The sequence below is a fragment of the Trichosurus vulpecula genome, chromosome 5 (assembly GCF_011100635.1).
Source record: "Trichosurus vulpecula isolate mTriVul1 chromosome 5, mTriVul1.pri, whole genome shotgun sequence".
NCBI lineage: Eukaryota > Metazoa > Chordata > Mammalia > Diprotodontia > Phalangeridae > Trichosurus > Trichosurus vulpecula.
In genome coordinates, this window is record NC_050577.1 from 166,216,195 (window position 1) to 166,348,850 (window position 132,656).

At 37.3% G+C, this 132,656-nt stretch overlaps 3 protein-coding genes across 4 annotated transcripts in view; 2 read left to right on the forward strand and 1 right to left on the reverse strand.

Moving 5' to 3' along the window:
- FRMD4A (FERM domain containing 4A) overlaps window positions 1-22,560 on the forward strand; it is a 292,241-nt gene extending 269,681 nt beyond the window's left edge. The window contains exons 19-23 of the mRNA XM_036761667.1: window positions 2,703-2,940; window positions 4,212-4,376; window positions 7,834-8,696; window positions 12,926-13,022; window positions 20,850-22,560. Of these exons, the coding sequence (XP_036617562.1) occupies window positions 2,703-2,940; window positions 4,212-4,376; window positions 7,834-8,696; window positions 12,926-13,022; window positions 20,850-20,952 (1,466 nt within the window). The 3' untranslated portion in view covers window positions 20,953-22,560. The remainder of the gene's footprint in view (window positions 1-2,702; window positions 2,941-4,211; window positions 4,377-7,833; window positions 8,697-12,925; window positions 13,023-20,849) is intronic.
- Window positions 22,561-26,932: 4,372 nt separating this feature from the next.
- On the forward strand, window positions 26,933-27,211 carry LOC118852040 (40S ribosomal protein S21). The gene has a single exon (XM_036761668.1). It carries the CDS (start codon window positions 26,955-26,957, stop codon window positions 27,204-27,206), a length of 252 nt encoding a protein of 83 aa, XP_036617563.1. The 5' UTR covers window positions 26,933-26,954; the 3' UTR covers window positions 27,207-27,211.
- A 22,601-nt stretch (window positions 27,212-49,812) lies between these two features.
- PRPF18 (pre-mRNA processing factor 18) lies at window positions 49,813-114,109 on the reverse strand. 2 transcript variants are annotated; one of them, XM_036761949.1, is made up of 11 exons: window positions 113,881-114,066; window positions 88,942-89,019; window positions 88,690-88,716; window positions 83,714-83,818; window positions 75,344-75,457; window positions 73,300-73,446; window positions 72,724-72,792; window positions 69,412-69,552; window positions 69,204-69,275; window positions 66,172-66,327; window positions 49,813-50,380 (listed from the first exon to the last, which is right to left on the reverse strand). In XM_036761949.1, exons 1-11 carry the CDS (start codon window positions 113,944-113,946, stop codon window positions 50,300-50,302), a joined length of 1,056 nt encoding a protein of 351 aa, XP_036617844.1. In that variant the 5' UTR covers window positions 113,947-114,066; the 3' UTR covers window positions 49,813-50,299. The 2 variants fall into 2 exon arrangements, with proteins under 2 accessions (XP_036617844.1, XP_036617845.1); XM_036761950.1 differs by lacking the exon at window positions 88,690-88,716 and having other exon boundaries at window positions 113,881-114,109.
- Window positions 114,110-132,656: the final 18,547 nt, after the last annotated feature.

Consider the following 132,656-nt stretch of genomic DNA (forward strand, 5'->3'; position numbering starts at 1 on the left):
ACTTTTTGGAAGAATAGTGTATGCCCTCCATCTCATCCTTGTTTTAGGATCTTCAAGTCAGTATCAAAAAGTTTCCTCCAATTAAGTACATTTCTCCAGGATATGGACCTCTGGGTTCACAGAGCAAAGAGAATATTCCAAAATGATATCTTTCACAACCTTTATGAAACATGGGCCTTTTATATCATTGGTTCTCATATGGCTAGAAGCTTACCCTTCCTGGCCCACTGTTAGAAAATTTTTTAATCTCCCCTCAAGTCCCTTACTCTTCTTCAGCCATCAACCCTCACTTCTGCCCAAAAGCTAAGCGCCTGGAGTATCATTTCATGGAGAAGACTAAAACCATCAAAGCCCACCTCCTTCATCCCAGAATAGAGCTAACTTTATGCTTATCTTCTCATCCTTCACTACAGTTTCTGAAGAAGTTACATCCTACTTTCCCTCAGAAACTGATTCTTCTGTATTATTTCTCTGCATTTCAGTCCTTGTCTTCTGAGGAACTTAGGTTCCATATTTCTTTCTTCTTCCAATATGTCCAGTTTTTCCTTTTCCATTGGCTTTTTTATGCCTTCAAACATGTGTAAATCTTTCCTTATCTTGAAAAAATCTTCACCCAGTTCTTTCAGCTACCATTTTGTTTTTCCTCCTTTCAGATAAACTTCCGGGACGAATAGTTTTCTGCCTCTTTCTGCATCCCCCACCTCCTCCATAAGTCTCTGGAGTATGGCTTTCACTCTAACCACTCCACTGAAACTACCCTTTCTAGGGTCACCTTTCATCCGGTCTACAATCCCATATTTCTATCCAATTCTACTGTAGGGCTCTATTTGAATGCTCCACCATCACTGCAAATCCATCATGTCTAAAAGGAAGGAATCTCTTCTCCTGTTTTGAGGTCAATGACACTATCACTTTCCCAGCTCTGCAAAATCCTTGGATGTAATCTTTGCCTTTTTTCTCTCCTTAAGCATCTCAAGGCTAATTTGTCACCTAAATTCTCTTCTTTCTTCACAATATCCTTCTCCACTTTCAATGCCACTCTCACTTCCTAAGTTGTTTCAGTATTTGCTTCCTCTCTGACCTCCCTGCCTCGTGCTTTCATTCCATAATGTTGTGCAGATAAATATTTCTTAAACACTTTAATCATGTAACTCTCCAGATTAAGAAACAGTAGCTCTCTGTTAAGTACTAGGTAAAGCCATTACTACTCACAATGGCATAGAAGACTATTAGGTGACCTCCCCCTACCCATCCAATCTTTTCTCGCATTCTCCTCATCACAGACCATTTATTCTAAGAATCAAATGAGATAAGAACTTAAAATGGAGTTGTATCCTACACATATTTAACTGTGTGTTCACTATTGTCCCTGTCCCAAAGAGAGAAAAATAATTTTAGTACAGTAATAATGTAAAATTTAAATATAATTTAAAATAATAATTTAAGTAATACAGTAGCACCATTCCACTCACTGTTTGCCCCAACCATGAGCATGACAATCTGCTATTCACTCATTTGGTCTCAGTTCCCACATGCCTTTCATAGAGGGCGACTCTCCTTGTCGCCATAGCCGCAGAAAGAGTATTGATTCTGCTTAGGCTGATGAGAGAGGGGCACCTTCTTTGACCATATAAGTACAGCTAAGTTCAAAGCCCATCATTAGTTGTCCTGCTAAGCCCTCATTGATTTTTGTTTTCTTCCAAGTTGAAATCCTCATTCCCATTTCTCACCCAATCAATAGCTTCACTGGCTATTATGAAAAATTAATTTATGGGGTTCTTTTCCATAGCCATCATCTCAGATTCATTCACCTGCTCTCTGACAGACTGCCTTTTAAAAAGAGGCTCTGGTCCCTTTCCAGCTACAGCTGCTTAAAGATACTGTACTGGGAAATTTAAAGGAATTTGAGAATAATTTCGACACCCTGGGATTTGCATCATGAGCTGACATTAGATGCTCTCTCCAGTGTACGACACCACTCTACTGTGAAGTACTTTCTAAGCTTTAAGGTGCTAGATAAATGTCAGATATTAGTATTTTCCTTTATCTAATCATTGTTCATGTCTTCCTCCATACCTTTCCTTTTGCTATTCTCCTTGCCAATCCAAATTCTGTACTTCTTTCAAATCTCTGTTTAAGGTCTAACTCTTCCAATATGCCTATGCAATAAATAATTTCTTGGATTAGCGAATACATTTCTTGAACTAACTGAATCCTCTTAGTCTGAAATTTTAACAGCATATACATCATTTTGTTAGATTAAAAATCTAACATTAAGAGCATGCCAGTGTTACTATTTAAGATTTGTAGCCCGTCTGCTTGTGAGATTTGAGATTAAAATAGGGATGAAGACTGTGAATTCATTGGCGTAGAGTTCTGCCACTTAAGGTCAGCAAGCTCCCTCTCTGTGTCTGTGTTTTGTCTCAGGCATAAAATAATGATTCATTTATGGTGTTTAATAGTAGCTAGATCTCATTTTATGTGTTTCACAAAACTTTGAGCTGGGAGATTCCCATCAAAAGCAATCCTATTTTTTCCATTTCAGTAGTTGTAATAGCAGTAGTGAGTGGGCAAGGGGGCAGAAGATGGGAGTGACAAAGTTTGAACCTAGTACTAGGTTGGTAATTTGTGAGGAAATACAGTGTACAGTGATGTTTTAATGGGATGACGCTTCCTACTTATGTCTCTCTTTCTTCCTGTAGAAGATTCTCAGGTTACCAGCACAATTTCCCCTTTACAGTCCCCTCACAAAGGGCTCCCCCCTCGACCACCATCGCACAACCGACCCCCTCCTCCCCAGTCCCTGGAAGGACTAAGGCAGATGCACTATCACCGGAATGACTATGACAAGTCACCCATAAAGCCCAAGATGTGGAGTGAGTCTTCTCTGGATGAACCTTATGAGAAGGTGAAGAAGCGCTCCTCTCACAGCCATTCAAGGTGAGCCACGAGGAGGAAGATGCAGTTAATAAATTTACATATTTATTCATTAGTTTATTCCTTTATTATTAATTGGATAAAAAAGTAGAAAAAGAATTCATCTTGGGAGTCTGGTGAGACTTGGGTTTGCATGTTAACATTTAACCTTTCTGAGCCTCAGTCTCCTTATCTGTAAAATAGAGAAATTAAGAACCTATCTCCCAGGGTCATTTTGAGGATGAAGTGAATCAAGGACTGTGTTATTTCATCTTAAATCACTGTGTAAATGCCGTGTGTCAGCAGAGAATACTAAAAAGTACCCTGGACCTGAAACTCATGAGTCATGGGTTCTAGTCCCCAGCCAGAAATTATGACATGTGCAGGTCATTAGCCTCCCTTTCTGTTCTATAAAATAAGAGGATTGGCCCAGATAATCTTAATTAAGGGCCCTTCCAACTGTAGTGACATGTGTATGGGTCTGTTATCCTGGAGACAAGCGGAGAGAGTGCACACATTATAAACTAAAAGCCAGGACCACGTCTTTCTTCCTGCGTTGACAACTTTCACCTTTCTGCACCCCAGGCTAATAGCGCCCTCTGCTGCAGAAGGATTGTTTTGCAACATGATCACAGGCCTGAGCCAATACAGTTGACTGTGTAGAAGTGTTCAGGTATCCCATACAAAGCTATACTGATCTCAGTGTTGCTTCATAATCCATGTGTCCAAAGATATATTTAGTAGTGCTATATTTTGTGGGAATCAACTAGGAAATCTTAAGCAGCAATTTTCTAAAATGACATGACCACAGTCCACCCACATGAATCCCATTTATTCAGGACAGTAAACCACCCGGCATCAGAACAGTCATGCCCAGCAGCTGTGATTTCAGCTGCAAATTGCCAGTTCACTATTCAGAGGATATTTTATACAGGTTTTTAAAAAAAAGACAAAACATTTTTTGCAGTTTTCCCCATTACTTTTAATCATGCTTCCTCTTGCTCCAGGAGAAGTTTTTTGGCTGGTGGTCATCTGTGTCTTGGAAGGTAGAAACTGAGGTATAGGGCTGGACTGGACAGAAAAACAAGCGAAGATGGAGATCAAAAGTGGGAAAACAAAAAAATTAGAGGTTTGGAAAGCCAGGCTTCCGCCCAGGTCCTCAGCTAATCTTTCTGAGACCAGGACTTCGTCTACCTAATCCTGACCATTCCAAGAGCATAAAGTTAGCAGTTAGGCTCTTTGGCAAGGTGCACTTGTAGTTGGTGATGATAGGTGTGACTTCCTTTGGTTTGCAGTAGCCACAAGAGGTTCCCCAGCACAGGTAGCTGTGCAGAAGCTGGAGGAAGCAACTCTCTGCAAAATAGTCCCATCCGAGGTCTCCCTCACTGGAACTCCCAGTCCAGCATGCCATCTACACCAGATCTACGGGTCCGAAGTCCTCACTATGTCCATTCCACTAGGTAAGTCTTCTAATATTCCATTCTTCTGCAGCTTTCTTCTGTGAGTAAAAAAAAATATTTATTTTTACTAGCCTTTATTATCTCTCCTTCCCACTACCCTGCCCCCCAGCAACAACAAATTTTTAAAAGGCATCATAACATATACATTCCATAAAAAGAAATTCTCATGTTAAAAACTGTATCCTGTGGTACATTTTAAATCTATCATCTCAGTGGCAGGAGGTGGGTGGTGTGTTATTCATCTTCAGTCCTGTGGACTTGTGATTTATCATTGTGTTGATCAGAGGTCTAAAGTCTTTCAAAGTTTTCCTTTTTAATGTTGTTATTGTATAAATTATTTTCATGCTTCTACTCATTTCACTGTGTGTCAGTTCATTATCTTCCCATTTGCTCTGAACTGTCCATTTTATCATTTCTTATGGTGAAATACCATTCGTGTACCATAATGTGTTTAGCCATTCCCCAGTAGGTGGGCAACTCTAGTTTCCAGGCTAGAGTTACTATGAAAAGAGGTGCTGTAAATAATTTTTGTATTGTACATTTGGCTCCTTTTCCTCTTTCCTGATCTCTTTGGTGTATAGGCCTATTGATGTTATTGCTGGGTAAGGATAATTTAATGAGTTTTTGGAGCATAATTCTAAATTGCTTTCCAGAATTCACAATTCCACTCCCATAAGATTTTCTACTACAACAGAATCCTGTTTTGCCCCAGCCCCTCGATATTTCTCGTTCTCCTCTTTCATCACCTTTGTCAACATGATGGATCTGAGGTGGATACTAGCAGCTGCTTTAATTTGCATTTCTATTATTAGAAATTGGGGCATTTTTACATTGATAGCTTGAATTTCTTCCTTTGAAAACTGCCAATTCATATCCTTTAGCCATTGCATCTATTAGGGAATATTTCTTCATCTTATTCATTTGAATTAATTCCTTATATATTTTGGATATGAAACTTTTAGTAGAGAAACTCACATGGCAGCTTTCTTTGCAAAGCCTGACAACATTGTAGGGGGTTACTGTTCCCAAATTATCCTAGCTAACTGATTAATTAAAGCCTTGATTTCAGTAATTGTCAGGGACTTTTCCTACATCTGCTCCAGAGTGTAAATGAGACCACAGATGTAAGCATTTTTTCACCACAGCTCTCAGATGACACACTGCCAAGTCCTAAGGGATGTATGAGACTGCCCCATTGTCTAGAGTCTGTCAGCCAAGGAAGAGCTTTCTTGGTCAAAATGGAGACATGGGGTAGTACAGGTGAGCAGAGGTACTAGTTCTTTAATTAGAATGACTTTTTGCTGATGGGAAAGACTTTTATGGATCTCAGCTGTCAATCTCAGTTCTGTGAATGCCTGGAATTGTACAGACATGTCTCCCTTTTGTGCTTTGAGATAATCATTCATCAAACACTAAAGTGAATACTCAGAGATTTCTTAGTAAGATGTGAAACATGTGACAAGGACTGAAAGTTCTCTACTGCATCTTGTATGCCTGGAAGACAAGGTTCCACTCCAAGCCGGAGCCAATTTTTATCTAAAAGATAGGCAGGTAACTGAGGTGACTAGTAGATGAAGCAAATCTCTGCACATGTGATCTTCCTTTCCCTCCAAATCTCTTAAAAAGTTAACACACATGGACTGTTTTAAAATGAACGTCTACAGATACTCTGTTCTCCTTGACTGGGTCCTCAGGCATTTTCCTAGAGAAAGGCCAAGTTAATAATAATGATAGCTAACATTTCTACAGCACCTACTATGTGCCAAGCACTGAGCTAATAAGCACTTTATAATTGTTAGCTCATTTGATCCTCACAACAACCTTGGGGGGTAGGAGCTATTATTATCCCCATTTTACCCTTGAGGAAACTGAGGCAAACAGAGGTAATATGACTTGCCCAGGGTCACACAGCTAATAAACGTCTGAGGCTGGATTTGAACTCAGATTTTCCTGACTCCAGGCCTGGGACTCTATCCACTGCACCATGAGGTGTTATATGGAACTTCTTACATAGGAAAGCTGTTGTGGCCCAACAGGCCAAGCACAGGCAAGGAAATGAGGGACTCTACTGTTCTGTTTTCAGTTCTCCTACTGGCCTGGTGATGGGCTTCAGGTGGATCAATCAACCTGCAAAGAATGAGACTGCAGAATACTTGGTTTTCTCTTTTAGAAAACTGGGTAATGATGGTGAGCTGCCTTTGAGGAAGAAATTACTAGCCAAGCAACTGAAAGCCAAAATGCTAAATATGGCATAACCTGACTCGGACTTAATTTGGGGGAAACTCGTCAGAATTTGGAAATTGTTATTATACGATAACAAATGCAACCACACAGTACTTCTAAGAGCAGACATTAACTTAGGGTAGGCTAACAAAACACTGCCCAAGAGATCCTTAGGGAAAATATTTTAAAGAATACATAAGAATTTTTTTAAGTTAGCATAGCAATTGTTTTTTTAAGCAAGAAAAAAAGTGCTTCTACAGCATTTGAGAGTGCTTTAATGATATTTCTTATTTGTTTAACTATTATCCTCTGTAATCCCATTAATTTAATAGAATCACAGAAGTTGTAGCTGGACATTTTCTCAACTGTTCTCATTTTATAGGAAACTAAGACCGAGAGTAGCTGGGAGGCCAAGGCTGATCTTTTGATTCCAAATCTGGCATTCTTTTCTTTGGCATGATGGAAGTTTACCTAATTTGTCAGGAGTACATGTTTGAATTATCACTAATTTCAAATTAGTGACTAGTCAAAGGGAAGGAAAGGATTTGGGCACTTAGAGTTCATTTAGTCAATAGTTAAAGTCTAGTTTCCCAATAGTTTCTTGTGCATTAACTATGTTTTTAAGAAGGGACTGACTATAAGCTCCCTGAGGGCAGAGGTTCTGTCTTATATTTTTAAAATACTATCTCTCTACCCAGGACTTAGTATATATTTGTTGACTGGTTCGACGCAGTGGCAGTGGGGAGGTAACGATGCAATATTTATGGAAGCACATTAATTCTTTCAAGCTAGCATGTAGTTTAGTGAATGGTATTTATTGATTTTTCTGGGGGTATGGTTAGTACCCCTTCCAAAAACTCACAAAAATACTGGTGTGTTTTTCTTTAGCATGCATTGTAACAAAAACAAACTTGCTAATATGTTCTGTGCATCATCTCATTTCTACTTCCTTCACAGAATCAAAGCCCTGTGGTGAACCTTGAGGAGTGAACTGATTCATTCCTTCTGGTTTCCAAGAAAATATAAGGTTGTTAAACTGCTTTTATAACTTTGCATTTTGACATTTCTTTCTGGTGTTTGGCCTACAAGCTGAGGGCCCTGTTTTGTTCATTTGTGGAATAACCAAGGAGAAACCATGGCCTCATTGGTTCAGTGGTTCCTTCTCCCTTCCCCTGGCTTTGCCATTGGTTCCCCAAAAGAAACCAAGACCAATGTTTCCAATGCTTCTCCACAGGTCAGTTGACATCAGCCCAACGAGACTGCACAGCTTAGCACTGCACTTTAGGCACCGGAGTTCCAGCTTGGAATCACAGGGCAAGCTCCTGGGGTCAGAGAATGACACCGGTAGCCCTGACTTCTATACCCCAAGGACTCGTAGCAGCAATGGCTCTGATCCCATGGATGACTGTTCCTCTTGTACCAGTCACTCAAGCTCTGAACACTACTATCCAGCTCAGATGAACCCCAACTACTCCACCCTAGCTGAAGACTCCCCTTCGAAGGCTAGGGAGAGGCAGCGGCAACGGCATAAATCAGCTGGAAACCTGGTCTCTTCCAATTCGGGAAGCATGCCCAACTTGGCGGCCCGGAATGGCACAGGCCACCATGGAGTCTACCTCCACAGCCAGAGCCAACCTTCCTCTCAGTACCGCATCAAGGAGTACCCGCTGTACATTGAGGGTAGCTCCACACCTGTGGTAGTGCGCAGCCTGGAGAATGACCAGGAGGGACACTATAGCGTAAAAGCACAATTTAAAACATCTAACTCCTACACTGCAGGAGGCATGTTCAAAGAAAGCTGGCACGGGGATGAGGGGGACTCAGTGCGGCTAACCCCTTCCCGTTCCCAGATCATAAGGACTCCATCCCTAGGCCGGGAGAGCCACCATGAGAAAAGCTCAGGCCGGACAGTTGTCTCGGATGAGCTTCGGCTGTGGTACCAGCGCTCGACTGCCTCCCACAAGGAGCACAGCCGTCTGTCGCACACCAGCTCCACCTCCTCAGATAGCGGCTCCCAATATAGTACATCATCTCAGAGTACCTTTGTGGCTCACAGCAGGGTAACAAGAATGCCTCAGATGTGCAAAGCCACATCAGGTGAGAAAGCAGACGGGGAAGAGAGGGGCTTCAACATCATGATTTCTTGGGTTGGGTCTGGATATTAAAATCAAAAGGGACTCGGATTCTCTAGTAAACACAGTGCTGAAAATAGAAATTAACTCTGAGATTTCAGTTAGGTAAGTGGGGAGGGGGTTTTCCATTCCAAACTATTCACAATTGAAGGGTTCTTAACCTTGTTTTATGTCATGGTTCTCTATGACTGTCTGGTGAAGCCTAAGGACCACTTTTCAGAAGAAAAAAATTTTAGTACGTAAAGTACTAATGGTGAAATGGATCATTTGAGGATCAAATCAGACAATATTTGTAAAGTGCTTGGCACAGTGCCTGGCAAATAGTTGATGCTTAACAAATACCCATCCTCTTCCCTACATAGGAAACCAATTACATTGAAATAGTTATCAGATTGTCAAAAAAAAAAAGCGTTCTGGATCCAAAGTTAAGGACCATTGCCTAACCTCTCCCCACTTTCTTCTCAATCCAGTTCTTGGCTTCTGGACCTACGTAGAGCAACATAAACATGTACTGGCTGATACTGATGCTGGGGGGCAACTGACCTGAGGTTTTCTACAAGGTTTATGACTCTCTGTGAGCTAGACATGCCTGGAATTAGAGTTTAATCTGTCATTACACCCCTTTGCTGCTACTATATCTTTTTGGATTTGGAGCCAAGAGCTGGATCAAATTTGGGCTCTGCTACTCAAGCCACTTAACCTTTCTGGGTCTCAGTTTCCCCATCTGTAAAACAAGAGGGTTGGATTAGGTGACCTCTAAATCCCCTTTCAGCACAAAGTCCTCTGATACTATGACTCCTGTCCTAAAGAAGCGTACCACACACACAATACTCATAGAGGGAAAAGGGTCCTGGATGTGGAACTGACAAGAATTCTGACTGTTAAGGAGGGACTGAAGCTGGGTTTTGAAGATAGAAGGTAGGCATAAAATGAGACAAGAAACTCTGAACAGATCATTTGAAGAGTGAAGAAACTGTCATTTATCCAGAGTGAAGGAAATGTGCAGAAGAAAGAAAATGTACTTGTCTGGTGGGTGGGGTGTGACTCCCTGGAGTCAGGAATGAGCAGCTTAGGTTTAATGCACTGCAAGATGAGAGCTTAACTTCACTTGAAATTCAAATAGTATATTGAGATAGAGTATTCCATGCCCTCAGAGGGCTATTAAAGTAAGCCCTAAGGAGGAAGCAGCACAGCCAGGAATTATCATCTGAGTTGACTCATGATGAGAAATTCAGTGACTCAATTAATGAACAGTTAGGACAGGGTTGGGCTCCCCTAGAGAGACACTGAGAGTAATCCCAAAGGCTTGGCAGGCTGAACCACCCAAAGAGGCTACAGTCCTTAAACCTACTCTTGAAATCAATATTTAAAGCCTATAAAGTACAGCAGGTCATGTCCCATGGAGTGCCCCATTAGTGGCCTGGAATGAAGACAATTTTCCCGTTCACCATTTGAAAAAGGAGTCAGATTTGGAGTTGGAACAATAGAAAGGATTAGAAGCTCCAAATCAAAGCTAGAAACTGGGAAGGAAGATTCTGCAGTAACAAAATATGCAGTAACTGCATAAATAGGCAATCTACTAACGAGTGCCCAGGTCCCTAAAGCTCCATTTGTTGGTTTCTTATTTTATACTAGCCAGTAGCAACAACAATAATGATGACTAATGTACATAGGGTTCTAAGGCTCACAACAGCTCTGCAAAGATGACAGTGTCATTATCACTCCCATTTTATAGCTGAAGAAACTGAGGCTCAAAGAATGTAAGTGACTTACCAAAGGTTGGTCACTTAGCTAGGACTCCAACTGAGCAAGGGCTTGGGCTTTCTGATTCCAAGACCAGTGCTGTCTCCGCCACGTTACACTGCCAAGTTAAACACTTTAAGTATCCCTGGCTGTCGTGTTGATAAATAATTTACATACGGTTAATTAACTGCATTATGTGGACTGGGACTATAACCTCCACATTCTTTCTCCACTTGTTCCACCCTGATGATACTTGCCATTGCTGTGTTAGAGAGACTAGAAGAGATAAAGAATGGAAGCTTTTCAGTTCCCCTTAGATCGACTTAAGAGTATCCTGTCATTCAAAAAGTGTAATCCTCAAACAAGGGCTCCCTCAAGAAAGAAGGGTTTGTAAACCCTGCAGAGGAATGAATGCCATTGTTTTGTTCTCTTTGAATAGTAAAACCTGTCCAGCAGCCCACCTTGGAAGGGCACCAGCTAAGAGGCTGCTTTTGTGGTTTTTAGATAGAAATCAAGAAGGCCCGTCCGAAAGGCCACAGATTCTTTTTTTAGCCCATCTTTCTTTGGGACAGCTGGAGATGTCTTAGAGGAGGCAGGGAACGTGAGCATAAATTCAGCCACACTTGAAAATTCCATGCAAGTAGCCCCTGCACCTCAGGAATGCCCACAAAAAGAGGGGCCCCTTTTAGCTTAAGAGCTGGTTATATAGGGTCACATTTAACCAATGGTAAGAAGCACCAGTCTGAAATTTTTACTTGGGCAACCAGAGTTTTCATCTCTACTACAAACTTATGGTTTTTATAAGTTGGACTCATCTAAATGAAACCAAATCCAACTTAAAAAACACACATACCTCTTGATATAACCCACTGTTGCAGCTACCAGGATTTTCTTTGTTCTTTTCAAAGGTCTCCTGTTTCTTCTAGATGACAGGGCTATATTTTAGTTTCCATATAAGTAAATCTTACATAGTAAGGTGCAGTTTGGTGGACTTTTCTATGCCATTCTCTCTATCTTGCTACTCAGGAAATCCAGGGTTCTTAACTTTTTTAATGCCATGGACCCCATCTCAGAAAAATGTTTTAAATACATAAAATAGAATATGTAAGATTACAAAGAAAACACATTATATTGAAATAAAGTTATCAAAATATTTTTTAAAAATAAATTTACTGACCCTAAGGATCCCAGCTAAGAACCCCTTGCAATAACGTGATAAGGGGGCTCAAAAATCTATTTGCTATGGAATCAAATTCTCTACAAGGTTTATAACCATCTTGGGACCCACCAGAGCAGACTTAGTTGCCAGTGTACTGAAGGGACCTTATTTTTACGGTGGCTTTACTTATACTTAAAGTACTCTCAGGTGTACTATCATAAGTGAGTCCCTGAGGTCCTAAGATGGTAACACCAGTTTTTACCAATTATTTTTCTGAGGGGCTCCATGGATCACAGGATTTCAGACTCGTATAGATTTGGAAGGGGCCATCAAGGTCTTCTGGTCTGGACTGCTTCTTAGTCCAGGAATCCTCTCGATAACATCCCTAGCAGGTGGTCATCCAGTCTGTTTCAGTACATCCAATGACAGAGACGTCACTCCTTTTGGGGGCAGCCCTTTCTAAGTCAAATCATGTCTCTCTGCCCTAGAAGCATATTTGGCTTCAGGAACTTTCTAGAGGCCTGTGACATCCATTTTAGGTTGGACTTGTCCCCTTCAAACCATGCTTGAATCAACCCATTTCTTACCTGCTGCCAAAGAGGAGGACTAAGTAGGTTTGGTTCTATTTGTTCAACTGAGGGGGAAGAAAATCAGTAACCCCATCAGCCAAGCTTTTGTCTACAGGGTTTCTACACTGCTCGTTGCTCCAAATAATGAGTTTCCATTATCTAAACTGGCCAATTTTAAACCTTTGCAATACGGTAAGCAACAATTTATACACCCAAATCTGTGAAGAGAACAAAGTCTGAAAGTCTCTTCCTTGAGCCCTTTATTCACAAAGTAATGCAGACTTTTTTTTAACCTCTACACTTGGCACAGAAAAAAAAAATTGCCCTGTGTTGTGAGAGGGTCTCTCTAGCGACAGACTACAGTCTTTCTTGTATTAGCAATCCCTTAAAAAACACATGGAGGCCTCCAGTTTCTGCTGCTATGGAAACTCCTCACCTCTTGCCCCTCAGCTGGTTCCAAGGTCCTCTAGAAGCAGGTACTCGGGACTAGATGATGCAAGGTATTAGGAGACAAGGGAACACTCCTGTTGCACCCCCAGAGCAACAAGGCTTAAGAAAGGGGAAGAGAACTCTTGCTGTGTGCCGCATCTATAAAGGTGGATGAGCTCACAGCAGGACCCACTGGAGGTGACTAGCACCATTCCATTGTTCAAATCCTTTAATTGTCTACTACCTGGCTCTGACTCTCATTTCCTTTCCTGTCTTTTCTGGATCCCTGTGTAGCTGCCTTACCTCACAGCCAGAGAAGCTCGACACCTTCCAGTGAAATTGGAGCTACTCCCCCAAGCAGTCCACACCACATCCTAACCTGGCAATCTGGGTGAGTGCCATCTGGGCTCCCTCTCCTCTTTTCAGTGTCTGTCCTATAGAGACATAATCAGTAAGCCTTATGAGAAGTTATTAGTAGCAGCCTTCTAAAGTAGGGAGAGAGATAACAAGAGAATGGGTAAGACTAAGACATTGGGGGAAGAGGGGTACAGGGCAAAAGATATTCTTTAGCATTCAAAAAGAGAAGAGAATACCTTGTACAGTTACACAGAACATTTCTTGCTATGAAAGGAAATACCATCAAGTACTGTTACCTGCCACCACATTCCTATCAGTCATCTGCTTCCCAAGCACCTTCTTGTTTAGTCTAATGAATTCCTCTCAGTTCTAGTTGAGCAAATTTGGTTTTGTACCAGACATCTAAAGACCTACCGTGACTGGGCTGCCCTGAGCTCCCCAGCAGGTGAGGTGACTCCCTCTGGCTTGCCCCACCTACTTCACTCACATTTGAGGAAATGAATTGTTAGGGCCCTCGGAATTGCTGCATACTCTATGGTAATGATGGCAGCCCCTTTCAAGTGAGGGTCCAAAAATTTAGCCCCCTGAACAACTTTAAGTATCTGATCTTTATTTGATAGCTCACCTCCCCTCCACCCCATGTCCCTCCCCCCGCAACCACCCAAAGGTCTGGTCCTGAAACATAGCCCAGACGTAATACGAACTGTTCTGATATCTGTGCAAAAGAGGAAGCTCTCTGGTAATGATCTTCAATTATTCCCTTGTTGAATCAATAGAACTAATAGGATACTTATAAATGCTTGTGGATTGACTGACTGACCTATTGGCATAGAGAGAGAGAGCACTCAAGTTTGGCAAACGTTATTTGCTTGCAAAGTTATAGTTAAGGCCAGTTGTTATACGTAAATTCAGTTATAAGGAAGTTTAGAAGTCCCCATCTCATGTTCACATGTTTGTTGTTGTTTTAAACCAAATGTGTGATTTCACAGGTGCAGGGAACTCCTGATGAGGAAACTTGCTGTAATAATACAGATCACTACCTGTTCTTCAATTTATAGTCTTAGAAAGTTGCATGAGACCCTGAGAAGTTAAGAGACTTGCCCAGGATCACAAAACCTGCATGTATCAGAGGCATCCTGGAACTGGGTCTCCTTGATTCTGAGTTTGTCTCTTTATAGACTATTTCATGGTTGTTTCTCTAGCACTGAGAATAAAGTTTTGGCTGAATTGAATTAAGAGAACTAATGGATCTGACCTATAACATTACCACAGCCATTATGATTTCTTGGTCTGTTTCTTGGGCAGTAGTTACCTCCAGGCTCCAGGAAAGGTTCTAACACAGACCATGAAGGCTGGTTCTATAATGCACTGGACTTGACACATTCCACAACTGGACTAAGCAACTCCTTACTGGAGAAAGCTTAGGGTCCACACAGATTAATCAGGAAGTCAGAGGATCAATTGGGTATTGGTTCTCTTAGATTAAAAAGGGCTAACTGAATAAAGTTATCAGAGACATTGATGCAAAACAATCTTCATTTCAGCTATCCCTCTAATTTATACAATTTTGATAGGAAGATTCATATCCCAAAACATCTCCCTGAACTACACAGATTTTTCTGGATGAAATCCAATGCCAAAGATAGAAAGACATGCATGTATATGTAGAGTGTGTGTATATATATAAATATGTGTGTGTATATATGTATATACACACACACACACACATATATGTGCATATAGATATTGCGCATGTGTGTATATACAGATTGTATATACATACACACATGATTATCCTACAAGAAATGTTTAAATGACACTAGAAATTCTTGGGTATCCATCCTTATACTCCCTGAAAAGGCATTTCCATCTATAGCTGATTTTGAAGTGTCCTCTAACTACTTCTAGCCACTGAGAAGTTTAAGTGAACTCAGAAACAAAATACTTTAGTCCTCTAAATAACCAGTTTTGTTAGTCTGATGCCTTATTTAGGTTGTGATAAATGACAACCAGAAGTTATATGGCATGTTGTGGCATGGTGATGGTTTAGGAAAAAAAGCAAAAAGAATGAGAGAACCACAGGTAAATTATGTCAGTCTGCCTGTTAGACTAAAAAGGTGGTTTGAAAATTTGTATAAACCATCGGATTGTATGTCACTAACATTCTGAAACACAAAGATGATCCACCCATTATTCTTCCTACTACATTAATAAGCTCTTAACAATGTCTATGTCACTTCTTTTCTTTAACATTGCTTCTTTGCTCTTCCTTCCTTTGCCTTCCTTTGTTCAGAGAAGCAACAGAAAACTCACCCACTATGGATGAGTCTGAGTCTCCAACTCACCAAAGTACTGATGAATAGAGGTATAGTAAGGGAATCTTTTGTTCTTATGATCCTTTTCTCTTCACAGTTCCCCCTTTAGTTTACTCTACCAGACATGATACAGATGTGTTTGCTTTATCATACGATAATAGCTAAAAGGAAACACTGAATGGTATGGAAGCTATTATGACTGTGTCCTGTTTCTAGAAGCATGTATAGCTGTCTATATGCATCAGGTATAATTATCCTCCCAATTCTATGGTTCTTAGGTATTTTTTTTTCCACAATGTAGGACAAAAGGCCTTAAAGAATAGTTTGTGCTATTTAGATATAAGATATAGCTGCCCCCAATTTGACTTTGATAAAATGTGAGTTTTTTTTTAATTCATTAGAAATTACTTTAATCAACAAATATCTGTTAGACACCTACAATGTATATGGTACTGTGCTAGGAGCTAGTATACAAAAATATATAATCAATAATTCTTGAGCATGTGGAGTCCAGATCCACTGAGGGGAGAGGAGGAATGGGTAAGGATGGGATGGAGCAGAAAAATAAATTCCCATATAAAAAGTTAAATAACAATCTAAGAGTCAAACTTAGGATAGTAATACAAGAGCTATCACAAGATACTATTCATTCAAAAAAGAAAATCATTTACTTGAAGCATTTTGTATACAATATTTTCTGCCATAAACCAAGATTTTATGACCTTATGTGCTCCCTATCCTGATAGAGCTTAAAATGTAATAGGAAGCACGGCAGGTATAGAAATAACTGTACAGATTAAATTGCCGATAAGACAACAAAATATGTTAAACATTATAAGAAGAATACAAAATACCATCCAAACTGAGAAGAAAAGAGGATCCCTTCCCATCGGGGTATCAGGGAAAATTTCAAAGAGGAGCTGGTATTTGAGAGACTGTTTGGATTTCAACAGGCTAAAATGGAAGAGGGCTTTCTAGGCAAAGGGAAGCTGAGGTATCAAAGAGAAACTTCAGAATAGGAATAGGGACCAGACCTATGATTCCACTGGAATAGGAAAACCCCAGGTAAGGAAATTCTCTCTACCAATACAGGTCAACACTTTTCTGCAATTTACAGTCTTTGAATGTCTCTTAGAGCACCGAATGGTTAAGTTACTGGGTCATACAGATAGCATGTGTTGAAGGCTGGACGTGAACCTGCATCTTTAAACTTTGAGCCAAAATTTGACTTTGAGTCAAATCTCTATCCACTACACCACACTGACTATTTCGTGTGCATAATATATCAGTGCACTCTGAGTGGTGTAGAGTATGTCTAAAAGGAATAGAGAAGATATTCGGCCAGGTAGATAACATGTTGGGGCCCTACTGCATGGCTTTGAAGACGGGGCTAACAAGTGTGGGCTTTATTTTCAAAGCAGTGGGAACCACTGAAATTTTTTGAATAGAAGACTGGAATGATGGAATTGTACATTTGAAGAATTAATTTGGCAAAAGTATATACAACAGACTGCAAATAGATTGTATCAGAGTGAGGAAAAGAAATACTAATGACCAGGCTATTAAAAAAAACAAAACACCTAGTTTAAGAAAGTAAGGACTTGAACTAAGATGAAGATAGCAGGGTATGGAAAGGATTATGTGAGGGAGATGTGGAAGGAGAAATAAAGAGGATTTGGCTACTGATTTAGGTGTAAGAGGAAGAAGAGGGAAGAATCAAAAGCTTTAAGTATGACTGGAGGTTGGGAAGACAATTAACAGCAAGTTATCTCCCAAACAGAAGTGGTCATTGAAGCTATTAGAGTGTGGATGGAGCAGAGTAAGGAAGAATAAACACAAAGCAGCTGAGCACAATCCTCTCCACAAAATATACACTTCATAAATGTTTGTTGATCGTAGAGTTTCTCGAACTCTGAGAAACACTTTAAGGGTTAGGGAGAGGAAGAAATCCAACAAAATAGGTAGCTGTTCACCAAAAAAAAAAAATCCTTTTAGTCACTTGATTCTTTCTTTGTTCATTCTGAGAAATAGTCCTTAGTTGTGATTATAATCTAAATTCTAAATAAAAATATGCATATTTTCATACTTATTATAAAGTATGAATAAAACCTCTTTTTCACTATTTACTATGAAATGTTGGAACCCATTTAAAGGAGATTCCCTATGTAAAATTGGCATTAAAGGATTCCCTGTACTTAAAATTCCCTAAAGAGAACCCTGTCTAATCCTTTGTAAAGTGAATAATTATCCTAATGTTAATTCATATTATAAAATCAATCCACAGTACATATAGTACGTATTTGGTATCATGGTCCATATGCACCATACTTGTCCAATCAGTAGATTCATGCAGAATATGACTCCAAGGACTCTGTCTTGCCGCCAGCACTATGTCTCTATCCTAGTGACTCTAACAACTTATGAGATGCAGACATGGTTTAAGCCACATTCCTTTATAATACATGGCTTTAAAATCCATGTATTATAATAACGACCATGGTAATCCTTAGAAAATACTCTCTGTTGACCTTCTAGGAGTGGAATGAATGAGATTTTTCTTGTAGCTTTTTTCACTATTTTCTCCAAAAATTTAATAAAAAGAAATTGAAAATTAAACTAATCTCAATTGATACTCTCGAAATGCTTCAGGCGATGTTGTAGAAGGCTACCTCCATCCTTGGAAATTCTTGATTCTCAACCTAGTCAAAGAAGAATTCATTGTTCATCTACAAGGAGGCAATGTGATCCACAAAAGGAACCCTATCTATATATGCAGTAAATAGGAATTTTGGAACCAAGTTTAAATCTAACACTGTTAAAGCTTAATGCCTCTAAGCTTTTTACTTTAGAGTGTGCTTTAGCACTCTAATAAGCCCTTAGTAAGATTTTTTGACTAATATTGTCAAGAGTACTTGGGGTCTCCTTTGAATCAGGATATATTTATAAATAAAATTACCACTTATTCTATTCCAAAAATGTACTGAATGCTCAGTGCAATGACAGCTCTAAAGATGTATAAGATATATTCCCTGCCCTCAAGTAGCTTACAATTTAGTAGAGGAAATAAGACAGTAACAAAAAAACACTATCATACCAGGCAGGATGTCATAAGTAATAATTACTGCAACAAAATCCTAAGGGCATGCAGAGGAGGAAGAGACCAAAATAGTTTGTAGGTGGGAATGACAAACAGGCAAGGCTTCAAAAACTATGGAACGCTCCATGAATCTGCACGTCATTCATGCCATTTAACAATGCTTCTCATAAAACACAACAGCAACATATAAAACTTATATTAGACATGAGACTATGTAGCAAGACAATGGAAAATAGTTCTTAAAAAATACTTTTATTAAACATTTTAGGCTATTCTTCAGAGGGTTCTTCTGTACCCTAAAATTTCTCCTACTAAGATTCATCTTGCTCCTATCCCAAAGTGAAGAGATGTCAGAATCAAAACCCCAAAATAAACTTAAAGGAATCTTAAAACACCCAGCTTTCTTTTCCTTTAAAAATGTTTCCAACACCCCAGGCACAATGAAAATGTCAGCTCAGCTAGGGCAGGAGACGCTGGGTGGGTATAACAGTGTCAATCTTTATTCCCTAATGATAGCAACATCTGTGGCCAGTCTCGTAATGAAAGACCTTTATTGCATATTGCTTTAGAAGCCACATTTAAGCAGTACTAGCTAACTCATACATTTCAAGGGAACCACATGACTCCCATTAGACTCCATGGGTATTCTGGCAGAAGCCTTTGAATTTCCCGACTTGCATGGATTTTTATGTAAAAACCTAGACAGGAAACATTTACAAAACCCAGAGCTCCTTCATTCACCAGCTAGTTACTAGAGAGGTCAGCAAATCAAACAGGAAAATATTATTTCTAGTTTTTCTTGGCCTTAAATGGTTTCATGAAGACTGTTCATTACTAAGATGCTCTTCAGTCATGTTTCCCTTTGAACTTCCTTAATGATGGGTGAGGGGGATATAAGCCAAGGGGGTAGGCAGAGAAACATAACTGATGAGTTTATAGTCCCCCTGGCATTTCTAATAAATGATACTATCCTTTATCACTAAAAATGAGACCTGCCACAAGGAAACAAAATTGAAGATCCCTAACTCCAGTCAGTGAAGACACACAAATATATAAAAGGAGGGGAAAAGCATTACACAAATGAATGCTAGGATTAAAAGCCAACATTTCACCCAATTAGCAATCACCATATGCCAAAGTTTAAAGAAAGAGAATCAACATGATCTATGTAATTCTTTAACCTAATTCTGTCCTGGAGGCTACTCCAGATAGAGAATCAAGAAAGGAAAGGCTTGTGATAGAAGCTACATGAGAGCCTTTCTAGCTTTAAATTGATGATCCTCAGAGTAAGGTGGAAGAGTTCTAATTACACTGACAGCAGGAGTTGCCTCTTCATACACTAACTATATTCTGGATTAGCTGAATGTCAGTTCATCATTATACCTAACAAAATGGAGAAAGAAGTGGTTGCCTTATGTTGCCTTGAAAGATCAACGTTAAAAGTCTGAGAATACTACCAGTGGATACTAGGTTGTCTGGTAATGCACTGGGGAAGCTAAACAGGTACTGGTTCAAGGTACAAAAGACAGTGATTCCTAGTACAGACTGGTCACTTGTCAGTATCTAAGAATTATCTTATTGGGGACCTCTATCTGAAAAGTATATAATTGCCTTCTAAAATGCCATACCCTAGACACACAACTCAAATTCTATACAAGCATTTTCTTCATAAAACAAAATGCAGGGGCAGCTAGGTGGCATAGTGAGTAGAGCACCAGCCCTGGAGTCAGGAGGACCTGAGTTCAAATCTGGCCTCAGACACTTGACACACCTTGAGCAAGTCACTTAACCCCAATTGCCCTGACTTCCCCCTCCAAAATTTTTTTTTTAAATTTAAAGAAAATGCATACATTTTGAAGGGTTCTGCTTGACCACAGTAAAGGTCCACTAAGCTGATACTTTTTAATGACTCTTTGCAGTATCATTTGGAGTATTAAATATTTCTGTAGATAAACTTGTAACCTGTGACTCTTCTGCTTCCCTAAAATTTTACCTTATGCCTTCACACCCCTTTTGACAGGAAGGTTTTATTTTTAAAGTATTCGAATTGACAATATCAAATACCATCTACACGCACAATGATGTGTTCATAGCATTGTAGATTTAGAGCTAGAAGGCTCTAGAGGCCAGCCTCATTTTTCAGATGAGAAAACTGAGGCCCAGAGAGTTTGAATGACTTGATGAAGGTCACACAACTTCTAAGTCAGAGAGCAGAGATCTAAACTCAGATCCTATGATTCCATTCTCCTTCACTAACTCTCCTGTACATTAGTGCTGCAAGGAATACAAAGTGTAGTTTGTGAGAAGCAAAAAAAAAACACAAGAAATGATAATGAACAATTATAAGAGAGTGTACAAGTGCTCAATTGTGTCTTCGGACTCAAATGTGTATAGAGGTTGTAAGGAGATTGCCATTTCTAATAGCTTTTCCTCTGGGGTTTCTTTGCAGGAGTTACAATGATAGCTGTTTCCTGGATTCTCCCCTCTATCCAGAACTAGCTGACGTCCAGTGGTACGGACAGGACAAAGCCAAGCCCGGGACTCTGGTGTGAATGAGCTGGGCCTCAATCTCTCAATGCCATTCTGAGATCACCTCACTGCCTCTCATTTGCCTTACCCAGACGCACGGTCACCCTGCACCAGCTTCAGCTCTTAGCACTTTTTTTCCTCCCCTCTCCTCATCCCCTCACCCTCAAAACCTGACTGAGGAGATATTTTGGAAGGTTCCGGTCCCACTGTGTGTCCTGTGGCTCTCTTGCCCACAGACAGTCAAATGCAAATCCTTAGAAGCATCTCCAGTGGCTGCCTCCAGCCCTCCAGCCACGGATTCCCCCAGGCCAGGGACAATCAAGAGTTGGCATCGAGGTCCATGTCACTAAAGGATATGGGGGCGGGGGGGTGACAGAAATAAGGGCAGCATAACTCTTCTGTGACCCAGAAAGAATGTGTCCATTCTGCCATCTCTAGGCCAGCCAAGCGCTTCCAGAAGAGGATGTCTGATGTGGGACATTCACAGTTTACACCTGAAGTATTTTTTTTTTTAACACAACAGTTTGGGGGGAATGAAAAAGGAAGCCTGTCACTTCAGAGCTACATCAGAGGATCACAATCAGTTCTATGCTGCCAAAGATTAAAATAAAAATAACCAACAAAAAAGAAAGGCCAAGACAAGGAGGGCATTCTGCTTCTGTAAGCTCCTTTCACATTCTCAGTCATGCCCAGAAGTGAGAGTCCCTCCCTGCCCCTCTTAACCTCTATTCCCCCTTCAGCATTAAAGCCTGGAAAACCAAGCCAGTGTAATGGATGATAAAGACACTATAGTCTTGGAGAGTGTCAGTGACCCATAGTCCTAAGTAATCTGGACCGATGGGAAAGCATATGGGGAGGGGGTAACAGAGGAGGTTCAAGTACTGTTCATCCTGGCTGAACAAGCAGGGTACAAGACAGGTAGTTGCTTTCTGTTCATGGTTGTGGTCAAACAGTCTATCATGGAAACAACCCATAAAATCACATCTTCTTTTATGCACGAGGTGTTTCATTTTTTTGTGGGAAACCAAGGGTTAAAAGCACATTGTGATCCATCCAAGTGGTAAAGCTATATTACATTTAATTGTTGTAGGTCTTTTCATGTTTGTTTAGCACTTGTGTAACAAAGGGCTCAGATCTCAAAGCTCTCAGCACCCTGTTAGTTACTTAATGTGTTGCTTATTTAAAGAATACAACTATGCTCTTAAGTTGTAAGATTTTCAGTAGCATGTCTCCTAGCCAGCAGGCATGGCAGAGTTTTTTTGAAAAAATCACCTCCCCGAGGGACAGTAACACCAAAAACATTATCAATAACCTTGATGCATAGATTGTCTGTAGATGAAAGAAAAAAAAAAGAAGGATTTAAAGGGGCTGCAAGTTTACATGTATTATGAGCAATGCTTTTTACCTGTCTAGAAAGCCATCAATCTTCAAAGGCCTCAAAAGTACTTTTATATTACCGAACAAGTGCACAATCTCCACTGGGTTATTTAAGCCAGCACAAACAAGGTTTCCACAGAGGTGCTGGGCTGGGTTTATTGCCACAAGTGGGGTTGGGAAGGTGAGGGAGCAGGAGACGTTTTTCCACTTGTTCTGTGCAGATAATGAGTTTCTATTGGAAAGGCATTCAACAGCCAGGGGGGCGGAGGGGGTGGGGGAGAGAGGGTGGGGGGGGGGATTGGGAGTATTTTGTGGAAAAGCAAAACTGAAGTTAGCTTTAGAATAAAACTTTTTAAAAAAATAAAAATAAAAAATGGATAATCCTTTGTTTATATGTGTGTGTGATCCAAGAATAACAATAGACTCTACCAGACCAGGAGGACAAGAACTAAAACATTAAAACCAGAAAGAAAACAATTTATCATGGAACATTTATTATAGCTCAGGCAGTAAGGTCTAGTGGAGCAGTGGGGAGAAGTCAGAAACCAGGCCTAGGAAGAAAGATGAGAGTCTGGGCAATTCCTCAAACACTTGTATAATGTACTGTGTGTGTCATTTCCCTCTCATCTCCATGATGAGATCAAGAAAATCAGTTGGCAGAAAAGAATTTGTATTTATAGATTGTTTGGAGATATGCAGTTCAATGTAAATGCTGATCAGTCTTTATGTTACCAAATATTTTTATCCACCTGTTAAGTTTAATTATTTTTATGAACATTTTAACACCCACCCCCAACCCCCCAAAAATAATGCAGGGCTAAAATCAGGCTGAACAGAAATTTTATATGGAGCTGGTTGGGAGTGAGGCACTAAGCGACAAAAGACTAAAAAGGGGACAAGGGGAATAAGGAGACAACTATATACACTACTTTTTTACAGCTGTTAGTCTACCAAGGGTGGGGAACCTATGGCCTTGAGGCCACATGTGGCCCTCAAGTGTGGTCCTTTTACTGAATCCAAACTTCTCAAAACAAATCCCCTTAATAAAAGGATTTGTTCTGTAAAAACTTGGACTCAGTCAAAAGGCTGCACCCAAGGATTGAGAAGGCCACAGGTTCCCCACCCCTGGAAACAGTGGACTCTAAAGTGAATAGTGTCAAGAATCAAAAATTAAGATAGATTTTAGTCTAGGTATGTTGCCACAAAAGGGATGAGAGGAAAAATTGATTCCTAAAAACCAATTTGGGATTTTTTTTGGAGGAAAGAAGGGAAGAGAAACACTGAAGGGGATTACCAGGCAAATTTCATGCTAGTCTGGTAGTAGAGACAGGAGATTAAGTAAAACAGGTTTTACTGTTTAGCTGCATTCAATTAATACAAATGTACAGAAAATGCTAGTAATTTGAGATTAACATGTTTAAACATCTTATGATGGGAGACATTATAGCTATTGTATACAAGCACTTGACTATATTTGTTTTTAAAAAAGAAAATGAAATATTAAGCCCCTGGTCTGATCTAAAGCCACTATTGCATTCTTTGGATACATGTATGAAATTTCCTGTTTAGCCAGAAAACTGGTGTTGACAGAGACACCAGACTATATTGTGAGGCAGGTTGATTAAAAAGTCTATTATATGCAGTTGAGTGTTGAAAATGTTAAAGAAAAAAAATCCAATTTGTTTTCATTCAGTATTAGTTTAGTTCAAGACATAGCAAACTCCATCCAGGTGCTATCAGATGACCAGTTACTGCTTAGTTAACTAGGTGTAAAGTTTTACATATACATTAATGTCAATAGTTTTATTACAAGTTGTGTAAAATGGACTCTAGTTTAAAAAATGGGGGGAAGATTAGGTTGCTCCTGAAACTGACTGTAGAGCATGTAAAATGATTTTACTGGATTCTGTTTGACTGTAATCAATTTTAAAAGATGTATGTTGTAGAAAAAGTTGCAGAATCTAAAAAGAAAAATCTGCTTTTAATTTATTCTTTTTGTATTAAGAATTTGTATAGTACCTTTACATTTTGCAAAACAGTGTTGTCAACACTTATTAAAGCATTTTCAAAGTGAAATGATTCCTGGTGGCTTTTCAAGGTTTTGCATGTTCCTTCCCTACTGCCAGATATTTTGACACATTTGCCTAGTTCATCGCAGTCTGGCAACTGGCACTGCTCATCTCTGAGCTTTCCTTAGGCTCATTTTCAGCACCACATCTACAGATAAGATACTTTGGGTTTCTCTTTGGGGGAGACAAAAGGGATATAGATTGAACTTGGGATTTCACCTCTATAGGGAAATCTCAAGTGAGGGTATTCCCCCATTAATGGACACTGGCACTTTCTATGCAACATATGGCTTTAGAGATGCCTATTTAGTTAATAAGTATTTATTAAGCACTGGCTACACGATGCCATTTGCTTTAAAAAATAAAATGAAATATTAGTGCCAGGCAGTATGCTAAGCACTTGGGATATAAAGAAAGGCAAAAGCATCCTCTGCTCTCAAGTCAAAAAGCACACATTCTGATGAGAGAAAACATGCAGTTAACTATGTACCTGTAGGATCTATATAATGTAAATGGAAAATAATGTTATAGGGACAGGACTAGCAGGTAAGGAGGTAGGGGTGAGGAAATGCCTCATGCAGAAGATGCAGTATGAGCTGAGACTTAAAGGAAGCAAGAGAAGCTGAGAGGTAGAAGGGAGAGGGTGGAGCATTCCAGGTATACAGAAGAGAGCCAGTGCCAATTCACAGTCTGGGGTGGGCGTATTATATATAAAGAACAGAAAGAAGGCTGGTACAACCGGACTACAGACTGCTTCAAGGGGAGTAAAGTCTATAAAGATTGTAAAGGTAGGAAGTGGCCAGGTTGTGAAGGCCTTTACGTGCCAAACTGAACATTTTATATTTGATCCTGTAGGTAGCTACTGAAGAAGTTGCCAAAGGTGGTAGAGGGAATGGTGAAATGGTCAGACTTTTGCTTTAGGAGATCATCTGGCAGCTAAGTAGAGGATGAGCTGGAATGGGGAGAGCCTTGAGGTAGGGAAACCAACCAGCAGGCTACTGCAATAGCCCAAGGGATAGGGGATGAGGGCCCACACCAGGCTGGTGGCTATGTGGGTGGAGAAAAGAGGACATATAAGAAAAGTGTTATGAAAGTTCACCTATCAAAGCCAGGGAGCCCAGGGATTCAGTCCAAGTTTCCAGAGAGAAAAAGATCAGGACTGGATCCATGATCTCCACTCGGCATGGAGAGTATAGCTGGTTCTTAAGGGACTTGACCAGGATTGCATAGCCAGTATGAGTCAGAGGTCTATTAGACTCCAGGACTTGGTTCTGAGGCTAGTGCCCTAACTACTGTTCCATGCTGCCTCTCTCTTTATAATGTTAATGTTCAGTTATCCTTGCCATTCAAGGAAGAAGAACAGGAAGTCCAATTTCTGGTGATGGTTCATCATATAGCTCCTTACTATTCTGTAAGACCGAGAGGTCTGGCTTATGTGCTCTGTTCCCCCCAAATACTCTCAAAGATAAATCAGGAAGTGAAAATAAAGCTTTTTTCATTGCATGTAATACAAAATCAGTTAGCCTCTGCCACAACCACACCCATCCCTAGTCTGTTCTAGAAATAAAGTATTTAAGGGAAACAAAAAAAAAACAAAAAAAAAAACTCTTTGCTTTCACATATTTAATCCTCTACCCTCTCAGAGTACAGGAACGGCACATGGGACCAGACCCTCACTCACTAACAGTTCAGAAAGTAAATCTATACAGATCGGAAAAGGGAACACTAGACTAACCACCATTCCAGAGCCCCAAACCAATGATGTCAACTGACAGAGCTATAATTAGCATGGAACAAATGGGACTTTGTTCTAGAGCATCAAACTCTGGGGGGTACGTATTTCCTCACATAGGTGTGTATACAAGGATTGCCACTCCCACCCACACAGTTCAGTTCTCCCTGAGCCAATCCAACCACTGCCATGGTGTGTCTCTCATAAGACTCTTGCCCATCAAACCTTGTGAGGGCTAGGGGCAGACTATCCAAAGGATAATGCACTCCAACGTGACTGCACTCAAGGTCACACTGTCAGCCATACTACCAGAATCCATGCCCCACAACTCTTTTAACTAAATTTGCCCAGGTTTAAAAAAGCAACAACAACAATTTCTAGTTAAGACCCTGTGTATTATGGACTGCATCAGCCGCCACTTCCAAGCCTTCTCTGAGTGCTTATCTAGCAAATAACCACAAATTATCATGAAGCCCACATGCCTCCTATTAGTTTGGTAGGGAGATTCATAGGTAAAATCATTGTTTCAGGGTTCTTCTACATGGATACACATACACATATACACTCACGCACATAGGCACACACATATATCCTTCCAATTTGTTATCAGGTTCTGGAAAAAATGAATAGACTGTGGGCAATTTTACCTGCTCCCATTTCCTATAGCTGTGAAATGACAAAAGATAATAGGTATGTTTAAAATGTGAAAAAAGTTTTATGATAAATGTGAGGTAGGCAGGATGACATCTGTCTTTGCCACTGTTTCCCATTTCCCTTTTTAAAATCTAGTATCTCCTTTTTCTCTTCCGCCGCTTTCGCATTTGCACTCGGTACCACAGCCTCCAACATGCAGAACGACGCCGGAGAGTTCGTGGATCTGTACGTGCCGCGGAAATGCTCTGCGAGCAACAGGATCATCGGGGCCAAGGACCACGCATCCATCCAGATGAACGTGGCTGAGGTTGACAAGGTTACAGGCAGATTCAATGGCCAGTTTAAAACCTATGCAATTTGTGGAGCAATTCGTAGAATGGGGGAATCTGATGACTCTATTCTCCGACTGGCAAAAAATGATGGTATTGTTTCAAAGAACTTCTAATTGAAGAAATCTTGTGAAAAATGTCTTAATAAATCAGAAAAACAGCAAAAAAAAAAATAAAATAAAATCTAGTATCATATAGAAGAATCAACCAGCCCCCTTCGGGGGCGGGGAAAAACACATTCAGTTAAGTTTCTTAAAGAAGGCTAAAATATACATACACACACACACACACACACACACACACACACACACACTCAACTGAGTATAGAAATCAAGTTTACTTAGCAGGGAAGTAGGTAGAGGTGATAAGAGAAAAGAGAAGGGTGACAAAAGGGGAAGCAGTAGTCAGAAGTAAAACAGATTTTTAAGGAGGGACAGGGTAAAAAGAAAGAGAAGGATAAAGAGAAGAAAACAGGATTGAGGGAAATACACAGTAATCATAACTATGAATGTGAATGGGATGAACTCACCCATAAAATGGAAACACATAACAGAATGAATTAGAAAGCAGAATCCAACAACATATTGTTTACAAGAAACACTTAAAAGAGAGACACACAGAGAATTAAAATAGGAACTAGAGCAGAATCTATTATGCTTCAGCTGAAATTTTTAAAAAGGCAGAGGTAGCAATCATGATTTCAGACAAAGCAAAAGTAAAAACAGACCTGATTAAAAGAGATACAATACAGGGAAACCTTGTCTTCCTACGAGGCACCATAGACATTAATGCACTGTTGATAAAGTTGTGAACTGATCCAACCACTCTGGAGAGCAATTTGGAACTATGCCCAAAGAGCTATAAAACTGTGTATACCCTCTGACCCAGCAATACCACTATTAGGTCTGTACCCCAAAGAAATCAAAGAAAAAGGACCTATATGTCCCAAAATATTTGAAGCAGCTCTTTTTGTGGTGACAAAGAATTGGAAATTGGGGGAATGTCCATCAATTGGCGAATGTCTGCATCAGTTATAGTATAGAATTGTGATGGAATACTATTGTGCTATAAGAAATGATGAGTAGGATGGTTTCAGATAAACCTGGAAAGACTTACATAAACTAATGCAAAGTGAAGTGAGCAAAACCAGTAGAACATTGTACACAGTTATAGCAATATTATACAATTATCAACTGTGAATGATCCAAAACAATTCCTGAAGGACTTAAGATGAAAAATGCTATCTACCTTCAGAGAAAGAACTGATGGAATGCAGACTGAAGCATATTTTTTAACTTTATTTTTCTTGGGGTTTTTTTGGTCTTTGTTTTCTTTTGCAACATGGCTAATATGGAAATATATTTTGTACAACTGCACATGTATAATCTATATCAAATTGCTTGCCTTCTCAAGGAGGGAGGAGGAAAAGGCAAGAATGAGAGAATTTGGAAGTCGAAATTTCTTAAAAAATGTAAAAAATTTTTACATGTAGTTGAGGAAAAAGAGGAAAGAAAAAAATTTAAAAATAAAAAACACCATAAACATTTAAGTAGTATCAATACTAAACATATTTGTACCAAATGGCATAGCATCCAAATTCTTAAAGGAAAAATTAAATGAATTACAAGAGGAAATAGTAAAATTATACCAGTGGAGAACATCAACTTACCCCTCCTGGAGCTAGTTAAATCTAACCATAAAATAAATAAGAAAGAAGTTGAGGAGATAAATAGAATTTTAGAAAAGTTTGATATGATAGACCTCTGAAGAAAAATGAATGGAAATAAAAAGTTTTTCTGAGCTGTACATGGCACTTTTACAAAAACTAACCACATTATCAGGGCATAAAAACTCACAAACAAATGCAGAAAAGCAGAAATATTAAATGCACCCTTTTCAGAAAATATCACAATAAAAATTACATTCAATAAAGGGCCATGGAAGCATAGATTAAACATTCATTGGAAACTAAATAATCTAATCCTAAAGAATGAGTAGGTCAAAGAACAAATCATAGCAATAAATAATTTCATTCAAGAGAATGACAACAATGAGACAACACAGCAAAATTTGTGGGATGCAGCCAAAGCAGTACTTAGGAGGAAATTTATATCTTTAAACACCTGCATCAATGAAATTGAGAAAGAGCAGGTCAACGAATTGGGCATTCAATTTTTAAAAACTAGGAGGAAAAAGAAATTAAAAATCCCCAATTAAAAACCAAAATGGAAATCCTGAAAATCAATAGTGAGGTTAATAAAACTGAATGAAAACCACAGAATAAATTAAATGATTTTTTATAGGAGGGGGAAACAATTAAATAAAGACTGTTTTGATTAAAAAAAAAAACAGGAAAACAAATTACCAGTAGGAACAATGAAAAGGGTGAATGCACCACCAATAAAGATGAAATTAAAGCAATTATTAGGAGCTAGTTTGCCTAATTATATGCCTGTAAAACCAAAAATCTAAAGGAAATAGATAAACATTTACAAAAATATAAACTGCCTACTTTACAGAAGAAACAGAATACTTTGGTATCTTAGAAAAAGAAATTGAACAAGCCATCAATGAGCTCACTAAGAAAAAATCCCTAGGACCAGCTAAACAAGTGAAATCTGCCAAACATTTAAGGAATAAATAATCTCAATACCATATAAACTATCTCCAAAACTAGGTTAAGAAGGAGTCTTACCAAATTCCTTTTATGACACAAACATGGTTTTGATATTATGTCAGGGAGAACAAAAACAGAAAGAAAACTATAGGCAAACTTCTCTAATGAATATTGATGCAAAAATTAGAAATATGTCACAAAGATCATACACTATCACCAGGTAGAATTTATTCTAGGAATGCAGGACTGGTTCAGGAAAACTATAAATATAATATCAATCGTATCAATAACAAAAACAACAAAATCATGTGACTATGTCAATAGATTCAGAAAAAGCTTATGACATAATACAGCACCCATTCCTATTTATAAAAAAAACTAGAAAACACAGGAATAAATGGAGCCTTTTAAAAAAAATAAGTGCTATCTATCCAAAATCAAGAGCAAGCATTATCTATAACGGAGATAAATGAGAAGCCTTCCCAATAAGATGAGGGGTGAAAAAAGAATGTCTATTAACACCACTATTCAATACTGTATTAGGAATGCTAGCTATAGCAGTAAGAAAAGAAAAAGAACAAAGGAACAAAAATTGGCAAGGAAGAAACAAAATTATCACTTTTTTGCATACAATATGATGGTATATTTAAAGAACTCTAGAGACTCAACTAAAAACCTAATTAAAACAATTAACATCTTTAACAAAGTTGCAGGATATAAAATAAAACCACATAAATCATCAGCATTCCTATGTATTACAAAAAAAAAAAACCCCAGCAGATAAAGATAGAAAGAGAAATTCAATTTAAAACAACTGCAGACAATATAAAACACTTGGGAGTCTACCTGCCAGGACAAACCCAGGGACTACATTTACAAAAGACTTTTCACACAAATAAAATCAGATCTAAACAACTGGAGAAATATTAATTGCTCATGGGTAAGCTGAGCCAACATAATAAAAATGACAATTCTACCTAAATTAATTTACTTATTCTGTACCATACCAATCAAACTACCAAAGAGTTATTTTGTACAGCTAGGAAAAATAATTTAAAATAAATCTAAAAGAACAAAAGGTAAAGAATATCAAGGAAATTAATAAATAAAAATATGAAGAAAGGCGACCTAGCAGTACTATATATTTCAAACTACATTACAAAACTGGAATCATAAAAACAATCTGGTACTGGCTAAGAAATAGAGTGGTGGATCAGTGGAATAGATTGGGTATATAAAGCACAATAGTAAATGACCGTAATAATCAAGTGTTGGATAAAACCAAAGATTCAAGTTTTCAGGATGAGAACTTACCATTCGACAAAAACTGCTGGGAAAACTGGAAAGCAGTTTGGTAAAAACTCACATTGTATACCAAATTAAGGTCAAAATAGATAAAAGATTTAGACATAAAGGGTGACAGCATAAGTAAATTATGAGATTGTGGAAAAATGTACCCATCAGATCTATGGAAAAGGGAAGAGTTTATGACCAAACAAGAGATAGGGTCTTGGGAAGAAAAATGGATAATTTTGATTACATGAAATTAAGGTGGTTTTATACAAACAAAACCAATGTAGCCAAAATTATAAGAAAACTAGGGGGCAGGGGGGATTTTACAGCAAGTTTCTCTAATAAAGGTCTCATTTCTCAAACATTTAGGGAACTGAGCCAAATTTATTAAAATAAGAGTCATTCCCCAGTGGATAAATGGTCAAAAATTGGTCAAAGTCACATTAAAAAAAAATCATTACTGATCAGAAAAATATAAATTAAAACAACTCTGAGGTACCATCACACAACCATGAGATTTGCTAACAGAAAAGGAAAATGATAAATGCTGGAGGGGGTGTGGAAAAAGAGGGACCCTAATGCACAGTTGGAACCAGCAATACCACTGATGGGTCTGCATCCCAAAGAGATCAAAGAAAAGGGAAAAGGACTTGTTTGTAGCATCTCTTTTGTGGTGGCAAAGAATTGGACATTGAAGGGATGCCCCATCAATTTGGGGAATAGCTGAATAAGTTGTGGTATATGACTGTGATGGAATACTATTGTGCTATAAGAAATGATAAGCAAGATGATTTCAGAAAAAGTTGGGAAAACTTATATGAATCCATGCAAATTGAAGTGAGCAGAACCAGGAAAACATTATACACAGTAATAGCAATATTTTAGTGATCAACTATGAAAGACTTAGCTAGTCTGATCAAGATTATGATCCAAGACAATTACAAAGACCCCATGATGAAAAATACTATTCAACTCCAGGGAGAGAACTGATGAACTCTGAGTTGGGATTGAAGCATACTTTTTCTCCTTATTTTTCTTGCTTTATTTTTTTGTTTATTTGTTTTTATTTTCACAGGATAGCTAATATGGAAATATGTTTTCCATGACCTCACACATATAATTGGTATCATATTGCTTACCTTCCGAATGGGCAGGGAGGAGGACTGAAGGGAGGGAGAGTAGTTGGAACTCAGAAAAAATGTAAAATATAAAAATAAATCAATAAAACAAAACAAAAAACTCCTAGCAACAGGGAAATTCAAATAGGAGGCAATTGTAAGGAGGAAAATAACGAGTTCAATTTTGAGCATGATGAGTTTAAAGTGTCTATGGGACAACCACTTCAAGATATCCAAAAGGCAGAGATTTAAGTCTAGAGGTCAGGAGAGAGGTTAGGCCTAGCTAAGTAAATTTAACAAGCAGCATAGAGATTATAATTGAACCTATGGCTGAATGAAATCACCAAATAAAATAGTATAGAGAAAAGAGGGTCCAGAACAGAGCCTTAAGAAAACCCATGGATACTAGGTATAATCTAGATGAAGATACAGATCTTGTTTTCCTCTTAGACCTTGCTTCAGTGTCAGAGTCATCACACTGGCACATCTCTTTTAGTGGTTACAGCCCTTTATTGAGTACAGCTTAGAGGAGTAATATGAGCTAAAGCAAAAGTGGAAACGGTGAGTAGAAGCTTACCTGCACAAAGGAGATGAAAGAGAAAGGAGCATCTTTGGAGGACACGGATGGTTTCTCTTGAGGGAATCAGCTGGCCTGGTCTGGAAGAAGCACTGCATGGTATTCTGGAGAGTCTCTCTTCATACCAAGCATTTGGGTGGGGCTCACAGACCTAGATGAGAACAAGAGGGAACTCTCTGAGAATGGTCTGTTTTTTCAGTGAAATGAGCAAAGTTCTCAGTAGAGTGGGCGGTAGAAGAGAAGCCATTTGAGATGCAAGAAAGTATGAAAAGATTTGGAAAAAGAAAAGATAGTGAATGGCATAGTGAGTCAACTAGGGAGATATAAAAAATATTGTCTTGTTGCAGTGAGGGCCCAACTGAGATTACATTACGCAAATTTGTATTGTTAGTCACCACTGTTTCATCTGCTATTTTTAAAAAAATTTTCTCCAATTTAGTTCAAGACTACGTGAGGAGCAATGAAGGAAGAGGGTGGAAGTAATTCAAGGTAGAGCAAGGGGATATGAGGGCAAGTAATTTAAGAGAAGAGGATGGTAGAACTGAAATGGTTCACCAACTAGTAAAGATGGGGAAGGGAAGAGAGCTTACACAGTGCAGGGGTGATGACCTGGGAAAGAACTGAAAGACTGGAGGTCACGGTGAGAACAAAGAATGGAGTCTGGGGTAATGCAAAGGGAGCCATAGAAGGACAACTGACTGTGATGGGATTAAGGGAATTTCAAGAGTTCATGTACCTGGAAATAGTGTATTTATGGGTAAACAGCAAGAATAAGGGTACTGATTATCTCTGTGTTTAGCCGAAGTGGGGTAGAGGAATAGGTCATGGGAAATGACTAAGTTGAGGAACTGGGAGATAAGGGTGTTTGAGGGAGGCTCAATATGGATGTTGACTCCCCTAGTACGAAAGTAGGTGTTAGGGAAGAGAAATAGATTGTGAGCCAGGTATGGAAGTCATTAAAGAAAGAAGTGATCTGCAGGTCAGCAGACAACAGCTGCCAAAATTGTGATTGGGGGTAGATAGGAACTGAGTGAACCTCAAATGAGGAAAAGCTACTGAAAGGTGGCGGTAGAAGGATTTCATTACTAGTGAAAGTAGAAATGGGAAGTAAGAGGTATTCCAACTACCCTACCTCAGACAGTAAGAGGGAAGGTGTGAAAACACAAGTGCTGGATACAAAGTAGGGCCAGGGCGGTTGTATCACCAATAGGGAACCCAGTTTTAGTCCATAAGATGGAAGTAGCAGGAAAGGAAAATATTTTAGATTAAATCAAATTTGTTACCTACGAAGCAGACATTCCAGAGAGCATAGTAGATGATGTGGATAACTTTACAGCGGGACATTGAAGGGAATGAACTAGAGGAAGTCACTTTACCTCTGAACCTCAGTTTCCTCATCTCTAAAATGAGGGGATTGGATTAAATAATCTCTCAAGTCCTTTCTAGCTATGACTCTAATAAATTCTGTTACCCCAGCTCAAAATTTGATCGCCAACTACAACTTGGGGATAAAGTAACACCTCACTAAAATGCTTTGGTGTGCTCCTATATGGATGTCAAAGGATGAACAAACAGGTTCCTTCTTGCCACAGGACCTCCAACCTCAATAGAGAAGAAAAAGTGAATCATTACTTTGAAATTTTAAAAAATTATCCCTGCATAGTTAATTATGCTTAGATTCAGGTGCATACTTTTACTTGGCCTAAGCTGTCATGATACTCCACCTTCAGGAAGAAATCCAGAAGCCTTTTCTATAATAAATGTGAAATGAGAGGCAAGTCAGAGCCTGCCTTTGTGTAAAGCAAGGTTATTCTTGTTTATCTGCTTCTTCCTGCATAAGGAAGGCAATGCCTACAAGTTTAGTTATTTGATCTTTATATCTCATCAGCAGGAATTTCTAGGAGATGGAGTAGTTGAAGGCATGTATTTCTGTTCCTCTCATCTCCTAATGGAACTTCAAGGAGAAGCAAAATAAATCTTTATACACAATTGACTCCACTAATGCAAAATACTTACTTTCTTCAATCTTGATATCCATTGTTTCTTAAATTAAAAAAATTCTGAACTTAGACACCCCCAAAAAGAACATTTCCATAGTAGCACACAAAACGATGACATTAGGTGAAACTATGAATCTCCATTTCATCAACTTGAGCTTTTAAAAAGTACATATAATAAATTCAATGGCAGCTAGGCGGTACAGTGGATAGAGTATCTGGCCTGGAGTCAGGAATACACACGAGTTCAAATCTGGCCTCAGACGCTTACTAGCTTTGTGACTTTGGGCAAGTCACTTAACCCTGTTTGCCTCAGTTCTTCATCCGTAAAATGAGCTGGAAAAAGGAAATGGCAAATCTCTCTAGTATCTTTACCAAGAAAACCTCAAATAGGGTCATGAAGAGTAAAACACAACTGAACAACAATAATAAATTCTACATATTACTTTCAAAACTGTCCTTTCTGCTTTTTCTGAATTTCTGCATAGTGACAATGTCAAAAATGCATGTTTACACCTTGTCTCCATCACCTGTCAACACGTGGGTAACATGATACATCATCATTGGTCCTCTAGAGACATGGTTAGTCATTGTTTTTGATCAGAGCCATTAAATCTGTCATGTTCTGTTTTATTTTGTTTTGAATGATGTTGCTATCCTCGTATAAATTGTTCTCCTGATGCTGCAAGTATATACTACCTGGGCATCTCTGAAAATATCTCTTTCATACTTTCTTATGGCTCAAAAATATTCCATTTACATTTACATACCATAATTTGTTCAGCCATTCCCAAATTGTCTAAAGGGAAATCTAAAGTAGTGGTGTCAAACTCAAATAAAAACAAGGGTCACTAACTTGTACATAAGGGTTCCTGTGGGCCGCATATTGGCTTAGAAAGCCACATATTAACAGTATTTATTTTATTGTACATTTATTTTGTCAAATATTTCCCAATTACTTTTTTTTGGAGGGGGGAGGGCAGGGCAATTGGGGTTATGTGACTTGCCCAAGGTCACACAGCTAGTCAGTGTGTCAAGTGTCTGAGGCCGCATTTGAACTCAGGTCCTCCTGACTCCACGGCTGGTGCTCTACTAACTGTGCCACCTAGTTGCCCCTCCCAATTGCATTTTAATCTGGTTTAGGCTGCACTAGAGTGTTGTCAAACATGTATTTGACACCTGTTATCTAAGGTATCTAATTAGATTTTAGAATCTATAATTAGATTCTAGTTCTTTGTTTCTCTTTTCCCCCTCCTTTCAGTGTCCCTTTCAAGATCTAGTAGTTTGTAATCAGTCCCTCCCTGATATTATCTTCCTTCTTAATCCCAACCTATCCCTATCCTTGTTTTCCTGTTGAATTTGATGTATTTTAATACCAAAACATCTGTGTATTCAACCTTAATTTGTCAATTTCCAATACGGGTGAGGTTAATCTGATGCCCATTCCCCCTATTCTTTTCTCCATGTTTGTATTTTTTGCACACAAATTATAAGAATCAGCAAGCTGCAACCTCTTATCTTTTCTCACACTAGTGTATTCCTTTTACTCTCCTTTCTCTTTCACTCTTTAAAATCCTCAGAACAGAAACACTTCATACTCAAGACCTCTGTTTTTCTTATTTAATTTCCTCGATACTCTCCAAAACCATTAAGGTTGTGAAGAGGCATTTGTTTCTTCTCCTCCTACTAGAATGTTAGTACAGGTCTGTATCAACATTCCGCTCTTTCTAATTGCTCAAATCAATTTACCTTTCTAGATTTCTCACAATTCATTTTGTGTTTCAAAATTCCCCTATAGTTCTAGTCTTTTCATCAAAAATACCTAGAAGTACTCTACTGAATTAAAGGCACATTTTTGGGCGGAGCCAAGATGGCAGCAGAAAAGCAGGTACTTGCTTAAGCTCTCCCCCAAATTCCTCCAAACACCTGTAAAAAATGGCTCTGAACAAATTCTAGAGCTGCGGAACCCACAAAATGGCACAGGGAAGCAGGTCTCCAGCCCAGGAGAGCCTGGATGGTCCCTGGGAAGGGTCTATCACAGTGCTAGGAGTAGAGCGCAGCCCAGCGTGGGCCACACCAGGACAGACCAGACCTGGAGTCAGCTGGCCATGAATAGGCCTTAGGGCTATGAATCATTGAGCTGTGGCAGTTACCAGACTTTTCAACCCACAAACGCCAAAGAGCAGGTTAATGGGAAACTGAGGGGATCAAGTTCAGAGCAGTCCAGCCACCAGCACTGGAGGTGGCAGAGGTGGTGCACCAGTGGCAGTGACAGCAGTAGGAGGCTGCTGAGGCTGCTTCCAGAGCTCCAGTGTCAGCTACTTCCGGAGTCCCTGGCTCACACGGTGGGGGGGATTAGCAGCAGATCAGAGCAGGAGTGCAAAGAGCTCTTTGTGGGCGCAAAGGCAGTTTCTCTTGCTGTGCCCGGCTTGGATCTGGATTGTGGTCCTAGCTGGCAGTTCTTGGGGGAGGAGGAGCACTGGTGTGACAGAGCCTGAAGTGATGGTGGAGTAGAAGTACATCTGAAAACAGCAGCGCTTGGACCCTAAAGCTTGGGACAAAGTACTCTCTACTCTACAAGCAGTCGTACCCTGACAAAAAGCTCAAGTGTCAAGTAGTTGGCTGGGAACATGAACAGGCAGCAAAAACAAACTCAGACTCAAACTCAAACTCTAGATTCCTTTTCTGGTGACAAAGAAGATCAAAACATACAGCCAGAAGAAGTCAACAAAGTCAAAGGGCCTACATAAAAAGCTTCCAAGAAAAATATGAATTGGGCTCAGGCCATGGAAGAGCTCAAAAAGAATATGGACAAGCAAGTGAGAGAAGTAAAGGAAAAATTGGGAAGAGAAATGAGAGTGATGCAAGAAAACCATGAAAAACAAGTCAATGACTTGCTTAAGGAAACCCCAAAAAATACTGAAGAAAATAACACCTTAAAAAATAGACTAACCCAAATGACAAAAGAGCTCCAAAAAGCCAATGAGGAGAAGAATGCCTTGAAAGGCAGAATTAGCCAAATGGAAAAGGAGGTCCAAAAGACCACTGAAGAAAATACTGCCTTAAAAATTAGATTGGAGCAAGTGGAAGCTAGTGACTTTATGAGAAATCAAGATATTATAAAACAGAACCAAAGGAATGAAAAAATGGAAGACAATGTGAAATATCTCATTGGAGACCCAGGAGAGATAATTTAAAAATTACTGGACTACCTGAAAGCCATCATCTTTCAAGAAATTATCAAGGAAAACTGCCCTGATATTCTAGAGCCAGAGGGTAAAATAGAAATTGAAAGAATCCACTGATCACCTCTTGAAAAAGATCCCAAAAAGAACACTTCTAGGAATATTGTAGTGAAATTCCAGAGTTCCCAGGTGAAGGAGAAAATACTGCAAGCAGCCAGAAAGAAATGAATATTGTGGAAACACAATCAGGATAACACAAGATCTAGCAGCTTCTACATTAAGGGATCAAAGGGCTTGGGATATGATATTCTGGAAGTCAAAGGAGCTAGGATTAAAACCAAGAATCACTTACCCAGCAAAACTGAGTATAATGCAGCAAGGTAAAATATGGGCTTTCAATAAAACAGAGGACTTTCAAGCTTTCTCAATGAAAAGACCAGAGGTGAATAGAAAATCTGACTTTCAAATACAAGAATCAAGAGAAGCATGAAAAGGTAAACAAGAAAGAGAATTCATAAGACACTTACTAAAGTTGAACTATTTTGTTTACATTCCTACATGGAAAGATGATGTGTGTAATTCTCGAGACCTTCCTCAGTATCAGGGTAGTTGAAGGGAACATACATATATATATATATATAGACAGAAGGCACAGGGTGAGTGGAATATGAAGGAATGATATCTAAAAAATAAAATAAAATGAAGGGGTGGGAGAGGAACATATTGAGAGAGGGAGAAAGGGAGAGATAGAATGGGGTAAATTATCTCGCATAAAAGTGGCAAGAAAAAGCAGTTCTGTTGGAAAGGAAAGGGGGGCAGGTGAGGGGGAATGAGTGAATCTTGCTCTCAGCGGATTCAACTTGAGGAGGGAGTAACATACATACTCAATTGGGTATCTTACTCCACATGAAAATAAGGGAAAGGGGATAAAAAAGGGTGGATGATAGAAGGGAGGGCAGATGGGGGAGGAGGTAATCAAAAGCAAACACTTTTGAAAAGGGACAGGGTCTAGGGAGGAAACTGAATAAAGGGAAATGGGATAGGATGAAAGGAAACATAGTTAGCCTTTCACAACATGAATATTGTGAAAGTGTTTTACATAATGATACATGTGTGACCTATGTTGAATTGCTCACCTTCCTAGGGTGAGTGGGTGGGAAGGGAAGAAGAGAGAGAATTTGGCACTCAAATTTTTAAAAGCAGATGCTCAAGAAAAAAAGTTGTTTTTGTATGCATCTGGGAAACAAGATATACAGGGAATGGGGCATAGAAATCTATCCTGCTCTACAAGGAAGTAAGGGGAAAAAGGACGGGGGAGAGTGGGGTGACAGAAGGGAAGGCTGACTGGGGAACAAGGCAATGAGAATATATGCCATCTTGGAATGGGGGGGAGGGTAGAAATGGGGAGCAAATTTGTAACTCAACATATTGTGGAAATCAGTGTTGAAGATGAAAATATTAAATAAAATGATATAAAATACAAAAAAAAAAAGGCACATTTTCTCCCCTGTATGCTCATGCTCAGTTCTGTAAGGTAAGTTATTTTGGCTGTAAAGCTGTATCTTTTGTATTCTGGAACACTGTATTCTAAGATCTTCTCTCATTTATATGCCTGGTCTTGTATATTAATTACTGACAGTAATTCCTTGGTAGTTGAAATGATTTTCCCTGGATGCCTGCAGTAATTTTCCTTTAAGAGCTCTGGATATTGGCTATCACATTCGTAGGACTTTTCCCTTTGTAGTTCCTTTCAGAGGAGACTGGTGGGAATCTTCCTTTTTTTTGTCCTCTGGTTCTAAGAGAAGTAGGCAGTTTTCATTTATGTTTTCTTGAAATATGGAATCTAGACTTCCAAAAAAAAAAATCAAGGTTTTCAGAGAATCTAATGATTGTTAACACAGCTGCTATTTTCTAAGGCAGTTGTTTTTTATATCATTTATCATTTCCTAATTTTACAATCTTCTGATTTTGTTGCAATATTTCTTGAAGCAGAGTCATTGCTTTCTGTTTGTTTTATTCTAGTTTTCAGGGAATCCATTTTTAGGGCAAAGTTGATCACTTTCCCTTTTAAATTACTCATTCTCCTATCAATTCCTTCCTCCAGGGCTTTTATTTCATTTTTTACCTCTTGCTTTAACTTCTTATACTCATGTACTTATGTAATCCCTGTGGAACATCCATTTTTCCTCCTTGAGTCTCTCCTTACAATTGTTTTAGAGTTAGATTTGCAATAATTTTTGATACTGGTCAGTTTTCTTTGATTTGCTTATCTTAATTCCTGAATTGAGGCTTTGTGCCAGGTCCAGATTCCATCTCTTAGTATGTTTTTGGGTGGGATTGTCAGATCCATTTGATGTCATGCTGGGTGCTCTGGGTTCTTGTACTGAGCTATACCTCCTGGGTTAGGTACCTCCCTTCCCAGATCTTTAAGTTTCAGGGGGCAGGATCTTCATTGTTCTCCTTGTCATCTCAGGGCACAGTATTAGGAATCCCAAAGCTCCTAGTGCTGGGCTGTCTTAGTCTCAGGATTGTAGCACCATGCTGGTCACTGGTCTCTGCCTGCTGCTAAGGTTCCTATTCTGGGTCTTCAGGGGAGTCTTCCACTCTTGCCGCTTCCTTACACAGAGTTTTGCAGGCTATACATGCTCCATCTCCGGTATGTGCTAGCGTTCACTTTGCTTGAGGGGCACTCTTTCCTATTACCTGGGGGCTTCTGGCTAACTCTTTGTGCAGGTCTGTGATGAAAGAGATCACTTACAAAAGTTTCTCATAGACTTTTTAAAGCATTGTTTGGCACAATTTTGACATGAAGTCCCTTGATGACCAGGATAGAGGTTATCTTTGTGTATTAAGTAGACATGATCATACAGTGGAAAAAACTTACAGCGATTTGAATCCCAGTTCTGCTATAAACTGGTTTGGATAGGTCACGACTTTCCTAAGCCTTACTGTTCTCATCTACAAAAGCAGGAAAGACTCATGCCACTTACATCACAGAGTTATTGTGAGGGTCAGGAGAGATATGCCAACGAAGGTGAGAGTCAAAGACCAAAAGCTTTAAAAAAGTAAAGCTACATAAATATTACTATTATAAGTAAATCCACAACCATCAGCATTTGCATATATTATCAACAAAATTATCATGAAAATATAAAAAATTTTAAGTTAATAACTACTCAATATATCTAAGAGTCTAACTGCCAAAACATAGGAAGAAAAGGAATACAACCACAAAATACCCTTTACAGAAATAAAGACAGAGCCAAATGGAGAAATATTAATTGCTCATGGATAAGCTCAGCAAATACAAACAGCAATATTAACTAAATTAATTTATTTCAGTGCCATACCAATCCAACAACCAAAAGATTGTTTTATAGAGCTAGAGAAAAATAAAACAAAAACAAAAACAAAAAGGTCATGAATTTTAGGAGAAATAATGAAAAAACTAGGAGTACCAGATATCAAACTATACTATACAAAATAATAACCATCAAAATGATTTGGTACAGTTAAAAAAACAGAAACATCAATCAGTGGAATATATTAGATAAACAACATACATAAGCATATGAACACAGCAGTCTAGAGTTCAAGAAATTTTTAAAAAATCCATAAACTTATGTAAGGACTCACTCTATGTGAAAAACTGCTGGGAAAACTGAAAGTAATCTGGCAGAAATTAGGTATAAACCAACATCTCACACCATATGCTAACATGAGTTACAAATCGATAGAAGACTTAGTCATAGAAGGTGGTTTCACAAATTAGAGGAACAAGGAAATTACCTTTCAGATAAGGAAAGAGTTCATGTCCAAATACAAGCTAGAAGACATCAGAAGAGGCAGAGTCAAGATGGTTGAGTGACAGAAATCATTGTGGTAGGCTCCCCTTCACACACTCTTCTAAACAGATCTAAAAAATACACCAAACAGAATCCTAACGGGGAAACCCAGAAAAAGTCACAATAAGTCATTTGTCTAGCCCTGCTGGGCATAAGGAGACACAGAGGGAGGTCAACAGACACCCGAGATGGGGTCAAGCCAAGAGCATGTCCCAGGATGGCACTCCAGCACCCAGAGAGAGGATTTACACTGGGAGAAGAAACACTCCCAGACCCATATCAGGGCACTGAAACATAGAGAGCTGTGAACTAGAAGCTTTGTTGCCCACAGCCCATTTTAATTTAACATATATGCATATACATGTGTATTTTTTTAACTGGGACAATTTACTTTTTGTCCTGCACAGTTTTCATTTACTATTTCTTGAAATATAGTGCTGGAAAAATAGGCTTTAAAAAAAGTCCACTGTGTTTCAAATGGAGCTACTTGACTATGCCTTTAAACGCAAATCTTTCATCGAATGGCTAACAATAGCCCTCAGCCCAATGTTCTGGGGCTCACTGTTTAGGTTTTGATGGCTTAGAATGAGTGTAAATAGTAAATGTTTTCTTACCTAGCTCTTAATCATTGAGCAGGCTTTGCCTTGGACAAACTGCGATCTGGGAAAGACCTTAATTTAGAAAGACTAAAGTCATCCACTGCATCCTGGGCCACAACCAGTCTTCTTGACTTTTGTCTTGCCACTGGACTTCAATGACCCTGGAAGAGAGAGCGAAGATGATGAGTTTTTGCAGCTCTGCCTCAATTAAACCCATTTCATGTGCAAGTCAAGACATTACCCTTGTGATGACATTGGGCTTCTTCAAGAAAAATAGCAACAAAGGGTTTTGTTGGGAGTTAAAGCTGTCTTTAGAGGGACTGGCCTTGGCAAGAAAAGTCATCTCCTCAGAGAACATAAAGAGTAGGGGATGGAGTAAAGGGGTTTTGATATGAAGAGGAAAAAGAGGGGCCAATGGGATTTGCAGAAAGATCTTCACATGTTCTATATTCCATTATTGGATTATAAATCTGGAGCTGGAAGAGACCTCAAAGATCATCAAGTCCAACCTCATTTTACAGATGAAGAAATTGATGATCAGAGAGGTTAAGTGATTTGCTCAGGGTCATACAGTACCTGAGTCAGGAGCTAAATTCAGGTCTTCCTGACTTCAAATTTAGTCCCCTGCCAGCTAAACTGGACTATTAGCTGTTCCTTTTCTAATCTCTATTTCTCAGATTCCTCATCTTTTTCTTCAAGACAAGGGATCAACAAACTAAAACCTGGGGGCCAAGTCAGGGTACGGTATCTATACAGCCCAGGAGCTAAGAATAGTTATGTTTTTAAATAAATTTAATTTAAATCATTTTTTATTTTGAATTTTTAAATAAATTTGATTTTAAAATGGAAAAATCATTCTTAGCCATTCCTCAGTTGAGAAATGGGATATGAACAGCCAATTTTCAGACAAAGTAATCAAAGCTATCTATAACCATATGAAAAAATGCTCTGAATCACTGCTGAATAAAGAAATGCAAATTAAAACAACTCTGAGCTATCACCCCACACCTCTCAAAATGGCTTATATGACAAAAGGAAAACGACAAGTGTTGGAGGGCCTGTGGGAAAATTGAGACACTAATGCATTGTTGGTGAAGTTGAATGATTCGACCATTCTGTAGACTAATTTGGAACTACACCCAAAGGGCTATTAAATCATGCATACCCTTTGACCAAGCAATACTACTACTACATCTGTATTGCAGAGATAAAAACCAAAAAGGAAAAGGACTCATATGTACAAAAATATTTTTAGTAGCTCCTTTAGTGGTAGCAAAGAATTGGACATCGAGGGGATGTCCATCAATTGGGAAATTACTAAACAACTTGTGTATGATTATGATGGAATATTATTATGCTCTAAGAAACGACGAGCAGGATGCTCTCAGAAAAACCTGGAAAGACTTACGTGAACTGATGCAAAGTGAGACGAGCAGAACCAGGAGAACATTGTACACAGTAACAGCAATATTGTAAGAGCAACTGTGAATGACTTAGATATTATCAGCAATACAATGATCCAAGACAATTCTGAAGGCCTTACAATAAAAATGCTTTCCATTTCCAGAGAAAGAACTGATAAAGTCTGAATGCAGATTGAAGCATACTTTTCCTTTATTTTTATTGTTTTTTTTTGGTCTGTTTTTTCTTTCACAACACGGCTAACATGGAAATATGGTTTGTATGACTACATTTTTAAAAAAATCATTTTTAACCCATGTGCCAGACAAAAACAGCGGCCAGATTTGACCCTAAGGCCATAGTTTGCAAACAACTGTTCAAGCCCCAGGCTAAATGCTACTTACGAAGCTTTTTGTCATATCTCTCCACACTATAACACTACCACCCCCTCCTATATACAGTTGATAATGCTTTCTCCCTCTCCCAATTACAGAGTATTCAGTTATCTGTAAGTATATTGTTTCCCCCAGTAGAAAATAAGCTCCTTGAAGGTAGGGGTTGGTTTTCCTTTTGCCTTTATGTCATCAGCCCCTAACACATTGCCTAGCACAACAATTTTCTTTATATAATATATATGTATATAATATACATAATATATAATAATTATCCAGTAAATTTCTTTAACTGAATCAAAGGTTCATAAAGTTCTTTGCTTCATGAATACCTTGTAAGGTAGGTAGTGTGTAATATTTTCCCTATTCTTATATGAGAAAATTGAGGCCTAGAGAGTTTGCCCAAGGCCACAGTGCTAGTAATTGTCAGGAGAAAAGAGCTGTGAACCGAGGTTTTCTGAGTTGAAGTCAAGCAGTCTTCAGTATACTATGCTATAAAACAAGGGGCTTTGATGAGGTGAACTCTGAGGCTGCCTCCAGCTCTAAAATTCTGATTCTAAAGAACACATGTCAGTTGCCCCCCCTGCTCTGACCCCAATAATAATAATAAAGTGATACCAAATCTCAGCCTCTGTGTATAAAGACAATTCCCTTGGGTACCTACCTGCTCTTCTCCTGTCTAGAAGACTGCCAACCATGCTGGCTAGTGGTTTTTCTGCAGTTGTAAGCACAATGCACAATTTTTCTCAGGAAGGTGGGGAAAAGGTAGATTTATTCTAAGAAAAACTCACAATACTTTACCAATTCTTCAGTATTTAAATAGATGTATAATATTAGACTGAAGTATTTCCTCCAATAATGCAAATTACAACCTAAACATGTTTTTTCCATCTCTTCACACTAAATTGAAAGCCCAGAACGCCAAACACTCTCTTTCTCTGCCACACACACAGGTTTGAAATGTATTAAAGTACATGAGATAAGAATTTTATTAAAGCTGAATTTTAATGAAAATTTAAAATTCAACTTTTTTCACACTACTTCCTCTCACTCTCAAATTTGGGGTCCTTCAACTACGTCATTATGATGATACTAGTAAAAAAAGGGAAAATCCAAAGGAAAAATGAATTTAAAAAGTTCTAAACCATTTGATTTTTATTTAACTGAAAACTATTAGAAAAAAAATAATCAATCAGCAAGCATTTATTAAATGCTTACTATGTGCCAATCTGTTAGGTTCTGGAAGGAAAATGACAAAAATCCCTCATCATACATGTATATATCTATAATTTATAATACAAAGTAATTGGTAGATAGCCAATAGTAATGGTAGGGGGATCAGGAAAGGCCTCATTTAGAAGGTGGCACTTTGGCTAAGCTTTGAAGGAATCCTGCATTCTAAGAGGCTCAGGTAAAGAAGGGGTGGATTGTAAGCATGAGAGACAGTCTGTGCAAAGGGAAGATGGGAGATGGAATCTCATGTAGTACACAGAACAAAGTAGAAGTAGGCCAGTTTGGTTTGAATGTAATGTGTAATAAGCCTGGAAAGGTAGACTGGAGCTGGGTTAAGAAGGGCTATACAAGAGAAAGAGAGGAGTGTGTATTACTAAAAGCAAGAGGGAGGGCCTTTTTGTGTAGGGGAGTGGCATTTGCTTAAGGAATATTATTTTGGAACAATGTTGAAGATGAAAAGGAGAGTGAGGAGATTTGAGGCAAGAAGCCCAATTACTGCAACAGTTCAGATGAGAGGTGATGAAGGCTTGAACTAGCATGGTGGTCATGGGACTGAAATGAAAAGATGTGAAAGGTACTGGGAGGGCAGGGTTTGAGGAGAATAGAACTGGCCAGACTTGGCAAATAACTGGACAAAGAGCGTGAGAACGTGTTATGGGTAAATGATCCCACAACTGAGCAATAAACAAGCCTTTATGAAGCACTTACTATGTGTCTAGTGCTGTGCTGGTTGCTAGGGAAACAAAGGCACAAATGATACATGCCCCGCTCTTATGGGGCTTCCATGTGATTGTGACTCCAAGGTTGTAAGCCTGGGTAGTGGACGGCCCTCAACAGAAGCGAGAAAGGTCAAGAGGAGGGGGTCTGGGTTGAGGTGGGGCAGGGGAAGAGAAATACACGTTCTGTTCTGCTAAGTCTGTGATGCTTATATGACCACAGTGGGAAATATTAAATTGGCAGTTGGTGATATAAGACTGAAGCTCAGGAGAGAGACTGGAGCTGTATATAAGCTCTGGCAATCAGCTGTGTGAAAATATTAATTAAACCTATGGGAGCTGATGAGATCTCTGAGAGAGAAGATGAGAGATGAGAGCCCAGGGGTGAGCCTTGAGGTACTGGGGATAAAAATGATGAAAACAAAAGAAAATCTGACATGCATTTAACCGCCACCCCCCACCCACCACCCACCCTAGAATAGATCTGTCTAGAGGTAATTTAACAGATCAGTTTCTTCCTTTACTTGGCCTAGGGCCTACAGTAATTACATTTATCTCAATGTCTATTGGTTCAAATGCAAAGGGGAAAAGATAATAAACACTGCTTACTATTAGTTTTCCTGAGCTGCAAGTACAGAAACCTACACAAATAAATAAAAATGGGCATCAAAAAACACATTCTTGATTCACATCACCCTCTTCTCTGCTTTAAATCTCAAAAAAAAAAATCTTTGCTGAGGCAAGACAATCCTAAATGAACCATAGAACCATGTAATAGACTTGGAAAGACCTTAGCCTTTTGAGGCCCACTCTTGGCAAGTTAACAGGCTGGGGACCACAAAGGGCAAGAGTCAGGAGACCCAGGCATGTGCAGTTGATTTTAGCTTCTCTGCAGGAAGTACAGTGAATGAATTTTAGATTAGCAACAACATTCAAGAAAAGGCAACTTTCTCTGTCACTACATATGGCTAAATGTACGTGCTAACTAAAGCATGGATACTTGGAGAAGAGTAAGCTAAGAAGAGGCTGACAACTGTTTCAAAGCTGGTGCCTAAAGACAGAGAGAAGAGACAAAAAGAAATGGCACAGTTAAATTAAGCAAACATTACAAGCAACAAAATGATTAGTTTAAGCACATCCTATAAAGTGTCATCAAGTCTTTGGTAAGAAAAAAAGACAAAATAAACAGACAGCCTTTCAATAATCTGCTATTTTAGTGAAACTTGGAAACTAAAACAAATTATAAAATGCAGAATGGGCTTGGCTCATACTATAGCTATTGCTGTTTTTCAGGCATGTTTGTGTTCACCCTCATCACCCCACACCACCAGAATTTATTTTACTTTTCAAAAAAAATTTTGAAGCTACTATTAGCCATCAAAATACTAACTTGTGGTTGTAATCTAGCAAATCTTGCAGCAGAGAGTCTATGATGAAAAACAGTTGCCATAACAGCGTTCCCATAGTGACCCTCAAGGGACTAGTGCTGGCTCTCACATTCTGGACAGCTGGAAATTCTTATAGAAATATGCCGTGAGAAAGTATTTTTCAGTTTCAAGACTCCCAATATGGTGCCATTCCACAAATTTCTATGGGATAAAGTTATTCTGTCATGGGATTCACTCAACTGGGACAAGTATGTTGGGGGGGTGGGACAGACAGTGAGAAGGAAAGGGTTGTTCAGTGGAGAGGCAGGCCACTATGTACTTACTTAAAGATTACTCAAGAGATCACAGCACCCCCATTAATTAGGCTACTTTTACAGAAACAGCCCTATTTCTTTTACTATCACCAAAGAGCTTGTGTAGGAGTAAAATTATGGTGATAAGGATCCAAGGACTCAAATCTACTCATGAAAGTTGCTTAAGACCTATCCTAATCATTCCCAGGATGTTTACTTTCAGTATAAATTTTCACTTTATTCTACAAGAAATAACAGTATCCTTTAATCATTTATTCAGTTCAAAACCAAGGTCAACCTAAAGAGCTAGGGTAGATCAGGAAGTCACTAGAAAGGAAAGGCTTACAAATAAAAATAAGTTGTGCTGTTATAAATTACTATTCTTCTTCCATCAAATCTTTCTAGGAGTTCGCAGTGCACAGCAAATCATCAAGATTTATTATTAATGACAGCTGCCTTCCTCACTTTGTTTTCTTAAGACTCACTTCTGCCTTCCTGAAAGTTCTGGATGGTCCTTTGTTACCAATATTCAATTTTTTTTTCTGGCTAAGACTTGTTTTCCTAATTTTTCCCCAAAGACTGAGATCATTAACATTATTTCTAGACTGCCTCCTGTTTGGAGTTTTCATTTTGGTTCCAATACAGAAGAACCCTGCTTCATCACTGAGCCTGGCAAGGATACTCTTAGGAAGTTCTACAGATTACTTTTAAAGCAACATAACAGTTTTCCTAATTTGAATAAAAAGGGGCAACTAGTATATTTCTCTCTAAAAAAGAGGAAAAGTACATATCTGCCAATTATGTCCAATACTTCCTCGTCCCTATGCATTGGCTCCTCTGGATCCCTATTTAGAATGTTCTCCCTCTCCTCCTTTACCTGCTGAATTCCTATCTATCTTTGAAAGATCAAGTCAAACGATTCCTCCTATAAAAACTAACCTTCCCTGGGCAAACCCATTTATTACTTTGTCTTGCTCTTTGGATGCCCTTATATAATATTTTGCATCATAGGTGTTTGAAGTTATTGCCAATTCTCTTCCAGTGCTTAGAACAAGGGTCCTTAACCTATAGTTAGAGATTTTTAAAAATATTTTTTGGTAACTATATCTAAATATAGTCGTTTTCTTTTTAATCTAGTGTATTTTATTTCATGCATTTTAAAAAACAATCTTTTGAGAGGGTTTGTGTATCCTGTTCCCCCTCCCCATCCCCCAGATTTCCAAAGGAGTCCAGGACACTAAAAAGGTTAAGAACTCTTGGCCAGAAATACCTGTGTGCCTGAATTCAAGCACTCAGCCTTCTCTAATTCCTACTAAAACCTCTATCTTCTTGATTTCTAAGTTAATGAATGTGGAGCCAATTATGACCAAGCATCTATGGCCCTCCATACTACAACTACTATGAAGCCAGGAGTGGCTCATGAAAGTGCCTTGAGTATCCTCACTTTGTTAATTAATGACATCCTATTTATATAATCCACTAAACTAACCAATTCTTCTCTTTCTTCTACATTCAGTTATATATCATATTCAATACAATGATTAGACAGCACTGTACCTTGGGGGGGGCGGGTAACCTGTGCACAGGGAGAAATAAGAGCAAGTACTTATTTATCTGATAATTTGCAACTAGGAAATACTATCATCAAATGAACATTCATGGTAACAAAAGTACCATCTGCTTTGCCCTCTGCTACTTAGTAGAACATGGCAGAAAGCCACAATTATGTGACTAATTCAGCGTATGGCAAGATCCTAGACAATCTTGACCTAGGAAGACCAAGAGGTTTTTGAACCTTATCGCTCTTTTGGCTGTGATATTCCATTTCCCACAGGGAACCTGTTAATTCATAATCTCATATGTAGAGATTACATAATTTCTTCACAAATTTGCATAGTAAGATATGCCTTAACTTTTAAAACATCCATTTCCTGATCATTTCAGCTTCTCTAAGATATTAGCCCAAGAAAAATCTGGAAAACAAGATCAGAAATCAAAGAAAAACAAATGAGTCACAAAATTAATAGTCAAATGTCTAATGGAAGCCAGAAAAAAAAAATCAGACACATTTAAGAAACTCAAATGTAACCAAGAGATGCTGTATTTTTTGGGTAGTTGTTGAAGAAGAAAAGCTTTTCTCTATAAAACCAATATAATTATAACATGAATATTATAGTATTTTACAGAAATAATTATAAGTCAACCTCAAATGTTTCCTTCTAATCATTTACCAACAACTTCCACATCTGATAGGAAAATGTCCAACAGGAATCCCTTGATGACTGCTGTCTATGTACATAACGTATCAGGAAATAAGCCTTGGTGCTTGACTTTGAGACTGTTAAAAATCGAAACATGATTCAACAATCAAGAGTCTGCTGTCATACTTAAGGCAAAAACCAGAGTTCTCTAAATAAACAAAGAAATGGACTTGGTAGAAAACGGCTGCTCCCAAAACTTGATTCTTTCTCTCTCCTTCATTCCTGGTAGCAGTTCCCCAAAAGGCCACAGGTCTTAAGTTTCTTATTGTTCTATAGCTCCACAGAGAAGAGCTGTCATAGTGCATTGTACTCCACACATTTTGATGGATCTGTTGAGAAGTGCTTCTGACAAATGGTCATTAATCTTTTCAAACCCTAAGAAAAGAAAATGGTAAAAAAAAAAAAAACTTTAAAAAAATTTACATACTTATCATATAATAGTGATAATATGCGGCTCTGAAGTAAAATGTACAATTTAAGCCCTCTCTTCAAGTTCTACTGAGACGCCTCACAGTGTGATGGTGACTGGGCTCTCAAAGGCTACATTAACAAAACAAAAACCCTGGAGTCCTACCCAAGCTGGAAAGGCTTCAAACAAGCACCCGGCAATGGACTGATTTTCGTGTGCTGTCCAAGGACAACAAAGCCTAGCTCCATTTACAAAGACTTAACATGTAAGAATGAATTTTTTCTGCCAGGTTTGTAATCTGCATTGATAGTATCCATATAGATCCATATACTTCAAGTGTTCTTGATTTCACGTTACTGAAACCTAAATGGGCTTCATGGCTATGATTATAAACAAAACAGAATATCTGCCGGTTAACATCTGAGAACTCTGTAGATGGTACATAATGACCCCATTTAGGGTTTTTGTGGGAAGATATTGGAGTGATTTGCCATTTCCTACTCTAGCTCATTTTACAGGTAAGGAAACAGAGGCAAACAGGGTTAAGCGACTTTCCAGTCACATAACTAGTAAGTGTCTAAGGCCAGATTTGAACTCATGAAGATGAATCTTCCTGACTCCAGACCTAGCATTCTATCCACTGCACCATCTAGCTGCCATGCAGAGTAGGTACTTACTGAATACAAACTAACTGAATATGAGGGGGGTAAATAAAAGATTTTCTAAAAATGTATGCATTCATCATCCATAGTCCACTGAGTTAAAAGGTACCAAAAACATCATCACAAAGGATCAGGCATTTTATTCTAATCATCAAAACCAGCTTATTATTCAAACTCTTAAGCCTGTTGAAAAAACATAGACACACAAATCTACCCAAGGGAATTTACATTTTCCCCTAACCACAAGTAAATAGTTAAAAATATAAGGCCTTTGGTACTGCTCCATTCATTAAACTCCAGTAAGAATCTAGCATGTTCAGAAAATCTGACAAACAAAATTTTCTAATTGTTACCTTGTGATTTCTAAACCAATTTCGAAACATCACATTTGGAGGTTTTGTGTTAATTATCTTTCGATTGATCTTTAAAGATAGATTTTTCCCAAAGAAAACGACTGGAAAGAAAGGCTATTTAGACATGAAACAGTATGTTTTGCTCCCATTTTCTCTTCTCCCTTTTGCTGCTCAGGTACTTGCTTTAAAATAAATAGCATTCCCTTCTCATAGCCCAGCTTGTCCTGAAGTGAAACACTAATCCCATGTTTGCAAAATGTGATCTGTAGCCATGGAAATGAATGTGATATCATTAATTTGGCATCTTAAATCCCCTGAAGGAATAGGTAAGAAGAGAGACATGGGGCTAAGAAAGAGAACACTCCTGATGAAAAAATAAATAGCTTTAGTCAGCAGCAAAACATGACAAGAATTATTATGAGCAAATGAAAACTAAATTGATATAATTCTGCTGAATGTAATTTTCATTCCATTTTAACAGTGGATTTCTAAGGGCTTATTCCATGTGGTGAGGAGGATTTTAACTAAATGGGCAATGATTTAAAAATATATGCTCACATTTAGCCTGAAATTATCCTAATTCTCCAGAAATTGTAAAACTTTGACAATTTATGGCATAAATAGCTACAGCAAAATATTACTATACCATTTTCAATATGGTTATACAGTACGCAATATAGATCTTCAAGGGCTCATAATCAAAGCACACAACAAACTAGTTAACCAAACAATGTCTTAAATTGGACCAATCTACTCAGGACTTGATGGCCACATGATTTGAGAGCATTTCTTACTCAGTAAAACAATGAGGCATGAGTTTATTAGCAGACATTTCCCTACATGTTTTTCACAAGAAGCTAAGTAATTAGGACTTATAATAAATACAAAGCAGCAAAAACTGGTGCCATCATTCTGAAATGTTAAACAGCATTAAACTTCTAAATCACCATCTTTCTCAAATAATTTTTTTGCTTGTTAGAAACATTACCAAAAGAATGGCACTACTTTCAGTTAACTATGATAACCTTACAATCTACAAACACACCAAATAAGATTTTACTCATCTCCATGAATGGTAGTAAGTAAAACAGGTTATATATTATACTGGTTAATGGAAAGTTAGGGTTCATCTTTCACCAAACTCTCTATGCCCTGAAAAGTAACCCTAAATGTGTTCTGCAAAATACCTCTATTAACTCAATTCCGACTTTTTTTTTTGGAATTGTAAAAGAAGAAGCTTTTACTGAAACCAGGCCACAACCACTAGATTAGGCTGCCTACCTTTCTTTTATCAAACTAACACTAGAGAACGTAGCTTAAGGGAAGTATATTTTCCTGGAATCTAGGAATTGGAAGAGCTTTCAGAATACAGTCCAAACTATACCAAATCCTCTGACACACTGCTTATAAGTGCTCATTCTGCCTATCTGCCTAAAGTACTCTAGGGAATTCATTACATCCTAATACAATGCTATTTTGAGTTAGCTCTTTTATTTAGGAAATTTATCCTTACATTAATCTAAAATCTGTCTTCTTGCAATTTCTACCTACTACTCCCATTTCTATCCTCTGGGATCAACTCAAATGAACCTAATCACCCTCTTCCATAGGACCCAAAGTAGTGAGATTTCTAGAGAGCTCCTAATTCGTGTCTGTAGTCTTTCTAATTTCCAGTTCCTTCATATCACATGGGGCCTAGCCCTTTCACCATCCTGATCACTCTTCTCTTGATATATTTCAATTTGGCAATAATCTTCCCAAAGTATATACTCTCATAAATGAATAAAATACTCCAAATATGGTTTGACCATGGGAAAGTACCTCAACACTATCACCTCCTTAATTCTGGATCCTATCTTCAATTAAGGCCTAAGATAATACTGATCTTTGGGGGTGGGACCCTGCCGTGTCAAGTTACTGACTCACACTGAGCTTGCAATCCACTAATACCCCTATATGTGTCTTTCATACAAATTGTCATCTACCCATACTGCCCCATCTTGTATTTGGACAACTTATTTCTTAAAAAAATAAAAGTAGGTCTTTACATTTATTTTTATTCAAGTACAAACTTCTAGTATGGTGACATTTTTAAATACCTGCCGTCTTTCAACATTTTAGCTTATCCCTCCCTCCAAGCTTCATGTCACCTGCCAGTTTAACTAACATACTGTTTATGCCTTTGTCCACATCATTTATTTAAAAAAAAAAAGTGAAAAGAATAGCGGGAAGGACAGAGTCCTGTCTAGAGTCCACTGGAAACATCCTTCTGCATCAGAAGTTCTTAACCTTTTTTATGTCATTGCTCGTTCAGCAGTCTGGTGAAGCTCAAGGACTCCTCAGAATAATGTGTTTAAGTGCATAAAATATATAGAATTACAAAGGAAAACTTGTGGTTAACAAAAATAAAGACATAATTTTTTTCCTATCCAAATTCAAAGACCTACTGAAATCTATGCACAGACTCTCAGGTGGCACGTAGACTCCAGGTTAATAACCCCTGTTCTAGGTTGATACTAATCTTTTCATCACTACTCTCTGTCCAGCCATTCAATCATGAAAAAATAGACCTAACCATACTATCATCTAGTCCACACCTTTAATAGAATCCATAAGAATATTATAAAAGGCTCTATCAAGTACCTTGCTGAATTCCAGGTACACTTATGGCTATGGAAGTCCTGTGAGCTACCAGCATAGTTACCCTGTCAAGAAGGAAAAGAGGAATAGGTATAACTTGTTCTTATTTGAAACCATTCTGGCTTTTAGTGATAATTTGCTTCCTTTTCAAAATGCTCACAAACTATTCCAGCACTCAGTCAGATTCACAGGACTACAGTTTCAAGAATCTCTCTTCTCCCCTTTTATAAAAATAGGCTCCATGTTTGCCTCTCTCTGATCCTGCAACACCTTTCTTCTTCCCCAAGATTTTTCAAGATTTTCTAAGACAACTGCTTATCAATCGCACTGACAGCTTTTTAAATTAATAATAAACTATTTCTTATCACTAGGAATCCCAAAATAAAGGTGAAAACTAAAAATCACTTAGCAGTATATCTTTTTTTTAGCAGTATAGCTTAATAATATGAAGAAGTCTTTAGTTGAATCACATACATCACCAGATTCTAATACGCATTCAAAACAATCTCAATAATAATAATAACAATAATAGCACCGGTAAGTCACAATACAGTTTACACCGTGCAACAACCCTGTGAGGTATTATCTTACAGACTGAAAAACTGTCAAATGACTTGCCCATAGTGATATAGCTGATGTTGATATTAGGCTCAAACCCAGGTTTGCTGATTCCAAATTCAGTGATCTTTCTACTTGTCTATGATGTCTCTTAAGAACTAGATTGAAAGACTTAGATGAAACTACTGATTCTCCCTCCATACTTTTAACTTTAAGGAAATTAATCTACAATGTGACATTCATATATAAGTAATTCAGCACAACAATTCAGGATACTCTCTGAGATACAAAAATGAATAAGCTTACAACATACTTGCAACATTTTAAAGAATCTTCTGACACAAAGCTCAAATATTCATTCTTAACCCCAACATTAATTAGCCTAACACCATCTGCACAATCAATCAATCAACAAACATTTATTAAGCAAGTACTACGTGCCAGGCACTGTGGTAGGTGTTATGGAAGAGCCATGGATGCTCCAAGTATTAGCTTCAGGAAGTCTTTCAGCAGAGTATATCGCTAAAATCAAATTCTTCTGAGTAAAAGCCATACTAGCATTTAATTGACAAAATAACCATTCATGCAACTGCTATGAATATAAAAATCTCCTGGGGAGCCAGCAGATGCAGGTATTTCCACACAGCTGCGAGTGAAAAGGTCCCACTACAAAAATTAAATGCTTAAAAAACACTGCACATATGGAAAGCATACTGGAAAATTTTATTCCATAAGATGAAAACTGATAGCTTGGGACAGACTAAAACTGTTCCCACAGTTTCTAGAATGAAACAAGATGATGTGTTAAGTTTTTTGTTTTTGTTACTCTTTTTTACAGGTGAATATATTTTTATTTCCAAAATTAATCATGCAAGATGGTGGAATAAGAGCAAGAAGTCACCTGAATTCCCCCAAATTTCCCTCCAAACAACTTTATCTTTATAATAATGCCTCAAACAATTCTGGAGCAGCAAAACCAACAAAAGGCCAAGTGAAACAGGTTAGCAAGAAAGGTCTGTCTCATCAGAGTAGTGGTTGGTCTAGAGTGCATCAGCAACAGTTTTAAGAGCTCTCGGTCCACAGATGGGAAGGCAGTTGGACAACTGGTCTGTAAGAGACTACAGGGGACTCTCTGCTGGTGCTAAGTTCAGGACCCTGTTGTATTACCCATACACAGTTCCAGATGGCAGTCCTAGGATAAACAGAAGCACTAGCACTTGTGGCCACAGGGGAACAGAGGCCCTGGTCACATTTTCAGGGCAGATAAGAGTGCTTGTGGTCGATTACAAGGGAGCAATGGCCCTGGTCACAGTTCCAGGGAGAAAAGAGTGCTAGCACTTGTGGCTATAGGGAAACAAGGTCACTTCCAGGGGAAAGACCAGAGCACAGACCAGGAAAACAGTGACCACACCTCTCCCGAGACCATACTACCTTGAAAGCAATGAAAATCTACAGACCTCCAGAAAAGAGCAACACAAAAAACCTGAAGCTTGGGACAGTGCCCCTTTCATCCTAAGAATAGAGCCCAACTTTAAAAGCTAAAAATCAAGAAAGATTTTTGGATGGACTAAGCAAACAACAAAAAATTAATTTGACCATAAAGAGTTACTACGGTGACAGGGAAAATCAAGACACAAACTCAGAAAACTTGTACAAAAAAAAAAAAAGCTACAAGCATATTCTCAAAGAAAAATGTGAACAGGCACTAGACAAAGGACTCCTGAAAGAGCTCAAAAGGGATTTTTAAAAATCAAGTAAGAGACATACAGGAAAAACTGGAAAAAAGAAGTGAGAGTGAAGCAAGAAAACTATGAAAAGAGAGTCAACAGCTCAGTAAAAGAGGCACCAAAAAATATTGCAGAAAATAACCTTAAAAAACAGAATTGGCCAAATGGAAAAGAGGCACAAAAATCTACTGAAGAGAAGGGCTCTTTAAAAAGCAGAATTAGCCAAATGGAAAAAAGAATACAAAAGATGACTGAAGGAAGAAAAAAAAAAACCTCCTTAAAAATTAGAACTGAGCAAATGGAAGCTAATGACTCCATGAGGAATCAAGAAAGAAGATCAAAAGAATGAAAAAACAGAATAAAATGTGAAATATCTCATTGGAAAAACAAGTGACCTGGAAAATAGATCCAAGAGAGATCATTTAAGAATTACTGAACTAAGAACCATGATTTAAAAAAAAAACAACAAAACCCTAGACCTCATATTTCAAGATATTATCAAGGAAAACTGCCCTGATATTCTAGAACCAGAAAGCAAAATAAAAATTGAAAGAACCCATTGATAACTTTCTGAAAGAGATTCCAAAATAAAAAGTCCCAAGAATATTATAGCCAAATTCTCGAGGCCCCAGAAAAAGGAGAAAATATTGCAAGCAGACAGAAAGAAACAATTCAAATATTATGGAGCCACATTCAGGATCAAACAAGATCTAGTAGCTTCCACATTAACAGAGCAGAGGGCTTGGAATATGATATTCCAGAAGGCAAAAGAGCTAGGATTACAATGAAGAATAACATACTCAGCAAAACTGAAACGTTCAGGAGGAAAAATGAATATTTAATCAAATAGAGTACTTTCAAGTTTATTCCTTATTAAAAAAAAAACTAGAAGTGAACAGAAAATCTAACATTCAAACACAAGACTCAAGAGGAGGATAAAAAGGTAAAATGAATGGGAAATCATCAGGGATTTAATAAGATTCAGTGGTTTATATCCCTATATGGAAAGATGGTATTTGTAATTCCTAAGAACATTATCATTATTAGGTCAGTTAGAAAGAAGATACATAGAGGGCACAAGTGTGAGTTGATTATGATGGGATGATTTCAAAAAAAATAAAATTAAGGGAAAAGATAGAGATACACTGGGAGAAGACGGAAGGGAGAAGAAAAATGGGGGAAATTATCTCACATAAAAGGGATGCAAAAGGAAGAGCTTTTACAGTGGAGGGTAAGATGGGGGGTTGGGGTGTGGCAGACAATGCTTAAACCTTACTCTCTTTGGAATGGACTCAACGTGAGAATACCATACACACCCAGTTAGGTATAGAAATCTATCTTACCCTACAGAGAAGTAGGATGCTAATGGAATAAGAGAAAGGGCAGAGGCTGGTAGAAAGGAGGGTGGATTAAGAGTGGTCAGAAGCAAAATAGAGTTTTGAGGAGAGAGAGGATAAAAACAAAGAGAGGGAGAAGGATAAGCAGAGAAAAAATAGGATGGAGGGTAATACACAGTAATCATAGCAATGAATGCGAATGAGATGAACTCCTCATAAAAGGGAAGCAGATAGCAGAATGGATTAAAAATCAGAATCCAACAATATGTTGTTTACAAGAACAATACTTGAAACAGAGACAAACACAGACTAAAAATAAGGGACTGGAGCAGAATCTATTATGTTTCAGCTGAGGTTAAAAAAAAAAAGCAGGGATAACAATCAAGATTTCAGACCACACAAAAACAAAACAGACCTAATTAAAAGAGATAAACAGGTAAGCCAAAAGGTAATATAGACAATGAAGTAATATCAATACTAAATATATGTGCACCAAATGGCACAGCATCCAAATTCTTAAGGAAAAAGATAAATGAGTTACAAGAGGAAACAGACAGTAAAATTATTCTGGGGGGGGGGGCCAAAGTTTCCCCTCTCAGAACTACATAAACCTTAACATTAAAATAAACAAGAAAGAAGTTAAGGAAATAATCAAAAAGTTAGATACAACAGACCTCTGGAGAAAACTGAATGGGATCTGAAAGGAATATACCCTTTTTCTCAGTTGTATATGGTCCTTTCACAAAAACTGAAAATGTATTCAGGCATAAAAACCTCACAAACAAATGTAGAAAAGCAGAAATATTAAATGCACCCTTTTCAGAACTACATTCAATAAATGGTTGTGGAAACAGATTAAAACTAACTGGAAACTAAATAATTTAATTCTAAAGAATGGGTCAAAGAACAAATCACAGAAACAAGCAATAATTTCATTAAAGACAATGACAACAATGAAACGAGGTTCCAAAATTTGTGCGATGCAGCCAAAGCAGAAAAACTAGAAAAATAATAAATTAAAAATCCCCAATTAAACACCAAAATGGAAATCCTGAAGAGAAAAAGGGGAAAGGTCAGTAAAATTGATAGTTAAAAAAAAACCCACTGAACTAATAAATAAAACTAAGAGTTGGTTTTATGCAAAAACCAATATATAGATAATCCACTGGTTAATTTGATTTTTAAAGAAGAAGAAAACCAAATTACCAGCATAAAAAACAAAAGGGGTGAATTCGCCACCAACAGAAAGGAAATTTATTATTAGGAGTTCAGTAAATTGGATAACCTAAGTAAAATGGACAAATATTTACAAAAATATAAATTACCCAGACTGATAAGGGAATCAAATACTTAACTCTATCATAGAAAAAGAAATTGAACAAGACATTAATGAGCTCCATAAGAAAAAAATCCCCAGAACGATCTAAATTTACAAATGAATTCTACCAAACACTTAAGGAACAATTAATCTCAATACTATATAAACTATTTGGAAAAACAGGCAAAGAAGGTATTCTACAAATTTCTTTTTATGACACAAACATGGAACTGATAGCTAAACCAAGAATAACAAAAACAAAGAAATTATAGGAGAATTTCCTTAATGAATATTTATACAAAAATCTTAAATACTAGCAAGGATAGATTACAGTCATATATCACAAAGACCATGCACTATGACCAATGGGAATTTATGCCAGGAATGCAGGGGATATCAATAACAAAAACAACAAAAATCAAATGACTATATCAATAGATGTAGAAAAAGCTTCTGACAAAATATAATACTGATTCCTATTAAAAACACTAAAAATCACAGGAATAAAGAAAGCCATTTTAAAAATGATAAGTAGCATCTATATAAAACAACAGCAAATATTATCTATAATTGAGATAAATGAGAAGCCTTCCCAGTAAGATGAAGTGTGAAGCAGGGATGTCCATTATCATTTAATATTGTACTAGAAATGCTAGCTAGAGCAATAAGAGAAGAAAAAGAAATTGAAGAAATTAGAATAGGCGAGGAGGAAACAAAACTATCACTCTTTGCAGACATATATGATAGTATACTCACATAATCAACTAAAAAACTAGTTGAGATAATTAAACATTTCAGCAAAGTTGCAGGACTAAAATAAACCCATATAAATCATCACCATTTCTATATAGTATCGACAAAACCCAGAAGGAAGAGATAGAAAAATTCCATTTAAAATAACTGAAGACAACATAAAATACTTGGGAATCTACCTGCCAAGACAAATGCAAGAAGCATATGAACACAATTACAGAACAGTTTTCACACAATTTTTCACACAGATCTAAACAACTGGAAAAATATTAATTCCTCATGGGTAGGCCAAGTCAATATAATAAAAATGACAATTCTATCTAAATTTACTCATTGCCATACCAATCAAATAATAACAAAATACATCTGGAAGAACAAAAATTCAAGAATATCAAGAGAATCATTGAAAAAGAAATGTGAAGGATAATGACCTACCAGTACCAAATCTCAACTGTATTACAAAATAGTAATCATTAAATAAAAAATCTGGTACTGGCTAAGAAATAAAGGGACGGATGAGTTGAAAAGATCAGATATACAAAATTGGGGACAAGAATTCAACATTTGACAAAAATTGCTGGGAAAAATAGAAAGCAGTTTGGCTGAAACTAGATATAGACCAAGATTTCACAATACATACCAAGATAAAGTCAAAATAGTTACCTGATTTAGACATAAAGGGTGGTATCATAAGCCTATTAGAGGGCTATGGAATATTTTACCTGTCAGGTCTATGGATAAGATAAAAATTTATGACCAAACAAGAGACAGAGGAACACTATGGGATGTAAAACTGATAATTTTGATTACATGAAATTAAAAAGGTTTTGAACAAACAAAACCAATGCAGCCAAGATTAGAAGGAAAGCAGGTGACTGGGGAACAAAATTTTATAGCAAATTTCTCTGATAAAGGCCTCATTTTTCAAACATATAAAGACTAAGTCAAATTTATAGGAATACGAGTCATTCCCTAATTGATAAATGGTCAAAGGATATGAAGAGGCAGTTTTCAGAAGAAGAAATCAAAGCTACCTAAAGACATGAAAAAATGTTCTAAATTACTACTCGATAGAGAAATGCAAATTAAAGAAACTCTCAAGTACCATCTTACACCCAGGAGACTAGTTAACATAAAAGGAAAATAACAAAAGCTGTAGGGTATGCGGAAAAATAGGGACACTACTGTACTACCGGTGGAACTGTGAACTGATTCAATCATTCTGGAAAGCAATTTGGGACTATGCCCAAAAGTGCTATAAAACTGTGTGCACCCTTCGGCCCAGCAATACTACTGCTGGGTCTGTATCCTAAAGAGATAAAAGGAAAAGAACCTACAAAAATTACTGATAGCAGCTCTTTTCATGGTGGCAAAGAATTAGAAATTGAGGGGAAGCCCATCAATTGGTGAATGGCTGAACAAGTTATAATATCTGATTGTGATAAAATACTATTGTGCTATACGAAATGATGAGCAGGACGCTTTCTGAAACACTGAAAAGACTTACATGAACTGATGCAAAGTGAAGTGAGCAGACCAGAACACGGTGCACAGTAACACCTGTGAATGACTTAGCTATTCTCAGAAATACAAGGATCAAAGACAATTTCGAAGGACTTATGATGAAAAATGCTAACCTCCTCCAGAGAAAAAAACTTCAGTCTCAATGCAAACTGAAACATAACTTCTTTTTAAAACTATTATTCTTGGGTTTTTTTGATCTGTGTTTTCTTTTGCAACAAGGCTAATATGGAAATATTTTGCATGACCTCGAATGTGAAATCTCTATCGAATTGCTTGCCTTCTTGAGAAGAAGGGCAGTGCAGGAAAGGGAGAATTTGGAACTCAGCATTTAAAAAAAAAAAAAGAAAAGAATGTTAAAAAAAATTTTTTACATGTAATTGAGAAAAAAATTAAAATGATAAGTTAATCACTTCCCTGAGTGAAGCAGCATAAGAACATTCAATATGAGCACCAGAACTCACCTACTTAGCTAAGGTGAGGAATGTTTTTGCCCAAATGACTACAGATTTAACTCACTAAGGTTTTGCAATGTGATAGAGTGGTCTGATTCCTCTACACCTGCCACCACTTAGGTGACTCAGAAAAAGTTTTGTGCTATAGTTACTCATGTTACAGTATCCCAAAGCGAACTTTTCTCTAAGTGTGACTAAAAGAGGTAGTGGCATAATCCAGAGAGAATATGCCAAAACCTGAAATATGGAGAGGAAACACCTGTCACAAAATGTTGGAATGACTTCTTTATTTTGGAATGCAAAGACTTAAGGTCACAGAAATCTTAACTTGCTAAAAGACTTGTTGACTATTTTGTCTTTTGTTACACATATTAAAGAATTATACTGAATACTTTACATATGATTTGTTGCTATCTTGGTATAGTGCAAAAAATGAATTGGTAAGGTGAACTTCCAACTATCTAATCTAATGCGAAATTATCAATAAATTCTTAGATAATCTAAAATATTTATTTTAGCTATCAATTTCAAAGTTGTTTTTTATTTTTCATTTAGTACAAGCTTTTATCGTAGTTGCTAAGTTCACTTACTTGTCAGGATCACTAGATCAAAGACTTAAGGCTAGAAGGAATATTAGGGATCATCTAGTCCAATATCATCATCTTACAGATGATAAAATGACTTGCCCAATATCATACAAACAGTATGTAGCAGAGCCAGGATTTGAACCCAATTCCTCCCTCCACAATTTCAGTATTCTTTCTACTATCCCAGAATGCCTCCCAGGACCCCAAGAGCTAAGCAAGAAAATAGAAGAGATGTTGAAATTGACTTCACAATATTTTAAGTATTCACATAGTAACAAGATTTGAAGTCAATTACAACATTTATCTTTTCTCCTGCTTACCTCTGAGGTCTAATGCACAGGGTAACACCTCAAATGTGGGTCAATGGCAAAGATGAAAAAAAAAAAAAGGAAAAGCCCGAATGACTGAAAAACACAAACCTAATTTATGGTCAGTCTCTGAAACACAAAAGTTGACTATGTATGTAAAGTATTTTTTAATAGAATTCTGAAAAATAAAGGAAACTGTTTTGTTTGGCAAAATGAACGAAGTCCCTGAACTACCACTGCAAAATTTTAGCTGAAACTATAAAATTCTAACTGGAAACATTATAAAGCTAGTCCTGGGTTTATGAATAGTTAATAGCTATCTAAACCTTATTCATTTGCTCTAAATGGTTGTAAAATAAGTCTTTAAAGTGAATTTAATTTTTTGAAAAAAGGAAGAGTTTCGCTGTATTTAATACATAGGCTTAGAACGAAATAGAAAGTTATTGCTATATATTCTGAATCTTCTCCGATGTGCTATGTATATGACATTTTTTCTTATTTTACATTTAAGTTTAATATTTAAGTCTGTTTCTTTTTCTTTTCTTATTATGTATTTAAGGTTTAATATTGTCTAAAATAAAAGAAATAAAGAAAAAAAGAACAAAAAATATACATAAAGACCAAAAAAAAAAAAAAAAAAAGAAAGGAAGAGTTAGAACACCTTTTGCAGTTAAATTCAATAGAGGCCTGAATATGACCGAGAGCTGAAAAGACTTTTCTAATGAGGCCCAATAGGCCTATTAGATATTTTACACTATATGTCATAAACTAAAAGGTTTTCATTCTCATTTAAGCACATGCTAATCCTTCAACTATATGGCATTCATGGTTATTTTCTAATGTAGAGCAGAACTAGTACATTAATTCTGTATTAAGCATTTAAATTAGTCTTTAAGGATATTGTAACTAATAAGTTATAGGCATTTTATATATGGAAATTAATTTATTTCAATGTAATAACTTTCAGGAATATATAACATGTTCTATGGATGTTTGAAGGTAATAATAAACCATTTAAATGAATGGACTGATAAAATTAATCAACTGTTATTAGGGTACAGATTTACAATTAAACAAAATATTATAAAAACACTAACATGATGCTTGAAAAGATAAGAAAACCACAGTATCCTAAATTTAGAAAGGAGCTCAGAGGTCGTCATCTAACTTCAATTCATATCTAAGCAAGAATCCAGTCTAAAATAAAGTCAACATGTAGTCCTCTATCCTTTACTTAAAGACTACCAGTGAAGAAGGAATCCTTTCCCATAAGGGGCTGTCCATTCCACATTTGGAGAGCTCTGATTGTTAGAAAGTTTCCTTAAACATCAAGCTAAAAGTTGCATCTGCGACTTCTACCCACTGCTCCTAGTTTGACCCTCTGTGTCCAAGTTAAAAGGACAACATTCAGCCAGAAGCTTTAGCATTTAAATTACATTAAACTTAATGAGACATTTTACAAAATTCTATCTGAAATCAGCAATTTATCTCACTCTGAGTAACACTAAGGCATGAGCAACATCCCTGGGAAAACATATAGAAGGAAGAGACTGGAAAAGGGGGAAAAAAATTACATAAAATAAGAGATTTTTCAAAAATAGAAGGGAAGGACACACCATGCAGCTTCTAGAAGACATTGGTAATATACCAAAATAAGTGAACATTTATATTATTACAGAATATTATTGTATAATAATATTTGGACATTATTTATACTTTTATTAAATATAATAAATCATCAAATATTTAAGTAGGCATTTAAATGTGAAAGTTATTTTATTTACATTTCTATTATCAAAGGTGAGCAATTATACTTCTAAGTAGAATTTTCTGTGGTCAACAAAGTTACTACTCTCCACTCTAAATACATGCCTTTACTTCCATATATATATTTAAATTTCTTAAGTTCTATGATATCAGTACTTTGAAATACAGAGATGATCAAGGCACAAAATATGGTAAGCAAATGAACATTCAGCATTTAAAGTGAATTCTAAACAGAGGAATGATTCGTAAAGTCAATATCTCATTTTAGGCATCACCTAACCTACATTTAGTTATTAGCAATAATGTACAGTAAAGCATCATTAATTCAAACCTAACTTGGAATTTGAAAAGAAGTTGTAATTTACTTTTTCATTGAGAAAGTTTTGTTGAGCATATTAAAAGCACAAATAAGATCATACAGGAATGTGCTCACTTTTAAGGGGACAAATCATTTGTAAACAGCTTTGTAATCATGACAATCACTCTGGGTTTAAAGTCAAAGGAGCCGGACTCAATTCAGCTCTATAATTATTGTATGACCTCGGCCAAATTTCAGTTCATTGCTGCTCTGAGCCTCAGTTTCTCCATCTGTTAAGACTTAGGTGGTCCCTAAAAGTCTTTTCTAAATCCTACACTCTAAAATCAACTTTAGAGCTTTCCTGTTGCAATTAAACAGATATGGGCACGCTTATCGACCTCCCAAGAATTCTTGGACACTGGGAAAAGAATGAGATAGGTCTTATTTGGATGTGGAGAATGTTAGAATTTGTTTTGCTTAATTACACATTTTTGTTAAAAGGGGTTAGTTTTTCTTTTATTCCAATGAAGGGAGTAGTGCAAAAGAAACTAGAATTTTTTCTACATTCTGCAGCCAAGAGTGGATAGAGCACTGGACCAGGAGTCAGGAAAACCTGAATTTCAATCTGGCTTCAGACACTTATTAGTTGTTGACCCTAAGGCCAGTGACCAAATTTCTGAATGCTTGTGTTTCCTAATCTGTAAAACGGGGATGATAATAGCAGCATCTACTTCCCAAGATTGTTGTGAAAATAACAAGTCATATTTACAAAGTGCTTTTGCAAACCTTAAAGTGCTATATAAATGCTAGCACATTTTAATATTAATTTAAAAAAATAAATTTAAAAATAAAGAACATATGACTATATACTGCTTACTATCAGGATCTCTATTATGCACTATTTTAGGCCTATTTTAAATTACAATAATTTGAAAATATAATCTTTCTTTCAAATACTATTCAATTTAGATTCTTCAGTAATTTAGTCTGGTCTTCCCCCTATTTGGTTTTACTCATTAATATGTATGTATACGTGTGTGTGTGTGTGTGTGTGTGAATGAAAAATAATTTATTAAGTGCTTACTATTTGCAAAGCACTACACCAAACACTGGGGATACAAATAGAAAAGGGACAAAGTCCTTGCTTTCAAGGAGCTCACATTCTAAACAGGGAGACAGCACAATATGTATTTTGGTTCAATAACTCAAACTTAGTGGACAGCACACCTAAAAAAAAAACTAACTGAAATAACTTCAATGTTAATGTAACTAAAATACAGCGTGTGAAATTCTAAACAGCTGAAGGAAAATGAGTTCATAATTCCTGTTTGCCATTAATTTACCTGGAATATGTTAAGTACAAGGGTCACAACTTGCCACTTGCTATCTAAATATTTTCCCTACAAAATTTGATTTAGAATACCTCAATATTAAAGCGAAGCTTTTGCAACTTCTTGCTCACAAACTGCTTACCTGAATATATTTTCTTTGCGTCTCATCATTTAGAACGTGTGCAACATGTTTGGAAAAAATCTTTTCTCGACCAGTTCTGGCATGGATACCAACCATAGTGACTCCAATAGGCCAAGGAGCATTTCCGATGGCCATCTGAAGATAAGCATCATTGGCCTATAAAGAGTTGAGTTTTTAATGAGAAAAGAAAGGCAAAACATTGTCTGTCAGTATTAATTTTCCAATAATTTAATAACACTTTAGATACAATTATCTAAATGTTTTATGCCATTCTCTGTGTGTATAAACATATAAAATATTGTTACATTATTTATGCCTTAATTTTGGTTTAGATTACAGAACTTGCTCAAGGCTACAATCAATGGTAAAAATGGAAATTGGACCTGTGTTTATGTACACAAGATGAATACTTCTTTGCATTGTTTTTACTATGGAGTTTAATGTCCTTTTCATATTTGGAATGAAAGAGACAATTTAATGCACTGCTAGATATTCTAATTTAGGTCTCTTCAAGAACTATCTCCTCTACAGGTGGTTATACAGGGAGATACCATCTAATTAGCATTTCCTAATCCAACCTGAAGATGTAGCTGTTCCCTGCATGGAATTCCCAATGAAAGCCATGGGAGTTCTATGCATAGGATGAAGTTCCTAACAGGTAGGTAAGGATAGAGGCCCACAAGCAAAATTTCTAAATATTGAATTAGCTTCATTATGGTCCCTCAAAAGCCCTACACTCCAAAAACCTATACCCAAATCTATCTAAATTGAAGAGAATAATCATGACAATTTTCCCCCCTTTTGGGGGGGGGGGGGGGTGAGAGGGTGCTTGGAGGTAGATAGGCTTTTCTAAAATAGTTCTAGCTGTCTGTGGACGAAAAAACACAAACCAGAAAGCAGAGAAGCAAATTTTAAACATCTGACCTTGCCAGTTTTAGAAAAGCTTATCTGACTAAACCTCGAAAGAGTCTTAATAATTACATGTGAGAGGCAGTGTGGCATGAAAGACAGAGAGCCAGGCTTAGAGTCAAGAAGACCTGGGTCAAAATGACCCTTGGAAAGTCACTTGGCCACTCAGTTGCAAAGCAACGGCCAATTCACATTGCCAGAGGGAGGTTCTTCATGAGCAATTCCCTATATCGTTGAAGTCACAGGTCCAATTCAAAATTTTTAAAGGCTCAAAATCTGGTAGATTTAAAATGCAGAGAAGAAAACAAAAAAGTGCAGAAGAAAAGATTGACAAATAAAGCAATTACTACATTGCTAAATTTAATATGGGTACTACATAGACACACACTATGTGTTCATGTTAAATATATAAATATACATACAATATATATAAATATACATACAATATATATACACACACATATATATAAAAACTATAAACAGTAAACGTTTTTATACAAGCTTGTTTCTTAGTGATTGTTAAGTTCACAACAAAAAAGAAATTTTTTTTAATTTGCCAAATATATACAAACCAGTTGCTACAGAGTAAAAACTCAGAGCTCATTATATAGGAAATGATTTTGCCAGAATAAAAACAGTTAAACTTGCTCTAGGCAAACAGGTTTTATGAGGTTTAAAAAAGGACATGGATGTTTTCTTAAATAACTCAGCATTTTATCATGGGTACTCACATGTATAATTTCAACAATGGAGGTCAAATGATGGAAATTTCAATACTTATGTTTCAGCAGACTACAAAACAAACTAGTTTAAATGTTCAAATTAAGTTCACTTTGTTTTTATGAAGTAAATACAAAGTTAACCAAATAATCAGATGCCAGATTCTGGGTATTTAATATTGGGAGAAAGGCTGCAAGATGAAAGGCCACACATTTTCCATTAAGTAATTAAAAATAATATACCTTAGAAAAGGCATGCATTGTTTATATTACTCAGTAGATAATCATAGGTCTTCATCTATGTTCACGTGAATCAACAGATCTATATTTCCTATCCCAGGATGCTCCCTAGAATATCAAAGTCCTCTCTTGAGCCCCAAATTTGTTGCAGTCTTGGAGGAAGGCAGGTCAGTGGGTAGGGGGCAAGAGATACTGTTATACAGAGTATTTAATATATGCTTACTGAATTTTAAAAAAAAAGTGCTCTAGTCTATGGGTCTAAAGTGTGGGAAATTGTGGTTATGGAATCCTCAGATGGAATTTGAAAATTATTTCACATAGAAACAATGCTCTAGATAATGATTAAGTAATGTAGTACAATTAAACTGGTAATTCAACATTAAGTAGGCATTTGTGGAGTGGCCTGGAAATAACTAACATTTATAGCATTGTTGCTATGTGAAAAATGTTCCCAATTTCAAATTACTGACTTAAGAACAAAATTTCAAAACGTAACCTGTTTGTTTACCATATGTCTGTATACAGTTCACAGACTCAAAGATCCCCAGAAAAGCTGCTCAGTTTTTTTTCAAAGAGCACCACAGCTAAGATCTCAAAGTCTTAGTTCATATCAAGCATTATCAATGTCCCCCCATCTTTATATTAGATACCAATCCAATTCAACAAACACTTATTAAGCACCTACTACATGAAAGGCACTGCACTGGATTCTGGGCAAAAACAGAACAGCCTCTGCCCTCGAAAATCTTCTCTTTTTCTAAGGGTGAAGGTGTGGGACATGCACACATCCAAAAAGAGTACAAGGAACAATTTAAGCAGAAAAATGTCCTTAACAGTTGAGATGTACCTCTGGCATCCGAGCCGAGTCCTGAAGGAGTGTGGCATGCTCAGCATGCAGGATATCTTATGCACGTGCACACAAGTGGGAGGTGATACTCCCAATTCTGGGCAATGGCTAGCAGGGACAGCTAGGCCAAAAGATCATTATAAGCAGCAAAGTGGGAGAGCTGACTTTTAAGTGTGACCAGCTGATTTTCATATCTATGCCAGTATCTCATAAAGATTCACCCAATCCTAAAAGATATGAATGCTGCAAAGGACCTAATCTACACATGCTGCTAATCACAATTTCAATCCCCAGCATGTGGCATCTATCTTTCATACCTTCACATATTCTCTCTGCAACATGAATTTAATAATGTCTGTTATTGATTCTTTAATGTCAGCAGGAAGAGTCTGGAAAGAAAAAAATGAGGTAATTAATTTGGGAATCCATTCAGTGTCCTAAGTAAGAACATTTATTCTGAAAAGAGAAAATCCAAGTTCTACTAAACATCAGCCAACAGAAGCACTATTAATAGATGTCTCTTACCCTTTTCCGCAGTTTTCTGAAAAGTGGTCTCAAATATGATTCCGTCTGCTTTTGAGTGGCACTGTTCAGTTTGCCCTGCACACTGCGTTTTACATAATCTTCTCTGGCATTGAGTTCTTTAGCCCAAACTCCAAGGAGAAACTGTAAAGAAAATGGGTAGATTTATACCACATTGCCACCTACTGGTCAAAAACATGAAACATATACAAGGTGCAAGAAATTAAGAGCATTAATTTTTATTAAGTATATTTTATTAATATTTTAGTACCCACTCAAAACTAATTACACCACCACCATGATGAAGTATGCTGTGATGAATTGTGTTGTCATCAGGGTGGGTATTCTCTCCACTGATGAAGACTGCAACTCCCCTATGCCTTCAGAGAAGCAGTCTGAGAGAGCCAACAACATGCTACAAGGCTGGGCTCATGTCTCTGACACTAGCAATGTGACCATGGGCAAGATGCAACATCAGAGGTCAGTCAATCAACAAGCAGTAATTAAGTGTTTACTATTTACCATGCATTACGCTAAGTGCCAACAACACATCAAACACTGCTCCTGACTTCAAGGAGCTCACAATCTAATAGAAGAAACAACATGCAAATAGCTATGTACAAGCAAGCTGTATATAGGACAAACTAGAGGTAAACTTGGAGGGAATGTATTAGCTCTGAAGAGGAACAAGAAAGGCTTCTTGAAGGTGGTGAGATTTTAGCTAAGACCTGAAGGAAGCCAGGGAAAGTGAGGTAGGAGGTGGTGGTGAGAAGGAATTCCAGGCATGGGGGGCAGCCAGGAAAAATGTGCTGAGAGATGGAGTATCTCATTCCAAGGAAGACCAAGGAATCCAGTGTCACTGGATCATAAAGTAGAGGGGAGTAACTTATAAGAAGACTGGAATGGTAGGAAGGGACTAGGTTAAATGAAGGGCTTTAGAAGTCAAATAGGATTATGGGTGGGCACTGAGGAAAGTGGGGCCTGGCATGACCACACCTACACTTCAGGAAGTTCACTTTGAAAGTTGAGTGGAAGATGGAGTCCAATGGGGAGAGATAGGGGACAGAGAGACCAACCAAAAGACTACTGTCTAGGGATGAGGAGATAGGACTAATAATAAAAATAATCCTTTGAGTTTTGTATTACAAGTGAGGCTCAAATGAGATAGTGTTGGTAATGTACTAAATAACTGTTAGCTAGGAGAAGATGGTCTTCAAGGTGTGTGATGGTCAAAAAAATTCATCAAATGAAACCAACCTGGTGATAAGACTCTCCAAATTTAACCAAGTTAGTTCTCAAACAATTAGCCTCCAATCATTTCTTAGATTAGTACTCCAAGCCTGTATGGCCTGGTAGAACTTGCCAGAGCTCAAGCTCCTCTAAAATAGCCTTTACAAGCCCACTGCCACTAGCATGCCATAAAATATCAAAGAATTTTACTGGAGGATCATCAAATACAGTACTTCGCAAATACCCTATTCTTTTCTTCCCCTTATATATTTTATGCTACTCAGCAAATTTATAAACTTAAAATTATATTTCCTTGCTCCTTAATAAAACCAATTATATCTATCTACCACACTTCTACCACAAAGTTATGGATTTACAAAGTGTCTTCCACAGTATCATGATCATGACTGATGTTCAATTAATATATGATTATTTAGTGCTTATGACACCATGGACATTTGAGCATTAGACGATTAGTGGAACAAATTAATCTATATCAATTGTAGAAGAAAAACAGCAAAAGGGCAAAAGAGAAAAAATGGTGATCATACAATTGTAACCTTTCTTCTCCATCACCCTCCCCAACATTTCCAACTAACCCCTCTCAGCAAGTCAGCACCAACTACATAGAAAAAGCCCATGTAGGGGTGCATCAAGAGCAAGAGCTGAAGTGACCAAACCTTTGTAGTGACACTGCCAAAGATGTTACCAACTCCAAGAGTAAGTTCTAGGTTAGGTTAGAGCAGAAAGACCAAATGAAATAGATATTGAATTTTGACACATATATACATGTGCTCTGTCTTCAGTTGCATCTAAATTAATGTTAAGCTATTTCATTTAAATCCTAACAAAATAAGTATTTTTAGGATTCAAACATAATAGCATCCAAATTCCTTAGGAAGTATAAAGATAAAACTGGTAAGAAAACAAAGGGACAAGCTGAGACTACCAGGAAACATTTAGCTAATGGGATAGTTCCCTTCAAAGGGATCAGCAAAGACAGTAACAGAGAAATAAGCACAAGCCCTGAAGATTTCCTGATAAAGTAGGTATGTTTCTGTAGAGATACAAATACATATTACACATATACATACATATATACACACCTGTGCGTGTACATACATCCCTTTACTAACCTATCCTCCTACCTCCTCCTACCTCAGCATTTCTTCCATATAATCACCTTTCTTCCACATGATTCCAAGCCTAGCACCTAGTAGTTACTTAATAAATGTTTAAGGGGCAGCTGGGTGGTACGGTGGTTGGAGCGCTGAGCCTGGAGCCAGGAAGACCCGAGTTCAAAAATGACCTCAGATACTTACTAGCTGTTTGACGCTGGGCAAGTCATGTAACCCCTATTTGCTTCAATTCCTGTAAAACGGGGACACACTGGAGAAGGAAATGGCAAACCACTCCATTACCTTTGCCAAGAAAACTCCACAGACTTTGTTCATGGGGTCCTGTGACTCCACGTGTCAGTACACAACTGAATGACTGAACAACCAAAAAATAAATATTTACTGAATTGAATTCTCAGCCAAAATTTTTTTTCCTCTATTCTTTCCAATTTTACAAGAAAAAGAGAATCCCTCTACAATAAGAAAATATTATGAAACTTAGGAGAAAAAAAGCTACGTATACTGTTGGATAAAAAGAGCATTCTCCATCCTTGGTTTCTTACTCATACCATTGCTATTTTGTTTTGTATGTATCTATATTAATGTACCCATCTTTGAATATAATTTCATGAAAGCAGAGAGTATTTTCTTTGATTAAGCTTTCTATCCAAGTACTTCTTTACATCATGCACATAGTAACATTCAACAGCTATATGTGCTGGGGACAAGTCACTTAACCTCTCTCAACATGAGTTTCTTCATCTGTAAAAGGGAAATGATAATAGTATCTACCTAACAAGGTTGACTTGAAAATAAAGCTAGATAATTAATCACTTTGTAAACCTGAAGTCACTACATAAAAGTCAGCTATCATTTTTATAGATGACTCCTCCCAAATCTTAAAAACCTAAGGAGAGTTCTCAGCCCACCAAAGTGTTACCAATCTGTTAGCACAACAGGATATTACCTTAAGAAATTTGGTTATGATGTCCATGTCTTTATGATCATCCCCCTTTCCTAAGGACTCTCCCAATGCCTAAAGGAAGAAAATAAAAAGTGTTCCTAACTTTTAGAAGAAAGCAAAAGGCAAAATGCAGAGTTTATATATAGGCAGTCTAAAATATGAGAGAAACATGAAGTTTGCTTTACATTCATAACTCTATTCAAGATTGTTTCAGTTTTCAAATCTGACAAAATTCAAAATAAGTGGAAAAGACTCTTCTAAAAATTTTTAAAAACAAAATATGCTTAGAATACACACATACACATAAAACTGGCTTTTAGATACATACCATTTAAAATTTTGATGCTACGTATAATTTCATAAGAAAAATGCTTAAGGAAAAGAGTCATTTCAACACCAGCACAACTCCTAGACCTACGCAGTACCACAGTAGTTATTAAAAGAAACATTACTAAAGAAACTCTTCTAAATTTTGCACTTCTGGAACATCAAAATCACTAAGTTTCAAAATAAGACACATATAGTGAATAAATAATTGCTACAGAACAATTATATTTCATTGATTTTTACAGAGATTACCTCTAATTCTTCAATAGTGGTGTTTTCTTCATGGACTTTCAGATCATTCTGTGTGTCCTCTTCTCCTGGTTCTTGACCACCAACAATTTCATTAAGGTATTGCTGATCAATCTTATCCAAAGCTGCCTTCAAGTCATTCCTCAAACCCTAGGAATAGTGAAAAGAAAAGTTATTAACCCTAAATTTCACTGATAAAGTTTCACCTTTAGTTTTTAATTAGTTATATCAGTTTAGTAAGTGGTTTTGCTTAGGTTAACTAAACCACAGTAGCAAGCACAAATTCTGTATGTATTTTTTTAAAATGAATATTAGACAGGATTCAAAAATTTAAATAAACGAAACTGAAGAAAGTGATTCAAATAAGAATTAAACTTGTTAAAACAGTTACCATTACTGTCCTCAAGGTTAACTCTTCTAAGCATATCTGGACTTGAAGGAATAGCTGGTCAATACAAATGCATACTTTATGGTAGGAGAGGTTTATGCTAATGTCAATTTGATGATGGGACAAAGAAAAGTATCATGAGAGCTAAAATCTAAGCATTCATCTTCAAGATCATCTTCATGATTAGTGCTAGAAATTTCCCAAGGAACAGAGACCCAGAGTCTCTACCAACTGAGCCTCCTGACACATTTTCTCCTTTAAATTTGGTACACCTCATGTTTTTTACACCAGTTGTTTTTCAGGCCCTCACTTTGACCCAACAGAGCATGTTATCTCAACCCAGGGACTACATCTGAGATAAAAGGCAACAATGCATGTAAGCTGTCCTCTCCTCAATTTTCCCAAGTCCCTTTTCTCCTTTCAAAACAAATTCCTTGCTTGTCCACCATATACCACACAGAACCATCCTCTTGGATGTCACAGGGCTCTATTCTGAATACCCAACTATGAAATATTGGTAGATTTTAGCATATTCTTGTGGAGAAAATATGGAGAAATGTTGAACTAAATGATAGTACAGTAGGTGCATTTGTATCTAATTGAATAAACTTAGGAAAGGAGTATTACTATATTTAGTGAACTGCTATAAATCTGGAAAGAAGACATTCATAATAAGGTAAACAGTTTCATGATATTCTGTACTAGTTAGCCCACCACTGTGTTTGGTTCTAGGACATTTTAAAACGTACACTGACAAACTAGAGGAAAATAACCAGAATAATGATAAATCTGTAAAGTATGTCATATAAGAAATGGTTAAAAGGGCTGAGGTATTTAGCCTGGAAAAGAGATAAGAGCGTGTGTTTGTGTATGTGTTGCAATTTGGGGAGGTCTTACAAGAAATAAGAGTTCTCTTCAAACACTTGAAAAGGTTGTTATTTGCAATAAAGATTAAATTTATTCTATGTAGCTAAGATAGGACTAGGATAAATGACTAAGAGGAAAGGAAATTTTAGCTGAATTTAAGGAAAATTTTTTAATATTTAAAATAGTCAAAAAATAAAAATAGGGAATTAATCTAGCTTTAATAAGTTTCCCATCATTAAAAGTACTCAAGCAAAGGGTGGATGATGACCTATTAGGATGCTGTAGAGGGGAGCTGAGAGGTTGGACAAGCTATCTTCTAAAGTCTCTTTTAATTCTACTTGGTAGAAAATATACATTACCCTATCTATGCACTAAACTTATCCTCTAAAATCAGAAAGTTATGGAAAAGACTACGTGAAGGCATCCAATTCCACTGTACTGTCCTTTTACAAAAGTAGAATAGTGCCAAGTAAATAGCAGGCACCCAGTCCTGCTATCAAAAGATAAGATGCACCTGAGAACATGACAGAGACAAAAAAGAAAACTTCATTGTGGTGCTCTAGAGCTGTCTATGGAGCAGAGCTAGGGATAGGAAAATAACATGATTCCATTCTAAGAGCCACTGCCATGATCAAAACTGAATTTACCAGCAATGACCCAACAATCAGTACATTCAATGTATATATGAAAGTGTAGTTTTATACACTCCACACATTGCTGTACTCTGTTCACATAAATCATTATTTACGCATGGAAAACTAGTATTTATTTGGTTCTCATCTGTCAACTTACCTTGTTAACCTCTGGTGTGAGAATCTCAATCTTTCTTAAACGCTGAAATGCATCATAATCTGTTTCTCCAAACAATCTAACTGGCTCTCCCCTTTCTCTCAATCGTCTGATGACCTAAAAAAAGGCAAAGAAGAAAAAAAAATCCTAAATAATAAATTATTTAAGTTTTTAAGACAAGGCGATAAATTTTTAAGGCAAACTTCTCTAAACTACATTTTTCCTATTTTAAATAGAAAAGAAGAGTTACCAGACTTCTCAGCCCACAAACGCCAAAGACAACTGAGCAGGTCAGTGGGAAAACTGTTGGATCGGGGTGAGGGAAGGGCGCCGCAGCCTTGGGGTGGAGGAGGTGGCTGCAGTGGCGGCAGCAGCTGCTTCCAACCGCAAGCCCACACAGTAGGGGGAGTCAAGTGGCTGATCAGAGTGGGAGTGCAGAGATTGCTTTGCTGGCGCAGAGGCAGAGTTCTCTTGCTTTTCCCTGGGTCCCGGTCCTGGCTGGCAGTTTTTGGGGGAGGAGGAGTGCCCGTGTGGCAGAGCTTTGTGGTAGCTATGGAGAGGGAGTCCTCCTGGTGGTTACAGGGCAGAAAGGAGTGCCCGTACTCATAGATTAGAGCACAGGTCAGGAGAAGAGTATCATACCACCTCAGAATAGAAATAGCTCTGAAAACAGCAGTGCAAGGTCCCCTGAAGTTGGGACAAAGCACTCTCCACTCTGAAAGCAGTCATACCCTGACAAAAAGCTCAAGGGTCAAGTAGTTGGCTGGGAAAAACGAGCAAGCAACGTAAAAGGACTCAGACTATAGACTCTTTATTTGGTGACAAAGAAGATGAAAATATACAGTCAGAAGAAGTCAACAAAGTGAAAGAGACTACATCAAAAGCCTCCAGGAAAAATATGAATTGGTCTCAGGCCATGAAAGAGCTCAAAAGGGAATTGAAAAATCAAGTAAGAGAAGTAAAAGAAAAATTGGGAAGAGAAATGGGAGTGATGCAAGAAAAACAAGTCAATGACTGGCTAAAGAAGAGACAAAAAAATACTGAAGAAAATAACACCTTAAAAAAATAGACTAACCTAAATAGCAAAAGAGCTCCAAAAAGCCAATGAAGAGAAGAATGCCTTGAAAGGCAGAATTAGCCAATTGGAAAAGGAGGTCCAAAAGAACACTGAAGAAAATACTGCCTTAAAAATTAGATTGGAGCAAGTGGAAGCTAGTGACTTTATGAGAAATCAAGAAATTATAAAACAGAACAAAAAGAATGAAAAAAAAATGGAAGACAATATGAAATATCTCATTAGAAAAACCACTGACCTGGAGAACAGATCTAGGAGAGATATTTTAAAAATTATTGGACTACCTGAAAGCCATGATCAAAAAAAAAAAGTCTAGACATCATCTTTCAAGAAATTATCAAGGAAAACTGCCCTGATATTCTAGAACCAGAGGGTAAAATAGAAATTGAAAGAATCCATCTATCACTTCTTGAAAAAAATCCTAAAAAGAAAACTCCTAGGAATATTGTAGCCAAATTCCAGAGTTCCCAGGTCAAGGAGAAAATATTGCAAGCAGCCAGAAAGAAACAATTTGAGTATTGTGGAAACATAATCAGGATAACACAAGATCTAGCAGTTTCCACATTAAGGGATTGGAGGGCTTGGAATACTATATTCCGGAGGTCAAAGGAGCTAGGATTAAAACCAATAATCACCTACCCAGCAAAATTGAGTATAATACTACAGGGCAAAATATGGACTTTCAATAAAATTGAGGTCTTTCAAGAATTCTCAATGAAAAGACCAGAGATGAATAGAAAATTTGACTTTCAAATACAAGAATCAAGAAAAGCATGAAAACGTAAACAGGAAAGAGAAATCATAAGGGACTTACTAAAGTTGAACTGTTTTGTTTACATTCCTACATGGAAAGATGATATTAGTAACTCATGAGACCTTTCTCAGTATTAGGGTAGTTGAAGGGAATATACATATATACAGACACAGGGTAAAGGGTGAGCTGAATATGAAGGGATTATATCTAAAAAAAAATTAAATTAAATTAAGGGGTGAGAGAGGAATATGGTGGGAGAAGAAGAAAGAGAGAGATAGAATGGGGTAAATTATCTCACATAAAAGTGGCAAGAAAAAGCAGTTCTGTTGGAAGGGAAGAGGGGGCAGGTGAAAGGGAATCAGTGAATCTTGCTCTCACTGGATTTGACTTAAGGGGGGAATGACATACACACTCAATTGGGTATCTTACCCTAAAGGAAAGTAGGGGGGAAGGGGTAAAGGGGCAGATGATAGAAGACAGGGCAGATTAGGGGAGGAGATAGTCAAAAGTCAACACTTTTGAAAAGGGACAGGGTCAAGGGAGAAAACTGAATAAAGGGGGACGGGATAGGATGGACGGAAATATAGTTAATCTTTCACAACATGATTATTATGAAAGTGTCTTGCATAATGATACATGTGTGGCCTATGTTGAATTGCTTGCCTTCTCAAGGAGAGTGGGTGAGGAGGGAAGAACGGAGAGAATTTGGAACTCAAAGATCTAAAAATGAATGTTTAAAAAAAAGTTGTTTTTACATGCAACAGGGAAATAAGATGTACAGGCAATGGGGTATAGAAACCTATCTTGCCCTATAAGAAAGTAAGGGGAAAGGGCATAAGGGCAAGGGAGTGGCATGATATAAGAGAAGGCAGACTGAGAAAGGGGGCAATCAGAATTTATGCCATCTTAGGTTGGGGGGAAGAGTAGAAATGGGGAAAAAATTTGTAACTCAAAATCTTGTGGAAATCAATATTGAAAACTAAAAATATTAAATAAAAAATTTTTAAAAAGGAAAGTGAAACCTAAAAATAAATTAACTTATAAAAAATAAAATTTGAAAAAATAAAATAAAAAATAAATAGAAAAGAAAATGTTTAAAAACATCAGGCTCTGGTGTGGTGAAGAGAGTATTGGCCTGGGAGCCAGGAAAATCTGGGTTTAAGTCCTGCCTCTAACACACACTAGCTGCACAGCCTGGGGCAAGTTGCTTCAGCTCTCACTGGCCCAGGCAACTCTTTTAAGGCTCTAAGTGCCAATCTGCCTTGGTGGAAGGATTTTCCTCACCAAAAAGTTCCTATACAAATGAAATAATAGATCCAATCCAAAAAATAACAGTAATAAAGTGCTACAAGGAAACACTGGAGTGCAAAACATTTTTACAGACTGTAGAAACGAAGTACCTACCAAATACGTAGGTATATATGAACTGATGGCCGAAATTACTCAGCTCATAATCTTTGATGATCTGGCAAACCTTTCCACACTATAAAGGAGGATATTTAAAATATTCTGGGGATTCGACCAATACATTATACTGAACTAGACCACTGTTTAGTCATTTCAGTCATGTTTGACTTTCCAAGAACCCATTTGGAGTTTTCTTGGCAAAGATACTGTAGTGTTTTGCTATTTCCTTCTCCAGCTCAATTTACAGATAAGGAACTGAGACAAAGGGGGTTAAGTGACTTATCCAGGGTCACACAGCTAGTAGTATCTAATGCCAGACCTGAACTTGGTTCTTCCTGACTCCAGGCCTGGTGCTCTCTCCAGCAGCAATAGACAAAGGAATGACCATCAGGATCATGTAAGACCAGTGGATTCTAATTTAATAAATTAAGAAATCTTAAGAGAGAATATTCTAAAAACAAAAGAGATAGGTTTACAACCCTAAATAACCTACCCTGAAAACTGAATATAATCCTATTGGGGGTGGGGGTAGGGGTGGAGAAATGAATCTTTAATGGAATAAAAGACTTTCAAGAATTTCTGATGAAAAGAACTATGAAATACAAACATAAGAGTCCAGAGAAATCTAAAAAGGTAAATTTGTTTGAGTGGAAGTGGCTGTATGGTGACCTAGTGCTAATGGGCAGAAAATAACAAGAGTCTCTTTAGAACTTTAATGTCTTCAAAAGACACTGAGGGAGTTAATAAAGAAATCAAAGGTCGTGGGGACTGACTGGTTTTGTTCTGAGGGTTTTAAAAGGGAAAAGGGTAAACAGAATATATTAAGGTAGAAAGGAAGAAGGGGGTGGAGCTTGTTTCTCATAACAGAGTGTCTGAGAAGAGCATACAACTATGGAGGAGTGGAGGAGGGGGCAAAACTATCAGATGAACCTTACTCCTATCTGAAATGAAGCAAGGAGAGTTCAACACACACACACACACACACACACACACACACACACACACACACACACACGATTTTTAAATAAAAATACATCAAATTCAACAGAAACAGGGAGGAATGGGGGAAGTGAATACAAGACACAGGATAATATTGGAGAGGAAAGAGTCACAAGTAATACAAACTCTCAGATGCTACAGGTGAAACTAAAAGGGAAAAGAAAAAAAGAACTAGAATTTAATGAGGCACCTTAAGCTGCCTGTTTGACAACTGGAGAATGGTTGAACAAATTGTGCTATATGACTGCAATGGATGGAATGATAATTGTGCCATAAGAAATGAAAAAAAAAAGGCAGTTACAAAGAAGCTTGCGTAGTATGAACTGATAGAGTGTGAAGTGAGCAAGAGAACAATTAACAAAGGACAACACTACTATAGAGAAAAACAACTTTGAAAGACTTGAGAACTCTAATTAATGCAATGATCAACCATGTCAAGAGGACCTATAATAAAGCATCATGTAACCCATCTCCTCACAAGAAAGTGATGAACCCAAGGTGAAAAGACATATATTTTGGACCTAGCCACTATCAGGATTCATTTTGCTTGAGTATGCTTGTTTGTAAGAAAGTATTTTGCGTTTTTTTCTTTCTCTCGATTTTTACTTAAGCAGGAGAGGGGAAAACTCTAGGGTGCGGTGGGACAGATCTAGCAATAGTGATGGCCAAAAAAAAGGGCCATTGTAACACTTTTTTAAAGGCACAGATCAAAAGGAATTTCAGAAGAAAGCCCAGACCAGGAGAACAGTTTTGGAAGTAAGATACAGAATGTATTATATTTTTAAAGAATAAAGTTACAACCAAATGGAGATTCACAGTTTTATACAGGATCCTCTTTTTTGTATTATATTGTGTGTATAGGAATGCTCTTTTGGTTGGTGTTTAAAATTCAGGATAAAATGTTTTCCCCAAAAAACCTGTAATGTATTAATTCAACTCAGAAACAAACATTGAGAAACATATAGATTAGGTCAAATATATGGAGCACAATTAAAGAACAGATAAAATCTGAGTACGTGGGAAATGGCTATACATCATTAATAATTTCCTAAAAATAAAAAAGGTACTAAATTCAACACAGCAACAAGGTAAATTTTATAATCTTTTTTTTTTTTCTAAACATCATTTTTAAAAAATATGGTTCACATCTAAGAACTACCACAACCAGACAGTTCTCAAGGGAAGAAATCCAAGCTCTCCAAAGGTATAGTTATATTCTAAATTACAAATAATTAGAAATGCAAACTCAAGCAACTATAAGGCTCTACCTTACAGCCATAAGATTGGAAAACTCAACAAGAAAGGAAATATGAAAGGGGCTGAGGGAAAACATGCCTCTGATGTCCTGTTAGTAGAGCTGTGAATTGGTCTAGTCCCTCTGAAAAGCAATTTGGAAATGTACCCCAAAAGTACTAAATTGTGCATATACTTTGATCCACTGATATCAATCAACGGTTGATACCAATACATAGAGTACTACACCCTACAAAGATTCAACAAAAATGAAAAGGTTCTATTTGTATAAAAATATTCAAAACCATTATTTCTTGTAGTAGCAATAAACTGTAAACTAAAGAGTCGCCTATCAATTGGGCAATGGCTGAGCAAATTATGATATATAAACGTAACCAAATAATTTTGCTATAACAAATGATGAAAGATGTTTTCAGAAAAACTTCAGAAGATCTGTATGAACTGAGGCAAAGTGAAGTTAACAGAACCAGGAGAACAATTTACACAAAAAAACACAATAGTGTAAAAAGACAAACAACTCTGAAAAGACACAGAAACTCAATACTGCGAATGAAAAGATCCCTAAAATGAAGTTAAACTCTTAACTGAAAAACCAAAAATGGTCCTGGACCACTGTAATGACAATTTAGATATGAAGCTCTTTCCCACCCATTAATAGGCCATGTGATCTGCTTATGTCACAGGAAGCCTAAGTCACATGTGGTAGGAGGAGCTTGCTGAGAGGAAACGGAAAGTGTATCACAGTAAATGCTTAGAGAGAGAGCAGTTAGAGCTGAGGGTGACAGCAGAAATTCTGGTTGTGAGTGTATTTGTGGGAAGGCCCCAGTGGGGGGGAGCCAATGGCTTATTGGATGGCAAGGCTCCATGCTGTGATATTGTGTTTCAGGTTCCTTGCTGTTATGATAAAGTGGGCTTATTGGTTTTGAGAGTTGGTTGCTGCTTGGATGGGATGGACTTATTGTTTAAGGGATTTGGTCCTCTGGTGTCTGAATAAATGTTTTACTTCTTCCACCTTCTATATGGAGAGTCTCTCTATTTTGCAATAACAGAACTACAAGGCATATTCACAATTATCGCTGATGTTATGTTTATTGCCTTGCTAATACATTGGACAACAAATGATAAAATAAAGCTTGTGGCAGAGACTCAGGAGATTGCTAGAATAAAATGGTGTATACATTGTCAGGTCAGCCACAATTCCTAAGGACTCATAATGAAACAAGTTATCAAACCCTTGGAGGATAAATGATAGCTTAAATATACAAAATATTTTTTGACATGGCCAACATAAGAATGTTTTCCTTGACTGCGCATATTTGTTACAAGGGTTTTTTTTTTTCTTTCAGCAGGGGAAGAAAGATAAAGGCTTGATAGCTAAAAAAATAAAGTTTAATTTGAAAATAATAAAAATATTCACCCACAATCCTCCAGATTTCTTTCAGCTCTAGTATGCTGCAATTATTCTAATTTCAGGCAGACAGAAATTTCAATGCTAAATAGCAAAGTTAGCCAAGGATGAACAGAGTATTAGTCGTAGTACCTGGCCCCAAGTTACTTATTCAGTGCTCTTCCTTTCACTAATTAGAACATAAGCATTACATATTATAATAATGTAATAAATCAGACCTAAACCCCAAACTCTGGGTCCCAAGCCCTTTACCAAATCCTTGAGTTGCATTCCCTAACAGTAGATACTATAATTTCCTCTATATTGTATCAAATATTCAATACAGCCTGATTTCTGGATTTCCAAATACTAAACATATGATGACTAAACCTTAATGATACCTATATGGGGAGAGAACTTCAGAGTAATTGACTTTTATGCAAAACTGATATTTCAATTTTTTAAAAAATATATGGAAACAAAATGACTAAATTCCTACAAATATGATGGTTCATCAATCAAAAAATCAAATTACAATTATCAATAAAAGACTGTTACGGATTTAATAAGGTAAGAGTACTAGGGTCAGAGTATAGGAGATAAGGTTTTGAAGGAGGCAGGTAGAACTCAGTTATATCAAGTCTGAGAAAAAAGAGCAATACAGATGCGTACGTACATGTATACAGTTTGACAAATACAAAGACACAAAACGAGCATCCAGAAAAGAGTATCAGAAGAGTAGATAGGTAAAGGTATAGCAGTTAAAGGAGCAGTTGAGTCGACAAGACAATAACTATAAAATTTTGATTTAGTATAATGGAAAGAACACTGTACTGACCTCAAAAACAAAAGTCTTAAATTTAATCTCTGGCCCCAATCCTTAATAGTTCTGATTCTGAGATGTCACTTAACTCTCTTCTGAGCTTCAGTCACTTCAGCTGTTAAATGGGACTAATACTTAGACTAATTACCCCCACAGGATTATTGTAAAAAAAAGTGCTGCATAAATCAAAAGATGTTTTACAAATGTGAAGTATTATCATTTAAGTACAATTCTGTAAATGTTTGGACTCAAGCAACTTACACACAAATTGAAAAGTTGTACTCAATTCAGAATGAGACTAAAATCATGACTATTCATTTTTCATATGAAAGAATTCAGACAATGGTATCAAGAAGGAAAACCAATTAAACTAAATACTCGAGGACCTGTAATTTTGAAGATCATTCCTCCCCTCTCCAGTACCAACCTTGACCGTAACCCTACTATGACTAAGCAGGTGGGTCTTCAAGAGTTGTTGCATCATCCTTGAAAGCCAAACTGGTGATTTGAGCCTCATTGTTATTCTTGGCTGCATGCTATTTCTATTATCACAGACAACCCATACTGAATCAAACACATACAACTGGCTAGATAAGGGTGAAGATAAATACAAGCACAGAAAAGAAACATTAAAACACATGCACATTTTACTACCAATTAACACCCACTCTTACCTCTTGCCTTGAAAGAGTCATGGGCAATTTTTCCTCTGCCAATTCTAGTTCTAATACTGGATTGGATGAAGTTAATGGTTTCTGATCCTCTTCTTTTGGCTGTATCTAAGCAAAAGAAATTCAGTTTACATAATATTCTATAGTTAATATTTATTATTTTTTTATCAGTTTAATTGTTCATGAAATTGAATATAAATCTCAATGAAAACACAAGTGGTTTTTTTTTTTCAAATGCTCTTCTGAAGGAGCCTGGAAATGAACATGCTTCTAGGTGCTTCACGGTAAAAATATTATCAAATTTATCAACCTAAGTAAAATTACAAAGACTACACACACATAGAAGGCATTCATGATACAGAAGAGTGACACATAACAGTCTCCCAAACAAAAAAAAAAAAAAGAAAAAAGCTATAAAATTTGGACTTTATACAGAAGTTATTTTTTCCAGAATAAAATTTAGCAAGATTTGTTCCTGTCAAATATTCTAAAGAATAAATGAATTGGAGAAGTTGGCGAAGTGGACAGAGCATTGGCCTTGGAGCCAGAAGGACATGAGTTCAAATTCGACCTCAGACAACTGACACTTACTAGCTGTGTGACCCTGGGCAAGTCACTTAACCCCAACTGCCCCCCACACACACAAAAATGAACTGCTCTTGTAAGGTGATCCATTGTCCTATTTCTGCTGCTACATATGTACAATCCAACAAACAGAGAAAGGAGTCACCATCATCCCTAATATATTTTTACCTTATTCTGGCCTCATGCTTAAAAAATAAGGAAAGCCAAATGTTCTATAGCAATCAGCAGCCAGAGAAGCTACCAAATCCAACCATTTCCAATTGTACCAAATACATACAGACCACAGAAGGCACATCTGGAGAAATGTCCAAGAATTTGTAGATCTGTTTTAAATAAACATTCTACCGTTTTAGAGAATGTTAACAGACTTGTTATTAAAAATGCTAATTTATTCATGTCACATGAGTAGATATTCTTCCTCTAGATCTTTAGGGAAAATCTCTTCACAGATTAGAGTTTCTTTTCCAAAGTACAGTTTTAGAAAACTGAGCTTAAAAATATGGATAGGGTCTGGACCTTTTTCACAAAGGAGGAAAGTTTAGGTAGAGCCAAACTGTGAAGGTCTTTAAACTCAAGTTACTGGGAGAATGAGTTTAACTGAAGTTTGGAGGAGGGACAAACTTAGGGGAGGTGAATAGTTATCCCTTCCACATGACAGTGGGTAGGGGCGCGGTAAACCTGCATAGAATTTTTGGCCTTCCCTTTGTACCTGAGAAGAAGTCTCGATTTTTTCTTTTTCTTTTATGTGGTGCTTACAGTACCTTATTGTAATTTGGGTTAAGAATTTGATCATATGCTCCGTGTAGTTTGTTGGCCTTTTTATGTCATCTGCAGCTTCTACAAAACTCCCAAAAAATTCCCACCTAATTTCTTATGCTGACCCTTGATATACTGAAACCACAATGGAGAAAGTTGAGATGTGGAAGGGATAACTATATATGCATTCTAAATAGGATTAGGTCTGAGACATCAATAAGATATACATGTAGAAGTTTCTACTAGAAAGCTGTTAATGTGAAACAGGGGTTCAAAGGAGAGTCTGAAGCTGTGTGTGTGTATATGTATATATATATATATATATATATATAAATAAATTTGAGAGATTATCTGCATAGGAGTAATGACTGAGTACAGAGGAAGGGTAATGGGATCACAAAAAGAAAAGGTAAAGAAAGAAAAGGGAACAGGACAAAAGCCTTTGAAACATCCACATTTAAGAGACGAATCTATTATGATCCAACAAAGACTGAAAATGAATAGTCAGACTAGTACTAATCAAGTAGTAAAGCCAGAAAAACATGGAAAATCAGAGAGGATAGATTATGTAGGAGGAAGTGGATGACAGTGTTAAAAGCTGGAGAAAGTTCAAAAAGGATGAGGAATGAGAAAAGGCTAGTGGCTCTCAGCACAGAAGTAGTAGACTATAGCTCTGAAAAAAGGTTTATGTTCTAAAACATGGCCAACGTGTTAATTTGTTTTGCCTGACTGCACTTATTTGTTACATGCAAATGTTCTATGTGGCAGAAAGATGGAAAGATGGAGGCCGGGAGGATGGTGTCAGTAGGAATTGACAAAACTATTTTAACAAGATTAATAAAACTTTTTTTAAGAAAGAAAAGGCCATAAGATTTAGAAATTAAAAGATTGTTGGTAATTTTGGGAAAAGCAATTTCAATTGAGTGGTAAATGGGAAGTGAGGAAATGGAGACGATAAGTCCACACAGCTTTCTAGCAGTCTGATCAGGATGATGATGGCTATAGTGGGTAACAAAATTAAGTGATTTTTTTTTTTAAGGATAGAGGAGATCCAGCAGATCTATAGACAAAAGAATAGGGGCCAGTATATAAGGAGAAAGTAAAATGAGAAAAGATATAATGCCAGTGACCACCTCCTGGAAGAGTAAATGGGATCAACAGAACAAGTTGAAAAGCTTAACTTGACAAGAAAAATGGGTGTGTTTATCAAAGACTAGCACAAAAGAGGCAGGAATGGGATGCAATGTGGAAGGATTTGGAGGTATGGAATAGGAAGAAAAGAGGGAGCTCATAGTAATAGACAGCTTCAATTTTCTTTGTAAAGTAGAAGGTTCTTTGCTGAAAGTGACCACCAAGGGGTAATGTAGAAGGCTTAAGAAGGTTTGGAACAGCCACTGTGGAGAGTGAAATGGAGACAGGAAAGGAATAAAAGGATTTCCATTTAGCAGTGAAGGTTCAATTGAGATGACAAATCAGTACTGGACCCTCAGGGCATGTCTGTAGGACTTCAAATGTAGTACATAATAAGAGAAGAGAAAGTGAAAAGTAGGGACAAAAAAATTGAGGTTTGGAAAGGTATAAATAAGAGGACAAAGGACAAGGGATTCAAGGAGAGAAAACGGTGTCTAGTTAAATAGTTTCAACTACAGGGTCAAGACTAGGAGGAGAGGAAAGGAAGGTGGGGGGTGGGGGTGGATAATAGCCTGGGAGAGGAGGGGTACAGTAAGAGGTCAGAGTGAGAATGAAGAAAAAGTTTAGGAGGAATAAGGCAGAGGGCAGAGAGGGAATGAGAGAAGGCTGTGATGGGGGGGGGGGGGGGCGGGATTTGAGAATTCTGGAGCATGGAATTAGAACAGTTATGAATGATAAGATCAAAGGCTTGACCATCCTTGATTGTGACTGAGGTGGAATAAAGGTACAGATTAGAGTGTGTTAGTTAATAAAGTAGGATGCCATGAATCTAGCAGTGCTATGTAGATGCCCTGGATTTGGAATCAGAGAATCTAGGTTCAAATCCTGGCCCTGTTACTTACTACCTATCAGACTTTAGACACATTACTACACCTCTCTGGGGCTCCATCTCCTCAAGCATAAAATAAGGGGTTAGCCTTGAGGACATCCAAGATGGAAAACATCCTTCCTGCTCTAAATTTATGAGTCTATCGATGAGAAAGGAATAATATTTATAGTAGAACAGAACTACACAAGGAACACATTTCCACTACAGGAATAAAATAAAAAAAAAAAAAAAACAACACTTTAGAAAGTCAGGTCCGTGTTTCCTACTTAGGAATAGAGATAGATATTCCCCAGGTCCAAAAAGGTATTCACAAACTGCAAAGAAAAAAATCTTATTTTTTATTATAAAATGACAGTTAATAGCTCTGGGGAAAAGATCTGAGGCATTCTGTCAACTGAGCTCAACATTACAAGCAATATCCTTCCAGTAATTATCTTGCTTCAGTGCTCTCTCTTCACAAGCAAATAAAACACACATCACAAAGATTATCTAAGCAAAAGCATCCATTATTTTAAAAATATTATTCCCTCTCTCATTAAGCTAAAAAGGAACAAAGGGATCGGGGAGGGCATGGGAAAATGGACTAAATATATAGTTAATGCTTTCTTGGATCAAGTCTAAATCAGAGAAATTGGGAGTAGTAAAAAAGTAATCCAACACTTGCTACTTAATTTCCCACACTAAGAACAAAGGAAATCAACACACGTACAAAAAAAAAACCAGAATTCAAATAGTGTTTGCTGTCTAATGCTATGAGAAACATAGCTGCTTTCTCTTTAAATATCAATCCTCTCACCAAACACTACAAAAAAAACCTGAATGCACATATGAGCTGTGTGCATTCTTCATGCTGCCTTCAAAACACTGGTATAAGAACTTGCTTTTCAGAAGTCTTTCTTCCTATATTACGTGCATAATAGTAACTACATTTTAATAACTAAAACCTTGCAGAAGATTAAGTGAAATTATTCCAAAAGATCCTTTAACTTTAGTAGAAAAAATGTCAAGGCTACAGAAAAGTCTTATGGCACAATTTTAACATAACTCCTCCCAACCCCATAAAAGCTAACCCTGTCAACAAAATAAATTTAAAGATAATTTATTCCATGCTACTAGGAAATATAGACAAAGCCTTCCCAATGACTCATTTGTTTCAAAAGTGCAGAGAGTTTAAGATTAGTGCTTGAAATGTGTTGTCTTATATAAACAAAGGCACATAAACGCTATGTGGCACCATTTTTCATGCACTGGATCTTCAGGGCCAAATAGAGTTATTAATACTATAAAATATCTGTTTAAAAGCAACAGAACAAATGATATATCTATCCATTTTAAAACTTTTTTTTTAGTATATTATGTTTTGCTTTTGGTTAATTTGGGGATAGTGGTGATGGTTGTGGCAGAGGAGATTAACATGGCCCAGTGTCAGATCCAGTACTTATGTCCACAGAAAAAAAGGCGAAATTTTAAAAAGAAAATTCAAGCTTTGATCTCAAGCCACTTCATGCTATTCACAAAAAGCCAAACCATAACACAAATTCCAAAGCCAAATATCATGCATGTTCTTCCTGCATTTAAAAATGCTTTAAAAATAAAAACATACACCAAAAACTCATACCTCTCCAGTTGGCTTCTCATTTACAGGCTAATGTATAACAATGACAAATTGAACAAAGAACAACAATTTATTGTCATTTTAACAATATACAAACACATTTTAAAACTCATAAATATACAATTTAACATAACTCTCTAAGGTTATATAAGTTGTATAATAGTTCTGATATGCACTGATAGAGGGAGATTCCTCACTGGGAGTTCCCTTCATGATGAAACCAGAGGTCTGGACAAAAAAGAAAATAATTCATACCTTGTAGCCACATCTTTCAAAGTATGCCTCCTCTTCTTTTTTGGCAAGTTCACTACGTTTGAAATATCTTTTACTTTCCTATTAGAAAGAAATAAATAGGTTAATATAACTCTTAGACAACATCTCCTGCCCCAGTGCCAATAAGTATGGATCCCAAAGGTTTAAAAACTCTCCCCAATGCTTCAATTCTATCAATGTCCAGCAAGTTAAGTAGATTTCACCAATTTTCAAAGTACTGATGTGTGAAAATGCAATAGCATTTTAGCATGTGTTCTTCAAGAAAAAAAGCAAGCCAACAGAATGAAACTCATAGATTTCATCTTCTTTGATTTAATTTTATATTGTTTTATTTGAAAGATAACCTTTGCAAAAATGATTCATGATTGATCAAACATAATGGGATGTTTAAATTACTATTCCCTGCTAACTCACACAACCACCAATAACATATGGTATATGTATTGTACATGTTAAAATCCTATTACAATGAGCTCCAAGGGACTGTTCAAATTCTTTTTTGCCATGTGGAATACCTTTGATTTCTTAAAATAGTCAGGGCATATAGACTGTGTCTAGGGAATATTTTTTTTGTTACAGACTTCTAGAATTGTACTGTAATAGAATTTGATGTTATGAAATATTCTTCAAATCCGATGTAGCTGAAAAGAGACATGGACAACAAGCAATTCTTTTCATACTACCCACAAACTTACCTTTAATTTTTTTTCTACAGAAACTACATGTGGGACCTGTTTCTAGTTGCAGCTCCTTCTATTAGACATCTGTTCACAGTATCTTAGATTCATATGTAAAAAGGACTGTTAGAGATCATTTAATCCAACTCTTCTCATTTAAAGATAAGGAAAATGAGACCTAGAGCTGCTGAATGAGTAAGTGGCAAAGCCACAGATCAAACCTAGGAAGGTTTTCTTGCTCCAAATCCAGCCACACATTCAAATGACCACCTCCCTATGCCTAAAGATTTTTATATAGCACTTGGGCTGGCAAAGAAAAAGTGAGCAGTCACTCTAGGTGATACCTATTTATGAGATATTTTTAAAGGGAATCTACTCAATTTTCTTATACAGATTTTAGGCTGTACATTAGCAGGAAAGGAAATCTACCATCCACCTATTAATATCTACTTACCTGAGCTACCACTCTTAATATTAGATGATCTCCTTAAGCAGATATCATTGATAATGATTCCTTTTGGAATCGTATTATTTTATGCATTTAAAAACTATATTCTGAGAGGGGATCCGTAAGCTTCACAAAACTGCCAAAGGGGTCTAAGATGATTAAAAAAAAAAAAAAGGGCGTGGTCGGTTAAGACCCTTCACTTCAGTTTCCTTATCTGTAAAAATGGGACTGTTGCTGTGAGGATCAAATGAGATGCCTGAAAAACATTTTACAAATATTAAAGGCTTATATAAATGCTAGTTATATTATCATCACTTATTGGTACTATTAAAACACAATTACAAAATCTCTGAGCAGGAACAGATAATTTATTTTAATCCCTTAATTTTACAGATAAGGAATCTAAGGCTCAGAAAGATTAAAGATACGCAACTAATTAGCAGGAAATGCAGGACTAGACCCCTGTTCTATAGAATCCCAAAGCCATTTTATATTATGCTGCCTAACATTTATAAGGAATTTCATATCTTTTTAAAAGCACTTCACATTTCATTTGAAAATAAAAAAAACCCCACCTGTGAAGTAGATATAGCTAGTATTGTTTCTCCTATTTTACAACAAAGTGACTGAGATTCACAGAGATTAAGTGACCTGTTCATAGTCATACAGCCACTTAAGTAGCAATACCAAGAGAAGAGCAATCAGGTTTTGGTTCCTAGTTCCGTACCCTTTTCACTGCAATCCAATAGCCTGTACAATTACACTTCAAGATGGTTTTTATTATTTGTTGGGGTTTTTTTTGGTGGGAGGAGGTTTTGGAGGGGAGAAGGGAAGGCAATTTGGGTTAAGTGACTTGCCAAGGTCACACAGCTAGTGTGTCTAGTGTCTGAGGCTGAATTTGAACTCAGGTCCTCCTGACTCTAGGGCTGGTGCTCTACTCACTGCACCACCTAGCTGCCTCTATTATTTGTTTTAATCATCTGCTTATAATTATTCTATTAAATAAAAAGGGCTGTGATACTAATTAATCAACATATTTCTGGACAATCATATTATCATTCATCTTGCGCTCCAGGGTAATGTAATTCTTGTGGCCTGGCTATGTTCTAGTGAAAATAATTCCATCTTATCAACCAGTATAATGTATGGCCTTTAGGTAGATTAGTGAAACTGTTCAAAAAGCCATATTTAATATCTGTGCCAACCTTAAGTACCGAACTATATTAAAATTTGAAGATAAATTGTCTTAGAAAATGACAGTATGATTAGGAGTACCATGCCACATTGGGATGGCACATTATAGGGCCATCTTTGAGAGACAATGCTAGCCAAGATTCCTTTTTTCCTTCTTCAAATTTATCAACCAATGATTTGAGAGCACACCACCTAATATGCAAAAACTAATGAGTTTTCAGCTCTAATGCCAACGAAAATCTATGGTTCCATATGTGGTTCCCCTTGTGAGAAGGTCTAGTATGGAAGTTCAACATTGCTCCGAATTATTACTAGAATATAGTTCAAAATCTATTATATGTCTGGCAATCAAAAACATACAGCAGATCTTGACATTATCTCAACATCTTTTGATAACATTCCTAACCTATTCAAGTTAAAGGATTAGCTCAAAGGACTAGAAATATAGCACCAGCTTCTCAGATAGAAGATGGTAGCTTCTCTGAAAACCTGACACATTTAAAAACACCTGACATACATTGTAGGAAAACAGAACAAAAACCAAACTTGAAAATTCAAAAGCTAAGAGGAATTTAGAAAACAGGATTAAAAATCTAAGTACAAAGACAATGACTTATGTTACTAATGAGCCATAACATCTAAGATGACAAGTTCCAGTCTTAAGTGAACTTTAAACAAATCTTAACAGCAATTGAAAAAATTTACAGATTGCCTCCAGAAAACTCAAGGCTATAAAACTCTAAGACATCCAGTTGTTAAATATAATAATTCAATTGAGAAATAAGTTCTGTAAGAAATAAGAATGAACTTCAATTACAAAGGAAAAGGCATTCAAAAAACACAAGACTATTATGCACCCATTAGAAAACATAGGAGGGAATGGAATCATGCATTCTGAAGAGCAATAAAGTTCAGGATGCAGTCCAGGGGGACCTACCCTATAAATCTGAATTTAACCAATACATGAACAAAGATGACCACTCAATAACAAAAAGGAATTTGAAATATTTTGGAAAGAAAACTAGAAATGAAGAGATTATTTGCTTCTTCAATACCCCAAACAAAAGAAATGCAAGAGTCAACAAATGCAGCAGCCAAGGCTAGCAAGAGCAACAGTGACAGTAAAGAGACTTCTTTCTAAGTGTACTTAAGGACTATAAGGTAAAGGCAGAAATCTGGGAGACGCAGTGAAAAGAGGAAGACCGGGAGCATGCATTATGGACAGAACCTGGAGACACCTTTCCTATAGGTCAATCAGTGGAACTACAACATAACATGAGAGTAGAGGAGGACAACAGGGGAAGAGAGAGGAGTGTATGATGTGCCAGGGTCAAATTAAGGGCTAGCAACAAGAGAAAGGTGGCCTCCACAGTCTCAGAAAGAGAAAACCCTACAGGAGAAGATGAGAGAGTAAGAATGAACTAGGGGCAGAGTTGGGGGTGGGGAGAAGAAAGGAAGGAGGCCTTACCTTGGAGATGGGATTCCAACAATGAATGCTCCTATAAGTAAAGACAGGTCTTTGAAGGGAGATGGGAACCTTATACTAGTAGGGCCTGGGGGAATCTGGTCCTTGAAAGCCTAATTTTCCTACTTGGGAGGAAGGGGGAAATAGGGAAGAAGTCAGAATTCCTGGGGGCAACTGACATCTGCAAAAGTGAGAGAGCATGGAGCTGGGAAGGAGATAGTGTGGCAAATGAAAGGAAAAGGTACCAAAGAGATGGCATAGGTCAGTAATAGGTTGCATAATCCAAGACTCAGAAGAGAGGGGCCCTACCATAGAACAGTGACTGTCCTCTCAGACATCTGCAATAATTGAGACATAATAGAAAAAGGTAATCCACAAGACAAGCCCTACAAGGTAGTGGCAGAAACTGCCTAGACCGCAGTGGTGGGGAACCTGAAGCCTTAAGGCCACAGATGACGCAAAGCTGCCAGTTCCTCACTCGGTTTTAGGAGGATGATACAGCAGTCCTGGAGTGCTGACTGGCTTCCAGGCACTGGGGACCTCAGTAAGCCCTGTTTCATTTGTGGTCACGGATTCCCCACCCCTGAGGGAAGAGCCTAGAATTGATACCCTGAAGTTTTGAGTGAATGAGAAATAAGAGAGAAAACAAAAAGACCAGATAAGTTATAGGACTCATGAATCAGAGAATGAGGTTCTAGAGAAGATAGAAAGGAAAGAAAGATAATGAAGACACTGAGAAAAATTCTTTTTGGAAGGGGGTGTGGAAAAATGAAATTTTAAAAAATTAATAGGATTAGTTGAAAGGGAAGAGAGAAGGGGAAATCTACCAGGTAAAAGCAGAAGAGAAAAAAAGGAACTAATTAAACAATACCCTAAAGGAAAAGAAGTAACAAATGCGAATAGTGGATCAGAAGAAGAAAGTCAGTGGAAACAGAGCCACTAAAAAAGATGAAAGTAAAACAACTGAGGGAACATACTGGGTCTATTTTGTGTGGGGGAGGGGGGAGGAGGGAATCATAACTTGAAAAAAAAAGTAGTAGAGAGATGGAGAAAAATATAAACATAACTTATAACTTCAAATGTGAATGGATTAAACAATCCAATACAAGAAAAAAGTGACAATTTTCATAAGAAAACAAAACCCTACAATCTGTTGTTTACAGGAAATGCACTTAAAAAACAAAGGCACACAAGAGGTAAAACTGAAGGGATGGAGAAAAAAAAATTTTTTTCTATGCATCAAGTAAAACCAAAAAAGCAAGAGTTGCAATCATGCAATTTGACAAAGAAAAAAAATCCCACAAAATAAAAAGGGGTAAACAAGAAAACTATATGCTGACACAACCCATAGACAACAAACCAATATCAGTAATAAATATTATGGTCCAAACACCTTTGCATCCAAATTCATAAGGGAAACATTATTTGAGCTACAAGAAGGCACATACAGCAAAATGATAGTGACAAGAGATTTTACCACCAATTTTTGCTAAATCTAACAGAGATAAACAAAAGGGAAAATAGGAACTGAACAAGGTGTTGGAAAACCAAGAGTTAAATAACTTATGACATCTTCTAAATGGGATAACAAAATAACATGTTTCTCAGCACCACATGAAACTCAAAAAAAAATATGCCCACGTAACAGAGCACAGAAATATTGCAAATAAATGTAAAAAAGCAGAAATAGTATACTCTTTCCAAATGATAATATAATAAAAATAAAAATTTATTCAGAGACCACCAAAGACACACAATGAAATCTTAAATAGCGGACCAAAGAATAATCATAGAAATAATTAGTAACTATGTAAAAGAGAGGACTGATGAGCTCAATATACATCTTAAAAAGTGGAAACCCAATAACTAAACAAACCTAAAATAAGCACAAAAGAGGACACGTTAAAAATTAAAGGGAAAATTGATAAATTAAAAAAACCCAAAGAAGTGAAAAATAAAACTAAAAGCAGGTTCTTTCAAAAGACTAATAAACTCTTATCAAAGAGACTACAGCTATTTATCCAAGAAATCATTCATTATGATCAACTGGGATTTATAACAAGACTGCAAGGATGATTCAACATGAGGAAGACAATCAACATAATTAATCATATTAAAAACTAAAATATCTAAAACCACATGATCATCTCAACAGAGAGAAAAAGCCTTTGACAATGTAAAACACTCACTTATGTTAAAAACCCTGCAAAGTATAGGCATAGAGATCTTTTTCTATATATCATAAAAAGGATCTATCAAAACCCCCAAGCAAGTATCATATGCAATGAGAATACACTAGAACCTTTTCCAATAAATACAGAGGTAAAGAGGAGATAAAACTATCCTTGTTTGCTGATATATTTATGTATATATGTATATGTGTGTGTGTGTGATAGATTCAATAACAAAGTACTCCACAAAGAATTAAAAAACAATCTAAATAGCTGGAGAAAGAATCAGTGCTCATGGCTAGGCCATGCCAATATGATAAAACTGAAAACACTACCAAAACTAATTTGTACTTTTAATGCCCTCCAATCTAATTACCAAGGTGATACTTTACAGAATTTGGTAAAATAATAAGATTTGTTTGGAAAAGCAAAAGATCTAGAATATCAAGGGAAATTACGAAAAGAAGTAGGGACAAAAGGAGAACAGCACTCCTAGAACTCAAACTGTATTATAAGGCTATAGTGATTAAATTCATATGGTATTGGGAACAAAACAGATTGCTGGGTCAATGGAACATACTGGACAGGGGAGATTCAAAAACAACAGAATTCAATAATCCAGTATTTAATAAAGTGGTAAACATAAATTACCTAGGGAAAAACTCCTATTTGATAAATGCTGCTGGGAAAACTATAAAGCAGGCTGGCAGAAATTAGGCTAGGCCAACATCTTACACTATATTCCACAATACATTCTGAATAGATTTGTGAGCTTGATAATATATGATCATTTTATTTTAAAAATTAGAAGAAGAACATATCATATACCTCCCACAGCTATGGGCAGGAAATATATTCTTAACCAAACAAGAAACAGAGGCACTTACAAAACATAAAATAGACAAACTGATTACTTGAAACTGAAAAGCTTCTGTACAAAAGAAATTAATGCATCTAGGACAAGGACAGAAATGGTCAAATGGGAAAAAAGATTTGTACCAAATTTTTCTGATAACAGTTTGGTATGCAAGATATATTTAATAAGTATACATACAGGCATATATATGGGAATATATTTATGCACATTTGACTAAAAGATAAATGGTCAAATGACATTAATAAATGGGTCTCAATGCTCCAAATCATTAATAAGAGAAATGCAAATCAAAAAAAAAACCCTGAGATTTCACCTTAAAACTGACAAAAATGACAAAATGAAATTACACACAAGGCTATAACAACGTGAATTAAGTCAGCGTTGAAAACAAAATTCTGCTGAAACACAAAGGTCAAATGTATGAAGATATTTGACTGACACAATGTGAAATACACAAAACCAAATAACATTACACACTGACCACAACACTATAAATGAAAAGTCTAAATTTGAGTAAATGAGTATCTAGTGATGATTTTGGAAAACAGATAATGAAACATAAGAAGCAAAGGCTCACTGAGGCAAAATGCTGTACATATTATCAGATGTTGTGACTGTATCAAATGTTTTTGCTTAATTCCCTTAAAGGGCATCTAGAAGGAAGATTTTTTTTTCTTCTTCCAGAAACAAATGTGATATAACGACAAAAAGCACCAAGAAGGATCATTAAATGATCAGTATTGATACCACATTTTCAAAGTTAAAAGATACAGCCTTTCTTACTGTAAACAAACTATGAACAATTTTAGGGAATGTACAGAAGTTATTTGGGTTTTTGGAATGCTTTTATTTGCGGGAATATCTCCTAAGTCAAAACAAAATATGTAATTAAAAAACATAACAATCTTCAAAAGAGAATTTAACAGCTTTGCCCAATTTAACCTTAGATCATCATGAAGCTGCTGAACATTCCCCTCTACATTTTCTAATTTGATTTGGAAATTACATCTGCAGAACTACACTTCCCTTGTGATTTAAAAAAAAAAAAAGTAAAGCATAGATATGCCCAATATTATGTGGATGGATTTCTGGTAAAAATACAATCGCAATTTAGAGTAGTGAAGAACAGATAATATCGCAGGTTAAGAGGAAATAGAAAAAAATTTAAAGAAGCTAGTGGATAAAGCAAAATTATTCTGCCCTAAGGATTTGCAGAGTAAAATTTCTCTTCACTGTCCTCAAGCTTCTAATTTCTCTTTCCATATCTACTTAGATGTATTCTTCCCCTTAATCTCTCCAATTTCTCTTCTCTCTTTCCTCCTCTGCCCCAATGTACTTAGAATCCATTCAAACAACAATTAAGGTAAAGAACGCATTTTGTCTGCTTCTTAAAAAGCTATATGCTATTGTTCTACAGACAATTTCTGCCTATGAAGTCTTTATCAACAACATTTTATTTCCTTCTCTAAATTTTAATGTAACAACTATACCGTGGTGAATGAAAATAATTCTGTCATTTTGGGGGCCTGTCACATTGGAACTAAAAAAAAAAAAAAGGATAATAAGATCAAGAGTTAAGGCAAGAAAGAGCCATAAAGAACATCTGATCTAAACCGCTCATTTTAAAGATGAGGAGACTGAGATCCACAGAGTTTAAGTGACTTGTCTAGGGTAACACAGGTACTATAAGTAGTAGAACCAAAATTTGAAACTAGGTCTTTGATTCCAAATCCATTTTTCTTTTCCACTGTACTACGCTATTATGTTAGAAACAAAAATGTAATTTTAAATTGATAATCCAAAAACTACCAAAAATAGTTAGAATTTTTCTCTAGGACATCTGGATAAAAGGCACAATACAAATTTAATATGATTATGATCACATGGAGTATATAGAACTATTTCTTACACCTGTGACACTTAGAATCTTCCCCAAACATTCCATTCCAATCCTTGAATGGCTATATTACTGACCCATAAAGCTATGTTACATCAGACCTCATCAACAATGATGTCATAAAATTCAGCACATCTACCAGCAAACAAATACCTGCTTCAATATAGTATATGCAAAAAAATGACAACAGGATATCTAAGCAGATGATTCATGGTATACTGAAGTAGACCAAGCAAAAACTCAGCAAAAAGAAATTACAGTCACATATAGGAATATTCCAGGCAGTACTTCTTAGTAACAAAGACTGAGGAGCAGAAGACAAATTTGACATGAAATGGGCTAATGCCTCTTTTGAAACAATGGTATCATCTGACAAAGCAAAAAGAAAGCCGCAGACAGCAAACAATACTAAGTGATATATATAACTCCAAACCAAAGGCCAGTCTTCACCTAACTTTAACATTTTGAAAAGGTCTCAATGACCTTGTCAATAGTTTCAAATACAGGTAAAGTAGCTGCCCAGAAACATCTTCTAATATGAAAAAATATTCATTTCAATGCTATTGAGCAAATTTTTACTTAAAGTAACACTACATTTTCTCCTAATGAAAAGCTAATGAGTATGACGGGAGAACAGGAGTTTCAGTGTACTGCTTCCCATTTTACACTTACCTACTTTGTCTGCTCATTTTTCCTCTTAAAATAGGGGCTATCAATACTAACTTTATTTACAGGGTTGTGATGTCAACCAAGTATTTCTCTGGTACTAGATTTCACTAGTGTAATGAAGAGAGTGCTGCACTAGAAACAGAAGTCTTAAATTCCAGTCCCAGTCCTACTACAGGGATATTTATATTGTCTCCTATGCAGGAAAAAGCACCAAGAAACACCATTTCATCTTTTTTTTTTTTTTGCAGTGTTCATAATGATCATTAAGGAAAAAAAAAATTATGAAAACTGCAGCAACATCTGTTGTAAAAGGTAAAAAGGGACAGAAATCCTGCCAAGAACTCAGAAAAGACACTCTCCGATTAAATCAACATTACAAAGTTGCATTGAATAGCGACAAACAGCTTGCCTTAGAGCCAGAAAGACAAGGGTTCAAAGTCCCATTTCTGACACTAGCTTTTACTCTGAGCAAGCTGTTTGGCCTCTCGGCTCTAGGCAACACTTAACCCCAGCTGACCTGCCTTTCCACCCTCAAAAAAAAAAAAAATAAAGAATGATAACACTGCCTTATATTTGGGGGCAGCTAGATGGCACAGTGAGTAGAGCACTGGCACTGGAGTCAGGAGGACCTGAGTTCAAATCTGCCCTCAGACACTTGACACACGTACTAGCTGTGTCACCTGGGGCAAGTCACTTAACCCCAATTGCCCTGTCAAAAAAAAAAAAAAACAAAAACCTAAAAATAAATATATAAATAAATTGCAGAGCAGATGGGAATAAACTTCACTGTTAGAGGGAGTTCATTCATTGGGAGTTCCCTATACCAATGAAATCACAGGTCTGGTTTTTAAATAATAAACAAATATGCACACACATACAGTAAATGTATATATGCATATACATATATATTTAATACATACTGACTTCAATACAAACGTGGACATAAAGGTTAGTGAAAGATAAACTGGAAAACATAGATCAGAATCAAGAAACAGGACAAAGCAAAAGCTTACAGACTGTACAGAAACCTTACTCCTACATTCCATGAACACTTTTAAGAGAGGTGAAAGGTGCTGGACAATGCATAGAATAATATCACAAAAATGAAATGGAGTATATCTTAGTAGGAAATAGAGTTACTGGCGAGAGAATCATTTCTTCAGTAGATGTCCATTTATAGTCAGAACATAAACTTATTACAAAAAAGATCGAAAATCAATCCCAAATTAAGACAAATGAAGATGAGAAGATATAGCATTCAACTAAAAGAGATCTAACTTGATATGCAAACAAATACTTATGCTGATACCAAAATATGGAAAACATATAAAGCAACATACATAGGCATGGAAAAATCTCTACTCCTCAAAAAAGTTTAACCAAAGTGAAACAATTGCCACAACATTAAAAAAAAAAAAAAGCCTAGATTTCAACCAGCAAACACCTGGGGATAACTAACAGCAACAACAGTTTAGAGTATAAATTTGTTCTCAAAACTTTACTGAGAAGGGTGGAAAAGATATGAAGCAATATTCCTTCATAAGCTGCCAACTGATGGGCCTGGAGCAGAAGTCTGACCACATCATTTCTCATAAAATCTATATCCCTCTGGCTTCCTAAGTACTTCCCAATCAGTCTCTGCCTATATTTCCAGGTTTACTGGAACTTGCTCTATTCTTATTAGCTCTTTGTAGTATTTTTCCTTTGATCTGAAAAAACTGGATTTTGGCTATGAAATTTCTGTCCAATTTGTGTCCAATTTGCAGTTTCTTTCAGGAGATATCCAATAGAATTCTCTTTTTCATTTTGCCTTCTAGCTCTAACAGTTTCAGACAGTTTTCTTTTATGATTTTTTAAAATGGAAGTTCAGGTTTTTTGTTTGGTCACGCTTTTCAAAGATTCCAATGATTCTTAAATTCTTTTTCCAAGCCAGTTCTTTAATTATTATTATTATTTAAAGACAATTATTCTGTCATTTGACTTTTTTCTAACTACTTTTTGTTGTCTGGAATCACTGAGTTCTTTGCACCTTTCTCCATTTTTCAAGGTCTTGACTAATTGGAAAAAGTCCATTTTTACTCTGAACAGCTTATTCTCTTTCCAAGTATTTTAATTGCATTTTTTCATTCTCATTTCTTCATCCCTTCCACCCAACCATTCTTTTTCTGGGGTTCTAATTGTGATTATTTCAAAGTTATTTATTTCCTCTGGGATTTTATCTCAGAATTCTTTTAATCTATATTATTTCTTCATTGTAGTAGAAATTTTCTTCTGTTTGCCCATATCTATAGCTTCAAATCTTGGATAAGAACTTTCAGATAAGGCTAATAATTGCCTCATTCTGCAATGTTAGACAAGGTGGCTAGGCCCAAGTATTGTCTCTTGATACAGGACGAGACAAAGTTGTACTATTGCACCACTATCATAGTCCTCATCTTCTCCACTGAAGCCTCTAGGTGATAGTGAAGAGGGAAAGGAGAAAGAAAGGTCATCTCATCTTTCACAGACCTAGATTGGAAACAGGTACCAGTTGAGGCACGGGAATCAAGTCATATTTACCACAGCAGTCAACAGTGGCAAGATTTCCTGACACTGGTACCCCTCGGTCCAATTCCTTGTGCAGTCACTACTAGAGGTTCATTGCTTTAGGTCTTAGGAAGAACAGAGATTACACTGGTTTAAGCTGGTATCCTAGCGGAGCCTCAGATCCCTGGTCTGTCTAACCATCTTAATCAGAAGTCCCTTTCCTTGGGAGATCTAAACGGAAATAGCCCAGGACCCTGAAGCCAAGAATTTTGGAAACAGTACTGTCCCCTACACCAGCAGTGTCAAATTCACTTTATTTTTCTTGCCTTTTTTTGCAACATGGATAAAATGGAAATATATTTTGTGTGACTTCACATGTATGACTGTTATCACATAGAAGATTGCTTGCCTTCTCAATGGCTGGAGGAGAGGTGAAGGGAAGGAGATAATTTGGAACCCGAAATTTAAAAAAATTAACACTAAAAATAAATAACTTTTTTTGCAAAAAAAAAAAAAAAAAGTCAAATGCCCCCAAATGATAGGCAAGCCTAAGAGCCCTGGGCAGCAGCCCTCAGACCACCAGTCCTGCTTCCTGCCCATCTCTAAAAGCCATTATCCTGAGACGAAACCCCCTTGGAGATGTAGCCTACAAACTACTTTTATGTGTACTGTACCTAAAGTTACTTAAGACCCAGATTAAAACGCAAATGCCCTCTATGTCCTTGGCACTGTCAAACTGATCAGCATCTTAAACTGATGATTTTTTGAATGGAAAACACAGTAAAGGTAACACATTACCATCTGTGCTTTGCCACACGCTTGGCACTCTGCTGTAAAGACCATGGGATCTTTCCATTTGACTTGTAGCTGAAATTTTCAGTGTATTTTCTCTCCCATTAAAATGTGAGCTCCTTGAGCACAACCTGTCTTACTTACCATTTGTTACCTCAGTACTTAGCACAGTGCTTTACATATAGTATGCACTTAAATGCTTCTTCATGTCTTCACTCACACACTGGGCATTCTAGCCCAACAGGCACTCCCTCCATGAAATTCCATCTCCCATTCCCATGCCTATGTACATGCTGACCCCTCCTGGAGTGCACTTCCCTCTTCACCTCACTTTTTTCAAAGCTCAGTTCAAATGCCACTTCCTACCCCCAAACCATCTCAATTCCCTGAGCTGCAAGTGCCCTTCCCAGGAATCCTTTTGTGTTATTTTTTAATTTAACTTTCTATGCATATGTTGTTTCCCCCAGCAGCCTGCAAGCACCTTAAAGGCGGGGACTGTTTAATTTTTATCCGTCTATGACCAGCACCTAGCACAGTGGGAGGTACATAATAAGTTCTGAATGAATGCTTGAAGAATGAACAAATGAGTAAGACATCATGAATTGAAGGCGCAGAAAAATGCATTTGTAGAAAGGATAGCATGTGACCCAATTATACTATAATATCCAAAAAATATTAAAAGATAAAAGATACAACTAGTATAATTAACTGATGAAAAGAATTTTAACTTCTATCAACAATTCTATTTTCCTCATTAATAACACCACATTTACACTCTTAAACATCCCAGTCTCTAATGTGTTACACAAAGAAGTAAAAATGGCTTTAGAGAAAACAAAAAAGAAAAGTTAGACCAGAGCAAGTATACAAGAGTATATATAACACAGTTCTGAGGGCTTTACCATCCAGTCTGAATATATCTAATACAAAATACTAAATAACTGGAAAAAAATCAGTCAGTATTACTACTAGAAAAAGACAATTAAGAAAACAGAAATAACTAACAACCTACTTCTCCCTTTTTAAATATCCTTCTGAGACTGAACAACAAACAAATGGAGGAGAAAGGAAGGGAATAAACATCCATACCGCACTTAGTATAAGCCATAACTGTGCTAAGTGCTTTACAAATATCTCCTTTGATGCTTGCAACAAACCTGAGATGTAGGTGCTGCTATCTCCATTTTACATTTGAGGAAACTGAGGCAAAGAAAGAATAAATGACTCGCCCAGGGTCACACAGCTATTAAATGTCTGAGGCCATATTTGAACTCAAGTTTTCCCAGTGCTCTATCCTGTACCACCTAACTGCATCAAAGGAAGGTAACCTTGATAACATGGAGAGTATCCCTGATAAAAATGCAAAAGGAACAGGTAGATTTTAACAAATGATACATCTTTAGTCATAAAACTGACTGAAAGGTACAGATAATGCAACGATGTTTATTGTGTGTGAGCTATTAAAAACAAGGATTCAATTGTGTAGGGCAAAATGTTCCCTTAAAAGCTCTCCTCCAATGTTTTGTCCATGCATATGAGATCACACAAAGATTTCTTGGTAGATAAACAAGACAGACAACTTTATTTGTCAATCTACTAACTGCTATCAATGGACATCTATCATGGTCGTGGAAGATGTCCAGTGAAGAGCCTAGCAGTGATGAGCTCCTCCAGATTCTATTTAGAGATGACCTTGTGTTAATTGCATCCGGTCACAGAATACTACAGAACCTCTTCAATGAGATTCACAGCCACCCAAAAGAACCCAACAATCCATGCAGGAAAAACCAAGTAAGTGAAAAATTCCTATTGTTCAAAGTATCGTATACAGTTAGATGGTCTATCATTAGTAAAAACACCCTGGAAGACTCTGTAGACAGACAATGAACTGTATTCCAAGGAAAAGATGTAGACAATGTGTTGTACTGCTTTTGTGAAACTGCACGTGGTTGTCAACAACTCTAAGTGTCTTGCTGAAATAAGACTCCATCTTTTTTAACACCAACATTTCTTCCAGTAATGCCAAGTGGCTGCGAAACATGGAATATCACAAGACTTTAAGAATCAAAACTGAGTAACAGAAAGAGCAACAGCAACATAAATGATAGGCATAAATAAGCTGTAGCATATTACTGATGATAACTAGCAAACAAGAAGTTATATAAAAGGCATTCTAAGTGATGTTTGACCTGAAAAGGAGACAGATCAGCTGAATAGCCAGAGAGACGCATAACTAATGAATTCTGTATGTGGCACGGACATATAGATAATGTTAAATGACAGAGAAGGAGTGCTTAACCTGTAGTCTTTGAATTTCTGGAATTTTTTCTTAGTATATTGATAACTGTATTTTAATATAATTGATTTCCTTGTAATACTATGTATTTTGCTTTATGCACTTAAAATATTATTCTCAAAAGTAGTCTATAAACCAAAGGAATGAAAAAATGGAAGACAATGTGAAATATCTCCTTGGAAAAACCACTGACCTGGAAAATAGATCCAGAAGAGAGAATTTAAAAATTATTGGACTACCTGAAAGCCATGATCAAAAAAAGAGCCTAGATACCATCTTTCAAGAAATTATCAAGGAGAACTGCCCTGATATTCTAGAGCCACAGGGCAAAATAGAAATTGTAAGAATCCACAGATCGCCTCCTCAAATAGATCCCAAAAAGAAATCTCCTAGGAATATTGTCGCCAAATTCCAGAGCTCCCAGATCAAGGAGAAAATACTGCAAGCAGCCAGAAAGAAACAATTTGAGTATTGTGGAAACCCAATCAGAATAACCCAAGATCTGGCAGCTTCTACATTAAGAGATCGAAGGGCTTGGAATGCGATATTCTGGAGGTCAATGGAGCTAGGATTAAAACCTAGAATCACCTACCCAGCAAAACTGAGTATCATGTTCCAAGGCAAAATATGGATTTTCAATAAAATAGAGGACTTTCAAGTTTTCTCAGTGAAAAGACCAGAACTGAATAGAAAATTTGACTTTCAAACACAAGAATCAAGAGAAGCATGAAAAGGTAATCAAGAAACGGAAATTGCAAGGGACTTACTAAAGTTGAACTGTTTTGTTTACATTCCTACATGGAAAGATGATGTGTATGATTCATGAAACCTCAGTATTAGGGTAGTTGAAGGGAATATGCATATATATATATGTTTATGTATGTATATAAGTGAATGTGTATGTATGTATATATCTATGTGTATATGTATGTATGTGTATGTATGTGTATATATATGTGTGTTTATATATATATGTATATATATATATATATACATATGTAAAAGAGAGAGAGCAGACACAGGGTGAGTTGAAGATGAAAGGAAGATATCTAAAAGAAATAAAATTAAATTAAAGGATGAGAGAGCAACATACTGAGAGAGGGAGATAGGGACAGATAGAATGGGGTGGATTATCTCGCATAAAGGTGGCAAGAGGAAGCAGTTCTATGGGAGGAGGGGAGAGGGCAGGTGAGGGGGGAATGAGTGAACCTTGCTCTCATCAGATTTGGCCTGAGGGGGAATACCATACATACTCAGTTGGGTATCTTACCCCACAGGAAAGAAGAGGGAGGAAGATAAAAAAAAAAAATAAAAGGGGGGGGATGATGGAGGGGAGGGCAGACGGGGGTGGAGGTAATCAAAACAAACACTTTGGAAAGGGGACAGGGTCAAGGGAGAAAAGGATGGGTTGGGAAGGAGCAAAATGTAGTTAGCCTTTCACAGCATGAGTATTGTGGAAGGGTTATACATAGTGATGCATGTGTGGCCTGGGTTGAGTTGCTCGACTTCTTGGGGAGGGTGGGTGGGAAGGGGGGGGGGGGGGAACTTGGAACTCAAAGTTTTAAAATCAGATGTTCAAAAAAAAAAAAAAGTTTTTGGCATGCAACTAAAAAATAAGATACACAGGCAATGGGGCATAGAAATTTATCTTGCCCTACAAGAAAGGAAGGGAAAAGGGGATGAGAGGGGAGGGGGGTGATAGAGGAGAGGGCTGACTGGGGAACAGGGCAATCAGAATATAGGGCATCTTAGAGTGGGGGGGAGGGTAGAAATGGGGAGAAAATTTGTAATTCAAACTGTTGTGAAAATCAATGCGGAACACCAAATATGTTAAATAAATAAATTTAAATTAAAAAAAAAAAAGAAAAAAAGTAGTCCATAGGCTACAGACTGTCAAAGGGGTCCATGGTGCACACACACAAAAAGTTAAGAACCCCTAACACACTTGCGGAAATCAATGTTGAAAACTAAAAAACATTAAATAAAGAAATAAAGAGAAAAAAAAATAGGCAAACTGGGAAAGAGAACTAGTTTAGAAGAAAAAAAAAAGAACCCCTAACACAGAGAAAGGCCCAAACAACATGAAAAGGCATATTAGTGGAGAATTATGGGAAGAGAGAAAACAGAAATGAAAATGATAAGAAGGCAAGGAAGGGTTCTGATCTACAATGTTGAAAGCAATATATACATGGATGTAATCACAAGATTCGTTAAAAAATGAAGAAATCTCACAAGGTTATGGCGGGGAACACAAGAAATACTATAAGTGAAATGCTTTATAATCGTAAGGCATGATAGAAATTAGCTATTATTATTGACAAAGGTGTTAAATAATAAGGCAATCAAATGCCAAATAACATAATATAAAGCACCACGGACAAAAGCAAATGAAGAGTAAAAGAAAAGCTAAGAGAACTGGAAATATCTAATAATTCTCTTGGCTGGGGTGTCTATATAAAGCACTGTAAATCAAAGATGCACATTATTCCCATTGTTTCCCCTTTATTTCTTTTTTCTATTTTTCTCACTCCCATGGCTCACTAACCTAAAACGTTATGCCAATGAGGACATGCCTTTGTACAAATAATATTTTTCTTCCTACTTGCCTCTATAAAGATAGCCTTCCAACCAAGTAAACATACTATAATTAGAGAATTGGTGATTACAGGCCAAATTCCACCACAATACAGTCAGGTATGTAGTAAAGGGGCTTAATAAATGTTTGTTGCCTTGCCTAACTAGGTTGCAATTCCATAGTACTTTCTCAGGTCTCTCAGTCTCTATTATAACTTCATAGAGTGGTTTCCTTTTGAAGTATTGAAAGAAGAAAGCTGTGGTCATCCTTTTTCTGATTATCTTTTTCCTATCAATCACCTAATTGTAATTACCTATCAACTATCTCCACTTTTTCTTATCCTCAGACATCCCAACCACCTAAACAAACGTTCACGAAAAAAGCTCGCAAACCATTCATCCAAAGAAAGCACATTAAATATTCCAAGGCAGGAGTTGAGAGTGTGAGAGAGAGAGAGAGAGAGAGCGAGAGAGAAAGCAAGCGTGTGTGTTTGACACCTCTCTTTTCTTACTAGGATCAAAACACTTGTTTTTATTTGTTAAATCTCTAAATTAAGATTTAGAAATCAACTGGTTCCAGTGTATAGACTGGAAATGTGATTTTTAAGAATGTATTGAATATGGAGACACATTAATTACTCATGAGTAGGCCAAGCCAATATAGTAAAAGTGGCAATACCATCTAAGTTAGTTTACTTATTCAGTGCCATCCCAAATTACCAAATAATTATTTTATAGAGCTAGAAAAAATAATAACCAAAATCATCTGGAGGAACAAAAGGTCAAGAATACCAAGGGAATAAAAAAAAAAGTGAAGGAAGGCAGCCTAGCAGTACCAGATCTTAAACTATTTAATAAAGTAGTAATTACCAAAAGCAAATCTGGTATTAGATAAGAAAGCAGTTGATCAATGGAACAGACAACTCAGGTATACAGTAACCTACTGTTTGATAAACCCAAAAGATCCAAGTTTTGGGGGCAAGAACTCACCATTAGGTGGAAAACTGGAAAGCAGTCTTGCAGAAATTAGTTTTGCAGATTTAGACTCCCCCCCCCCCAAAAAGTGACATCATAAGCAAATTAGGAAAGCATGGGAGAAAAAATTACCTGTTAGATTTATGGATAAGGGAAAAGTTCATGACCAAACAAGACAGAAAGGACCACGGAAGGTAAAATGGATAAATTTAAAAGGTTTTGCATAAAAAGATGCAACGTAGCCAAATTTAGAAGGAAAGTAGGAAACTGTGGAAAGGGGTGGGGGGAATTTATAGGGAGTTTCTCTATTAAAGGTCTCATTTCTCAAATATATTTAAAAAAAAACAAGCCAAATTTATAAAAATAAGAATATTTCCCCTACTGATAAATAGTCAAAGGATATGAATAGGCAATTTTCAGAAGAAGAAATCAAAGCTATCAGTCATATTTTAAAAATGCTCTCAATCAGTAATAATTAGAGAAATGCAAATTAAAGCAATTCTAAGGTAATGACTCATACCCATCAGACTGGCTAACATGACAGAAAATGAAAATGACAAATGATGAAGGAGATGTGGAAAAACAGGGACACTAATGCACTGTTGGTAGAGCTGTAAAGTGATCCAACCATTCTGGAGATCAATTTGGAACTATAACCAAAGGGCAATAAAATTGTGCATTACCCTTTGACCCAGCAACACCACTACTAGGACCCCAAAGAGACCAAAAAAAAAAAAAAAAAAAAAAGGAACAGGACTCATAAGTACAAAAATACTTATAACAGTGCTTTTAGTGTTGGCAAAAACTGGAAACTTGAGGGGATGTCTATCAAATGGGAATGTCTAAACAAGCTGTAGTATATGATAGTAATGGAATGCTATTGTGCTGTAATAAATGACAAAGGAGATGTTTCAGAAAAACCTGGAAAGACTTAAATGAACCTCTGATGCAAAGTGAACTAGGAGAACACTGTACACAGTAAGAGAAATATTGAAATGATCATCAGCAATGAAAGACTTAGCTACTCTAATCAATACAATGATCCAAGACAATCCCCAAGGATTCATGATGAAAAACGTCATCACCTTCAGAGACAAGCTCTCAATGCATTATTAAAACATATTTTTCACTTTATGTTTCATGCTTTTTTCACATGGCTAATGTAGAAATATGTTTTGCAAGATTTCATATGTAATGGGCTGATTATCATATTTCTTGTTTTTTCAATGGGTGAGTGGGAGGTGGTGCTAAGGAGAGAATTTGGAATCAAAAATAAAACATTATGAAAAAACATATATTATATATATATATACATACATATACACACACACACACATACACATACATACACACACACACACACACACTTAATACAAATCCATCAAGTTAAATCTACCATACATATATCAACAGTGTCCAAAGTGAAAGCAAGCCTAAGTGTCATTTGTCTAGATAACAAGAATTAATTTCGAATTTCACGAAAGCCAAAAAATAAGACCAACATTCTGTGTTCATAATTATTGGTGATCCAATATCGTACCTGATTCATTGGTAATTCTTTCACTATGCTATTCCCTATTTATTACACAGTTATAGGGGGTCAGTTTCCATGGCTTCAGAAGTGCTGGCCCTGCAGGGTTCTGCTGGAAGGAGGTAGACATGGGAGTGTAAGGACCTTGTACTCTGACCCAGCCCAGGAACTCTGAAAATCATTTTCCTTAGTATGGAAAACAAAAACAAATGAAACAGGGCTTACTCAGATCCCCCACTGCCTGAAAGCTACTCTACACTCGAGGACTTCTCTATCATCCCCGCAAAATAGAGGCAGGGAACCTGCGGCCTTGAGGCCACATGTGGCTCTCTAGGTCCTCAAGTGCAGCCCTTTCACTGAATCCAAACTTCACAGAACAAATCCCTGCCCTAAAACTTCTTCCTGGAGGCTCAACCCAGCTCAGGAATTCAAACACTGGAAGTGTACCTTCCTCTCCTGCAGTCTGTCTGATTGGATAGCTCCTCCCAGAGATTTCATTTAAGGAGGCTGCCAAGGCCAGTCATGTCTCATTCTTCTCCATAATACACTCCAGACTTTGTGCACCACGACACTTAATGCCAGTGTAATCCTCTCCCACCTTCAGCTTCCGTTTATGCATTGTCTTTAGACATTAGAATATAAACTTCTTGAGGGAAGGGACTGTCTTTCTTTCTGCTTGCATTTCTATTCCTAGTTCTTAGCTGGGTGCCTGGAATATAGTAAGCGCTTAAAATTCCTTGATGACTATCTTAAATAACAAATATTTTCAAAAAGTATCTCATCCTCTAAAAACTTATCATGGAACAACACAATTCCCTAACCATCCTATTCTGTGATTTGCTGACAAGGCAGCTAAATTTTTTCCCCTTCTTATCAAACTTCCCACTCCAGAGCACCCATTATTGCATTCTGTCCTGCCCTCAGTTACTGTTATTTTCCTCAAACTGGTTTTATACAATTGTAGGACATTCCTCATTTCTCAACTGTTAATCCCCAATCATTCTTTACCTAATTCCTCCACCAGAAAATAAAATTAAAAAAAATAATGTATTTTTGATTCAGAACTTTCTATCGAAGGTCGGGGGAGGGAGTAGAGGAAGGGGGTAAAAGGCAATGATTTGGCTCTGTCAGTATAAATGCTTTGAGTTTTTACAAATCTAACTTCAGCCCCAAAACCTACTGTAAGGGTAGGCGCATAGCAGGTGCTCAATATATATTTGTTGACTAATTAAAGAGGAGACAAAGTAGAGAACATAAGGGTAAAATGTGGCAGGTGAGTGTAAGATATTCTAAAAGTCAAGACTCCAAGGTGGAGAAAAAATGCTAGATTGTCAAAGAATCACAGAATCTTGAAATTAGACCACACCATCTAACCCAGACCTAAGTCTTTTCTACCAATGATCATCCAGCTTTCATTTGAAGTTGTCCTGAGACAGACAATTCTACTTAGGCATTTAGCTCCCTGTGCTTGGAACATTTTCCCTCCCCCAGTATACCTGTTGAACGCCTACCGACCTTTGAAAAACGCAACTGAAATGCCCCCATATGAAGCCTCCCAATATCTGTAACCCTCCACTAGCACCTCCATTCCTAACAATCTTTCCCTTTGGACCTCCAGTAGCACTTTATTTTGCAACTCTCCAACATACTTATCATATTATATTTTGTATTACAGTTATCTATATTTATGTCTTATCTTGAAATTAAACTTAGCTCCATGAGAGCAAGAAAGACTTATTTATTTAGATTTTGTATCTCTCCCAGCATGGTACTCAGCACACAGGAAGTATCTGGTAATCAGCGCTTAGTGCTATTCTCTCCTAAATGTTCATAGGCCTCTGTAAAACAACAGAATATTCAATTAAAGACTCACAAACAATAAGAAAAAGTAGACTACCTGGTACACTTTCAGAGACAATACCTGAGAATACAAATTCCCCACGTAACCTTTTCTTTTGGTAGGCAGTGGAGGATGAGTAATTGAATGAATTTTAATTTCAATATTCTCTAACTCATCAGTGCTTTCCAATTTTCCATATATGGAGTGCATTTTAACTTACTGATTTCTAACTTTTTAAAATTTGTGCTTAGGAATTGATTTATTAGTGTCAGGCCATTTTTCTAATTGGAAATTAAAATCATTATGAAATGTAAAACTGTCATTCAAAATGCAGACAATCTCAGTGAAACTGTAAACCCAGTGATATCTGTAAACTTTAGAAACATAATTCACCTTAATACGCTTATAAAACTAACAATTAAAAAAATCTGTCACTCTATGCAATGTGATCTTGTATTCTATGGAAAAGGTATATCAAGATTACTCTTTCTATTCTTCTCTGATGTCTAAAGTATTCTTAGTCTTTCCAGGAGTGATGAGCATACAAACTTTTCTTCTATACCTCAAGAAACGAATATCCTTTTTCAACAACAATATGCATTTATCAAGTGCCTGGTATTTGTAAAGCACTATATTAGGAAGTGGTAATACCAAGTCAAAAGGAAAAACAGTCCCTGTACTTAAGATGCTTACATTTATTGTACTGGGGGGTATATAGCGTATATATGGATGGATAATTACAAGACAATCTGCGGAGGGAGAGAACATTAACAACTAGAGGGACAAAAAGAGCTTCAAGTAGGAAGCGATACTTGAGAGAAATCTTTCAGGTTACTAAGGATTCTAAAAGATTTAGATTCACAAAACCATAGTGCAATGCAGGGATACAGGACAAACCATAGTAAAGGAAAAGAAGCAAAAGATGAAAGGTCATGTTTAGTGAAATGTAAGTAACTGAGACTAAAAGTTGGAAAATGTTCTCTAAGATCAAAAGTTGCAGAGGATGTTTCCTTATCTGATTATTAATAATTATTAATGCAATCACAGATTTAGTCTGACAGTCTCAGTCCTTACAGAAGGGAGTATATGAAATAAGTCTAGAGCTAATGGTGAAGGGCTCTAATTGATAAAGCAGTTTGTATTTTATTTATCAATAGTGAACCACTCAAACTTGTGAATGGGGGAGTGACAAGGTGAGATCTTGGGTTTAAAAAGATTATTTTGGCAACTGTGTGGAAGATGGATTGGAGAGAGGACCAATAAGGATGTTATTACAATAGTTCGGGTGAAAGGTGATAAAGGTCTGAACTAGACAGGTGCTCACATGAGTAAAGAGAAGTAGGAGATAGCTGTTGTGAAAGTGGATGACATCAATTGGGAACTGATGGGTTTATGTACTGGGAGCTGATCAGATCAACAAGAAAGAGGAGGAAAAAAGCGGGGTCAGGCAGACAGGCTGGGGGTGAATCAGAATGGAAACATCGTGAAAGGGCTAGGCAGGAGAGATAATCTAGAAGGAAAGGTGGGTCAATAGTGTCAAAAGCAGCAGGTTGTTCAAGACAGATAACAAATCAGAGATCAAGGACTGGAAAGACCATCTAGTCCAACTCTCCCATTTTAAAGATGAAAAACAAGCCCTTCAGAAAGGTTGTGACTTGCTGTGAATCACACATATTAAGCATCAAAAGCAAGATTTTTTTTAACCAAGAATCATGTTCTTTTCACTGTATTAAGGATGAAGGCTGAGAAAAAGCCAGGAGATTTAACAAAGTAGAGTAGAATCAGATTTCATTGGACTGAGAAGAGAGTGGAAGGTGAGTGAAGATGACAAATATAGGCGCTTTCTTATTCTTTTGGCTTGGGAGTTTGGGAAAGAAATTGTGACCCAGGGCTACATAAGTAAATCAGAAGATGATTTCTCTCAACCCCACCTGAGAGTATCCACAATCAGCACTCGGTTCCATTCAAGCATTATAAATGTGCAAAGAGTTCTGGGCTGGGAGTTGAGAGATCCAGCTCTGGCCTTGGTACTAACTAGTTGTAGCAAATAGTAACAAGTATTTTTATATCACTTTAAAGTTTGGAAAGCAACCTTCGGATGTTATCTCTTCTGATCTTGAGAACAACTCTGTGAGGTGGACACATAGCTCTGTGAAGATGACTCTCCTGTCTGTAAAAGGAAGTGGTTGAATCTTCAACTCCAAAACTCCACATCCGTTTTAGGGTCTTTACTTTGTATTTTAATACTACTCTAATAAAACAACAGGTGCTCACAATGCATCCAAGTACACCTGTAATCCAAACTGCTTGTAAATCAGCTGCTGGGAGAAGGGGGGAAGGGATAGAAGGGGCGAGAAAACGCGCGCTAATTTTTTAATTCTATTACATAACATTCACAGGTTACTTCCTCCTCGTGAAAGTAGTTACTTGTAACAAAGTAAAACAGTTAAGTAAAACTAATCGTGACCTGCTCTGAAAGTAGATACAATTTTTCAATTTTTAACACCCCGCCGCTCTTTTAAAATTAACAGAAATCTCTTCTCTTCCTCCCACTCTGTAGCCCATTAAAAAAGGAAAAAAAAGTAAATTCTTTGTATCAACATTTGTAAAGTCAAATATTGTTCTGCAACTTGAGTCTGTCGTGGATTAGCGTGTTTCAAATCAAAGACAGGTAGGTGACCCAACAGATGGAGCGCGGGGCTTGGAGTCCAGAACACCCGAAGACGCTATGTAAATGTTATTTGTTATAGTTACGATTATTATTCTGAGGCTCAGTTTCCTCGCCTGTAAAAAGAAGGGGTTGGTGCTGGCCTCTAAGGCACCTTCCAGCGCTAAAGCTTTGCTCCTAGGACGGATATGGGTGTTTCTAGGATCCCTGCGCTTGCCTCCCACACCAGATATTGAGGGGAAGAGCCAGGAGGTCCCCAGACCTCTCCCCCGGGGCCACCCGACTGTCCCTTCCCCCTCCCCCAGCCCGAACGCGTCTCACCCCCAGCAGCTTCTTGTCCTCCAACAGCTGCCGCTTCCGAGAGATCTCCGATTTGAGGATATCCATCTCCCGGCCGCAGGCTCGGCTCCACCACACCGGAGGGATCGGTCCCGAGAGTCTCCGCTACCCCGCCGAAGGACCTCCAACCGACCAAATTCAACGCTGAGCTAGGAAACACTGTCAACAACCGCCACTTCCGGCGGAAGTAGATGGGCACGACATGGGGAAAGGAGTGGCTAGAGCAAGGAAGGCACTAAGGACGCGGAGAGATGGCGTGGCCTCCGAGAGCAGCGCCACCTGGTGGTACCAAGAGACATCGCACAGAGCTCTTTAAATGGAGCACACACGAACAGGGAGAGATTGGCCAAAAGCATGGGTCTCTTTAGAGCTGCGAGGTGCCCCAGAGCATGCCTAATCCAGCCTCCTCTCTTTTTACAGAGGGGAAAACTGAGGCCTAAACAGGTTAAGCGACTAGCTTCAAGTCACACTAGCATATACTGTGTGTTAGCAAAAATTCAACTGGTTCTCCAGGAAAACAAAATACATGTAAGGCTTACTCTGCATTATAAACATTTTCTCCATCACTTTCCTAAGTCTAGAGTCTAGACCATAACAAAACAATAAATCAAACTCTGCTCTGCCGTGGTTGCTGATTTCCTCAGAGGTGCAAATTACATTGAAAAATGTCACTGACACCATCCAGGTTGAGGGGACTCCAGCCCAGTTCTTTATACTTGGAGGGAGCAGTGCTTTGATTTTTATCATTATATGGAACTCCTAGAGTGAAAATTCTCTTTACTGATATAGATCAGAAATTCGTCTGTAACTTAAATAGTGTATAAGACTTGTATAACCTTGGAGAGTGGCCTGAAAATGCAATGTCTTTATGTGTCCTGCCCAGCCAGAAAGATGGCTTGGGAAAAGGTTCTTCTGACTTCAAAATCAACCTTCTACTTACCATGCCAAACTGATCTTTTTTTCTTTAAGGATAAATTATTTCTGCTTGGTTTGCCTTATTCATGACAAAACTTCCTTGATACGCACTCTAGATTCTGTTATATAATATGATGTATCATATACTGTAAAGCAGTGGTGTCAAGTGTAAGACTGGAGTCCCAACCGAACCAGATTAAAATATAATTAGGAAATATTTAAAATATTTTAAAAACAAATAAAAATACTCTAAAACAGATAATGTTAATATGTGGTTTTCTAAATCAAAAAAATGGCTTGCAGGGATTCTTATGTCCAGTTTAGTGACCCACATTACTATTTGAGTTTGATACTATTGCTATAAAGCATATTGAAAGCATGGATTGTTTCATCTTTTGTCTTTGTATCCCTAGCATCTACGACAGTGCCTGGCATACAGTGGGTGCTTAACAGATGCTTGTTGATTAGCTGACACATATTCTACAATATTTGTACATATTATACAACAATTTATTATTCCAATTACAACCTTGTACCTATTGAATTGACTAACATGACAGAAAAGTAAAATGACAAATGCTGGAGGGGATATGGAAAAATAGGTATACTAATGCATTGTTGGTGGAACTGTGAATTGGTCAAACCATTCTGGAGAAAATTTTGGAACTATATTCAAAGGACTATAAAACTGTGCATTACCCTTTGACCCAGCAATACTATTGCTAGTTCTGTGTGCCAAAGATAGTAAAGAAAAAGAAAAAAGAAGGGGGGTGGAGCCAAGATGGTAGCTGGAAAGCAGGGACTAGCCTGAGCTCCCCGCCGAGTCCCTCCAAAAACCTATCAAAAATGGCTCTGAACCAATTCTAGAACTGCAGAACCCACAAAATAGCAGAGGGAAGCAGGGCTCCAGTCCAGGACAGCCTGGAGGGTCTCTGGGTAAGGTCTATCCTGCACGGAGCTGGGAGCAGAGCAAAGCAGAGCAGAGCCCAGCATGGGCAGCACGGACGAACCAGACCACGAGCCAGGTGGAGCGTGCCCTAGCACCCTGAATCAGTGAGCTGCAGCAGATACCAGACTTCTCAACCCACAAACAACAAAGACAACAGAAAAGGTTAGTGGGAAAAGCTGCTGGGGACAGAATGAAAAAAGGAGTTCGTGGTTCAGCCACCACCCCCAGGGCAGCAGAGGTGGGGCAGCTACAGAACTACAGCTGCAGTTACTTCTGGCCCCAAGCCCACCTGGTGGGAGGAATTAAGTAGCGGATCAGAGCAGGAGTGAAGAGCCTGCTGAAGATCTAAGTCCAGTCCAGGTTGGGGGTTCTTGGGGAAGGAGGAATGCTGGTGTGGCAGAGCTGGCGCATCCCCCCAAGCTTGAAACATAGTTCTCTTACCTCTACAAGCAGTCATACCCCGCTGAAAAACTCAAGGGTCAAGTTAGTTGGCTGGGAATATGGCCAGGGAGCAAAAACGCACCCAGATTCAGTCTCAGACTTTGGAATCTTTCTTTGGTGACAAAGACCAAAACATACAGCCAGAAGAAGTCAACAAAGTCAAAGAACCTACAACACAAGCCTCCAAGAAAAACATGAACTGGTCTCAGGCCATGGAAGAGCTTAAAAAGGATTTGGAAAAGCAAGTTAGAGAAGTAGAGGAAAAATTAGGAAGAGAAATGAGAAGGATGTGAGAAAACCATGAAAAACAAGTCAATGACTTGCTAAAGGAGACCCAAAAAAATACTGAAAAATATACTGAAGAAAACAACACCTTAAAAAATAGACTAACTCGAATGGCAAAAGAGCTCCAAAAAGCCAATAAGGAGAAGAATGCCTTGACAGGCAGAATTACCCAAATGGAAAAGGAGGTCCAAAAGACCACTGAAGAAAATACTACCTTAAAAATTAGATTGGAGCAAGTGGAAGCTAGTGACTTGATGAGAAATCAAGATATTATAAAACAGAACCAAAGGAATGAAAAAATGGAAGACAATGTGAAATATCTCATTGGAAAAACCACTGATCTGGAAAATAGATCCAGAAGAGAGAATTTAAAAATTATTGGACTACCTGAAAGCCATGATCAAAAATACAGCTTAGATATCATCTTTCAAGAAATCATCAAGGAGAACTGCCCTGATATTCTAGAGCCACAGGGCAAAATAGAAATTGAAAGAATCCACCAATCGCCTCCTCAAATAGATCCCAAAAAGAAATCTCCTAGCAATATTGTTGCCAAATTCCAGACCTCCCAGATCAAGGAGAAAATACTGCAAGCAGCCAGAAAGAAACAATTTGAGTATTGCAGAAACACAATGACGATAACACAAGATCTAGCAGCATCTACATTAAGGGATCAAAGGGCTTGGAATACGATATTCCGGAGGTCAATGGAGCTAGGATTAAAACCTAGAATCACCTACCCAGCAAAACTGAGTATCATGCTCCAAGGCAAAATATGGATTTTCAATAAGATAGAGGACTTTCAAGCTTTCTCAGTGAAAAGACCAGAGCTGAATAGAAAATTTGACTTTCAAACACAAGAATCAAGAGAAGCATGAAAAGGTAATCAAGAAAAAGAACAAGAAAAAGAAATTGCAAGGGACTTACTAAAGTTGAACTGTTTTGTTTACATTTGTACATGGAAAGATGATGTGTATGATTCATGAGACCTCAGTATTAGGGTACCTGAAGGGAATATGCATGTATGTGTGTATATATATATATGTATATATATATATATATATGTTTATGTATATATATGTATATATGAGTTTGTATGTATGCATATATATATATATGTGTATATATATATATAGAGAGAGAGAGAGTGGGCACAGGATGAGCTGAAGAGGAAGGGAAGATATCTAAAAGAAATAAAATCAAATTAAGGGATGAGAGAGGAATATATTGAGAGGGGGAGATAGGGAGAGATAGAATGGGGTAAATTATCTCGCATAAAAGTGGCAAGAAAAAGCAGTTCTGTAAGAAGAGAAGAAAAGGCAGGTGAGGGGGAATGAGTGAATCTTGCTCTCATCAGATTTGACCTGAGGAGGGAATACCATACATACTCAATTGGGTTTCTTACCCCACAGGAAAAAAGGAGGAAGATAAAAAAGGGGGGATGATAGAAGGGAGGGCAGATGGGAGTGGAGGTAATCAAAAACAAACACTTTCAAAAGGGGACAGGGTCAAGGGAGAAAATTCAATAAAGGGGGATAGGTTAGGAAGGAGCAAAATATAATTAGTCTTTTACAACATGAGTATTGTGGAAGGGTTTTACATAATGATATGCATGTGGCCTATGTTGAATTGCTTGACTTCTTAGGGAGGGTGGGTGGGAAGGGAAGAGGGGAGAGAATCTGGAACTCAAAATTTTAAAAACAGATGTTCAAAAACAAAAAAAAAAAAGTTTTTGCATGCAACTAGAAAATAAGATACATAGGCAATGGGGCATAGAAATTTATCTTGCCCTACAAGAAAGGAAGGGAAAAGGGGATGGGAGGGAAGTGGGATGACAGAAGGGGGGGCTGACTGGGGAACAGGGCAACCAAAAGATATGCCATCTTGGAGTGGGGGGGGTGGGCAGAAATGGGGAGAAAATTTGTAAATCAAACTCTTGTGAAAAAGGAAAAAGAATTATATGCACAAAAAAATTTATAGCAGCTCTTTTTATGGTGGCAAAGAATCAAGAGCTGTGGGGATGTTAATCAATTGGGGAACAGCTGAACAAGATGTTGTATATTGTAATGGAATACTATTATGCTATAAGAAATGAGGAGCATGATGACTTCAGAAAACCTGGAAGACTTATATGAACTTATGCAAAGTGAAGCAAGCAAAACCAGAAGATCACTGTACACAGTAACAGCAACACTGTAATGATCAACCATGAAAGACTTAGCCACCCTAATCAATACAGTGATCCAAGACAATTCCAAAGGACTCATGATGAAAAACGGTATCCAATTTCAGAGTGAGAAGTGATGAATGCTGAGTGCAGATTGAAGCATACTTTTTTCACTTACTTTATTTTTCTTGCTTTTTTTGTAACATAGCTAATATGGAAATGTTTTATATCAAAGAAATAATATTTCATTCCAGAATCTCTTTTTCAGGCCCCTTTAAGGCATTACTTTTGGTGTTGTCTCTTTTACCAAAATAAGTTATTCTCCAGCAAGTAAGAAAAAGATGATGGGGAGAAAATTTGGAACTCAAAATCTTGTGGAAATGAATGTTGAAAACTAAAAATTAATTAATTAATTTTAAAAAAGAAAAAGACGTGTAATACCTCTAGCTCAGGATGAGGATAGAACAGGAAGGAAATAAGGGATGTTCTAATTACTAATTTGTTATGGCTATGTCATCTCAGGAGCTAAATTAGCCTCTACCCTTCCAAGCTTTATCGCTGATATCACCCAACACTGGTATATAGGCATTTTTTCACAAATTACTGTAGATGTTCATTTTGACCATGTAAAATAAAAAGTCCCTTGCGTTATTCAATCATCATTTGTACTTCATATTAAAGATCTCCCTTTGTATGTGAAGAGAGAAGAACCAAAGTGACTTTATAGAAGAAGAACTGAATTACTTTTATGGGTGTAAGCCAAATGAGTTGGTTAACAGTGGTCTTATTTCCTCTACTACCTGTCTGAAAGGGAAGAAAAGTATTCCTAATGTAAAAACACTTTAATTGGTATTTGAGCTTATTAGCAGAACAGAGATCGACTATCATAGCACAGAATCAAATACAGGGTGTTCCTAAAGTCTGGACACATAGGCAAACATGAATATTTTCAAGAAATGAAATGAATGAAATTTTCAACCATATTTTATTTAATCAGAATATTAACAAATAACATCTTCAATATGATTTCCATCATTTGTGATTTAAAGGTTGATGCACTTTGCAAGATCCACATGAACTCAATGTGATAGCTCCATATTGCCATCAATTTTTCTATGTGTGCAGACTTTAGAGACACCCTGTAGAATGGTGAGATAGTCAAGTAAATCAGATCAAGTAAGTTAGAACAGAATTACAGAACCTCAGAATTCAAAAAACCTCAAAAGCCTTCAAGTTCAACCTATGGTTGAACAAGAATCCCCTTTACAAAATTTTTAAAAGTTATTATCTAGTCTTTGACCCAAAGACCTCTAGTGAGGGGGAGGTTATTATCTCTATTCTGGTGTTAGACAATTTGAAATTGTTAGAAAGTTGGTTGGTGGTGTATTTTTTTCCTTTTGTATCAGTTTCTCTGGGCTTACTTCTTATCTATGTACTTGAGTTCCCAGGTGAGGTCCCAGAGGGTGGCTGTTAACTATTTTCCTCAGCATCCTAAGGGTAATCTTGAGGCGCTATTGTATCTAATACTTGGGTCCCCACTGATATACTTCCCATTATCAGTCAGAATCAGTTACACTCCATTAGCTTTTAGAAAAGGGATTTACTGAGAAGGTATAGCAAGAACAATAGTTACAAAAATCATTCTCTATATTGCCAGAAACACATTCTCTCATAAGGTTCTTGGGGAGAATGCGTTTAAATTTAAAGCACAATTGTATAGAGAACACCTATGACCAACCAGTACCCTCCTAACTTCCATATTTGGTAGTTCCTTTCTCCCTTTGTTAAGTCTTCAGGAAAGTTTCCCTCAAGGGTAGTTCTATGCTGGACTCTGAGCATGTATTGCTAATTAAGGCAGGATTTTTTATTTTTTACTGTTTTCTCTTTTAGAAATGCTAAAGTAATCAAATGCCTTTGCTTAAGCCTTACTAGGTGCAAAGCCCCAGGACCACACCCTTTTGCTAACTAGGTGCTAAACCCCTAGGCCCACACCCTTTTGCTGATTAGGTGTGAATCCTTAGGGGCCCTGCCACAGAGTATAAAAGCTCAAAGGCTGGCGTTCTGCCTGGGGCTATCAGTCACTGGAAGAGTGGCATGGGACTCTGGGCAGCCGCTCAAGAGTCCCCTAGCTTGTGAACCCAGATGTTGATGCTTTCCTGGTAACTATGAATTGTGATTTGGTCTGTTTATATTGTGCATGTTTCTAATTTGTTTGTATTTGCTCTGAAGTTCAGGTTACTGGCTTTTCCTCCTGAACTAAGTGAATGATATATGTATGTGTGATTAAAGTGAGATTGTTAACCCCTTAGTGTTACTTTCTTTAGTAAAGCAGATCAAAAGAACCTGTGCTGGCAGCTCTTGTTGTTGGGCTCCTGTTAGTCTTTCACCCCCCACAGCAGCTGCTAGCAAGACTGTTGCTACAGATCATCATGGCCTTTTTATAATTCATAGCTGAAACTTCTTGCCCTCATTAGGGGACCCAGTCCCTGAAACCACTATTTTTCTTGAGTGATTATTTTCATACATTATACTTACCCTCCTTGCTTTTGTCTCAAGGATTCCTTTAAGACTCAACTCCAATTTCACCTTCTAGAGGAGGCCTTTCCTGTCCCCGCTTGTCCTCTTACTGTGTTCTTTCTCATATTACCCTTCATTTACACCGTATGCAGCATGTATGTAAGCTTTTTCCCCTATTCGAATGTAAACTCCTAGAGGACAGAAGCCATTTTTTTTGGGGGGGGCCTTCTTTTGACTCTCCAGCACTTAGGACTGCCTGGAAATACTTAATAAATGCTTGTTGACTGTCAGTAGGTGTTTCTTCTGTCATTGGCCACTACTGTTCTGATGGCCGCTGCTTCTGATTCCAGGTGTCACTGAGCCCTCCCATGGCTCTGATGGACCTCCTAAACTCACATGGTTGCCAATCAATCTCTTCTCAGAATGCTCATTAATTTAAGATGGATAAACACAAAAGAAACAGAGGTACTATGTGCTTGTGAACACATCAAAAAAGGTGGGAAATGGAGCAGCTGCCTTTTCTTTACTTGGAAGCTCAAAGTAGTTCTTGCCTCAATCTCCATAAGAAGAAATTAATTTATATTTGAGTTTATTGGCAGAATAGAAAACATCTATCCTCTTTTTATTGTGCAAATTCAATGTTAGCTTAGCACCATCTAAGTCACTGGTTCTGCCATCTTCCCAGCCGGTTAGGAGAGACTTGATCATCACAAATGATCAATTCTTTGGTCATAAAGGATTGTAAAATTCCATGTGTTGGATTAGAACCAGGCAAGGAATATACACACATCCTCTAGATAACCTACCAAAAGCATGCTCATTAGCCAGTCCTTCCCCATTGTTGTTGTTCTTTAGGCATTTTTTCAGTTGTTATCAAGTGGTGGGACTCAGCCAGTTCGCACCGGTTCAGTAGAACCACCACCTAATTTTAGATTTAGTTCCGCCAATCCATTGTTAGCAGAGGCAGGGCCTGCGCCCACCAAGTCAGCAGCAGGTGCAGTGCCTTGGCTCAGTTCCATGGAGAACCAGGTGTTAATTCATTTGAATCTCACCACTGGTTGTATCCAACTCTTTGTGACTTCTTTTGGGGTTTTCCTGACAGAGATATTAGAGTGGTTTGTCATTTCCTCCTCCAGCTCATTTTACAGATGAGGAAACAGAGGCAAACAGGGTTAAGTGGCTTGCCCAGCATCACACGGCTAATAATTGTCCAAGGCTTGATTTGAACTCAGGTCTTCCTGACTCCAGGCCTAGAGCTCTATCCACCAACCCATCTAACTGCCTAGTCCTTCAACACCCTCCCATTACAATTATATTGAACTGAAATTTGTCTCTTTGCAACTTCTAGCAATAGAGAACAAATCTAATCCCTCTTCCATATGACAGCCTTTTATATACTTAAAGACAGCTGCTGTGTCTCCTGCTAAGTCTTCTGCTGGCTAAACAAATTCAATTCCTTGAAATGATTCTCCTATGAAAAAAAATGAACCTCTCATAGCACAGGCTCATAGATTTAGAAAGGGAAGGAACCTGAGAGATTGCAGCTAACCTCTTCATTTTGTAAAGTAAATTGAAGCTCAGAAGGGTTACAGGTAGCCAATGTCTGAGACTAGATTCAACTCCATGTCTTCCTGTCTCCAAAATCAGCACTTTATCCACTAAACCACACTGGCTTCACATGCTTGGGTGGTGAATTTGTTTTGCTTGATTATGCGTATTTATTATAAGACTTTTCTTTTTCAATAGAGAAAGGAGTGAAAGGGAAAAAAAGAGATTTCTGGTCAATCAAAAGAGTAAATTCAATTCAAAAACACAATCTTGGGTGGTTTCAATAAGTTTTAAAAGTCAGATGAAATAACAATTTTCACTTCTTGTATTGCCCTACTAATAATACACATCAGAGGTAGCACATGTGGCCCTTAACATTTTAATGGACTGCTATATTCATAAAATAAAATAAAAAGAAATATACAAACATGTATGGTTTTCTAAGTCAATATACAGCCCACAAGGATCCTTATGTACAGTTTAGTGACCTAAATTTCTATTCGAGTTTGATACTACTAGTGTAACAGAAACAGTCCTAGACTGGGAGGTAGGGCATAGGTTCTAGCGCTGCTTCTCTGTCAACTAGCAGTGTGACCTTGGTGAAACCATTTAACCTCTCTAGGGTTTATTTTCCTTGCCTCTAAGATCCTTTCTTGCTCCAAAATTCTAAGTTAGAATATTGACCTATGGCCAAAAAGTCTGTTTTTCATGATTTCCTTGATAGATCATAGTTGGATCAGACATATTTGGTGGGTGGGGGGAAGGGAGGAAGGGGAAGAAGGAAAAATTTGCAGACAGGCACTAATAAAGTGACTGACATAGACCTATGAGAACACCTCTTGACTCCAAAACAATTCTACCAACTCCTTTGTTTCAAGCTCCTTAAAAGAAAAGACATGTTTTTTTTTTCTTTCTTTCATTTTTTTTTAATCTGTATCCTCAGCCCTTTAGCACAGTATCTGGCATATAATAGGTACTCAATAAATGACTGTTGATTAATTGATTGCTTATCCTGGAAGAGAACATCCAGCTCCCTTCTACCTTAGCATAAAATCTTGCAACCCCTAAAATCTGTGGGCAAACCATGGTCAGACTATTACCTGGAAAAAGCTGATTTCTTGGAAGTAGTTCTCTGAACTAAACACAAAGACTCAACAGTGGGGAATGAATTGGATATGTACAAGTCTTCTTATAGCTTCCTTGTATTAGTGAATATATCCATGTAGTTTACATATTCTCTAATGAACCTTGTTGTAGTTAGAACAACTCAGTATGAGGCTTTCTCTGTATTTCTTGAAATCCTAGATTGAAATCAAGATTCTTGAAATCTTCAAACACAATCCTCCACCCTGCACGACTTTTCTCCAATAAGGAAGATGGGCTTATCAATTTCAAACTCCCCACTGACACATACATTGTCATCCTTATCATTATCATCACATTAATAGCTAGTATTTATATATGCTTTAAGGTTTGCAAATCATTTTATATATTTTATCTCATTTGAATCTGTCGATCTGAAAGTTTGATTAAAAGAAGCAAACAGGCTAGGTGATTATAAATTCATATTGTTTATTCCCTTAAAGCTAGATATGTGCTTGCACAGAGCCGAAACATAAGTTCTGACTATCTGATAGAAGAATGAACAGCCTTAAATATGTTTCAGGACAATCACAAGTCAGGATATTTGTGTCCCACAGATTTATGGTCTCCATATGTGTTTGACTATACCATGAGAAAGGAAGTTTCTTAGTTGAATAAGTTGTAAATACAAATTGACTAGACAAATTGACAAAGTAGTGTCAGTTGAAAATTATGATCCCAGGATAGCATACGCCCATATGATACCAAGATAAGAGAAGTCCCACTATTCTGGCTGCAGGTGTCCTGTCACAAACAGAAAGAATGCTCCCTGTCAGCCTTATCTGGTCTTTGAAGTTGCTAACACAGGAAAGGGCATTTTTAGAGCAAAGCAAAGCAGTGTGATTGATTAGTTCAGGTCTGGCCATTCTTGGGGTTCGAATGATCTGAAATGATTATCAGTTCTGAAGACAACCCTGTGGAGTAGGTGCTGATATTATTTGCATTTTACAGAGAGAAAACTGAAACTCAGAAAGGGACTTGCCCAGGGTGACCAAGCCCAGCCACTAAGGGCCTAATATAGGATTGAAAGGGACAGTTTCGTGGCACAGTGTGGATAAAGGGCCTGCCCTGGAGTTAGGAAGTTAGCAGTTAGGGAGACCTGGATTCAAATCCAGCCTCGGACATGTACTAGCTGTGTGACCCTGGGCAAGTCACTTAACTCTGCCTCAGTTTCCTCATCTGTAAAATGAGCTGGGAAAGTAAATGGCAAACCACTCCAATATTTTACCAAAAAAACCCCAAACGGGGTCACAAAGAGTCAGACACAACTGAAACACATAAACAACAACAACAGGATTTTAAAACAAAAAATAAGAAAAGGAAATTCCATATGCCCCCTAGTGATGGAATTAAAATAAAAGGTTTCATCGTTTTTGACCACCTAAGGGAAGAAGTTCATCACTTCTTTTTTTTATTTTTATTTTTTTTTTATTTTTGTTCTTTTTTTTTGAGGGGGGAACGCAGGGTAATTGGGGTTAAATGACTTGCCCAGGAGTTCATTATTTCTTAAAGAGAGAAGAGGAGGGAGCTCTTCTCTGGTCTTAGTTATACTATCTGAGAGAAATACCTTATCATTGCTAGTTGTTCATTACACTACCAATCTGGGACTTTCATACCAATAGAATAATTGGATTGCGTGTCATCTTGGAGCATTTTGTCTAGGCATAGAACAATTTTTCCCCCAAAATCTTTGGGCCACTACTCAAGCCCAACTCTCATTCTGCATCATGAGATCAAAGTGACCTTGTGTTGTCTAAGGCAAAGCACAAAGTCCTACAGGTTCTACCAAGCTGGAGAGGGTGCAATACAGATATAGTGACTCACGGACCATAAAAAGTCAATGAAGGTTGGCCAGAAGGTGATGAATATTTTTGGCTCTAGGAATTTGGGAAGACTGGCTACTTGGGTGTAGATAGATAGTTACGTTAACTATTAGAGTAAATGGTCTTCAGAAAAAACACACAAAAGATGGAGAAACTTATTACTTCCCAAAGTGGGCCATTCCACTATGGGATATTGTTAAGCAATTTTTTCCTGACATTAATCCTTAAGTGGCCTCTGTGCAGCATCTATCTGGTTCTTCCATCTGATACTAAATAGACCAAGTCTATTTCCTCTTTAACATGACAACCCTCTAGGTATTTGAAGACCAAATTTCAGGTCCTCCTGAGTCTTCTCTCCTCCATGTAAAATATCTTGAGTTCTATATTCAGTTAAATAAGTATTTATTAAGATAAGTTTTTATTAAATACTATGCTAGTCCTTGGGAAAACGAAGACAAAAACTAGAAAATTCTTGCTTCAAGGGAGCCTATTTATGGCTAAGGGATTGCTGGTAGGGATGGAGGGATGTACACAGATAAATCCCATATATATAAAATAAACAAGCTTTGTGGTCAAGACTTCTGGCTGACCTCCTCTGCATGTTCTCTTTCCTAAACGTGTCCTTCCTACACTGTGGCATCTAGAACTGAACACAATATGGCAGGTGAAATCTGGGGAAGGCAAAGTAAAAGCAAGACAATCACCTCCTCACTCCTGGAAATTGTATCTTTAAAAGAATGCAGCCTAAAATGCTTTTTTAGAAAAAATATTAAGGACTGCGATTTTATTGGAAGCTTGGCCTTTTTAAAAAAAATTGTATTTTTCCCCAGTTACATGTAAAGACAATTTTTAAACGTTTTTTTTTTTGGAGGCAATCATGAAGCCAGTAGGTGTCTGAGGCTGGATTTGAACTCAAGTCCCCCTGACTCCAGGGCCAGTGCTCTATCTATCTTGCAATCTAGCTGCTCCTTTAATAGTTTTTTTTTTATTTTGAGCTCCAAATTTTGTCTCGCCTTCTCTCACATCCATCCTCCCTGAGACAATCAGCAATAAGCAATTTGTTATAGGTTATACATGTTCAATTGTGCAAATCATAATATATTAGCCATGTTGGATCACATTTACTTTTTTGGCAACTCTCTTACACCATTAAGTCCTCTTGGGCTTAAAATCCACCCTTCCCCCCCAAAAAACCCAGATCTTTTTTTAAAGCTGCTATCTAACCATGCCTCCCTCATCTTATATTTGTATAATCAATCTTTTGCACTCAAGGATAGGACTTTACATTTGTTGCTTTTAAATTTCATATTAGATCAACTAAACCCAGTGTTCTAGCCTATAAAAAATCTTTTTGAATTCTGACTGTTATTCTACATATTAAATATCTCTCCCAGATTTATGTCATTTGTAAATCAGATAAACCTGCCATCTATTTCTTAATCCAAGTCATCAATTTAAAAAAAAAGTTAAAGAACAAAGGATCAAGTACAAATCTCTGGGCCACTCCGCTAGCAACTTTCTCCCAGGTTGACAAGAACCCAGGAATGACTCCTTTTTACTTTATACTACTTTATAGTAATAACTAAGGTTTTGTGTTCCTGAAGCTATTCTTATAGCCATGACACATTTTTGTATTCACCACCTCTTACTGGTCTTTGTTTCTGTCTCCTATATGTGTCTTTTAAAAATTTAAGTAGGTTAGTGAAATCTTTATACATCTACATCAATTCCTTTAGACAACTTTCATTTTTCCTTCTCACTGGAATTGTGTCCCTATGTCCTCAGAATTTCATTCTGGAATGATTTCTCCCATAGAATTTTGGTTCATAGGTTCCTACCTATTCTTTCTCCGAAACTGCTCAAATCTGCTGTCCCAAAATCAAAGGTACACATCAGACTCCGACTAGTTTTCCTGTTTTCTGTCACAAACTCTATGAGGGAGTGGTCACTTACCACCAAGGTTCCTATCATTTACAAACCAGAAACAAATCCTGCCATTTTACCAAGAATCAGATTCACAACAGAAATTTGCCTCATTGGTTCCTCTACTTTTTGAAAATTACCATTAAAGCAAGTCAAGAAGTTATTAACTACTTAGCTCTTGGCAGAGAAACAGAGCCCTTTCCAATGTCTGGATAGTGACCACTACTGCTATCATGTTTCTTTGCTAATCTTGTGATCAAAACATACAGCCAGAAGAAGACAACAAAGTCAAAGGGCCTACATCAAAAGCCTCCAAGAAAAATATGAATTGGTCTCAGGCCATGGAAGAGCTCAAAAAGGATTTGGAAAATCAAGTAAGAGAAGTAGAGGAAAAATTGAGAAAGAAATGAGAATGATGCAAGAAAATCATGAAAAACAAGTCAATCACTTGCTAAGGAAACCCAAGAAAATACTGAAGAAAATAACCTTAAAAAATAAACTAACCCAAATGGCAAAAGAGCTCCAAAAAGCCAATGAGGAGAAGAATGCCTTGAAAGGCAGAATTAGCCAAATGGAAAAGGAAGTCCAAAATATCACTGAAGAAAATACTGCCTAAAAATTAGATTGGAGCAAGTGGAAGCTAGTGACTTTATGAGAAATCAAGAAATTATAAAATGGAACCAAAAGAATGAAAAAACAGAAAACGATGTGAACTCATTGGAAAAATCACTGACCTAGAAAATAGATCCAGGAGAGATCATTTTAAAATTACTGGACTACCTGAAAGCTATGATCAAAAAAAGAACCTAGACATCATCTTTCAAGAAATTATCAAGGAGAACTGCCCTGATATTCTAAAGTCAGAGGGTAAAATAGAAATTGAAAGAATCCACTGATCACCCTCTTGAAAAACATCCCCAAAAGAAAACTCCTAGGAATATTGTAGCCAAATTCCAGAGTTCCCAGGTCAAGGAGAAAATATTGCAAGCAGCCAGAAAGAAACAATTTGAGTACTGTGGAAACACAATCAGGATAATACAAGATCTAGCAGCTTCTACATTAAGGGATCAAAGGGCTTGGAATATTATATTCCAGAGGGCAAAGGAGCTAGGGTTAAAACCAAGAATCACCTACCCAGCAAAACTGAGTATAATACTACAGGGCAAAATATGGATTTTCAATAAAACAGAGGACTTTCAAGCTTTCTCAGTGAAAAAACCAGAGCTGAATAGAAAATTTGACTTTCAAATACAAGAATCAAGAGAAGCATGAAAAGGTAAACAGGAAAAAGATATCACAAGGGACTTACTAAAGTTGAACCATTTTGTTTACATTCCTACATGGAAAGATGACATTTGTAATTTCTCAGTATTAAGGAACTTAAAGGGAATATACATACATACATATGTATACATATACATATATACAGACAGAGGGCACAGGGTGAGTTGAATATGAAAGGATGATATATAAAAAATAAAGTTAAGGGGTGAGGGGAATATATTGGGAGAAGGAGAAAGGGAGAGATAGAATGGGGTAAATTATCTCACATAAAAGTGGCAAGAAAAAGCAGTTCAATAGGAAGGGAAGGGGGGGCAGGTGAGGGGGAATGAGTGAATCTTGCTCTCATCAGATTTGACTTAAGGAGGGAATAACATACACACTCAATTGGGTATCTTACCCTACAGGAAAGTGGGGGCGAAGGGGATAAGAGAGGGGGGATGACAGAAGGGAGGGCAGATAAGGGGAGGAGGTAATCAAAAGCAAACACTTTTGAAAAGGGATGAGGTGAAGGGAGAAGACTGAATAAAAGAGGACAGGATAGGATGGAGGGAAATATAGTTAGTCTTTCACAACATGACTATTATGGAAGTGTTTTCCATAATGATACATGTGTAGCCTGTGTTGAACTGCTTGCCTTCTCAAGGAGGGTGCGTGGGGAGGGAAGAAGGGAGAGAATTTGAAACTCAAAGTTCTAAAAACAAATGCTCAAAAAATGTTGCTTTTACATGCAACTGGGAAATAAGATATAGTGGCAATGGGGTATAGAAATCTATCTTGCCCTACAAGAAAGTAAGGGGAAAGGGGATGTGGGGGAGTGGGGTGACAGAAGGGAAGTCAGACTGGGGAAAGGAGCAATCAGAATATATGCCATCTTGGGGTGGGGGGAGGGTAGAAATGGAGAGAAATTTTGTAACTCAAAATCTTGTGGAAACCAATGTTGAAAAGTAAAAATATTTTAAAATATATTAAGTAATGAAAAAATAAATAAAAAATAAAATGAGAAAAAAATAAAATTTTTTTTTCAAAGATCAAGACAACTGGTGATGGCCTGGGATGCAGTGGATGACCTTGGTGTCCTTGATGCTTGACCAGGCTCTAAGCACTCCACAACACCTACTTCAGCAGCGTTCGTGGCTATTGGAATAAATTGTTCTCATCTGTCCATTCTGGTGGAGGAAGTCTTCCCAGGCAGACATCTCCCTAACTTACTAATGGGTTTTAGACCTGTTGGGTGCTTTACTTTAAAATAAAAAACAAATAGTTAATGATTTAGCAAGATATACCAACAAAAGTATGGTTCCCATACACCCTGAAGTGTACTCAACCCCACATCACCAGTGGGGACTCTGTAAAGCCATAGGATACAGTGGTGGGTCACATATACGGGGTACACATGTTGCCAAGGCACATACATGTCCAGGGCACACACATGTCTACACACCTTGGATGCATCAATAATCACTGGTATTCACTGTGTGCGTGTCATTGTCCATCTGCTTTCTCTTCTGATCTGGGTTCTGCTGCAGCCCCATTATTTATGCTGTGCTTATGACTCCTGGGCACCTTCACTGAGGTGCTCCTCTGTTGCTTTATGTTTTAGGCATCTCCTTTGCTGTTGAGGTTACTGCCTTTTGCTCTCTCCTGCCATCTACTGGTCTTTGGCTTCTATGAAACTTCTTTCCCCACAGGAACATGGGTCTTCAGCTTTCTCTTCTTCATAGCTTCAAGGAGTCATCTTGAGCTCTTATAGGATGTAATATCCAAGCAGTTAGCTAAATAAAACTTTAGCATCTCCACAACTCTCTTTTGAATTGATTTCTCCCATGTCTTTTAAATGGTTTGTCTGTCTCTCTATCAGAATTATGGTAAGAATTAATATTCAAATCTGTGATGTTAGCAATTTTCCAATAATTGCAGGACACAACTCATCTTGTATAAGTCTTGCTTGTGTCCTCCTATTTATTTGTCATAGGTTGTCATAAGCTGTGAAATTCCCTCACTTTGTACTGACACAATGAGGACACCAGTGGAACACTTGGGGTGCCCATCTATTATCCCTCAATCTGGCTACAGGACCAAACTAGTTTCTTTTTTGTTCATATATTTCTCTGATGATATTCTTAATTCTAGTTCTTCCAAGTGTCATATTCTATTATTATAATATATAATATTAATATAGAAACATATAATATGGATGTTGTGTATATTATATGTGTATTATGATATTAGATGTGCACTTAGCAGAGTGTCTGGCACATTTGTTTTTCAGTTGTTCAGTCATGTCTGACTCTTCATGACCCTATGGACCATATTATCCATGGGGTTTTCTTAGCAAAGGTAGTGGGGTGGTTTGCCTTTCATTCTCCAGTGGATTAAGGCAAACAGAGATTAAGTGACTTGCTCAGAGTTACCCAGCTAATAAGTGTCTGACACTGGATTTGAACTCAGGTCTTCCTGACTCAAGGCCCAACACTCTATCCAATGAGGCATCTAGCTGCCTATTGTCTGATACATAGCAGATGCTTAATAAATGTTGATTGATTGACAGGATGGGATATTCAAGAGGCAGCTAGTCACATAATGTATATAGGATTCCTGGAATCAAAAGACCTGAATTGAAATTTGGCTTTAGATATTTACTAGCTGTGTGACCCTGAACAAGTCGCTTAACCTCTTTTTGGCTCAATTTCTACAACTGTAAAACAGGGATAATAATAGCATCTACCCCCTAGGGTTATTATGAGATTCAAATGAGATATTTTTTTAAATTTATTTATTTAATATTTTTAGTTTTCAGCATTAATTTTCACAAGAGTTTGAATTACAAATTTTCTCCCCATTTCTACCCTCCCCCCCCCCACTCCAAGATGGCATATATTCTGGTTGCCCTGTTCCCCAGTCAGCCCTCCCTTCTGTCACCCCACTCCCCGGCCCATCCTCTTTTCCCTTACTTTCATGAAGGGCAAGATAAATTTCTATGCCCTATTGCCTGCATATCTTATTTCCTAGTTTCATGCAAAAACCTTTTTTTTGAACATTTGTTTTTAAAACTTTGAGTTCCAAATTCTCTCCCCTCTTCCCTCCCCACCCACCCTCCCTAAGAAGACAAGCAATTCAACATAGGCCACATGCATATCATTATGTAAAACCCTTCCACAATATTCATGTTGTGAAAGACTAACTATATTTTGCTCCTTCTTAACCTATCCCACTTTATTCAATTTTCTCCCTTGACCCTGTCCGTTTTCGAAAGTGTTTGTTTTTCATTACCTCCTCCCCTATCTACCCTCCCTTCTGTCATCCCCCTTTTTTTATCTCCTTCCTCCTTCTTTCCTGTGGGGTAAGATTCCCAACTGAGTGTGTATGTTATTCCCTTCTCAGGTCAAATCTGATGAGAGCAAGATTCACTCATTCCCCCTCAGCTGCCCCCTCATCCCTTCCTACAGAACTGCTTTTTCTTGCCACTTTTATGTGAGATAATTTACCCCATTCTATCTCTCCCTTTCTCCCTCTCTCAATATATTCCTCTCTCATCCCTAATTTGTTTTTTTTCAGATATCATCCCTTCATATTCAACTCACCCTGTGCCCTCTGTCTAAATATATATATATATATATGCATATATATATATATATTTATATACCCTTCATCTATTCTAATACTGAGGTCTCATGAATTATACACATCATCTTTCCATGTAGGAATGTAAACAAAACAGCTCAAATTTAGTTAGTCCTTTATGATTTCTGTTTACCTTTTCATG

What these genes read in the sequence shown, in the direction of transcription:
- LOC118852040 (XM_036761668.1), top strand. Translation starts at nt 26,955, where the DNA reads ATGCAGAACGACGCCGGAGAGTTCGTGGATCTGTACGTGCCGCGGAAA.
- PRPF18 (XM_036761949.1), bottom strand. Translation starts at nt 113,946, where the DNA reads ATGGATATCCTCAAATCGGAGATCTCTCGGAAGCGGCAGCTGTTGGAG. An exon ending in TTGAAAGATGTGGCTACAAG is followed by an intron (nt 88,717 to 88,941) that starts GTATGAATTATT and finishes GTTATACATTAG; the next exon opens with CCTGTAAATGAGAAGCCAAC. An exon ending in TCAGAAAACTGCGGAAAAGG is followed by an intron (nt 69,276 to 69,411) that starts GTAAGAGACATC and finishes TTTTCTTTCCAG; the next exon opens with ACTCTTCCTGCTGACATTAA.